Source organism: Meles meles, chromosome X (genome assembly GCF_922984935.1).
Source record: "Meles meles chromosome X, mMelMel3.1 paternal haplotype, whole genome shotgun sequence".
In the NCBI taxonomy this organism is placed as follows: domain Eukaryota; kingdom Metazoa; phylum Chordata; class Mammalia; order Carnivora; family Mustelidae; genus Meles; species Meles meles.
Window position 1 is genome coordinate 89,216,995 of NC_060087.1, and position 118,000 is coordinate 89,334,994.

Sequence of the window (118,000 nt, forward strand, 5' to 3'; positions counted from 1 at the left end):
CACACGCCTGCCTCCCTTGAGCTGGCCCTTAAACCTTGGGAGGTTTAAGCCAGAGACACTCCTCCAAGGCACAGTTCTTTGGCTCCATGTCTTGGCATCTTGGCTGTGCCCCACCCCATTTTTTTTTAACGAAATGGCCTTGAGGCTTTATTCTCAACATAGCATTCCAGGAACCCCCTTTTTAAATATACATTGCCCCCCAACTCCGTCTTCTTACAAAACCGTTTTTTAGTTCAGTGCACTCAATTCTGGTGGTCTGTTACTGAAATAACATCCCTCAAATATTTCTTCGCTGCGATGCCATACAAATCACTGACCTCATTCACCATAGTGCTTAAGCAGACGCCAAGGTACAAAAAGGTGAAGGCCACCTGAAAGGAATTTTTTCTTCCTTAAAGAGTTTAATAAAAGGGGGAAATGTTTATAAATTGTTTAGATCCTGAAAAGTAGAATCAGAGAAGCCGTATTCTGTGGCTGATTACAACAGTTAAATAAACAGATAGGGGGGCGCCGGGGTGGCTCAGTGGGTTATAGCCTCTGCCTTCCGCTCAGGTCATGATCCCAGGGTCCTAGGATCAAGCCCCGCATCGGGCTCTCTGCTCAGCAGGGAGCCTGCTTCCTCCTCTCCGCCTGCTTCTCTGCCTACTTGTGATCTCCTTCTGTCAAATAAATAAATAAAAATCTTAAAAAAAAATAAACAGATAGGGGTGGCAATGGGGAGAGGGAGGCGCCCATGGCGTTAAGAAAGTCCTGCGGCTTCTGGAGATTTTATGGTCGCCCTGTATGCGCAGAAAGAACTTAATCTAAGATTTTTAATTAGACAAGCAGTTGTATCAGACACTACTCACTGCGTGACCTTGGGTAAGTCACCTCACCCGTCTGTGCTCTTGTTTATTTATGTACGAAGTGGGAAATAATACCCACTTCGCAAGGCTTCTGTGAGAATTACGTGAGATACGGTATATGAAATCGCTTTAGTGCAAAGTAAGAACTCATTAAACGTCAGCGCTGCAACTGCTGCTTCCCGGAATGGGCCGTTAATTACTCCAAAATTCCAGAAACTTAGTTTTCTACAGTTTACCACCCTCGGCTGTAACGCATGAGAAGAAACACATTCATACCTGGGGCTCACTTATTTAAACAAAAACCTCTTTAAACTTTAAATAAGCAAAATACACTTAAGCGGTGGCGGGACGCTCTTCGAAAGCACCCCCAAGCCCGTGCTCATCGCTGTGGATTGTGGGAAATGTAGTCCCCAGCTCTCATTGTTTGAGCACAGAAAGGCGAGTAGAAAACTACAACTCCCAGGAGGCAAAGAAGCGGGACTATTTCTCCGTTGGGCGGTAGAGCAGTAGGAGGGAATTGGCAATCTCACTGCCTACGTGGGAAAGAAGGGAGGGTTGGGGGAAGTGGAAAACCTGAACCCAAGCCGCTGCTGCCTGAGGAAGATTTGGTGGAAGGAGAAGTAGAGGGAAATACACGGGTGGAGGGTAAGGTGAGGAGGGCATCTGGGTCGCTGCTGCCGGGCAGCACAAAGTTCGCGATGTGGTTGAAGCCTGAGGAAGTGCTCCTGAAAAATGCGCTGAAGCTGTGGCTGATGGAAAGATCCAACGACTACTTCGTGCTGCAGCGGCGTCGGGGCTACGGTGAGGAAGGCGGAGGGGGTCTCACAGGTAAGCTGCGGCCACCCCCCACCCACCTCGGGGCGGTGCTCGCTGGTACTTATAAGGCGGTGAGGGAAAACTGTTACTCGTCGCCACCCGCCGCCCGATTCTAAACCCCGGGCGGAGGGGCTGGGGTTCTTCTCCCGCCACCAGCTTTCCGCCGCCCCCCCCCCCCCCCCGCCCCCGAGTCCTGACAGTGTTTCACCGGGTGAGCCACTGCTCTTTGGGTGGGAGGAGGAGAGGTTGGAGGGGTCCTTTCTGAGGCGGAGGAACAATCAGAGGCGGAGAAGGGATTTTTAGGCAAAGTACCTGCCCGGTCTCTTCTCACGGGGGAGGGGGGCTGATGACGAGTGTTAGTCCTCGACAGGTAGCATTGAGGCTGGTGACAGGGGCCAGTTCACAGTTGTGGACTTAACTTTTTATACAGAATTCCCTATCAATAATCACCGTTCTGGGGAGTGCGGGTGTGTGTGGTGTGCGTGTGTGTGTGTGGGCGGGGAGGATGGTGAGGAGAAAGGGAGGAGCCCCAGTCACATCCTGAGGGATGGGCTTCAAATGAGAGATTAAGAAGGGGGGTGGTGAGTGGATCGGAGTGGCGGGGGGGACGAGGGATAAGTCTCAGAATTGCTGACCTCTCCAAATTTAGCATCTTTTACTTTGTCACCCCGTTTTCAGCCCTTGGGATCTTATTTCAGAGTAACACTCGTAATTCGTTTCCCTCTCGGGGGTTTGGCGCTGCTCTTTCTTTCAAAGCCAGGATTGTAAGCAAACCGGTGAAACAAATGGAAGTTTAACTCTGTCCGCCTAAAATCCATCCTGCCTTCAGTGATTTGATTTGCAAATCCAGAACTGTCCCTTGGTCAAGTGTTGAAAGCCTCCGGAGAATTTTATTTTGAGACCTTCTGTCTGGGGCGGGGGCATTCAAACTTTTGGACATGGGGGAACGCAGAGTTCTTTTCGGTGACAATTTGCAGTTTGGTATGGTGGTTTTGAAGTGGTGGGCCAGACTTCCTTTAGGCAGCGTGATGTAGCGGTAAGAGGGAAGAATACAAAAATCTGCATTTTAGTCCGTCCTCATGTCTTGTTGAATGGCATTCGACAAATTCTTTAATTTATTCAACCACAAACGCCTGCTGTGTGCCACATGGAATGCTAGTGTACAAAGACAATTAAGATTCACTTCCCCGCCTTTGAATTAATTGCTCATTATCTGGATAAGGGGGGAGAGGGTCGGGTTAGATTCAAGTAACCAGTAAACCAGGCAAATTATAATTAGAACCAAATAACTGAAAGGTTGTGTAAAGATTTATGGAGGAGATGGCATGGCTTTTCCTCTTCTGTGAAATGATGTCTACCTCACCAGAATTGAGAGGATGAAATGAAAGGTTATAGGTGCCAAATCAATGTATGTTGTTAAGATATTAATAAATGTGTGCTGTTCTTTCCTTTTCAAAGTGAGGTGGAGAGAATTCTGGGGTTCTACAGGATTTTTTTTTAATTTTGCAAGACCTCTTCAACTCATCCAGCTTCTAAAAAGACCCTCTTGAAAATATGGCAACAAAAATTGCCTTGTTAAACTTCAGATTTTGTCATTTTCTGATTTAAAAAAAAAAATTACAGAGGATCCTTTGCATTTAATAGTTGGATATATTTTCCAGATTGACATTTAAAAATCAATCTTGATAAATACCAAGTGACATAATTTACCCTCTTCAGTCCATGGAGAACAGGTCAGAGTATATTTAAAATAGATCTTATAGCCCTGTGTTACAGCATAATATTTTGGTTCCCCATTTTATTTGACCAGAATTTTTATGGTGCTCTTTTTCACATTACTGGAGAAGTATATTTCACTTTGTACAACTGTGTTCCTGAAAAATAATAGGTAAATCAGATTCTTGAGAATCAGATCAGTGTAATGTAGTATGAAATAGTTTTTCACTTGTTGCAAATTTCCTTTAAATAATCATTCCTTGTTTTCTGTTTTTAGTTTTTCATTTGACATGTTTTCTTAAAACATGGACCAGTTGCACCAGTTTCTCTATTCCACCCACTCCCATGTACTCTTCAAATGCATATCTGTAGAATAAGAGATTTGTCTGCAGAAATAAACCAAGATTTCTATCACACGTGTATGTTGAGAATAGCCATAAACCCTAATGTGGTCAGTGTGTCTGTCTGCTTGACTGTTTTACCTGTGGTATTTTCAAAATGCTTGAAATTTCTACATAAGTGCTGCCACTATATTCCGTGTAAATTAAGCAAAATGGGTCAGAAAGGAGCAGAGGTGTTTTTTAGGTTTGTTTGGTTCTTTTTGTTCCAGAGGAAAAGTGTGCGCTGATTTTCATAACTGCTCAATTACTGTATTCTTACTTAAAATGGTGAAGCCAAGAGCTTTGCTATGCTTTACTGCAAATCCACATTTGGATTAGCTCTCACAGGAGTTTGACTGGGTGCCAGCATAACCTTGCCTTTGTCTGTTTTGTTTGCTGAAATTCGAAGTTATGTCCTACCCCTATAAATGATTCCTTTATACATTCTGTTTAATGGAGATAATAACCATCTAGAAATGTTAATAGTTGTACTTTCTTTAAGATTTTATTTCATTGCTATGTGATAATTGGCAATAATCACCAGCAATGTAATGACTTGAGCTGTGACTTGATGAAGTTAGTTGACTCTTTTTTTTCTAATAATGGAATTGGAGCAACAGAGAACTCTAGGGTGGTTATAACAGGAGACTGATATGTAAGTTAGAACTCAAAGGTCCTTTTCTAAATTTCTGAAACATCTCTAATGGATATCTGGTAGATTACTTATTTGGCTAATTTATCTTACTTAATTGTCTTGGTTCACAACAGGGTAGGATATCTTGTGGAAATTTTTGTTATACATAAAGCTTATTTTATAAATAAAGTAATTTTCTTACATCTAGAGAAAATTCACGCATCTGGATTTTTGCAGGTATCTTATATTATCCTTTGATCTTCCTGGCTGATAAGAGTAATGACTTTGCTGTGGCATCTAAATTTAGCACCTGGCTTTATGTAATTGAAAATAATGTATGCATATTTGGCTTGTTAAGCAGAAATCAGCAATTTGCTCTGCTTGGTAGATTGGAGCTACTACATGAGTGGAATTATGGGGCTGCGTTCTAGTGTATGGGAATGAGGAAGACCTGATAATCAGGAAGCTTTAATTTAGATTATTTGTTGAGACTATTTTATTCTTGAATATTCCATATCTGAAAAGTGTAAGCAGGTTCTTGTGTGTTAGATTGATAATCTCCCTCAGTAGACCTTGTTTGGGGGGTTGTGGAACAAAACTAAAAAGTAAAATTTATTAAAATTGAGAAGTTTTAGACATTCTGTTTTCTTACCTCCTTTTTCATCTTGGCACCATTACTTTGGAATTATATCAGATGTAAAAACTAGAACATAGTAACGTTTTAAATGAGCTTTCCATTTCAAAATATTTTGTGATATCTATATAAGCTTAACAAATCACCATGTAAATGATTCATCATAATTATACGCACACATAATAATAAGGTAGCCTTTAAAAGAATTTCTTAATGACCATCTGTCAAAAATATAAGGCTTTCTCTCTTTTCCTCACTCCCAGCTCAAGGAGCCCATCTCTGAAAATGTTCTCACTTTTTCTTGGCAAACTATGCCTACATTCCATGTTCACAAAGGAGCTATCTGATAAAATTTTTGGCTTCCCAAGTGCTTTATTATTGGGATGAGAGTACGCAAATGGTGGCCATGATGTCACATTTTAGATAAGGAAATATCAAATCCCCACACACACACTGTAAATTAATAAATATTATTTTGACTTATTGAAGAGAAAATCCCATAGGGGAAACCTCAGGAGGACAAATCACACCGTGTGCTTCCCTCCTTTACTCCCTTCCTAGAACATTTTGATGCACATGAAATCAAGTAAAAAATTACAGTTGACCCTTGAACAATGTGGAGGTTAGACATGCCAGGCCTCCCCACCCCCACCCTGCCATGTGCAGTCACAAATCCACATATAAATTTTGACTTTTCCAAAATTTAACTACTCATACCCTACCATTGATGGGAAGCCTTACCAATAACATAAATAGTAAAGTAAGCTATATTTTGCATATTGTATATTGTATTCTTCCAATAAAGTAAACTAGAGAAAAAAGAGTGTTATTAAAGAAATCATAAGAAAGAATAAATACATTTGTATCATTGCACTGTATGTATGGGTAAAAATCCACATATAAGTGGGCCTGCACAGTTCAAACCCATGTTATTCAAGGGTCAAGTGTACTTTATGATTTTCTTTTCATGTGTACTTTAAAGATGGCTAAAATTAACAACATAGGAAGGAACAGATGTTGTCGAGGATGTGGAGAAAGGGGAACCCTTTTGTGCTATTGGTGGGAATGCAAACTGGTACAGCCACTCTGGAAAACAGTATGGAGGTTCCTCAAAAAGTTAAAAATAGAGCTGCCCTACAATCCAGCAATTGCACTACTAGGTATTTACCCCAAAAATACAAAAATACTGATTCAGAGGGGCACATGCACGCTGATGTTTATAGCAGCATTATCAACAATTGTCCAATTGTAGAAAGAGCCCAAATGTCCACCATCAACTGATGAGTAGATGAAGAACTTGTGGGGGTTGTGTGTGTGTGTATGTAAAATGGAATATGACTCAGCTATAAAAAGAACGAAATTTTGCCATTGCAGTGATGTGGATGGAGCTAGAGAGTATTATGCTAAGCAAAATAAAGTGAGTCCAAGAAAGACAAATACCGTATGATTTCACTCATATGTAGAACTTAAGAAAAAAAACAGATGAACATAGGGGGAAAAAAGAGAGAGGCAAAACAAGAAACAGACTCTTAACTATAGAGAACAAACTAAGGGTTGCTGGAGGGGAGGTGGGCAGGGGGGTGGGTTAAATGGGTGATGGCTATTAATGAGGGCATTTGTCCTGATAAGCACTGGATGCTGTATGTAAGTAATGAATCACTGAATTCTACACCTGAAACTAATATTGCACTGTATCTTAACTAGCTGAAATTTAAATAAAAACTTGAAACTACAAAAATAAAAAGTAATGAAGATCTCTTTTTAAAAAATTATTTAGGGACGCCTGGGTGGCTCAGTGGGTTAAAGCCTCTGCCTTCTGCTCAGGTCATGATCTCAGGGTCCTGGGATTGAGCCCCGCATCAGGCTCTCTGCTCAGCAGGGAGCCTGCTTCCTCCTCTCTCTCTGCCTGCCTCTCTGCCTACTTGTGATCTCTGCCTGTCAAATAAATGAATAAAATCTTTTTAAAAAATTTAAAAATTTTAAAAAATAAAAAATTATTTAATCCCAGTATAATTAACATACAATGTGATATTAGTTTTAGGTGTACAATAGAGTGATTCAGCAATTTTATACATTATTCAGTGCTCATCACAGTAAGTGTACTCTTAATTCCCCGTATCTGTTTCACACATCTCCCAACCACCTCCCCTCTGGCATTCACCAGTTCTGTATATTTGAGTCTTGTTTTTTGTTCATCTCTATTAATTTATTCATTTGTTCTGTTTCTTAAATTCCACATTTGAGTGAAATTTATATAGTATTTGTCTTAATCTGACTTCACTTAATATCATACCCTCTAGATCCATCTGTTGTTTTGAGTGAGAAAGGACAGCTTCATTTGTGGTCTTAAGAAGTGAAAGATGATCATTGTCACCATTTTGTCTTGGTAGTAGTGGTAGGATTATTGACTGCATACCTATAAGCCTCGGGAGTTTTTTAGTTACCTGTTGATAACACTGCTCTCTCTTCCTTTCCCCTCCCTTGCCTCGTTGCTGAGGTCTTTCTTTAAGCATACAAGAAAACACTACTTACCTTCACGTAGGATCTTCAATCTTTAATCCTCAAAAGTTAAGTTAAAATAATAAAGATGATGTGGATTATATAAAGAGGGGCTTCTTTGGCTAAAATATTGGAAATTTATAATGTTAGTAGGAAACTGGTATTTGCTAGCAAGTGGCTTTCATTCTAATGAAAAAAAAGACTAAAAATTATGACAGTGACCAACTTTCATTTTTCCAAACCTCCTACAAAGCTGACCTTTTTCATTTAAAGAGATCTTTAAAAGTAATTTTTTACTCAATTTCACATGGATCAAAATGTTCCAGGGATGGAACAGAGCATAGTGTACTTTGCCCTCCCAGGGGTTACCCTATGGGATTTTTTTTAATAAGTCAGCTACAAGCCAACATCCATAAATACATCAGTACACCACTGAGTTCATTGATTGCATTTGCCTCATTAACCCTAATACCTTTGTTTTCCCTTATTCTTTAAATATTTTTATGTCTCTATTGAGCTGTAATTATTTTATAAAGACTGTTTCCTCATCTGTAAAATGGGAACAAAACTTGTCTTCCCTACCTCATAGCATTGTTCTGAGAGTCAAATGAGTTTTAAAACTTGTGAGCAACTATATAAACATCTGGTATTCATTTATCCACTAATGGAGTTCCATTTTCTGTGGGACCAAAGGAGCATCTATATTTATACTATTTTCCCTGTATTTACTTTTCCCATGTTGTATACAGAAATTGATTTGGAGTCGTAACATTGAATATGTTCAATCTGCAATGATTCCACTATGAAAGTAAAACACTGATAGTAATTCAATAATTTTGGTATAATAGTGATTATGCATTTATTATTTATAACCAGAATGATATACGTGTAGTAGAATAAAATATCACAGCAACATTTCATTTTGATCTATGATTGCCCAAAACGTGGAAGTTCTCCAACAGTACTTCTACAGATAAAAACACCACTTGTCTTACTGAGTGATATTGAAGAATATGTATAACTTGAGTCACATTAGTTATAGTTTTCAAAACATGATACTTGAATAGAAATTATTCAGCTGGTGAAAACCCATGCTTCTCAGGGACAGTTGCAGTTGTGGAAGGACTATGGATATAAAGTAAGCTGCCCAAAACTGATAATAAATAAATAATAAATAAATAAAATAAAAACTAAAAATAAATGGCAGTATAATGTTTACCCTGTTGGAGTACAACTATGACATGTATTTTATATTACATTTACCTTAGAAAATCCGCCCAGTTTTCCACCTTTGCTGCTGCCATATAAGCACAAAGGTAAGAATAAATTCCATAGGTAGTTGTAGAGGATCCATTCATTTAACAGATACTTAGCAAGTGCTTTCTAAAAACCAAGCACTCTTTTAGGTGCTCGAGATAATAGCAAGTGAGCAAAACAAAATCCTTATTCTCATGGGGCTAACATTCTAGTTGAGGGAGGCAAATAAACAGTACATGGCTGGTGGTAATAAGCCATATGAAGAAATATAAAATAAGCTATAGTGATAGGGGAGGAGGTTGGTATTTTAAATAAATTTGGTCTAGGAAAGCCTCTTTAAGATGACCTATGAGCAGAGACCAGAGGGACTAGAGCATATGAAGCCAAGTGGATATTTGGAGGCAGAGTGAATATATATAATTCTTTCTAGGAATTTTGCTGTGAAGAGAAACAGAAAAATGGAATAGTAGCTAGTTACTGTCCTGGGTGTTGGGTATACAAATATAGTGAATAAAACAGAAATAGTTCTACCTTCACAGAATTCATAATTTAGTGGGACAGACAGATAATAACCAAGTAAGCCAGCAAATATATAATTACTGGAGTAGTCAATAATGATATCTGCCTGATTTTGGTGACTTAAAGTCATAAATGAGGGTTATTTGAAACCCCCAACACGATTTTCCAAGGCCAGTTCTGGTGTGAAGTATGCTTATCAGATGTCCTGTTAAATAATATAAGGATTCCTAAAAGCAGTGATTAATAATAATAGGTGGTATTCTGGTGGCAGAATTCCAATCTGACATCTGAAAAGCATTTTGTCAAAAAGCAGTTTCTGTTTGTTTTTTAATTAAATCAGCCAAATATGGAAACTAATAATATCTGGGATGTGGTTTGATAGAGAGAAATGAGGAGAACACTCTAAGCACGACAAATAATATGATAGTGTAAAAGTAAAAAAAAAAAAATGGCAGTCATTGGGAACACAGCAAGTATTCCAGATTGATTTATTTGTGATTGGAAATGTGAGACTCAAGAAATAATGCCCTGAGCAACTAGAAAACGTTGTTAGAAAGGAATGCCCTCATCTATAAAATAGGAAAACCTGAGATAGAGAATTAAAGGTACTTGAGAATTAAACCTTTGTTGTTTTTTTTTGTCTCCACTGTTCTTTCAACTCCAGTCTAGATGGTCTTGTTTTTTTCCCCCTTGCTCCAGTATAAAGAAGTGAAGTTTTGAAACAATCACATTTGTTTATTTTTTTTAATCATTGTATTAGTTGTCCTCTCGTTTTATACTAACCAAGATTAGGGTCAGCTTTAGGTCCTCTAAATAATGTTTTTAAAGTGCTGTATCATTTGTATGTCTAGTTTCCAAGTAAATGTCTTTAAAAGAATGCAGGGAGAGGGAAAACAAAACAAAGAAGAGTTATTTTTATTAACTGTTTTCCAAAGCTCTTAGTGTAAAGTTGGCAGCTTTGAAAATGCCAACTGTGGCTATTGGATTATTCTAAAATAAGCATTCACAGTCCTGTTTTAAGGGCTTAGTTCTGGTAGCAAAAGCAATAGAATAAACTATACCTACAACCTCCACTGAGAACACTACTTTCTCTTCTTGGAATGTATTTTCTACTAAGTGTGTTGGCAGTTTACTAATTAGTTTGTTCATTAACATTTAATGAAGTTGAGATTATAAAAAAATTCAGTAAAGGTGTAGTTGTTTGACTTTGAAAACATGGCAATTTATGACAAGATACAGAATCCACTATAAAGTTCTAGCAGTCATTTCTATGGCCAAAATTTATAATCACACGTTTTACGTAGAATTGAAATAAAATCTTGGTTGTAATTTAGAAGTTCATTTAAATGACTCTTCTGCAACTAGAGCAGTGTTGCCTTACACAGTGCCCTCAATCTAGTTTGCAAGCAGAAAGAGACACTTGTCAAACTGAAGTGTGTGAAATTAGTACATAGATAATGAGTACCATCTTCAAGCTGTGGCTGTTTTAACAGCCTCTCCAACACTCATCCCTTGGGATCCTACCTGTTTGTCATTATCATTGACTTAATACAAAAAAGAAATGTTTGGGGCGCCTGCGTGGCTCATTTGGTCCAGTGGCTGGCTCTTAATTTGAGCTCAGGTCATGATCTTGAGGTCCTGGGATTTAGCCTCCATGTCCCCCAAAGCACTCAGTGGAGAGTCTGCTTCAGGATTCTCTCTCTGTCCTCCCCTCCCCTCGCTTGCTATCTCTTTCTCTCTCTCTCCCCCAAAATAAGTAAATAAATCTTTTTAAAAATTTTATACACAACTTAATGAATTGTTGAACACTACCCCAAAAACTAATGATAGACTATATGTTGGCTAACTGAACATAATAAAAAAAATAAAGAATTTAAACAATTTAAAAAATTTTATCAAGTTTGCAAATGTCTAAAAATTAAAAGGAACAAGACGCCCGAGTGGCTCAGTCCTTAAGCACCTGCCTTCGGCTCAGGTCATGATCCCCTGGTCCTCAGATCAAGTCCTGCTTCCTGCTCCCTGCTTCGCAGGAAACCTGCTTCTCCCTCTCCCACTCCTCCTGCCTGTGTTTTCTCTTTCGCCGTGTCTCTTTCTGTCAAATAAATAAATAAGATCTTTTAAAAAAAATTGAAAAGGACGATTAACACCATATATCAGTTATCTCAACACTGGCTGCATCTTATATTCAACTGAGAGCCTTTTAAAACAAACTAAATGACTCCAGGAGGGATAAATGACAGAAGATAGATAAAATGTTCATAATTTTTGAAGTTAGGTGATGGGCACAAAGAAATGTCAACATATTATTTCCCCTATATATTTTTTTACCTTTGAAAAATTTAATAATTCAGAGTTAAGGGGAAAAAATAGAACACCCAGACCATATCCCAGATAAATTAAATTAGAATGTCTGGGCTTTAGTAGTTTCAAAACTTGAGCTTGAATAGTTTCAAAAACTCCAAATGATTCAGATTTGAAGTTTCAGTTGAGAATCACTGTCATAGAAAATAAAATCAAGATTCAGAAATATCTGGACAAGTTAGAATGCTCAGTTGACATCAGTGGGATAAAATTTAACATGGATAAGTGTAAACTGTATTTAGGTGTCTTTTTTTTAATCATCTGTACAGGACAGAGAATACCTAGGTTGGAACTTGCATTTGTGAAATAGATTGAAGTAGATTAGTCGATCACAGGTTTAATATAATGTGATATAGTGGCTTAAAAAGGTAGTATGATCTTAGACTACGTTAATAGAAACTTGGAGCCCACAACATAAAAAAACTGCCTTTATTCAGACCATATCCGGCATTCAGATTTGAATGCCACATTTTATAAGAGACTTTGACAAATAGGTATGTTAAGAGAATGATAGAAGAAAAATCTCACATACCAGACAATCTCATACAACAAACAATTGAAAAAAACTAGGAATATTTTAAGTTAGGAGAAGAGAATAAGCAAGAGAGACAGGATAATTATAAAATAATCATAATATTGGAAGACCCATCGTGTTCAATAGAGAATATGTTTTGCATGGTCCCAAATGCTACCTAGGAAATAGCATTTTATTTATTCTAAGAAAAACCTTATTTTTTCTTATTTAAAAAGTGTGTAAGAAGTAGCTTTCTTTTTTTTATCTTAAAGATAAAAAATGTTCATTGTAAAAGTTTGCAAAAATATGTGTGGGTATTAAAAAATAATGATCACCATCATCCCTCTGCCTAGAGATAACCACTATAACTGGGATCACCTACCTTATTTGTGGGGCCCAGTACAAAATGAAAATTCAGAACTCTTTGTTCAAAAATTAAGAATTTCAGGACAGTGACAGCAGAGAATTAAACTAAGCAGGGCCCCTTCTGAGCATGGAGCCCTTTGGACAGGTCACAAGTCCATGAAGCTAGCCTTGATTATAACATTTGGATATATAAATCCTTTCATATTTTAGAAAGGACTTTCCAATTTTTTATTGTGTTTAGTTAGCCAGCATATAGTACACCATAAGTTTTTGATGTAGTGTTCAGGGACTTTCCAGTTAATAGAAAATCCCACCAAAGCAAAAGTCTACCTAGGGAAAAGTAAACTTTCTGGAGTTATAAAGGAATAAGCCAGGCTTTTTATCAGAGATACTATAGAATATGCTAGAGGTTGGACTACATGACCTGTTAGGATGTTTTTCAGCTCAGTTGTGCTTTATCTAGCTAAAAAGAATTGGTTCATGAGCAATAATCATTTCCTGCAAATAGCCTATTTTTAAAATTGGTGAAACCTTGCTTTTTTCTGATCTTCCTATGCCATTCAACAAACAGTATTGTGATGGTGTATATCCTTAAGAGGTTTGGTGTTATTTGAATGGCTGGATGCTACCAAAAACCCCATAGACATTACCAGGCTCTGGAGCATGGTACCTTACTCGATGTAGACATTCAAAAGATGATTTGAACTTCTTTATAATTTTTAATCTCTTGTTCTGTCATGTAGATGACAGTGTCTATTCTCTTCTCAATTTACTATAGCTACAGAAATTCCCATGTATAAGCTGATTGATGACCTTGGATGCCCAGGCTGTCAGATAATAAACCTCTATGTACATAGAAAAGCAACCCAAAGTTATCTGCTTGTTTTCTTGTACTTTTACAACCCAGACATTGGCACATGTTAATTCCTGATGGACTTGCAAGGACTTGATGATGATTATAACTTAATGAGCTAGAAGAGTTCCCCAAATGACTGGAAATATATTCTAGCACTAGGTTCCAAATTATTTGTCGTATAGCCTTATACCAACTGGCTGATTTAATGTACTTACAAAAACTGAACAATTTGCTTTCTACATAGTGTAAGGCACTTATAATCTTGTGAACACATTTCTGCTGCTGGTGGTGCAAAAAAAAACGACCTTTCTTGTCAGTGATTTTGACTGCTTTGTCCCCAGTCTCACAACTTTCTAGCATAGAACTAATTGTTATTATTACTTACTCAGGAATGATTATCCATGGCCTCTCCTTTCTTTTCTGCCTCCTCACACATCCACTCTACTACCATTATTTTTCAGCTGAGCCATACTTTTTTTTTAACCATTTTGCTCTTTCTCCTGTTCTAATACTACTTTTTCTAGTGTATGTAAGTAAGGCAATAGAATTTAATCTAGTTTTACTTAAAATGTGGTAAAGGCAGTGGTGACTGGGTGGCTCAGTTAAGTGTCTGCTTTTAGCTCAGGTCATGATCTCAGATCTCAGGGTCATGACATCAAGCCTCACCTGGGGCTCCCTGCTCAGCGGGGAGTCTGCTTCTCCCTCTCTCTCTGACTCTCCCCCTGCTTGTGCTCTCTCTGTCTCTCCCAAAAATAAATAAATAAAATCTTAAAATAAAATGTGGTAAAGGCAAAATAAATGATTTTCCTTATACATTTGATAATATTTTTTGAAATATTTAGAATTTAAATTCTTAGAAGGCAAATCCAGAAGCTAAAACAATGCTGTTTAATAAGTGCTTTTAAAAAAATTTTTTTTTAAGATTTTATTTATTTGACAGAGATCACAAGTAGGCAGAGAGGCAGGCAGAGAGAGAGAGGAAGGGAAGCAGGCTCCCCACTGAGCAGAGAGCCCAACACGGGGCTCGATCCCAGGACCCCGAGATCATGACCTGAGCCGAAGGCAGAGGCTTTAACCCACTGAGCCACCCAGGCGCCCCTTAAAAAAATTTTTTATTAACATAATGTATTATTAGCCCCAGGGGTACAGGTCTGTGAACCGCCAGGTTTACACACTTCACAGCACTCACCATAGCACATACCTTCCCCAATGTCCATAAACTCACCACCCTCTCCCTACCCCCCCATCCCCAGCAACCCTCAGTTTGTTTTGTGAGATTAAGAGTCTCTTATGGTTTGTCTTCCTCACGATCCCACCTTGTTTCACTTATTCTTTTCCTATCCCCCAAGCCCCCCACGTTGCATCTCAACTTCCTCATATCAGGGAGATCATATGATAGTTGTCTTTCTCTGATTGACTTATTTCGCTAAACATAATACCCTCTAGTTCCATCCATGTCGTCACAAATGGCAAGATTTCATTTCTTTTGATGGCTGTATAGTATTCCATTGTGTATATATACCACATCTTTATCCATTCATCTGTAGATGGACATCTAGGTTCTTTCCATAGTTTGGCTATTGTGAACATTGCTGCTATAGACATTTGGGTGCACGTGCCCCTTCGATCACTACATTTGTATCTTTAGGGTAAATACCCAGTAGTGCGATTGCTGGGTCGTAGGGTAGCTCTATTTTCAACTTTTTGAGGAACCTCCATGCTGTTTTCCAGAGTGGCTGCACCAGCTTGCATTCCCACCAACAGTGTAGGAGGTTTCCCCTTTCTCCGCATCCTCGCCAGCATCTGTCATTTCCTGACTTGTTAATTTTAGCCATTCTGACTGGTGTGAGATGGTATCTCATTGTGGTTTTGATTTGTATTTCCCTGATGTGGAGCACTTTTTCATGTGTCTGTTGGCCATCTGGATGTCTTCTTTGCAGAAATGTCTGTTCATGTCCCCTGCCCATTTCTTGATTGTATTATTTGTTCTTTGGGTGTTGAGTTTGATAATTAATAAGTGCTTTTATTTAAAGTTATAATTCCTTTATTTTGACAATGTTGACAAGTTGTTATATGTATATTTATATACACAGACATTCATACACTTGATTTTGAAGAGAGTTACCTCTTTTGGTTCTTCTTTCTATTCTATTATCTTTCTTCTGAATATTTTCCCTTTCTGGTCTTCAAACTGAGAACAGTCTCCTTTTTTTGCATTTCCTGAATGATTTCAATCACACTGCTCTGAATAGGCTATCTGCAGTGTTTAGCTCCTACTTTTCTTTATCTTTCATCTTTTAGCCAAATCCAATTTCTCACAGTCCCTTTTTCATGAAAGTGATAGAATTATTTTTTTTCTTTTATCTCTAAACCCTCCAGGAATTCCATCATTATTAGTTGAAATATAATCACCTCCTCTGTCTCTCCTCCTCATTCCCATTCTCTCTTCCTTAGCACCTCCTCTTTAATAATGTTGTCTGGATTTTCTTATTTCTATTTCTTAAATTCTTCCATTCATACCAGAACATTTTTCATATGAGATCACTTTTTTCCTCTGTAATCATGTTGTCATTGCCAAAATCTTGATACTTTACCTCCACTATCAAAACCCTCTGTCAGGGATGCCTGGGTGGCTCAGTGGGTTAAAGCCTCTGCCTTCAGCTCAGATCATGATCCCAGGGTCTTGTGATCAAGGGAGCCTGCTTCCCTTCCTCGCTCTCTGCCTGCCTCTCTGACTACCCGTGATCTCTGTCTGTCAAATAAATAAATAAAATCTTTTAAAAAAAGGAAAAAAAACCCAAAAAATCCACGAAATCCTCTGTCAGATTGCTAATTGATATTAGGCTGCATTTGTGACCCCTGTTTTTATTTTTTACTGATTTCTTACATTCACTCTTTTAACCTTTCCTTTCAGCTGAGCCAGATTTCTCTTTGTATCTCTATTCTACCACCTAATCTTCTAATTTACCTCCTCCCTCAATGCTCATTATAACTTCCTACCACACATCTGCCAACTTACCTATATTCTCATTCAAAGCTTGCTTGTAATCTTAATTCCTTTTAAGTGAGTAAAGATAGGAAAATAGCCAAAAGCCTATTTTGTAATTGGTTTAAATTTTTTCTCAAATCTCTATGCTAAATTAAAGAGAAATGCCTTATAAAACAACACCAACACTCAATCAGTCAAAGAAAGGTAGTTTTATATATTTCAGTCATCCCATTGAAATTTTGCTCCTGTTGTGCCTAGCACCATGTTGAAAGGTAGATGGGATACAAACCCAGAAGTAGGAGACATGATTATTGTTCTCTGAGAACTAATAATCTAGATTAGGAGACTAGATTCATATACGTGAAACATTTAGAAAATAGCTTTAATAACTAGCCTAATGATCAAAATGCTAGATTGTATGGTATAGACTTTAAGTATTCAAAGTAATCAGGAAAAAGAGAAGGCATTATTGCTTGGGGTTGCCACTAAAGATTTTATCTGGGAAGTAGGTCTTGAGGAAAATGTAGAATTTGGGTTATGGACTGAACTAGAAGACTTACATTAGCATGCATAGGTAAAAAGAGAATTGCTTAGCAAAGACTCTTAAAGAAATTAAATTAGTTGATTATTAAAACAAAGTTTGTTCTAGGGAAGAGTAGGAAATATAATCCGATTAATTGCATTGGTACTAATTGATCAAAAGCCTTGAATTCCAAATTGAGGAATTGAGAATTGTTTAAAAGAAAATCCCCTTCCTATACATTTTAGTTAGTCAAGGTTTTACCTTGTTTAAATACCCACAATTTTCTTATATAATAATAGTATTTGTTAACATTGAGTGCTTTACTATATGGTAAACATTGCTCTAATTTTTATATGTAATAATAGCTCATTTCATCTTTACAACAACCCTTTGTGGTAAGGTCTATTTTAACCCCCTTGTTTTACAAATGAAGATGAAGAAAAGGTACGTACAGCTGGTTCAATTTGGCACAAGTGACAGAGCCAGTATTCAAATCCAGGAAATCTCTGGTACAAGAATCTACATTCTTTTCTGCTATATATACAACCTTATAAAGGATATATATAAGTGCTGTAAATATACAGAGATTCATACAATTGAACCTGACTTTTTTTTTAATTGAAAGATAATTTTCTCAAACATTACTCATATTGGAGCACACTAATCTCTTCATCCTGAATATATTTTTTCTTTAAGAAAATCTTTATAAGGAAAACTCTGGGCTAGAAATTTTTAAAAAGATTAATCCATTAGTTATTTTCAGATGAAGTGATATTGGATTTATGTTTTGTAAAATCTTTATTTTAATGGTCTCTATTACAACAGGACTCCTAGTTGGGACTCTTGATTCAGTTTTAGACTCTACTGCTAAAGTTGCTCCATTTCGCATCCTACACCAGACACCAGATTCTCAAGTTTACCTGTCAATTGCATGTGGTGAGTACAATTTTTAAAATGTATAATCCAAACAAATATTTACTAAGAAAATTAATATTTACATGTATTTATACTCCCCAGTTTTGATTTAGAAAGGAGTTAAATATGTGACTCTACATTGAGAGAGTAGCCAGATATCTAATTGTTTAGGAAAGAAGGATTACAGATTATTACAATTTTTTAAAAACTCATTAGTGTGAAGGACCTGAAGCATGTGTTCCAGCAAATTTTGGTCAGCACTACTGCTACAGGATTCCTTTCTTCAGCTTACATCTGCTTCACCCAACTGCTGAGAAGATGAGAAATCCTCACATTTCATCTGTAATAACTCAGATTAGGAGAATCAAGCCCAAAACTAAAGATTGTCCCCTAAGAAAGTATAAGTCTAAAAAATTGAAACATTGTTAGTTACACTGCTTTCTCACACAAGGCATTATATACTTGAAATAAAAGAGATGTTTTACTGGTAATGCTACATACTCATTTATACTTCAGATCTACATTTATATACATAGTAGAAAGAAAATGAATTAGGATGTTCTTCCTAATAAAACAACTCAAAATTTTTTTAAAAACCCACAATGACAGTTTGCTTCTCTTATGATGCCATTATAATGTTGGTTTAAATTAAAATCCCAGATTTCTGGCCTTTTTCATGTTGAAAGACTGCCTTTTTCTCTTTCTTTCATCTCCCTCTCTCTTCTCAAGTAGATAGATACACTTTAAAAAAAAAGCATGTAAATTCCTGGATAGTTCATATGTGTGAACATACAGCATACCATGAATTTTTAAAGACGGGGCTTATCTTTTGCATCTCCCTATATATTTACTTAAGCATTGCCAGTGAGTGTTTTCTTTTGGCTCTCTTAAATTGAATGCCATTTAAACTAAATGAAGATGACATTATGCCTGCTGACATTATGAGACATTTGTAACCTCATCTAAATCTGGTTGGTAGAAATTATTCAGGGAAAAATATCCATTCTACTTTAAAGAGGGGGGATTATTACATAACTTATTCCCCCAATATAACATGATGCAGAAATACAATAATTACCAACTTGAAGAAATATAATAATTACCAACTTCCTTATACCTAAAGAACCAAAATAAAGACTTAAAATTTTCCCATGACTTTTTTTTTTTTTAAAGATTTTATTTATTTGACAGACAGAGATCACAAGTAGGCAGAGAGGCAGGCAGAGAGAGAGGAGGAAGCAGGCTCCCTGCTGAGCAGAGAGCCTGATGTGGGGCTCGATCCCAGGACCCCGGGATCATGACCTGAGCCGAGGCAGAGGCTTTAACCCACTGAGCCACCCAGGCGCCCCTTCCCATGACTTTTATTTGTGATTCATTAAAGAAAGTTATTGGACTTGGTATTGTGACATTAGTAACATGAATACAGTTTCTAACTGGATTATAAGAAATAGGCAGTTCTGCAGTTTCAGTTAATTTATCACTTCCATGTTTCATAAAACATACCAAGGAGCCAAGGTGTTCCTTTTGAATGAGATTTTTATAATCCACAGTGCTGGGGAGATCTTAAAAGTATCTTAAAGGATATCTTAAAGGTAAAAAGATCTTAAAGATCTTTTATAATCCACAATGCTGGGGAGATCTTAAATGCTTTAAGATCTTAAACATGTTACATTCTTTAAACCAAAGCAACCCAGAGCTAACTGTAATATTTGACCCTCGACAAGCTACCTAACACTGATCCAGCAGTCACATGGATTTACTTGTTACAGAGTTTCTAACCTCTTTGATGAAACTTCTTTAGGTTAACTAGGGCTTTTAATGAAAAGGGTGACTGAACAAAGGCTTCATCTTCTAAAATAAGTAGAGTTGCCACGGTTGAAATCCATATTTTTTATACAGTGTACATAGTATTGTGATGTGGATGCTGTTTGCAGTCACACAGATTATAGGGACAGTACTGACTGTACTTTCTGAAGGCCATGGATTAAATTATATATTTATATTCTGGCACTCTGTATATTCTCTTAAAAAGTATTGGTTGCTGTAGGCATCAGTTACTGGCATCTTGTTTTCAGAATTTTATATCTTTTCTCGTGAGTTTTATTTACTTTTTTCCCCTTTCATTAAATATTTAAGTCTTTTGTTTATAATAAATAGTATTTATCCCTACATATACAGAAGAAGTGGATAATAAATGTAATTAATATATTTATTCTTTTATGATCATCATTTCTGAAAATAAGCAAATATAATTTTATTTCTTTTTAAACTGAACTTGTAAATATCAAGAGCAGTTTTGTTGTGGAGTTTCCCTTGAGTCTTTTATTCTCTTTCATTATTAATCAGGAGCCAACAGAGAGGAAATAACCAAACATTGGGATTGGTTGGAACAAAATATCATGAAGACCTTATCTGTGTTTGATTCAAATGAAGATATTACTAATTTTGTACAAGGAAAGATAAGAGTAAGTGATGGATGTATTTTGTAGATGGAATACAAAAATCTTTGAACCTCTTATTTTAGGATCAAAGGCCATGTGGGAAGGTCATTGTTTTACTGACACCCTTCAGGATCGGCCGGAATACACACAGGAATGTCAGAATCAGTGCTAAAGGAAATTATAAAGTCAATGATTAGTTTTTGGTGCCCTTGTGAGTGCTCTTAGGGATATTTTCATTTCAGTATTTCTTGAGTTTGGAGTTTGGATGAATCTTTCACTCAAAAAATATTTAGCAGCTTCGATCCTGGGTTTCGGCACCAAAAAAAAATTAGCACCCATATTTGTAGTAGCTTCTTGTGAGGCATTAGAAAAAGCCTAATTACCAAATTAAAGAAAATTTGCTCACCTCTGTCCTAAGAGAAGCATTTACATACACAGTTGCATTCAGAGAACTTTTTAAATACATAAAATGTGTTTTTATTAGTAGGTAATAATTAATTTTTTAAAAAATATTTTGCCTCCTTTAGGGATTGATTGCTGAAGAGGGAAAACATTCTTTTGCAAAAGAAGATGATCCTGAGAAATTTCGAGAAGCTCTTTTGAAATTTGAAAAATGTTTTGGTTTACCAGAGCAGGAGAAGTTAGTGACCTATTACTCATGCAGTTATTGGAAAGGACGGGTTCCTTGTCAGGGTTGGCTCTATCTTAGCACCAACTTCCTGAGCTTCTATTCTTTTCTGTTGGGATCAGAAAGTAAGTGGTTTCTGTTGTTTATCATGACTTTGAACTTGCTGACTGACCTGTCAACTCTATGGTGTTGTTAGATTGTATATAAAGCAATAGGATTGATATTAAGAGTAATTAAACTGTACATTAAAAAGCTCACTTCATCTAGAGAAAGAATCCTTAACATAGGAGCTACTGAAAGTATATATAGAATGCCTTGCATATTGTCAGAAGTGAATGAATATTAAATAATGATGGTGACCTGGCATATAGTTCCTTTCTTTGCCTTGTTCTAAACTCTTGACTTTCTGCAATTCATGTTTTAATCCTTGTTTTAGAAATACAGTATAAGCATAGTAGCCATAGTATCTAATGGCCCACCATTGTAAAGAAGAGTCAGACAATAATGTTCAGAGCACACATATAGCTTTTACAACAGTGATTATGCATCTATGTAAAGTAACAGATTCAAATATAAAATCAGAATAACTTTTTTAAAATTCTTTAAAATTGTATCTGTTCCTAGAATCACTAATTATTGTATGTTCATGCTTAATGCTTCAGAATTTTAACTAACCTTGAAGTCTAAAGTATTTTAGTTGTTCGTAGCATTTTTCAAGTGGTTAACTATTTTAAAAGACCTGATTGATAAACATTAATCAATATTGAAAAATTTAATCATATCTGCTTATAATTCTTTTTTGCAGTAAAACTCATTATCTCCTGGGATGCAGTCTCAAAACTTGAAAAGACTTCAAATGTTATACTAACAGAGAGTATTCATGTGTGTTCCCAAGGGGAGAATCACTACTTTTCAATGTTTTTGCATATTAATGAAACATACCTTCTTATGGAACAGCTGGCAAACTATGCTATAAAGAGGCTTTTTGATAAGGAAACATTTGCTAATGACCCAATCCTTGATGATCCTCTACAAATCACCAAGAGGTATTCAAAGCTTAATTAATACTTTTTTTTTTAATTAATACTTTTAAAGTATTGTTTTACCAAAGAATCATAACATTGATAATCATTAAAAGTTAACTGTTCTATGTTATATGATAATCTTTCTTTGGACTTAATCATTGATGTGTGGGGTATTTTTTTGGTTTAATCATATGCATTTCACAAATAGTATTCCTTCCATAAAGTTTAATCTTATGAAGTGGTAGAAGTTAGGTTTGAAAATTATTTATCAAAATCCCAGTAGGATTTGCCCTGGAGTACTTTTAGAAATACAGAGATTTTTATATGCATGGTTAGTATACATTTCTCTATGAGTAGTCTAAATAGTTTCAGATCTGATATTGTAAAATGTATTGTTTACTTTTAAACATAATTCATAGACAGCATCATTTTTTTAAAAGATTTTATTTATGTATGGGGGGAAGGGGCAGGGAGAGGGATAAGCAGGCTCTGTACTGAGTGTAGAGCCTGACTTGGGGCTTACTCTCCCAACCCTGAGATCATGATCTGAGCTGAAATCGAGAGTTGGCCACTTAACCAAATGAGCCACCCAGGTGCCCCTAGACAGCATAATTTTTTATGAAGAGGCAAGTTAGTGGAGTCAGTGGAGCATGGGCTTTATAATAAGAGTATAACAACACTTGAACAAGTCATTATCTCTCAGGACCTTAGTATCCTCATGTATCATTTCTACCTCACAGAGCACTTGTGAGGAGTGAACAATGTAACATGTGAGAACACTTTGTAAAATATAAAACACTGGATAAATGTTAATCATTATTAATGCCTGCATGAGAAGTATCTCTGATAGCTTTTTGCCACTATATTTGGTTTGCTGAAACTGACCAGAGCCCTTTCATACTGCTCAAGGCTCAGAACAGTTGACTGAAATAAGCATGCCAAAGGAGAGGGAGAGAAGAGAGAATCTAGAAATAGCTAGTGAGTGCCGATTCTTCTGGCAAGGAGCATGAGGCTATAGACTGTATGAGAAACTGAGAGGAACCTAAGCTGCAGTCCTATGGATAGACCAGAACAAGTGACCTAGAGGGTTTTATGATTACTACATAGCCCTAACTGGATATAGTTGTTCTATTTGCCTGTGTCTAACCATTTCTAAAATATGTATACGTAAGGACTTCTTTGTGAGTGTGTCCGCTTTTCTGGAAAGTAGATCAGCAAGGTAAATTTTTTAAAGGTCCCAGTGTGCATGATTTATAAATATAAGTCTGTAAGGATTAGGAATTCAGTTTGTTATATTATAGTTGAGCCTTTGTTTTTGTAGTTTGTTCCTTGATTGGCCACCATAAACATAAACTTTTTAGCCATTTTATTTCCCTTAGAATATCCTCTAAAAAGCCATCTATCAATGAGTCATTCATTACCAAGTCTGTATTTAAATGACATAGGAAATCCACTTTTGTTTATGTGTACTTTTAAGAGAGCCTATTGAAAATCATATATATTTAAATCCTTTTTTCTAGTAAGTTAAAAAGAGCAATAGCTTATTTAGACTTAGCTTCCAAATGACTTTTTTCTAAAATTGAATATCTTTATTACCTCAGCTTATTATTTTTACAAATACATATTTCTTCTATAACTTAAATAGTATAGAAACACATTAGCAATAGTTAAGTTTGATGTAGATCTTTCCAGGCTTTTTATTGCATTAATTAAAAAGTATTTGCAGGGGCACCTGGGTGGCTCAGTGGGTTAAGCCGCTGCCTTCGGCTCAGGTCATGATCTCAGGGTCCTGGGATCAAGCCCCACATCGGGCTCTCTGCTCAGCGGGAAGCCTGTTTCCTCCTCTCTCTCTCTCTCTGCCTGCTTGTGATCTCTATCTGTCAAATAAATAAATAAAATCTTTAAAAAAAAAAAAAAAGTATTTGCAAAAAACATGATTGGGACTAAACATCACATATTATTCCACAGTCTGCTTTTCTCCCCACCTTAAAACAATATATCATGGATATCTTTTCATTTATATAAGCAGTCCTCAGCTTTTAAAATAATACTAACCCACCAAATTATAACTTAAGTGAGGTAAAATTAATGTGGTTTTTTGCTAATCAGAATTCTTTTGAAAGACATGATGAAATACCACATATTCAGATAATATATGCTGGAAGGATGAATTTGGTTTTAACTTTGTTTGCTTTGAGTTAGAATTTGCATAATTTACTTAATACCCCAGATGGCATTGCTGCTTAACACAAGTGTTTACCGCCTCTAGAAAAATTATACTATTTTAAGTGATTGTTTTTTATTCATATATTTATATATCAGTTAACAAGTCATCTTTATTTCTTTACACCTATCTGATGCTCAGTACTGTGCAAGCAATGTTTTTTATTTTGCTGCTAGTATGGATTTTTTTAAACTTTCATTTAAATGTTTGTTTCCCGTAATTTTAATACTATTTTTATATATTTTTCTTCTTGTCTAAATTTTGATCCCATAAATTTTCATTTTTAATTTTTCTCTTCATTTTTTATTTTTCATTTTTATTTTGTTTGAACTGAGTGACTCTTGATTATCTGATAACCACATATAAAAGTTGTTTGCCGATACTGGTTTTAGCTATATTCACATATTATGAATGTACAATAATATAGCAATAATCTTCCAGAAAATCACTCCTTAACAGATGGTTTAAAGTCCTACATCATCTCTAACTTTTGTGCATTGTATTTAGTAATAAAGCAAAACTTGAAAAGGGAACAAATAAAATGTATTTTTTATGAATCCATGTGTTTCTTCCATTACATAATTTGTTGAAAAACATAGCATGTAGTATTTAATCTTTCTGCTTTAAAGTACATTTCAATTAATCAATATGGGCCTGTGTGCTCTTTAGAAGTCATTATTTGAACCCTCTTTTTTCTTTTCTGCAGAGGTTTGGAAAATCGAGCCCACAGTGAGCAGTTCAGTGCTTTTTTTAGGCTCCCCAAAGAAGAGACTTTGAAAGAAGTACATGAATGTTTCTTATGGGTACCATTCAGCCACTTTAATACTCATGGAAAAATGTGTATCTCAGAAAACTATATCTGCTTTGCTAGCCAGGATGGCAGTCAACATAGTGTAATCATTCCATTACGAGAGGTAATACAGATTTGGTTACATAGCAATTTTAGTTTGAAAATGCTACCTTTCAAAGAATAAAATATCACTTAACTCTGTAAATTGTTGAAAACTCTATATGCACCACCCTTTCAGTAATTTTTAAAGAATAATTTTTTTTTCTGAGATAGAGAACACAAACAAGCAGGTTGGGAGGGAGGAAGGAGGGGCAGAGGGAGAGAGAGAATCTCAAGCACACTGAATGTGGAGCCCAATGCAGGGCTTGATCTCACAACCCTGAGATCATGACCTGAGCCAAAATCAAGAGTCAAATGCTTAACCAACTGAGCCATCCAGGTGCCCCAATATTCATTTTTTAAGATCAGTATTATTCTTCAGGATAAGAGTACTAGGATAAGAGTATTATAGCTTTCATTAAAAGTGAGAATAGAAAAAAATTAAAAATTTACAAATCAGATAAGGGTTCAGGATGACTCAAGATGGAACATGATCGCCCAGACATTTATGACATAAATACCAAAACTTAGACTATTGTATTTGATAACACATAGTCAAAAAGAATATAATTGATAGCTTTTATGTAGGTTAGAAATGGATTGTCAGCATTGTAGTGCTGAATTATTACATTTATCTTGTCATTTTTTAAGGCTACATGTTAATTAAGCAGTTTTCTTGAGAAGTGAAATAACTTTCACTGAGTTTACTTGTGTCATTGTTGCAGCTAGTACCCAAAGTCTATTTCTTAATAAGTCATACCATGGATCAAAACTTTAGCCACAAAAGATTAGGCTAAAACGTATTTTGCCTGAAAGCGTTAGCAACAAGGGAGAATGTGATTCATTTATGTTTTCACTCCCCAGGTCTTAGCTATAGATAAGCCAAATGATTCCAGCAAATCTGTCATCATTAGCATCAAAGGAAAAACAGCTTTTCGCTTCAGTGAAGTTAAAGATTTTGAGCAGCTGGTGACAAAATTCAGACTCAAGTGTGGGGCAGCTTCAAGTCAGTATCACGATATTAGCACAGAGGTAATTATATAGCAATCAAATCATTTTTTCAAAAAAATTTCTTTCATGTGCTCCATTCTTTCCAAAGGAACTCAGAGTACTTTTTCTATTCATGGTTAGGTTTATCTTTTTTAAAGACTAAAACCAAAGAAATTACATTCTCTAAGTCACCTTATAAAGCAGAAGTGAGAATTAAGAACTTTACCCTTCTTTAGGAACTATATTTTAAAAATCATTATCATCTGATCTTTCTTGACTATATATCTGCAGTATTTCAGTTATACACATCTTATACTTTCATGTAATATGGCTTTTAATAACTCAGACTATTTGAGAATTCAATAAGGCCTTAAAAAAGACTCTCCTCTGACTGCTGTAGAGAGACAGCAATTTTAAACCAGTCTAAATATCTTTTATTTAATACCGAGTAGCTTAGCCTTACTTACATAATATAGCCCACAGCAAAATAGTGGCGAAGCTATTTACTAGTAAAATATTGGAGAAAGCAACTCTTGGCAAAGGGTGGTTAAGAGACTGATTTTGATATTTAGTGAGTCATCTATTGAAATGTAGATACTTTGAATTCAAATTAATTTTCATTTTCACTGCCTAGGAAACTCGAGTTTTAATAGATTAATAAAACTTACCACATTATAACTATTGTGTTTTAATTAGGAGTTCAAAGGAAAAAATCAACATTGGCTTTACTGGCTATGTTATTATTTAGATAGGATTATAGTGGCTTTTACCTCTCCAGAGTAGAAACTAAAAATATTAAGCTAAGTCAGTTATAGGGCAGTATTGATAAGACTAGCTTTTTCTTTCATAATGGAAAAACAATGAAAACATGTAATTAAAAATACATATGTCTCAGTTCCAGATCCAGAATCAAGTTAACCACCAAGAATTTTCATGCCCCAACTTTATAATCTTTCACTCTCCTCAGGTGTGTGCCCAGGATATTCCTTAGTTTGATGCTGAGGACACAGGTAAAACCTGTAGTCCTGGTAGTTTCTCTCACAGTGCTTCCATATTCTTGGTTATATCACTTTTTTCCTGTCCTATTCCATTCCAGATTCATTCCCTGTGTTAGATTTAATGCTCTGCTTCTCTTTCTTTCTCCTTCAATCTATCTGTGTCTCTTATACCCAAAGAACTGGAATTTCCCCCCACCCAAAACTCTCAGGTGTCTCTAGTAGTTGGGTATGATCAATGGTAAAGAAAGGATTTTGTTTCAAAATGAGCTTATCATCTTTTCAGATGTATGTCAGAGTTCTAAGGTTTTGTGGTTTCTCTTACCCATTTTTAGAGGTTTTAGTTAAGAGTATTTACAAAACACCAGTCGGTATACTGGTTTGCTAGGAAATGGTTTTTTAAGTGTACTCTTTAATCCCCATTCCCTATTTGCCCCATCTACCATCTACCTCCTCTCTGGTGACCATCAGTTTGTTCTCTGTTGCCAAGAGTCTGTTTTTTGGATTGTCTCTCTCTCTCCTTTTTTCCTTATTTGTTTTTTCCTTAAATTCCATGTTTTGAGTGAGATCATGTGGTATTTGTCTTTCTCTGGCTGACTTACTTTGCTTCTCATTATACTTTCTAGCTCTATCCATTTTGTTGCAAATGGCAAGGTTTCATTCATTTTTATGGCTGAATAATATTTCATTATATATATATTTCACATACTTCATTATATAATATTTTATATATTATATATAATATATATTAATATTTCATTATATGAAATATTTCATATTCACATATACATATATCATACACAATACATAATACATATATTCATATATAGTATATATAACATAATATAATTCATATAAAATTATTTCATATAATGAAATATTACATATATAATATTTATATACCTTCTTTATCCATGTACCTATTCATGGACACTTGGGCTGCTTCTATAGTTTGGCTATTATAAATAATGCTGCAATAAATATAGAGGTGCATGTATCCATTTGAATTAGCGGTTTTGTATTTTTTGTGTAAATACCCAGTAGTGTGATTACTGGATGGTAGGATAGTTGGAATTTTAACTTTTTGAGGAACCTCTATACTGTTTTCCAGAATGGCTGCTCTAGTTTGTATTCCCACCAAGAGTGCAAGACAGTGCCTTTTTCCTTGCCAACACCGTTTCTTGTGTTGTTGATTTTAACCATTCTAACACGTGTGAGGTATCTGATATCTCATTATAGTTTTGATTTGCGTTTTCCTGATGATGACTGAAGTTGAGCATCTTTTAATGTGTCTGTTGGCCATCTGGATATCTTTGGAAAAATGTCTGTTCATGTCTTCTGCCCATTTTTAAGTTGCATTATTTGTTTTATGGGTATTGAGTTGTTTTAGTTCTATATATTTTGGATACTAACCCTTTGTCAGATATGTCATTTGCCAGGATCTTCTGCCATTCAGTAGGTTGCCATTTAGTTTTGCTTATTATTTCCTTCACTGTGCAGAAAATTTTTATTTTGATGCAGTCCCAATAGTTTATTTTTGCTTTTGTTTCCCTCTCCTCAGGAGACACATCTATAAAAATGTTGCTACAGCTAATGTGAGAGATATTACTGCTATACTCTCTTCAATTATTTTTTTATGGTTTCAGGTCTCACATTTAGATCTTTAATCCATTTTAAGTTTATTTTTGTGTATGGTGTAAGAAAGTGGTCCAGTTTCATTGTTTTGCGTGGCCGCCCAGTTTTCCCACCATTTGTTGAAGAGACTTTTTCTCATTGGATATTCATTCTTCTATTGTTGAAGATTAATTGACTGTATAATTGTGGGTTTATGTCTGGGTTTTCCGTTGTATTCCATTGATCTGTGTGTCTATACCAGTACCATGCTGTCTTAATTACTACCACTTAATATAACTTGGAATCTAGAATTATACTTTCAGTTTTGTTTTTCCTTTTCAAGATTGCTTTGGCTTTTTGAAGTCTTTTGTGGTTCCATACATATTTTAGGATTGTTTGTTCTAGTTCTGTAAAAAGTGCTGTTGGAATTTTTATAGGGATTGCATTAAATGTGAGATTGCTTTGAGTAAAAAAGACATTTTAATAATATTTTTTCTTCCAACTCATAAGCCTGGAATATCTTTACATTTTTTTGTGCTGTCTTGAATTTCTTTCATTAGTGTTTTATAGTTTTCAGAGTACAGGTGTTTCACCTATTTGGTTAAGTTTATTCCTACTTTATTGTTTTTGTTGCAGTTGTAAATAAGATTGTTTTGTTAATTTCACTTTCTGCTGCTTCATTGTTAGTGTATAGGGATGAAGCAGATTTGTGTACATTGATTTTGTGTTCTGCAACTTTACTGAATTCATTTATCAGTTGTAGTAGTTTTTTGGTAGAGTCTTCAGGGTTTTCTGTAGACAAAATCATTTTAATCAGCAGAGACAATTTTACTTCTTCCTTTTCTATTTGGACGTATTTTATTTCTTTATTTTGTCTGATGGCTTTAGCTAGAATTTGTAGTACTCTGTTGAATGGGAGTGGTGAGAGTAGGCAGCCTTATCTTGTTCCTGATCTCACAGGAAAAGATTTCAACATTTTACCTTGGAGTATGTTAGCTGTGGGCTTGTCATATATATCCTTTATTATATTGAGTTATGTTTCTTTTATACCCACTTTGTTGAGAGTTTTTAATCATGAAAGGATATTGAGTTTTGTCAGATGTTTTTTCTACATCTATGGGTATGATCAGATGATTTTTATCCTTTATCCTATTCATGTGGTATATCACATTTATTGATTTGTGTATGTTGAACCATCTTTGCTTCCCAAGAATAAGTTCTCCTTGATTATGGTATATGATCCTTGTAATGTGCTGTTGAATTTGATCTGCTAGTATGTTGTTGAGAATTTTTGCCTCTGTACTCACTGAGATTTTGGCTTGTAATTTCTTCTGGTGTTCTTATTTGGTTTTAATATCAGGGGCATGCTGGCCTTGTAAAATTAGTTTGGGAGTCTTCCCATCCCCTTCACTTTCTTGGAAGAATTTGAGAAGGATTGGCATTCATTCTTCTTTAAATGTTTGATAGAATTCACTCATGAAGCCATCTGGTCCAGGGTTTTTCTCTGGTGGGAGGTTTTGGATTACAGATTCAGTGCCCCTACATGTTATTAGTAAGTTCAAATTTTCTTTTTCTTTAGGTTTTGTTGATAGTCTATTTTTTATTGCTGAAAAATATTTCATTATCTGGATATACCACCGTGTTTATCCATTCACCTCTTGATAACCTGTCTGCCTTCAATTTTTGGCAACTGTGAATAAAGCTGCTGTAAACATTCACATGCAGATTTTTTTTAAAGATTTTATTTTTTTATTTGACAGAGTTCACAAGTAGTCAGAGAGGCAGGCAGAGAGAGAAGGGAAGCAGGCTCTCCGCTGAGCAGAGAGCCCGAAGCAGGGCTCGATCCCAGGACCCTGAGATCATGACCTGAGCCGAAGGCAGAGGCTTAACCCACTGAGCCACCCAGGTGCCCCTCACATGCAGATTTTTATGTAGACATACGTTTTCAACTACTTGGGTATATACCTAGGAGCACAATTCCTGACTCATATGGTAGGGCTGTTTTGCTTCCTAAGAAACTGCCAAACCATCTTCCAAAGTGGCTATACCATTTTACATTTCCACCAGCAGTTAATGAGGGTTCTTTTTCCATATCCTCAGCCGCAAGTAATTGTTATTGTCAGTGTTTTGGATTTTAACCATTATAATAGCCAATAGTATCTCATTGTTTTTTTTTTAATTTGCAATTCCTCAATGATATAGTATTGAGCATTTTTGTATGATTATTTGTCATCTTTATATCTTCTTTGGTGAGGTCTCTATTCAGATTTTTTGCCCAGTTTTTAACTTGGTCTTTTATTTTTTTTAAACATAATTTCCTTTCATTCTTTTAATATATTTACAATAGCTACTTTACATTCTTAGTTTACAAAATCCAGGAGCTGGGCCCTCTCAAAGCCATTTTCTATTGGTTGCTTTTTTTTTTTAAATAGTTCTTGTTTTTATTTTTAAACCTGGCTTTTTTGGATTACCCCCACGAGTCAGTATAAATTGGTGGTCAGCCAGTGATGAATCAGAAGAGCTCCTTATTGATGCCTTGAACCACTAAGTTTCTACTTTTTACCAGGGGAATTTTTACATGAAGGTATATCTCAAACTTCATGCAGTTTATAAATCCAGCCTAGGTTTCATTGCTTACCTTCAAAATCAGCCAGAATTGAGTGACTGGGGCCTTCCAATGTCCCGTTTCTTTCCTGGGCAGTTTCATACACCTGTACATGCATACATACATTTAGATCCTCAAGAATACGTTACAATCTTTCAAAGTTCCCTGTGTTTACCTAGTTATCCAGATCTTCCTTTTAGATTTGTAGCCAGACTCTTCTTTGCCCCAAACTGAAATCATAGCCTTAGGCGGCTGTGATGTTATCAGCTGATTACCATGGCTTTCTCGAAGGCCCTGGGGAGTGAGGATTTTTTCCTAGACCTGAGCTCTGAATCAAATCAAATGATAACGCCACTCTGGGAATGGATATTTTCTAGGGAACTGTTAGTTTGGGTCAAAATACTATTTGTTCTTGGGGATGGGGAATTTAATGAAGCCCCGAAAGATCCATTGGCTGTGTTAATGCAGGCTTTCATGGCTACCATACCTCTGAGCTTGGGAGGGAAGGATGATGACACTAGCCTCAAGACAAAACTTCGCGGAATCTGGTGTTCCTACTGCGCTTCATTAGTTTCAGTTGTAATCGATGCTTTTCAGTTCATTCTGTGCCTTTGGTAAATTTCCAGTGTTCTGAACTGGTACTTTTAAAATCTTCTGCCAGTATTTTGTTGTTTTTGTAAGGGAGTGGGTTCACTGAAGTCCTGAGTATGCTGTGCCAGACGTTGATTTGTTGACATCTCTGATTTTGATAGAAAAACAATGTCTCTCTGAGACATTGCTTTAATCTTTATTATGTAGATTGATTGTGGTTTATGAATGACACATAAAGCATTAGTACTTTTTCTTCTTGCAGAAACTTTTAAGCATACATTTGGGACAATTTACATTTTTTCTTTTTCAGGTTCCTATTAGCTCTGATTCTACAGATCCATCTGATAATACTGAGGTACAATCTTTGGCATGTCAGAGAGAATGCAGTAAAACTGTGAACACCGAAGCCTTAATGACAGTATTTCACCCTCAGAATTTGGAGACTCTTAATTCCAAAATGGTAGGAAAACAAAATATTTGAATCTATGGACTGAAACAGTTGATCAAAAATAAAAATCTTAGAGCAGATTAGAAGGTATCACAACTGAAAACTCTTCTTTTAGTGCTTGAAAAGGTTTTCTAGCAGGTACTATTGTGTGACTTGTTTCATTCCATTACACAAAAGGACTATTATAGAAAAAAAAAAAACAAACAAAGGAGCTGTTATCAAGAATTAATGAAAATTGAACCATTGGGTTTTATTTGCATAGGTTGTCAATAATCCTAAAATCAAGGTGATTGGGGGATAATGATGATTCAGAGCTTTATTGCTGAAGTATAATGCTTTTCCCATTTTTATGTGAGTTTAGGTAAGAATTAAAATAGCAAATTAAAGCTGTTATGCTCACATGGATTCAGAAGAGTTGTGATGAGTGGTCTAGTGTTTGACCCATCTGTGAATACTGATTTTGACTTTCTGTGTTCTTGATTTCCATAGGTATTGTTTCACAATGAAAAAAGTTTTAAGATTGTTTGAAAGAAGTTAATTTCTCACCATGTTTACTTGGTTGATTTTTTGTTACAGTTGAAAGAAAAGATGAAGGAACAGTCATGGAACATTCTATTTACAGAATGTGGGCGTGGTGTTAGCATGTTTCGGACCAAAAAGACTCGAGATCTGGTTGTAAGAGGGATTCCAGAGACCTTAAGAGGAGAGCTCTGGATGCTTTTTTCAGGTATTACATATATTCACTTTATTAATAGACATTACCTATGCCCCTTCTAGAAGTTATGCACTAAGTAAAAATAATTATAAAGATGGCTAGAATATAGTCTCATTCATCATGAATTCAGATTAGTCAACAAAATAAGGTAGTTCTTTGTATTTACCTGTATATCCACACATCTATTGTTTGAGCAAATTAGTTTATTAGGCAAGATACAGCTAATTGGGGGTATCTCTATCTCTACCTTCAAAGGAAACTTAAACAGGAAAAAACAATTCATGAAAATTCTATTGGATAAAATTGGTATCCTGATGTTATAGATTCTAGTGAAGCCCTTTCTTTTATTTGTACTAGGACTTCACTTGAGTACAAAGCTAAATTTAAAGTAATCCGATTCTTTATGTATATATGCAAAGAGTAGGTTTATTACATTCTTCTTTTGTATATTAATGCAATCATCTATACAGGTGCTGTTAATGACATGGCTGCTAATCCTGGCTATTATGCTGAAGTGGTTGAGCAGTCCTTAGGGACCTGCAACTTGGCTACTGAAGAAATTGAACGTGATTTGCGTCGCTCCCTGCCTGAACACCCAGCCTTTCAGAGTGACACTGGCATATCTGCTCTGAGGCGGGTACTCACTGCTTATGCATACAGGAATCCCAAAATTGGATACTGCCAGGTATGACTTCATTATGAGCCCATCTGTGTGCATGTTGCAATGGTAAAATCACATTAAATAGAGCTCCATTAATTTGAAAATTGTGATAAGAAGGACAGAGAAGCCTGAGATCGATGGGAGGTATTATTAATCTAAGTAGGATGGTAGTGGGAATACTTAAGAGAATTGATATTACTTCATTTTTCTTTTATATTTAACAAATATTTATTGAATTCCTGCTCTGTAAAAGATACTATGCTCGGGCGCCTGGGTGGCTCAGTGGGTTAAAGCCTCTGCCTTTGGCTCAGGTCATGGGGATTGAGCCCCGCATCGGGCTCTCTGCTCAGTGGGGAGCTTGCTTCCCCTCTCTCTCTCTCTGCCTGCCTCTCTGCCTACTTGTGATCTGTCAAATAAATAAGTAAATAATCTTTAAAAAAAAAGATACTGTGCTAAGTGCTTAAAACTATATAAAGATGAATCATATAAGGAGCCTGCCCTTGAAAGCATACAGACGAGTAAGTATTAAAACATACTCATTGGCAAATAAAAAACAAGTGGGAAAAATTAAAGAAATGTGAAGTTCTATTAAGAGTTATAATAGGGATAAATTATTTTCATCTGGAGGAATCAGAAGAGGCCCCAGGGAAGAGGTAGCTTTTTTAGGTCTTGCTAATTGGTGAACTTTGGATGTATGGAGCTGGGATGAAAGAATGTTCTAGGTAAAGGGATCAGTGTAACAAAACACAGGGAAGTAAACATGGGTTATATATAGAACCATGTTTTGTTTAGTAGAAATGTAGGGTGAATGAAGCAAAGTAGAGAAAAAAATCAATAAGGTAGATTGGGATAGGTCAAGAGTTTGAATTTTTTTTGTAGGTAGTGGGGGAAATCATTGAAAAAAATCCTTTAGGAGCACACTGTATTAATTAGGGATGCTAGATTGCTAACAAAAATAATTTCAAAGAGGTAATAGCTTAAATACAATAGAAGTTTCCTCAAAGGAATAAATAGAGAAGAGCAAGTATTTAAGTCAATAGGTAGCTCTCCTTTATGAAATTATTCAGGGACTTAGGCTGACAGCAGTCCTTGTCATCTTCAAAACATGGCTTCCAAGGTGCTCTTTCATTGCCATTACCCTCACAGGAGTCAGGAGAGAGCATGGAGAAACAACTGTGGTAGATTTTATTGGCTTGTAAGGCCTAGAATGTGCATACATCACTTCATCCACATTGTGTTGGAGGATCTTGGTCTTATGGCCACACCTATTTATAAAAAAGTCTGCAAAATAGAGTATGACAGCGTATATGTGTCCAGATACTATGGAAAAATGGGAGATTGGATTGTGATGGATAGCTAGTACTCTCAGCCACACATTCCTTTATAATCAGCTGAGCACTCATAATGATTATGTATCAATCCTATCTATTCATTAATCTTATCAATAGAGAATTTTTTGAAAAGCAATTTAAGTGAATAAATCACCTAAATCACAAGTATTTAGGGGCGCCTGGGTGGCTCAGTGGGTTAAAGCCTCTGCCTTTGGCTCAGGTCATGATCCCAGGGCCCTGGGATCGAGCCCCACATCAGGCTCTCTGCTCCGCAGGGAGCCTGCTTCCTCCTCTCTCTCTGCCTGCCTCTCTGCCTAGTTGTGATTTCTCTCTGTCAAATAAATAAAATATTTTTAAAAATCACAAGTATTTAGGGTATTTTAGGATCTCTGAGAGGTAAGAAGTGTAGTGCTTCTTTCCTCAAAGAATGAACACTCACAGAGTCTATGACACTATGTATATGCAGTAGTGTAGAGGCACCTTCAGAGTAGGTGGCACTTGCTTTTGACTTCTTAAAGATTAGAGGGCGCCTGGGTGGCTCAGTCAGTTAAGCATCTGACTCTTGGTTTCTGCTCCGGTCATGAACTCAGGGTCGTGGGATCAGGCCCATGTCAGGCTCCATGCTCAGCGCAGAGTCTGCTTGAAGTGCTCTCTCTCCCTCTCCCTCTGCCTCGCTCACACACATGCACTCTCTCTCTCTCACTCACTCCCTCAATAAATAAAACTCTCTAAAAGATGAGAATAAGGTTAGAAACATGGAGAGCAAGAGGAAAGTTATTCTGAGTTAAGGTAACAATATAAGCAATACCATTCAGGTGAGAATAAACCTTTCATGGAGATCAGACTGGCTAGGTTCATGTTGGAATCAAAGAAGTAAGTAAGTTTGTGTGGGACAAGATCATGGAGAATCATTCAAGCCTGGGAAAAGTCTGAATTTGATAAGCAGGTTTTGTTTCTTTTGATCAAGAAGCCATGTGAGCCATACTGACTCTTTAGGACTAACCGACTAGCTTACTTTATTTATCTTTCACTCTGTCCTTCCTCCCTCCTTTCCTTCCATCTATTTAATCTATTTTCTTCCTTTTCTTTCTTCCCTTCCTCTCTTTTCTCTTTCCTTTAATCCATATATATATATATATATAGATTTATATATAGATAATCTATATATAGGGAGATATCTATATCTATCTATAGATATATCTATATCTAGATGTATCTAGAGAGATATATAGATATATATATCTATATATCTAGATATATAGATATATATAGAGAGATATATCTAGATATAGATATATATAGAGAGATATCTCTCTAGGTAGATATATAGAGAGAGATATCTCTCTAGGTAGATATATCTAGATATATCTCTAGATATATCTAGATATCTCTCTCTCTATATATATATATCTCTATATAGAGAGAGATATATATCTATATATCTATATAGAGATAGATATAACTCACATACCCAAACTTCACCCTCTCTCTCTATATATATATCTAGATATATATCTATATATAGATATCTCCCTATATATAGATTATATATAAATCTATATATATGTATTATATATATATCTATATATATCTAGATATCTCTCTATATATAGATTATATAGATATATTATATATAATAACAATAATAAATATATAAATAGAAATAAATGAATATTCATATATTTATATATAAAAGATATTTATATAATTATATAAGTAAATATATAAAAATATAAATAAAATAAAATAATATATAATAAATAAATATATATCTAGATATATATCTAGATATATATAGATATACTTATATCTATATATAGATATCTCTCTATATGTAGATTATATAGATATATATCTATATAGATATCTCTCTATGTATAATCTATATATAAATCTATATATATATAGATAGATATAACTCACATACCACAAACTTTACCCTTTAGTGTTTTTACTATATTCACAATGTCATGCATCCACTATTACTACCTAATTCCAAAACACTTTCATCACCCCCAGAAGAAGCCCCATATCCATTAAGTTGCTCCCCATTCACCCCACCCCCGACTCTAGGCAATCACTAATCTACTTTTCCACCTCTGTGACTTTGCCTGTTAAGGACATTTTATGTAAATGGAATGATAAAATATATGGTCTTTTGTGTCTACTTTCTTTCCCTTAGGGTCACCCATTTTGTAGCATGCATTAATACTTCATTCCTTGTATGGCTGAATGACATTCCATTGTATGGATATACCATATTTGTTTATTCTATGGTTGATGGGCATTTGGGGTTATTTCAATATTTTGGCTATTATGAATAATGCTGGCATGGATATTCATGTACAGCTTCTTGTGTGGACATTTTTTTTATTATTTTGGGTATATACCTAGAAATGGAATTGCTGAATTATATGGTACTCTATGTTTAACATGTCGGGGCACTGCCAAACTATTTCCCAGAGACGGCACCATTTTATCTTCCCACCAGCAATTTACTGAGGGTTCCAATTTCTCCACATCCTTAATAACACTTTTTATTGTCTCTCTTTTTGATTATAGTGAATGTGAAGTGGTAGTTCATTGTGGTCTTGATTTGCATTTCCCTAATACGCTTATTGACTATTTGTATATCTTCTTAGAAGAAAAGGCTATTCAAATCCGTGCCCATTTGTGAAGTTGTGTTCTTTATCTTGGTACTCATGAGTTTTAATGGTTCTTTATATATTCTGGATACCAATCCCTTATCAGATATAATATTTGCAAATTTTTCTCCTACCTTGTATGTTGTCTTTTCACTTTCTTGATGGTGCCCTTTAAAGCACAAAAGTTTTAATTTGATTTAATTTAATCTATTAAAGTTTTTTTGAAAGCTTTAATAATGTCCAATCTGTGTTTCTTTGTTGTATGTGCCTTTGATGTCTTATCTAAGAAGCCACTGCCTAATCCAAGCTTAAAAAGACTTACTATGTTTTCTTCTATGAGTTTTATAGTTCTGATTATTAAATTTAGGTCTCTGAACTATGTGTTAATTTTTATATATAGTGTATGGAGGGAGTTCAGCTTCATTACTTTACTTGTGGATAACCAGTTGTTCCAGTGGTATTTGTTGAAAAAACTATTCTTTCAGGGCGCCTGGGTGGCTCAGCGGGTTTAAGCCTCTGCCTTCGGCTCAGGACATGATCTCAGGGTCCTGAGATTGAGCCCTGCACCGGGCTCTCTGCTCAGCAGGGACCCTGCTTCCCCCTTCTCTCTCTCTGCCTGCCTCTCTGCCTGCTTGTGATCTCTCTCTCTCTCTGCCAAATAAATAAAATCTTAAAAAACAAAACAAAACTATTCTTTCACTCATTGAATCACCCTGGCACCCTTGTTGGAAAGCAGTTGACCATAGATATTAGGGATTATTTCTGGACTTGGAATTCTATCTCATCGATTTGTATTTCTGTTCTTATGCTAGTATCACACTTTTTTTTTTTTTTTACTACAGCTGGATAGTAACTTTTGAAATTAGGAAATGTGAGTCCTGTATCTTTATTCTTTTCCAAGATTGTTTTGGCTCTTTTGGGTTCCTTGCATTTCCACATGCATTTTAGGATTAGTTTGTTAATTTCTGGGAAGGAAAGAAAAAGCCAGCTGTGATTTTTTTTTTAATTTCTTTATTTACAGCATAACAGTGTTCATTGTTTTGGCATCACACCCAGTGCTCCATGCAGTACGTGCCCTCCCTATTACCCACCACCTGGTTCCTCAACCTCCCACCCCACCCCACCCCCCGCCACCCCTTCATAACCCTCTGGTTGTTTTTCAGAGTCCATAGTATCTCATGGTTCATCTCCCCTTCCAGTTTCCCTCAACTCCCTCTCCTCTCCATCTCCCCATGTCCTCCATGTTATTTGTTATGCTCCACAAATAAGTGAGACCATATGATACTTGACTCTCTCTGCTTGACTTATTTCGCTCAGCATAATTTCTTCCAGTCCCGTCCACGTTGCTACAAAAGTTGGGTATTCGTCCTTTCTGATGGAGGCATAATACTCCATTGTGTATACGGACCACATCTTCCTTATCCATTCATCCGTTGAAGGGCATCTTGGTTCTTTCCACAGTTTGGTGACCGTAGCCATTGCTGCAATAAACATTGGGGTACAAATGGCCCTTCTTTTCCCTACATCTGTATCTTTGGGGTAAATACCCAGCAGTGCAATTGCAGGGTCATAGGGAAGCTCTATTCTTAATTTCTTCAGGAATCTCCACACTGTTCTCCAAAGTGGCTGCACTAACTTGCATTCCCACCAACAGTGTAAGAGGGTTCCCCTTTCTCCACATCCTCTCCAACACACGTTGTTTCCTGTCTTGCTAATTTTGGCCATTCTAACGGGTGTTAGGTGGTATCTCAATGTTGTTTTAATTTGAATCTCCCTGATGGCTAGTGATGATGAACATTTTTTCATGTGTCTGATAGCCATTTGTATGTCTTCATTGGAGAAGTGCCAGCTGTGATTTTGATAGTCATTTATATTGACTCTGTAGATGAACTTGGGGAATACTACATAATAACAATTAAGTCTTCTAATCCGCAAGCACAGGATATCTTTCTCTCCCACTTATTTAGTTCTTTTTAAATTTCATACAAAGTTGTTTTATAGTTTCTACTGCCTAAGCCTTGTACTTCCTTTGTTAATTCTATTTCTAAATATTTTATTCTTTTTGATATAGTAAATAGAATTGTTTTCTTGATTTAATTTTTGAATTGTTCACTACCAGTATATAGAAATAAGATTGATATTTATATATATATATATATATCTTTTATCTATATATAAGATATATATATATCTTTTATCTACAAATATCTACAATCTTGCTGAGCTTATTAAGTTTTAGTAGATTTTTTGAGGATTCCTTAGAATGTTCTACATATAAAATCATAGACTCTGGATGGTGATATTTTTACTTCTTCCATTCCAATCAGGGTATCTTTTTTTTTTCTTTTTCTTGACTAATTGACATGGCTATAAACTTTATTTAGTACAGTGTTGAAGAGAGGTATTGAGAATGCATATTCCTGTCTTAATATTTATCTAAGGGGAAAGCAATTAGTGTTTCATCATTAAGTTTGATGTTAGCTGTGGTTTTTTGTAGGATCTCTATCAGGTTGAGGAAATTTCCGCATACTCCTACTCTGTTGAATGTTTTTATCATGAAAGGGTGTTGTATTTTGTCAAACAGTTTTTGTCCATTGAGATAATCATGTGATTTTTTCCCTTTATTCTATTAATATCCTGTATTACATTGATTGATTTTCACATGTTGAACCACCTTGTATTTCTAAGATAAATCTCACTGGGTCTTGGTGTATAATTCTTTTTATGTGTTATTAGGTTCAGTTTGCTAGTATTTTGTTTAGAATTTTTTGTTCATAAATTCGAACATAGAATTTGGGGAAGGGGAGGCGAACCATAAGAGACTATGGACTCTGAAAAACAACCTGAGGGTTTTGAAGGGTCAGGGGTGGGAGGTTGGGGGAACAGGTGGTGGGTAATGGGGAGGGCACGTTTTGCATGGAGCACTGGGTGTTGTGCAAAAAGAATGAATACTGTTACGCTGAAAAAATAAATAAAATGGAAAAAAAATAGAATTTATGTTCATAAAATATATTAATACATAGTTTTCTTGAGATAACTTTGGTTTTGATATCAGGGCCTCATAGAATGAGCTGGGTAGTATTTCTTCCTCTCCTGTTATTTTTTAAGAGTTTATAATGAATTAGTGCTAATTCTTCTTTAAATGTTAGGTAGAATTTGCTATGAAGCTATCTGTTCCTAGAGGGTTCTTTGCAGGAAATTATTTCATTACTAATTCAGTCTCTGCTTGTTACAAGTCTATTCAGATTTTTTTATTTCTTCTTAATTTGGTCTTTGTAGTTTGTGTTTTTCTAGGAATTTATCCATTTTATCTACGTTATCTAATTTGTTAGCACATTCCCTTATAGTCCTTTTTATTTCTGTTAAGATTGGTAATAATGTTCACTACTTTCTGATTTTAGTAATTTAAGTCCTTTCTCTCTCTGCTTTTTATCTTTTTGGTTAGGCCCCCTATGGATATCTCATTCCCCAGCTTTTCATTTTGACCCTTTCTTAGTCTGTCGTTTGACCCAACTCTTAACCACTACCTCAGCAAGCCACAGATGTGTTCAACAACTGTCTGCAGTTGTTTTCAACAAACACCCTGGGGGAAAGGCTCTTTGCTTACCATGAACCCTGTGTTAGGTCAAGTAAATGCAGCCTTGTGAGTGGGGTCTTTTGGTAGAAAGAAACCATCAGAGAGGTCAAATAATGACAATTATGTGGAAATGGAGCTCCCAAAGAGCTCTAGCCCCTGTCTGTTCCGTAAGGTGGCTGGCTGCTAGGTGTTTTTAACCACGATTGCTGAAATGTTGGTTTTTAAGACCACTATGAAGCTGAGGAGGGAGGCTGGGTATAGGGCAATTTAAAATGCCAAAGAGCTCACTTTTTAATGAGATTCAGCCATTTTATTAAATAAATGCTTTCTGAATTGTTCTAAGATTTTGGTTAATTTCCAGAGTTCTGAAAAATTGATTCTGACAATATTAGCCAGTGTTCTTGTTGCCTGTATAGAGGAGAACATTTTCAGAGGGACTTACTTTGCCATTTTCACTGACACCCTTCCCATTATGACTTCTTGAATAGGAAACTTGATGGAGTAAAAAGTAAACTTGAGGGGCGCCTAGGTGGCTCAGTCAGTTGAGCATATGACTCTTGGTTTTGGCTCAGGTTGTGATCTCAGGGTCCTGAGATCAGCCCCGGATCAGGCTCCATGCTCAGCAAAGAGTCTGCTTGAGATTGTCTCTGTCACTCCCTCCACCCAGCCACCCCCTCCACTCCCCACCACACACCCCACCCCCACCTGTTGTGCTTGGGCACACTCTCTTCCTCTCTCTCTCTCAAATAAATAAATAAATTTTTTAAAACAACTAAACCTGAGGTCAAATCCTGTGCCAGATCTAGCAAATAATTGACATCCTTAGTACACAAATCTATAAGAAAAGTATTAAAATATAAAAATGAGCAATGAACATGAAAAGATTAGTTATAGAACCAAAAGTACAGATGGATTAATAAAGCCTAAAAAAGAAAGGTCAGCCTCAAAGTAATTAAAGTTAAAACCATGAACTACTATTTTCACTATCAAATCAACAAGGACAATTATAATTTTTACAATTCTCAGTATTTAGTATTGGCAAAGAAGCAGTGAAATAAACATTCAAACACTATTGGTCAGAAATATAAATTGGTAGTCTTTCTGGAATACAATTTGGCAATAATATCATGTCTTTAAAAGTAGTATATTCTTGAGGCTCCTGGGTGGCTTAGTCAGTTAGGCATCTGCCTTCAGCTCAGATCATGATCCTCAGGGTCCTGGGATTGAGCCCCTGCTTGGGCTCTCTGCTCAGTGGGAAGCCTACTTCTCCCTCTCCCTTTTCCCCTCTCCCCCACTTGTGCATTCTCTCTCTATCTCTGTCTCTCAAATAATAAATAAAATTTTAAAGATAAAAAATAAAAATAGCATTCTTTGATTGAATACTTTCATTGCTGTATATCTTTCCTGAGAGAAGAGTAAAACAGTTGGATGAAGATTTATATACAAAGATGTTCATTGCTGTGTTATACATAATGGTGAAAAATTGGATCCAAACCAAATGTCCAACAGTAGTAGAATGGTTAAATAACTTACAGTATATTCAGTTTACTGGATTATTTCATAGTCATTAAATACACTGCTTGAAAAGAACTATTTAATGTCATCAAAAATGTATAATGTGATGCTTAGTGAAAAAAATCAACAGTTTGGTCCACATTTTAGAAGGCAGGAAAAGGAAGGAAAACACACACACACACACACACACACACACACACACACATCAACTTGTTAACAGTGGTGATCTCTGGGTAGGTAGGATACAGAAGATTTTAATTTCCTTCACACATCTCCATTTTTTCCAGATTCTATATATTAAAATTTTATTCCTTTATAATAAAAGGATTTGCTGTGGCCAAACGTTATATAAAAGTAATGATCTGATATTTGTATGTATCTGATTAGAAGGAGAAAGTTAGGGTGGAATAGAGAGGATAAAGCAGATCTACAAGACATTTTATAAGAAGAAACTCTAGGCTATAAAGACAAATTGGATGTGACAGATAAAGGATTTCTAGCATGATGAAAATTAGGATAGCAAAGAAGAGAATCCTATTTAATAGAAAAAAGATGTTTAGTTTGAACACAGTTGAGGATAATTGACATCAATTTGAACATCAATTGAGGATGATAGAAGGATGTTCTATAGGTAGTTGAAAATACTGATGAATAAGGAGGGCATGTATTGCGTGGAGCACTGGGTATTGTGCATAAACAATGAATCATGGAACACTGCATCAAAAACTAATGATGTATTTTATGGTGACTAACATAGCACAATAAAAAATACAGATGAAGTTTCTCCAATTTTAATGTGTTTTTGAGCATTGTTTTTTCCCAGATTTGTGATAATTAAGATATTTTACTCATTGAAATTAGTCTAAAATTATAGAGGTTTTACTTATTTTGTTCTGCATTCATATTTCTGCTTCATTTTCTTTGAATTTGCTGTTAAGTAACTGATCAGCCAGTGTTAGCCTGACTTCACCTTGTTTTGCTTTGGACTGGCTCAGAGTTCTTATATGTTTCCATTATGATTATTTTTTCATAGTTTTTATTGCTGAAAACTAGGGTTTGAAGAAGAAATGTAATTATCACCTGAACAATATTTATTTATTTTTTTGTTTATCATTTTTTTCTGTGAATTTTAGGCAATGAACATCTTAACTTCAGTGCTGCTTCTGTATGCAAAAGAGGAAGAAGCTTTTTGGCTTCTGGTTGCTGTGTGTGAACGAATGTTGCCTGATTATTTTAACCGTCGAATCATTGGTAAAACACACACATACATCCCATAGATAAGCACATATTTCTTTTCTAAACAATTTATGTCTCTTGTGTATCCAATTACATATCAAATGGGAGAACTGATCAATTAGGCTTTGAAATAGACAAAATGCAATCAGTATCAAAATGTCACTTCACTGACATGCTGAAGAGAAGTGCTTTTTGTACTGAATATATGTTTGGAAAGATTGTTTAATACATTGCTTTTCTTTTTTGTTATTTCTTTTCTAAGGCAAAATACTTGGTCCATTTCTTAATAAAATAGAAATTTTAGGTTTACCTTCTCTTTTTTGCTGAAACAGTGGCGATCTAAAGTATCCAGAGCTACTGGAACATTGTTGTTTCTTGATGAGAGGTAGATTTTTAACCAGCTTAAAGTCTCCATGTTTATATGAACTGTATTCATATTTGCCAGATTTGAAAGAAGGATCAAGTTCTTGGTTAGTTAATTATATAATATTTTCTTTAGTCATCAGATATTTTTATAGATTTTGACACTACCACAATACCATATGTAGTCTCTGCTTTGTGCCCTTGTAAGCCTTCAGTGTCATGGCTGGGTTATTGATTATATTGTCTTTCATTACAGTTTGTGTATTTATCTTAAGTTCTACTAGATATTAAGCCATTTGAAGATGAGGCTATTTCATTAATTGGTGTATCTCTTATGGTACCTATTACAGGTTTCTGCATATAATAAAGATTCAATACATTACTCTTCAAATGAATTTGAACTGGGGTTCTCAAGTGCTTCTTGATGCATGACACTTTGCTAGCAGATAAAGAGATGTGTGAAATACAGAAAAGGCATTGAAGAAGTTCATAATTTAAGGAATAGAAATGAGATATATTGACATACTAACAAGTGGGAAGGTCTCAGAAACAAATCCTTTTGAAAGGTGTTCATTTTTAAACTTCCTTTTATGTTTGCCAGGTGCCTTGGTGGATCAGGCAGTCTTTGAAGAACTTATCAGGGATCACCTTCCCCAGCTGACAGAACACATGACCGATATGACATTCTTTTCCTCAGTTTCTCTCTCGTGGTTCCTCACACTTTTTATTAGTGTGTTGCCTATTGAAAGTGCTGTGAATGTGGTGGACTGCTTCTTCTATGATGGAATAAAGGCCATTTTACAGCTGGGATTGGCAATACTTGACTATAATTTGGACAAACTGCTTACATGTAAAGATGATGCTGAAGCTGTGACAGCTTTAAACAGGTACTATCAGAACCATAGTGTTTCAGTCTGGAGAGCCGCTTGGAGATGATGTTGTTCAGCTCCCTTATTTTACAGATGCGGAAACTGAGCCCTAGAAACTTCAAACAAATTGCCCAATGTCACAGAGCTAGTTGCATGAAAAATCTAGGACTAATGTCCCCTTCTCTGTTTCCAAATGGATAATAAGAGTAAATCCCTTTTGAAGCAGACCACTTTGTAACATACACATTTATACTACTATTGTTAATTCAGTATGCTGGGACTTTTCATAGTCCCAGTTTGAGCCATGAAGTGTTATTGTGTAAAAGTGATTTGAAGGGGGAAGAATAGTTGATAATGTTAAATATCCAGTGGGAGAAATTGTTCTGGTTTTCAAGTAATTTCAATCAGGTATGCTGAGTTTTATTTATCCAGTCCTTTTTCTGTGAATGTTATTTTATATTGGAGCACTTGTGTGGTGTGTGTGTATGTGTTTGTATACCATATATGTGTATGTTAAATGAATGAATGTTTGATTAGGGTAACTACTGGAATGATGCATCAAATACCATTTTGTACAGAATAAAATCTAAACACTGCGAGCATTCAGATACTCTGTGTTAAGGCCTCAGTGTACCTCTCTTATTTCTCCTCTCCTGCCTCTACATAGCTTATATTCCACCCTTACTGGACTATGTGATGTTTGCTGAGTACTATTTGCCTTCCTTGTACTCTCCTCCCTGCCTCTGAAATAATTTCACCATCCCATTCCCTGCTCCCTTATCCTCCTAATTCCTAACCATCTTCAAATTCCACTTCTTCATAAGACCATCCTTTGTCCTCTCAGGTGACATTAACCTGTAACTAACTAGGGAGAAATTAGCTGTTATTTCCTCTTGCATTTTACTTCCACTAATTCTTGTATTACTGTTAACTTTTGGATAGGTTCTTTGACAATGTCTCTAATAAGGATAGCCCATTGCCTTCAAGTGTTCAGCAGGGTTCAAATGTGAGTGATGAAAAAAGCAGTCATATGAAAGTGGATATTACAGATTTGATTAGAGAGTCAAATGAGGTAAGCTTTTTTTAATACCACAAATATAATTCCATAGTATAATCTAAATGATTGGTACTATAGTTCTTTCTCTAGTGGCATGTTAAAAGTAAGATGATAATACAAGTAAAGACATAATTTAAAATCCAGTTTCACTGTATTTGTGTATTTTTATTGAGGTATAATTGGCATGCAATATTATATCAATTTCATGTGTACAACATAGGGATTCAGCATTTGTGAACTGATCACCACAATAAGTAGTTACCATCTGTCACCATACAAAGTTAATACAGTATTATTGACTGTATTCCCCATGCTGTATTTTATATCTCCATGGACTTATTTCTTTTACAACTGGAACTTTGTACCTCTTGATCCTCTTCACCCATTTTGCAACCCCCCCAACTCCCTTCCCCTCTGGCAACTACTGCTCTGTTCTATTTTTTGTTTATTTTTTGTTTATTTTTTAGATTCTACTTTTAATTGAAATCATGTCATATTTGTCTTTCTCTGTCTGACTTATTTCACTTAGCATAATACCCTCAGGTCCACCATGTTGTTGCAAATGGCAAGATTTCCTTCTTTTTATGACTGACTAATAGTCCATTGTATAAAAGCAATTTCTGTGAACTGTTCCTAGGTTATATAGCCTCCTGTGCTTCAGTTCGCTATTCTTAAATGAAACGAAATTCACTTGCTTTCACCGGTAATGACCACTTTTAAATATTATCACCATATAAAAACGTGAAAATTATTCTCTTCTTAGAGACTAAGAATTTTTCCAATGTTCTTGTACTTAGTCTAGACAGATAGTAGGTGGAATTCTCTCCAGTAAATATATAGAAAAACTGAAATGTGGGAGGTGAAAATTGGCATAGCCACTGAACAAGTTAACAAAATAGCTAGAAATAGAACCAAGGCCTCTGAGAATTGAGTCTGGTGAAATTCAATTGTAGGAGAAGTGGATATTTATTATGAATGAGTATCTACTGAAATCATATTTTTTGCAGAAATATGGTAATATTCGCTATGAAGATATATACAGCATGCGCTGTCGAAATAGGTTATATGTCATACAGACTCTAGAGGAAACGACAAAGCAAAATGTGGTGAGTATCTACCCAATGAGGGGGAAGCAATTAGAGTAACAGTTTTTTTTCCAACTTCCTTTAAAAAATTGACATTCCATGTAAACAAAATGAATATAACTAAACTTTTGAGCTAGATTCTTGCCACAGCTTAGCTTACTCTAAATTTTTTTGAGAGGAAGTAAATTATTTTCTTCTAGTTGAATTATGTTGATTTCTCCAAAATGTTTTGTTATTTGACCTTTACTGTTAAATGTTATGATACAGGCATTTAAGCATAACATATTTGTGATGTGCTGCATCAGGAAGAACAGCGGACCTACATAGCAGTCATTGCTGCTAATATATATTATTATCCTCAGAAACTTAAGATACAGTGAAAAAGATATAAAACTGTGTTTTAAATACTCTCCTTTTAATATTAGGGTGACTACATAAGAAGCTGTTAGCATTGGTTGCCTCTGGTGAATGGGATTAATAGATTGCTGGTTGGAAGGGAGAGAGTTTTACTTGGCTGTGTATGCATCCTTCTGTTTGAGCTTTTCTCATAAGCATGTATTGTTTTTGTAAAACTACTTGCTTAAGGGCCACATCCTCAGAGATGCCAATCTGGGAAAGTAAACATTTCTGAAGATTCTAGGTTTAGCTTTCAATTAAATAATTCAATGATGTTACTGTGATGTAGTTGGCATAAGCCCCCTTGTTTTGGTTTTCATGTGGTGGGGGGGGTGATACAGTTTTTTAAATGAGATCATATCAGTTACTTTGTTCTGCAGCTTACTTTTTTCACTCAGAAATATATGATGGTCATTGCATATCAGTACATATAGACCTCCCTTACTTCTCTTAACATACCGAAAATATACCATAGTATGGACATACTATACAGTTGACCCTTGAACAACATAGAGGTTAGGGGCCCCAGTTCCCTGTGCACTCAAAAATCCACCTGTTACTTTTGACTTCCCAAAAAATTAAGTACAGTTGACCCTTGAGCAACATAGGTTTGAACTATGTGGGTTTGCTTATACATGGATTTTTTTGATAAATGTAGTACTGTGGATGTATTTTCTCTTATGATTTTCTTAATATTTTCTCTAGCTTATTGTGAGAACACAGTATATAATATACATCCAAATACATACAAATAACATACAAAATATGTGTTGATCCACTGTTTAGGTTATCGGTAAGGCTTCTGGTCAATAATTGGCTATTAGTAGTTAAGTTTTGGGGGAGTCAAAAGTTATATGTTGATTTTTGACTGTGGGGGGGGTTGTTCAGGGCTCCTAAACCCCAAGGGTCAACCATACTAGTAGCCTATTGTTGACCAGGAGCCTTACTGATTCACTCCGTTTCAAACATTTTTTTAAAAATGAATATTGAATGTTAACTTTGATCAAAAGACCTTTCCATATCTTGCGATTATGTATTTTTCCAGCTTTGTTAATGTAGTGGATTATATTAAGGAATTCCTAATGTTAGGCTTCTGTTGGATTCTTGAAATGAATCCTATTTGGCCATGTCGTATTGTTATTTTAATACTCCGTTTTGATAATTTTGCTACATAGCTATGTTCTTTACATCTGTGTTAAAGTAACATTGGCTTACAGTTTTCTTTCTGTGTGTGTGCTAACTTTAGTTTTCGTATCAGAGTTGCACTCATGTCATAGAATGAATTTTGAAATAAATTATATTTTACTATGCTTGAGAATAGTTCAGATCACATATGAATTATACATTACCTGAAAGTTTGAGTAATTGAGCCTATAAAACCATCTGGATCTGCTGCCTTTTGGTAGAAGGCAGATTTTTTATTACCTTTTCAGTTGTATCCAGAATTTGTTCTTCCTGGGTTACTTCGGTGTTTTATTTTTTTCCTAGAAAATTATCCATTTCATCTAGACTTTCAGATATTTTTTTTCCTAGAAAATTATCCATTTCATCTAGACTTTCAGATATCTTGGTGTAAAGTTTCTAGAATTCATTCAATAGATATTTAATGCTACCTCCTCTCTGCTGGACAAAAGTGACCTCTATACCTATGTTTGTATTATCATTTTACTTCTCAATGATGTTTATTTTTGCTTTATTTTATCACACTTGCCAGATATTAGCCAATTTTACTTTTTTTAAATTAACCAACTCTTTGTTTTATTTATTGTTTTATTATTTCATTTATTTTTAATTTCCAGTTTTACTAATTCTTTTATCTTTACTCTTTTAAACTTCCTAAATACCAAACTCATTGTACCATTGATGCTTATTCATCATGTAGTAAGACAAAGCTGCATATTGTCTAAGTTTATTACTTCTTGAATTATGTTACTTGGCACAGAGAGGGGAATGCACATCTCTCCCAATGTCTTTGAAGTGTTTAATGACAGCCCCACTTGATGACTTCTCAGAGGCAAGAGAGGAATATGTGGAAGGAGACTTAGAATACTGTTGCTTATATTTATAGACATTAAATGGATGTCCTTTGGCAATGATCTCTGGGTATGAAGTGATGAAGGTGAAAGTACATGTCAGAGTAGAATTGAATTGTAGTCTATGTACAACCTCTTTAAAGGGCAAAATTGGTCCATTTATCTTTGTTATTCTTTTAAAACGTTAGAAGAAAATGATTTTATTCTAGCAGAGGGAGATTTCTCAGTGGATTCAAGAAGAATTTCAATACTGAAGTATTAAAATCTAAATTGCTTTTAATCTTTTTAAAGCTGCGTGTTGTATCACAAGATGTGAAATTGAGCCTTTATGAATTGGATGAACTTTATGTCATCTTTAAGGTACTGTTGTTCTTCTTCAAGTGAAAAATAATACTTTTAAGCAAAATTTTACCACAACCACTCTTAAATATTTTATCTTTAATTCTTTTAGTACACATGCTTAAAAGAAAATAATTTTATAAAATTACTTCTTATGACTTACTGACTTTACTCTTTATTTTTCATAGAAAGAGCTGTTTTTTTCTTATTACTGGTGCTTGAGTTGTCCAGTACTGAAGTACCATGACCCCAGTCTGCCATATTTGGAACAGTATCAGATTGACTGCCAGCAGTTCAGAGTGTTATATCACTTGTTGAGTCCCTGGGCTCATTCTGCAAACAAAGATTCACTAGCCTTATGGACATTCAGATTATTGGATGAAAACTCTGACTGCCTTATAAACTTCAAAGAATTCTCCTCTGCAATTGGTAGGATGATGTCCAGTAATTTTTTTTAAAGCCAAAAATAAAGCTACTCCTAGAAGTACTTAGTAGTGCCTGTTATTGATAATTTAGTCAGATTTTATCAGCCTGAGTTACATTATCTCCAGCTTGAGCAATAAGTGGACCTTTTTCTGGGTTTATAACTAAAACTAAGTATATTGGTCTCATTTTGACTCAGCCCTCTCAGAAGAACTAGCTGTTACATATGGATGTTTCAAAGGTTAACATGAAGGAAGAGAATATCTGTATCTTCCCCCACTCAGGCACATGGATACTTCAAAAAGAGCTTCTTCCCCCATCAGTAAAAATCAACCACATAACCTAGAAAAGTGGTAGAGAAATTATCCAACAAACATGTTGTACCTGTAGATAGTTCACCAGTTACATTGTTCCTTTGCTTTTCCAGAGACCCCAGCATACTTTCTTATCAGGAATTGCCCCTTAAAGAGTTGTTCTCTCATCAGATGAGGCATAAGGCCTCATTTAAAAGAAAAAAGAAAATTTAGGTTCAGGGGGGAAGGGAAATCAGGCGAGCATTTTTCCCTCTGATAAAGGATATTTTGCTTATACATTTGAAGGAGAGATTCTGGCTTTCTAGGTGGTGGTTTAACTGTTACCTTAAGTAACAGAAGGTTTTGAATCCTAATTAGTGGCTAATATCTGTACCTTAATTTGTATCTCTGGAATTGATTGAATGATCTTTGAAAATAATGATAATTTGTCATTGAATTTTATTGAACAGATATAATGTACAATGGAAGTTTTACTGAGAAGCTTAAGCTGCTTTTTAAGCTGCATATTCCTCCAGGTAAGAGTTTAACAGTCTTTAGTGATGTACAGGAGTTGATTCCATTTTAACAAGTATAATTGCAGATATTAAATTTTAATAAATAACATAATTTTCAATATGATATCAGGTCATTACTTCATTGTGGCCCATGGATCATATGTCCAGTACTTTTGCTGATATATAGTTACAGTGAAATCTGTGGAAGAGATTCTCTGTAATAGATGGGTTCACAAGTTTCCTTCCAGGAAACAAAGATAGTAGTTTAATAGTAGGTCGTGTATAAGAACAACCTACCATCTGAATATTGGTATAATATTGAAATGTGATATTGTTGTTATTGTTGTCAGTTGGGGAGTAGAATTTAACTGTAGACAAACTGCCAAACTTGTGGAATACTGCAGATTATCCAGAAAAAAATGAGACTAGGCAGCAGAAATATTAAACATTTGGAAGAGGAAGCAAAATAAAAGCTACCATTTATTGAGCACTTGCTCTGTTCAGGCATTTACTTTACAGGTATTCTTTTACTTAATTCTCATAATATCCCTGAGAAGTGGTAATGTCTTTCCAATTTTGATGATAAGGAAACTAAGGCTCAGAAAGATTAAATTATCGGGCCAAGATCACATAGTTAATAAATTGCATAGCTGGGATTAAAACTGAGGTCTGACTTCAAAGCTCAGGTTTCTTTCTATTCTACTATACTGCCCTAATGTTACCATATAATGCCAGTTTTCTTCAGTGTTTTCCACCGACCTTAAGAGGCTTTCTCAGGCTTGATCCATATTTTGGGAAAACAGTCTTAGGTTTTAAGCTAAAGGAACATCGCAAAAGTACCTTTTAGTTTAGATAGGGTTAATTCACACAAGCAAACAGCACCTCATAATTTGTCTAAAGCCACACCTGGGATTTCTTTCAGAGTCTTCCCAGGATAGCCAGGAACCATTCTTTACCAGACCAAAAATCTAAAAGCCGTCTTTAACTCTTCACACACTCAGATCACAAAGAGAGCATTAAAAACCAAACCTGAACCACCTGATAATTTAATTATGAAGGACTTTACATTTTCAAGTCAAATTAATGTTAGAATGTTTAATGTTGCTATGGAATGAATATGCTTTCAGTAGAAGATCAGAAATGGAAAGAAAAAGACACTGTGTATCTGTTACAGCACTCAACTTCATTTTGCCTTATTATTGAAGATGTTCTTAAATGACTGAGGTTACATTTTCAGAGATTTTGAAATGCCAGGTTTTCTTAGTTTTCTCAGAAAACTCTTAAAAAGCAAGTAAGAGAACTAATGGAGCTCTGAGTGATCAAGTACTTCTTGTTATTTGCTATAGAGTAGTACTACTTCTACATTTCTTCACAAATGTCTTTCTTTTAGTGACCTTTTGTTTAACTTTCTGCCCCCAGATTTCCTTGACCAGTTTTAGGACCCATTTCCATCTCTTATTGTTAGTAAATTGATTTGGGTTATCTGTTTTCAGCTTATACTGAAGTGAAATCTAAGGACCCTTCACAAGGAGATGAACTTTCCAAGGAAGAATTACTTTATTTCAGTCAGCTCCATGGTAAATATCTGTTAAAAATGTCTTTTTTGATGAGTAGTCACTCACAGAGATCTTCCTGGCTTAAAATTTTTTTTTACCCAGCTACCATTAATAAAATTTGAGATAATTTATATTTATTTTTATTTATTTATAAATAAATTATATTTATTTTATGCTACCATAACACTTAGCACAGAACTAAACGCATGGTAAGTACCCCATAAATATTTGATTAATTAACTGAAATGTGTTTTGGGTTTTGATTTATGGAATTTTTTTGTATACTGGAGGATTAAAAAGAAAATGAATTTTGTTTCTTCTTTATGTTGCAGAAATTTCTAAAATGTATCTGACCATTTTCATGCCTTGTTCAAATACAGTGGAAACAATAGAATCTTTGATGATTGAAGGTCATAGCTATTATTCAAACAGTGAATACTTATTATAAATCACTGTAGGTGTGTGTAGGAGACAGGGATGAATCTGTCTCCAAGACATAATTTGGAAGTGTTATGAGGTCATTTTTATGTCCTTAGCCTTTTTTTTTTTTAATAAACATGAATTTCTTATAGAGGGATAAGTGCTGATTAATGTATGTTTATAATTACTATATGTTGGGGTTTGAATATTAAGTTTGAAGAGTTCTTATAAATCAACTCATCAAATCCCTTAATTTATATGGGTAAGGGCATGGAGGCTCAGAATGAAGTGACTTGTGCCAGAGTTCACAATGTGTTATTGCCACAATCAGGATTAGTAGCTCAATCTTCTGACCTCCTGCATGCTTTTTTCCCCTAATAATAAAAGTAACACAATTTAGTTTGAAGAAGGTCATAAGGAAAAAAATACCACCCAGAAATAAATAATATTTTGTATACTTCTAGGATTTTTTTCATAAAGATTTTTCTATAAAGGGGCACCTGGGTGGCTCAGTGGGTTAAAGTTTCTGCCTCCGGCTCAGGTCATGATCCCAGGGTCCTGGGATCGAGTCCCGCATCGGGCTCTCTGCTTGGTGGGGAGCCTGCTTCCCTTCCTCTCTCTCTGCCTGCCTCTCTGCCTACTTGTGATCTCTGTCTGTCAAATGAATAAATAAAATCTTTAAAAAAAAATTTTTTTTTCTATAAAAATCTCTACTATAGGGGTGCCTGGGTGGCTTAGTGGGTTAAAGCCTCTGCCTTCGGCTCAGGTCATGATCTCAGGGTCCTGGGATCGAGCCCCGCTTCGGGCTCTCTGCTCAGCGGAGAGCCTGCTTCCTCCTCTCTCTCTGCCTGCCTGCCTCTCTGCCTACTTATGATCTCTACCTGTCAAATAAATAAATAAAATCTTTAAAAAAAAATCTCTACTATAAAAGTTCTCTCTACTATAAAAGTTCTTGAAATTTTGTCTTCTGATGAGAGGAGGTCGTGTCAGCTAAAATTGGCTTCCTGAATTGAAAAAAATAACATGTCCCTAAGTCTTTATATAAAATATTATTTTACTTTTGAAAGATATTTACTTGTTAAATGTTTTACAGAATGCATTTTTTTTTCCTGTAGTTTCCAAGTCTACAAATGTGAAGGAAGCAGAATCACTAAAAAACAGCCCAGAAAAAGGTACTATGATTAGGAATATCATTTAGTTTAAGTCACTCTTTTTGTGAATAGGGTTAGCTACAAAGGCAAATAGTGGATTCTGTTTAAAGGTTATTGATTTGTCCTGAGAGCCTTTTCACGTTTTTGTGTGTGTTTAACAATTTAGTCTTTCTTGTCTTGATAATTAAGTCTCAGAACTTACAGTCAATGACCCATATTCATTTAATTTCACTATTTTGAAAATATTTATTTTCAATTATGAGAGTAGATAATAAAATAAATTTAAACAAAAGTCTTCATACCCCCACTGAACTCCACCCTGAAGTAAATGTGAAAACATTTTGTTCTATATCCTTTCCAGACCCATTTCTGTGTATACATACATACATACAGACATCTCTCTTTTATAAAAAAAAAAAAGAAAGAAAGAAAGGAACATTCCATAAATACTGTTCTACAATTGACTTTTTCAGTTTTGTGATATATCATGGGAGTTTTCCTGTCAGTACATTTGGATCTGTCTTATTCTTTTTAATGGGTATAGAGTATTCCATTCTTTGGTTCGTAACTCAATAACTAGCCCAGTACTGATGGACATTTAGGTCACTTCCAGTTATTTGTGTTACAAACCCTGTTGGAACAAACATTTTATACTTACATTGTAGAATACTTTTATACACATTTCTTTAGAATAGGATAAATTCATAGAGGTATGAGAATGATGTGTCAATACGTACATTTAATATTTTGATCAAGACTGTCAAATTGCTCACCAAAAGTCCATCATCCTTTTTATGTTTTTGAGTAATATTTAGTCAAAAAATAACGAAGTGCTAAAGAGCTATTTAAATACAACAACATCTTCTCTAGGTTGTTCAGTGTATCTACCTAGTTTTCCAATGAGTTTTAAGTAATTATTAATAGTCACATTAATTATCTTCATTAAACTCTTCAAAGGAATGAATGGATAGTAGTATTTTGAATTTTTTTTAAGAAGAGCCACCATAGACCACTTCAGAATCTGCATATAAGAACATCTTATAGAAGCTATTTTAAACTTAATAGTATGCATGAGAACATCTAGGTGAAATTTACATTGTCAAGTCAGGGTGTACTGTTTAAAAATGCATCCTTCTCCCTCTCTCTTCACATCTTCCCCAGTCCCCAGACTTACCAAAGTAAAAGTTTTAGTTTAATGGAAATGGAGAACAGATTCTGAAAGCCAGTGGGTGAGATAAAAGGTAAATTCAGATAATTTTCTGGGTTATTAATAGAATCTCACATCTTAATGAAATAATTTCCAATAGTAGTTATTCCTTCTGAGATTTGGAGAAATAGAGTGGGCTGTTCATTATGAAATGGTTTTGTTCCACTCATACAGGCAAAGGAAAAGTTGATATTCAAGCATATCTAAGTCAATGGCAAGATGAGCTTTCCAAAAAAGAAGAAAACATTAAGGATTTACCAAGAATGAATCAGGTATAGTATTTTCAAATAAAAAATTCTAAGTTCTTGTTTGTTTTTATAAATATGGGTGTATTCAGCTCTAAAACAGCTAACATGCTAATACAAAAATAGTTAAATAATCTATGTATCATCTCTGTAAGTTTCAGATGCACACAGAAGAATAGCAAATTTTTAAATGATTTTCTGCTTTAATGCATTTAATGCAATGTTTCCTATTTCCAGCTTTATTAGAAGTGTTCATTTATTCAGTAAACATTTTTTTAGTGCCTACTAGATGACACACCCAATGTTAGGTACTAGGAATAAGAAGTTACTAAAATAGGTCACATGCTGGTTTCTGATCATCTTGTATTTGAACCTGCTGGAACAATACTAATGACTACTACTTGACACAATTCCAAATCCGTCTCTTAAACTGTTCAGTCAGTTTATGTTCTTATGTGTTTTAAATTAAAATCTGTTGGTGTAGATACTGAGGATTTCCAGAACTTTACCAAAATGAGAACTATCAAACTGTGGTATTCCTCGTGGACTGGGCAATATGGTAGCTGAATAAGTACTTTTTAAAATGAATCGATATGATGTTCTAAAATTTTTTATAAATAAGCAGTGCTACAGACTAAGGTAGAAAGAGAAATAAAACTCAAGAGTTTGGTACTATTTATTTTAATTAAGGATGTACTTAATTTTAATTAAGCGTGTACTTAATCAAAGTAAATAGTACCAAACTCTTAATCCTTGTGTTTGCTTTTTATTTACAGATAAACTTTTCTGTTAGGATGATTGCCCTATTGTGTTAGAATCAGCTTTTTTTTAATTGACAAATATCTTTTAGGAATATCTATGGATTATCTAGGGGCAGTTAGCAAACACACCAATTTATTTCTCCACTTGGGTCCCACCTCAGCCTTCAAAGAGAAACATGTCTAAATGGGCCCTGTGGAGCTACCTTGTACTACTAGATAGTTTCCAAAACATTCTTGCAAAAATTTAAGTCCTCCTAGCTGAGCTGCCTACTGTAGCCCTTTGGAGAGATTGAGGGGAACTCCTTATTAAGCCTTTCATTAAGATTGGTTAATGAATGTATAATTCACATGTAAGGAAATAGGTGAATTTGCCTAATTAAAAGGACCACTGGGGTACTTGGGTGGCTTAGCCAGTGGTTTAGTGTTTGACTCCTGGTTTCAGCTCAGGTCATGATCTTAGGGTCCTGAGATCAAGATCTGGCTCAGGAGGGAATCTTCCTCTCCTTCTGCCCCCCACAAAATAAATAAGTCTTTTCTAAAGAAGTACCATCTAACATTGAAGGAATGCTGACAGGTAAGCTGCCCAAGAATTATTGTATATATATGTATATAATGTACTCCTATTAGGCAACATCTGAGAATATTTAAAAGGCATTTTCCTCCATGGTTTATACCCATCTCTCTAAAGCCAAGATTTATTTGGGGAATTAGTCATTAGTTTTTTTGTAGCTTCTATGGTGAGGGTTAAATGGTATAAATTCTAAATAGGAGACTGTTTACTTCTAAGTTCTCTTCTTTTTGCTAAATCTAATATCAAACGTGGTATTTCTAACTTATATCTTTCAGTCACAATTTATTCAGTTTTCAAAGACTCTATATAACTTATTTCATGGGGACCCTGAAGAAGAGTCGCTATATCAAGCCATTGCTGTTGTAACCAGCCTTTTGCTCAGGATGGAAGAAGTTGGAAGGAAACTACATAGCCCTACAGCATCAGCCAAAGAATTCTCTGGTACAGTCTGTGCTTCTGGAGGACCCAGTGAGGGGAAAACAGAGAGCCACTTGAAGAAAGATCCCTCCTCTTTGAGGGAAGAACCTCAGTGGTCATTTGCATTTGAACAGATTCTTGCGTCTTTGTTGAATGAACCAGCATTAGTGAGGTTTTTTGAGAAACCCATAGATGTAAAAGTGAAACTAGAAAATGCAAAAACCTCTCAGTTAAGCTGTAGAACCAAGATGTAAATCTCTTAACAGGAATTGCCTATTATAGACAAGTTTACTAAGATTCCTGTAGCTGTCAGTTTGATTCTTGGGAATAGGGATCAGGGATTTATCTTGTTACCAATGTGTTTGAAGGTTAAAAAAAAAAAAGATGTGGAAGCACAGTGATTCATTGCTTTATGGTAATCTCTAATTTTGATATTCTTCATTACAAATGAACTTTTTATAGTTCATATGATATGCAATATCAGAGGAATATGCTAAATGTTACCACCAGAGGGCACTACCATATCACTTTTAGTGAGAAAGTTCCTAATTTGTGCTGCTATTTACATATGAATTGCTGACGATTTTGAAAATGTAAGGCTGACATGTCATTGATAAACCCTACTTTCCAAATTGCCTCAGTCCTATTAGAATGCTTTAGAAATCCAGGCCCTTAGATCTGTAGCCTTAATTATCTAAGTGGTTACCATACGGAAACCTCATTTTCAAGTTATCTAACTGAAATAATACTAACTTTTTAAAGTTAATATCATTCAGTTTTATAATAAGGAATGGTTTTTTAGTAACTTCTACATTCTTCCTACCTGAGAGTGGTTCAGAAGCTGCTGACACACTTCTAACTCTGTAACAAAAACAAGTCAAGAACTCAAAATTCTGGACTAATATAAGGAGAAAAAATGTTGGATTTAATTTTAAGCTGGATAAAGCCAGTCTCTTCAGAAGGGTTAAGAAACAATTCGGTTAACTATATAGGTCTCTCATTAGACTGAGCAATTACTTGAAATTCTTCTGAGCACTGCTCTTTGTGGCATTTGTTTCAGAGTAGCCTGTGACTGCTTTGGTTCTAGCTTTAGATTTTGAATTTTCACCAGTCATGTTTTAAGCTGCATTATGTAGACTGAATTACTGTGTTAGTCTGGCAAGTTCATAAAGTATACTTTTGTGTAATGATAGTTAAGGTAGTTGCTGGTGTCTATCTTAAAAGTTTTGACCATCTATCTGATTTAGATGTGTGATTTCTATATTTCATGCTGCTTATATTTCAGTCATTACAATGAAAGCCCATTTAGAGATAATGGGCTTTTGTTAGCACTTTAAAGAAAAGAAACAAAAGCAAACCACACCTATTCAATCTTCTTTGCTATTTTTGACAAGAGCAATTTATTCATCAATTGATTTAGGAGATTATGGGGAGAGATCATCCTTTGGAGCTTCTTTTTTCACAAAAGGCTTTGGTTTTAAACCCTTTGACTTTTCAGATATGAAACAATGAAAGGGCAAAAATTCTTTAGAGTATCCCAAGATGTCTCCCTTTTTGGAAAAGAATTGGTATAGTCAGCCTCTGACAAGAGTCCACTGTGAACAAGGCCTAACACAAAGGGGATTCCTCATCGCAGAATATGTTACTTTCAAAGACATTCAAGGATTTTAAGTTGATCCTTTAAATTTCATAAATTGGACTTGGCCAAATACTTACTAGTGTTGTCTTTAAAATGATTTGGTCAATTTTTTCTTTTCAAGGAAATTATCACTTAAAGATACAGTTGGTAAATAAGCATTTATGCATTTTCTTGGAAATAATTTGTGAAATGTGTCCAAATTTTAGAGTTTAGTTAATAGTTTATATGTAAACTATCATACATCTGCTATTTTGCAATGATTGTTTAATTATAGTAGCTCTAGAAAAACACAAGGTTTTATGCTTATATACAAAGGCACTATTACACATACTTTGTTGAATATTTTGTCAACTATATTTACAAAAAAGATACTTTCTTAAAAGCATATGTTATTAATATTTGATATGATTTTAACGTCTGAATATTAAAGTTCAGCCTATATTAATTAAAATTGAATACTTAGATTTTTGAATTGCAAAGTGGTTATAAATGCCAGTTAAAAAGGCAAACATTTATTTTCTGAGTCTGCAGGAGAAATAAGATGAACACATAGTTTTATAGTTGCTACCTTGTTAAGCAAATGAGTTGTTCTTAATATTAAAAATCTTATGTTGTTGTGTTAAACTGAACCAGTGTATTATACCTTATATATTAAATTAAATGTGTTATAAGGTGGCTTTACTTGTCTTTATAAAAATAAATATTACAGGGGTGCCTAGGTGGCTCAGTGGGTTAAACCTCTGCCGTTGGCTCAGGTCATGATCTCAGGGTTCCAGGATGGAGCCCCACATCAGGCTCTCTGCTCAGTAGGGAGCCTGCTTCCCCCTCTGCCTCTGCCTGTCTCTCTGCCTACTTGTGCGCGCTCTCTCTCTCTCTGTCAAATAAATAAATAAATAATCTTTTAAAAAATAAAGATAAATAAATAAATATTACAAATCTACTACAGTAAACACGAAAAATTGTTTACTAAAAGATATTACTGTTACTTATTACTACATATTTTTATTCACACAACTCAGTTATCACTTGAGGACTTCTCTATTAGTTAAAGTTAGGCTGCAGAACACAGAATTCACTCTAGTTAAGGCAGAAAAGATTTATTACCAGACATTAAGTGGCTTACAGAATTATCAAGAGGACTGACTCTAAATTGAACTTTCAAGAACAGCTTCCAAAACCACACCACAGAACCAGGCCACCAAGAGAGTTGCTAATTCTTCTGCCATTAGGAAACTGCTACTTCCTGCTACCATGATTTGAAGCCAACACTGCAGCTGCTCCTCACTGATCCATGCTCCACCTGCTGTGATTTATAGCAGCAAAAGAGATGCCCAGCATCCCACCTCTTACCACCCACAAGCTAGTGACTAAATTGCAATAGAACAAGCAAACATCTTCACAACCATGTTTACCAGCAGAAATGGCAGAAGCATAGCTTTCACCTCCCTTCTGCCATTCCAGTCTCATGAGTGTGCATCTGATTGACCTATAATATATCCAGAATCCTAGTTGCAAGGGAATCTGAAAAATATCCTTGCAGATTTTTTAGCTTCTGCAGTGCAGGAAGGGACAGCAAGAGGCCAGAATGGACACTGAGCACTGCATTTGTTTTCTATTACTGTGTAACAAGTTACCAAGACACATTTAGCTCACCATTTCAGTAGGTTAGAACTCTGGGCTCAACTTAGCTGGGTGCTGTGTTTAGGCTCTCACGGGGCTGCAACCAAGGAATCAGCCAGGCTGGTTCTCACGTAGAGGTTCAACTGGGGAAGAATCAACTTCCATGCTTACTTAGGCTTTTGGGAAAATTTTATTTCCTTATGGTTCCTTAAGGCTGTCTTTGGCTCCTAGAGGCTTCGCTCCGTTCCTAACAGCTGCCCTCAACTGCTTCAGGCTGCCCACAGTTCCTTGCCATGTGGGCTTCCCCCAAATGGCCACTTACTTCATCAATCTAGCAAGGAGTGTCTCTAGAACAAGACAGTATCTTATATAATGTAACATGCTCCCAGTGGCAACATCTCATCCCTTTTGTCATACTCTGTTGGTTAAAGGCAAGTGGTTAAAGACCCACTCATGGGGAGATTACACAGTGGCATGTACATCAGGAAGCAGGGTCCATAGAGGGTGTACCCTGGAGTCTGTCCACTGTAACTGTAACTGTCCACCGTAAGCACCTCTCTATGTTATCCACCTCTTTTACAATGCAACATACCCTTCTTCCCATATTTATATATATCAGCTAATAGCATCAGTGGCAAGCTGCTGCCTGTTGTAACATAAATCCTCATACAGACAAAAATACATTAATCCTCTCTCCTGATGGAAGATCCACGTTTTTGTTGATCACTTGGATCCATGGATGAGTGATACTTATTTATCCTAATTCAATCTCAGTCCCATCCTGATATCCTGTAACATGTGAACTAAAAAAAAAAAAAAGTTACCATAAAACTCACCTTATATAAAACCTAGAGGATAAGTAGGGGAATAAACTGATTGCTATATAGAATTATGTATCTTAAAGAGAAAGGAAGAATAGCTATGGGTAGCTACTATAGTCCTCACTTCTGCAACTAGTCATGAGGCTGTAGTTGTGTTTTATTTTTTTACTTATCACACAATAAATTAACTTCCCTTTGCTATACACTTCTATAATTTTTAACACAGGTATATATTCCTGTAACTATCATCACAATTACAATACAGAACAGTTCCATCACCCCCCCCAAAACTCCCTCATGCTATCCATTTGTAGCCACACTCTCCTCCCACCCAACAGCCACTCATGTTTTCTGCCCACCATATAAAAAACCAGATGTCTTCTTTTCCAGAATCCTCACCTCCTATGGCCATGTGATCAAGGATTGGCTAATCAGATGCCTCTGCTTGGAATTTCTTAATATATAGCAGAGCAGGACGGAAAGTGGGGAATACATTCTGTAGCAGTGGTGGCATCTTCGTATTAACACTTCGTATTAACATCTTTGTGAATCCCTGAGCTCAACAGTTCAACAAAGTCTTTTTCCGCTTTTTACCAGCCAGAATCCTTTCTTTGGCTATTTATTTATTTATTTATTTATTTATTTATTTATTTATTAAGATTTTATTTATTTCTTTGACAGAGAGAGAGATCACAAGCAGGCAGAGAGGCAGACAGAGAGAGGAGGAAGCAGGCTCCCCGCCGAGCAAAGAGCCCGATGCGGGGCTCGATCCCAGGACCCCAAGATCATGACCTGAGCCAAAGGCAGAGGCCCAACCCGCTGAGCCACCCAGGCGCCCCTTTGACTATTTAAAGAAAGACTGATACCTGTGACACTAGGAGCCCTATACCACTAGATTCCCCCAAAGCAATGCAAGCAAATTATCCTGGTAGCTACATTCCTTGGCTTAAAATCACCAGTGGAACGGTGTTTTATCCTTTATCTCACATTCTACTGCACCTTCCATTTCTGTTATCAGGACCACATCTTTCTCCTATCCCAGAAGCATCAAGCAATAGATTTCCTAGCTTCTAATTCTTGTCTTCCTCAGCAGGTAATGTCTCCTTTGTGGCTGCTTTTAAGATCTTGGTCTTTCCGATGTTCTGCAGTTTCTTGTGATTTTTTTAAAGATTTTATTTATTTGAGAGACAGAGATCACAAGTAGGCAGAGAGGCAGGCAGAGAGAGAGGAAGGGAAGCAGTCTCCCTGCTGAGCAGAGAGCCCGATGCAGGGCTCCATCCCAGGACCCTGGGGTCATGACCTGAGCTGAAGGCAGAGGGCTTAACCCACTGAGCCACCCAGGCGTACCCCCCCCCCCAGTTTCTTATGATTTATGTAGCTTTTTAAAAATTGCTATTTAGGATTAATGATTAAATTTTGATAACCAACTGTCATTCTCCAAGACCCATATACCTTCTGCATTAAGCCAATCAGGCAAGTTAAATGAGGATGAAATGGAAACCCCTCTCCTGCCTCCGTATAACCACACACATCCTTCATAGCTTTAGTGGGCACTCATCTCTGTGATTTCCCCAGGGATACAGTACTGACAGATACAGCAAACCCTATATGGCCCCTCCCATAAATAGTCCTTATACTACACTGGTCGGGGAGCAAATGTGGTAGATCTGTCAGTTGCTTAGGATGGCTATTTTTTAAAACTATTTATTTGTCAGAAAGCGAGAATGAGCAGGAGGCAGAGACAAAGGGAGAAGCAGGCTCCCTGCTGAGCAGGGAGCCCAATGTAGGACTTGATCCCAGAACCCTGGGATCATGACCCAAGCCGAAGGCAAACACCGAACTGATTGAGCCATCCAGGCGTCCCTGAATATGGCTATTTTAAATATACATCCATAAACTAAGAAATAACCATATGAGTATTTGCAGATCCACTGGACCTGCTGTAGATGGATTCAGGATAAAATTCTGTCTCCTGACTCCATAGGCCTTGACTCTCATCGGTGGATGACAATTGCATTCTAAGTGGCCCTGTATAAGTGTGAATTCAGCATCAGTGTCTAGTGTCTAAAAAGTATGAGTATTTCTAGTTGCTCAGTCATGGGTACCCTGGTAAATGGTCACAGGCTCCTCTGGCCAGAAAGAAAAAGGAAAGCCAGAAAGACAATGTACTACCTGCTTATGATATCATAGACTGTGGACTCCTTCTTCATGTGTATCTGGCTTTCCTTTCAAGGGCCTCTGGGTATGTGAATTGACTTAAGCCTGCAGACTGGGGGAGAAGCCATGAATCTCCATCACAATGACTTAAATTAGATCTTTGTTCACCAGACACATATTTTGGCTATATGGATCAAGTAAAAAATTAGTAGGCTGCTCATTTATTTCCCTCTAAACAAAGTGAAGAACAATTAGCCACTATCAAACTTCTCTGCAAATCAAAACATTCAGATTAAGTCTCTGGCCATGCTTCTATCATGTTAACCATGCTCACCCCGACTCTTGTCATTAAGTGCTGTCACTTTGTCCGTCTAGGATCCCTTCATTCTCATTGAAATTAGCAAGTTCCTTTCAGTGGCGACATCTCTCATCTTTATCCCCAGCCTACTGAAGACTACCATGGTAGCATTCTACTGCATTATTCCCATTTCAGGAATAATAAGGCTCCTCTTATCAATATATATTTCAATGCCTTGGGGAAGAGAACATCTCCCGGGTCCTCTTGGGGGAAAATGGTTAGGATGTAGGTTAGTGGGTCATATACCATAAATGTACTCCATTGTTTCTATTTCCTTGTCTTTGGAATATCTCGTATACATTATACCAAGGAATATCTGGCATGTCAACTTCATTTAATATGGGCCTATTTTCAGTCTTGGCTTCAGTCAGCTGAGCAAAAAAGCCGTTTCCAACTGGGCAAACCAGTAACTGAATCCAGAATCCCTGGTAAGTATTCAGATGTTGATATATTCAGCCCAAACTAAAATTACATTCCTTCCTCCACAGTGTAGTGTTCTCAAAATACATTCTTACACATAATTCTGCAGATTTCTGCCATTATAAATTAATAAAATTCTGTAATTATCTCCTCCCAGTTCAGACTTGTATTTGTACCCTTGGAGCATTCTGTGACTAAGTTATAGGTCTGGAAGCAACCAGAAGAGGTAGAGGTGGTACCTGAGGAAAACTGACATTCCCTTACAAGTAGCTTCAAGCAAGCGAACATTCCCTTCAAGCAACATCCCCTTGCTGGTTCAAGCAAAGCAGAACCAGCCTCATCAAATAGCATGCTTCACTGGCAAGTAAAGCTCATTGGTGAAACACTTAGAGTCATCTGAATTAACTCAAATGTCCCTGTTTCTATTCTAGGGATGTCTCTCTAATCAAATAAATGCCCTTACTTTTGTAAAAGTGACCTGATAAGGCTGTGAGTTTGGCATATATTGTAATTTAACAACCTGTAGGATCAGATTCTAATTTTCAGCTATGCCAGCTCCATGTCAACAGTAGATAAGAGTATAGAAACTCCTAGTCCTCTCTTTAAATCTTGTGATTGTCGTTTTCTTTCTTAAACCTCTAGAGCACAGTTAGAAGTTACTCCACTGCACAGTCTTTGGGTATCATTAGCACCAAAATAATCTGTAGTAGCAGTTACCTGGTCCATCAAGTCTTGCCTTCAGTAGACACTTCATTGTAGATGCCCACATGTGATAATTTGATTGGCTTGCCATTATGTGCCCGGGACTATCAACATCCCATCTTCTAATCTTAACAGTATCATCACTGCTTTCAAACCAATCATGCTATCTAATCGATCTGCCCTTCCTGCTTTCTTGAAATGCTGTTGCCTTTAAGCCCTCCTGCTACTACATTCTTTACTGGTCAGGGTTCAATTTCAGAGAACAGAAGCTGCTCTAGTTGGTCTAAAGAGGAAGCAATTTATTACAGGGTGTAAAATGGCTTAGAGAATCATTCAAGAGAGCTGTAGAAACAGATGCCGAGCCTTCCAAATGACTCTCAAAGCCACATCACAAAGCCAGGCCATCAAAGAGTGATGCTGTCTCTCTGTACAGTCAGGAAATCTCCAGCTCCAGGATTGTGTTACTGTTGCCACCATCAGGAGGCCATTACTATTACTGTCAGTTCCAGAAACATGCCACGTACAGTACAACCTTCACCAGCAAAAGGGGTGCCCTATGCTGCCTCTGGACTCCCATGTAGTTAATATCGAGACATGGGACCTTTGCTAACTCTCCTGAAGAATAACTGAACAGGGGCGCCTGGGTGGCTCAGTGGGTTAAGCCTCTGCCTTTGACTCAGGTCATGATCTCAGGGTCCTGGGATCGAGCCCCACATCAGGCTCTCTGCTCAGTGGGGAGCCTGCTTCCCTCTCTCTCTCTGTCTGCCTCTCTGCCTACTTGTGATATCTCTCTCGGTGTCAAATAAATAAAATCTTTTTAAAAAAACTGAACAACTCAACCACTGTGCTTCTCAGCACAGGCAGCAGAAATGAAGCAAAAGCCACATTACACCTTCTAAATCGCATACCCATGCATCTGACTAGCTGAACCTAAATATTCAGAGCTTCAGCTGCAAGAAGTCTGGGAAGTGTGTTTGTACATGTACTTTCTATCCTCTAGGATGAGGGCAAAATGGAGCTGAACACCAAGTCACCATACCTACTCTAACCTTCATCAAAGACTTAGTATTATCTGGCTTGAACCCCAATTCCAGGATCATAGGAAGCTCAGAGTTCTTTTGGTGATTTTGTTTCTATTTTCTTACGTCCCTCTGAATCAGTCTCTGCTTCTAAATGCACACAGCCTTCCTGAGGCCTCTAATCAGAACCTGGCCGCAAACTCCACCCCTCCACCATCTTCTGAAAGAAATCAAATCACACTTAAGCATATGACGATTTAGGCATTCCCCCCACCAAGATTTGTGAGGTTATAGGGGGGAAAGGCCATATCAAGCAACACATAGCCATCTGCCATCTCATTGGGCCGCTTTTTCCTCACTTCGCTTCAAGCCGATCCCTCAAGTTCATAAACTTCCACAAGTCCACACTCTCCACACATGACCCTCCTTGCCTTTTGAAGCACTTCAAGAAGCATAGGAAGCCCACCAGTCCTGTGTACATTTTCTTCAGGCTCCTCTGAAATTCCAATAAATAAAGTAGTTTTTTCATTTCATTGTTTGGTATGTAGTTCATTAACTGTTATTGTTCTGATTTGTTAGTCTTGTATCTTATGAAGAATAGCTTATGTCCTCATGTTTTGAAAAGGAGTAAGAAAAGGAGAAAGAGTCAAGGACCCGGCACTTTGTATAAGACATGAGAAATATTTCATTCACCCACACCTCAGGGACTTAGCTTTTTTGTGTCATTATTTCAGTAATTTATTAAGAGTTGCTCCCTATTCCCTGATGACTCATTAATGGTATCCTAAGCATCTCCCTCTAACGAGTGAGACTTGCCCACTTCCTTGCTTACCACTCCTGGAGCAATCTCCTCACAGGATTAAAATTGAAAATTGGGATTAGCTGTGGCTCTCTTCTTCCCAGTTAGCAATTTTCCGATGCCCAGGCTAATTGTTCCTCTCCTAAGCCAAGACCTGAATCAACAATATGAAAGTGGATGAATTCCAAATACTGGCTTTTGTCTGACTACCAATTTGTAAAGAAACAAAGACATAATATGGGTCAATGTTTTTATTTTTCTTCAAATTTATTAGATTTTTAAACAATAGGAACAAAAGAAATATTCTTGAAAAGACAAAGCTATATTGATGAGGAGTAGATCAGTGACTGCCAGGGGTTAGTGGCAGGGGAAGGTGCAGTTATAAAAGAAATTCAGGGGGACTGATGGAACTATTCTGTATTCTAATAGTGGGTACATGAATCCACACATGTGTTAAAACTCAGACCTGTATACCAAATGAAAAAGTCAATTTCACGTACGGTAATTTAAAATAAAAAAATTTCAGAAGAAAAAAACCCAGTTTTTTGTATTGCACAGGATGTATCTAAAAACGCACATAAGGGACGCCTGGATGGCTCAGTTGGTTAAGCAACTGCCTTCAAATCAGGTCAAGATCCTGGAATCTTGGGATTGAGCCCCACATCGGGCTCCCTGCTCAGTGGGGAGTCTCCTTCTCCCTCTGCCCCTCCCCCTCTCATACTCTCTCTAACGTGGCCTTTCTCTCATTCTCTCTGTATCAAATAAATAAATAAAACCTTTAAAAAAATTAAAAGGTACATAAGATGCACATCTCAGTGATTTCCTCTGAGGAAGGCAACTGGATAGATGGAAAACAGGTTGGAGAAATATCCTTATTTCTCGTTTACCTTGTGTTTTGAATTTTTAAAATAAATTATTTTATTAAAGTATAACATCAGTATACATTCAGATGAATTATCACCAAGTGAACACTCCCAGGCAACCACCACTCAGGGCACAATATGGAATATTGCCTCCCATACATTATCTTTCTCTCTTCCCCAGAGAAAACCACAATCTTGACGCGTCTAAGACCACAGGTTAGTTTCACCTCTAGAAATTTATATAATGTAATCATACAGTATGTATTTCTTTTGTTTGGCTTCTTCCACTCAACATTATGGGACTCATTCCTATAGTATTTTGGCAGTTCATTTCCTTTTATTATGGTATAATATTTCACTGTATTGATATATTATAAATTTTTATCCATTTTACCATTAATGGACATATGTGTTGTTTCCAGCTTTGGAATATTATGAATAATGTGGTTTCAAACATTTTTGTATTTGTCTTTTGGTGCCTCTATTTATATATCTCTTTACATAGCTAAGAGTGGAATTACTGGATCAATAGGGTACATACATGCTCAGCTTTTTGGTTTTTTAAAAAAGATTTTATGTATTCATTTGAGAGAGAGAGAGAATGAGTCGGGGGGAGGCAGAGGGAGAAGCAGACTCCTCCCTGAGCAAGGAGCTAGACCTGGGACTCTATTCCAGGACCCTGGGATCATGACCGGAACCAAAGGCAGATGCTTAACTAACTGAGCCATGCAGGCATCCCACATGTTCAGCTTTGACAGATTCCAAATGGTGTTTTCAGTGGTTGTACCAATTAACACTCCAACTGATCACAAATAAGAGTTCTGGTAGATGAGTATCCTCTATCAACTTGGAATGGTCTTTCTTTTTTCATCTTAGCCATTCTGCTGAGTGTATAATGTCATGCTGTGGTTTAATAAGTTCCATTGAAGTATAATGTACATACAAATTAATGCACTCACTTAAAGTGCATATTTTAATGAGTTTGAGAAATTTATATGCCCACACCACACTCAAGGTATAGAACATTTTCACCACCCTAAAAAGTCCCGTTGTTCCTCAACCAGGACAACCTGCCCTATCCTCAACGCCCAAGCCACCCTTGATCTGCTTTCTGTCATATAGTACATTTATCTTTACTAGAGTTTCATAGAAATTGAGTCACACAGTAAGTTCTCTTTTACGTCTGCCATTTCTTCTCAGGGTAATGTTTGTAAGATTCATCTATGTTGTTGCCTATATCAGAAGTTAATTCTTGGGATGGCTGGGTGGTTCAGTGGGTTAAAGCCTCTGCCTTTCAGCTCAGGTCATGATATCAGGGTCCTGGGATTGAGGCCTGCATCGGGCTCTCTGCTCAGCAGGGGGCCTGCTTCCCCCTGCCCCTCTCTGCCTGCCTCTCTGCCTCCTTGTGATCTCTGTCTGTCAAATAAATAAAATCTTTAAAAAAGAGAAGTTAATTCTTTTCAGTATTCCATTAGTATGAATATTCCACAATTTGTATATTTATTCACTCATTCATTGTCATTTGAGTTGTACCCAGCTTTTGGCTATTATGAATAATGTTGCTGGGAACATTTGGGTACAAGTCTTTATCAAAACATGTTTTGCTTTCTCTAGGTTGAATACCCAGAAATGGGAATGATAGGAGATATATATGTATATACATATATATATACATATATATGTATATGTATTTTAATCTCAAAGGGAACTTCCAAACTGTTTTCCGGATTAGCTGTATCATTTTGCATTCCCACCATCAATATATGAGAGTCCAATTGCTTCACATTCTTGCCAGCACTTGGCATTCTTAAATTTTGTCTTTTTAATTTTGGCCATTCTCAAGTGTGTGTAGTAGTATTTCATATTGTAGTTTCAATTTGCATTTCACCGATGACTGATGAAGTTCAACCTCACTGAATGTATTTATGGGCCATTCTTGTATCCTTTTGTGAAGAGTCTGTTAGACTCTTTCACTGATTTAAAACATTTGTAAAATCAGATTTACTGAGGAGCAAATCACATACAATAAAATTTACTGATTTTTAAAGTCTGCAGAGTTTTGAAGAAACTTTACACTCATTATAATCATGACTCCAATCAAGATATAGAACATTTCCATCAGCCCAAAAAGTTCTCCCAGGCCCCTTTGAATAATCCCCTCCCTCCACCCCTGGCCCTTGGCAACAGTGATCTTTTCTTTCTTTCTTTCTTTTCCTTCCTTCCTTTCTCTTTCTTTCTTTCTTCTTTCTTTCTTTTTCTATCTTTCACACTGATCTGCTTTTTATCATTATAGTTTTAGTTTTGCTTTTTCTAGAATTTCATATAAATGGAATCATACAGGATGTAGCCTTATAACATTTTATTCTTTGTATTCATATACTTTTAAATTAGCATTATTGAGATAAAATTTACATACTCTGAAATTCTCCCATTTCAAATGCACAGTCTGATGAGTTTTAGTAATCTTACAGAGCTGTACATGAATCATCACAATCTAGTTTTAGAACATTTTCATCACCCAGGAAAGAGAGTTCTTAATCTTCATTCCCACTGCCAGCCCAGGTAACAAATAATCTACTGTCTATCTGGCTACTTTCACTTATAATGCTTTTCAGATTCATTCTTGTGTTAGCCAACTATCAGCAGTCAATTCCTTTTCATTGTCAAGTAATATTCCACCGTGTGGCTATATGACAAAATGTATATCTATTCAACAGTTAATGTACATTTGAATCATTTCCACCTCTTGGCTATTATGAGCAATGTTGCTATGAACATTCATGGTTCAAGTTTTGTGTGATCATATGCTTTCATTTGTCTTAAGTAGGTACCTAGAAGTGGAATTGTTGGGTCATATATACTAACACTACGTGGGACATTTTGAGAAACTGCCAAATTATTTCTCCAATGGCTGATCCATTTGACATTTCCACCATCAATGTGTGAGGTGTCCAATTTCTCCACATGCTTGCCAACACTTGTTGTCTATCTTTTTTATTGTGGCCACTCTAGTGGATGTGAAGTGGTATCCCATTGCAGTTTTAATCTGTGTTTTCCTAATGTCTAATGATGTTCAGCATCTTTCTATGTTCTTACTAGCTGTTATGGGCTGAATCATGTCTCCCCAAAACTCATGAAGTGGAGCCTTGTCCAGCTGAGACACAGCAGTCATCAAGGTGTTGGGCTGCAGAGCACTGTGACCTGAAGAGGTAGATGAGCTTGAATCCATCCAGAACCCTACTACACCAGACAGCATCCTTGGAAGCTTGCTGAGGACTTCTCTGAGGCTTAGCAGAGTTGGGCCTGGAGACCCCAAGGCTGGCTAGTCCAGCTCAGAATGGCTACCACTGCTGCCATCAAATTATGGGTTGGGCGGGGGCATCCTGTGGTTCACTGCTGCTTCTGGGTCTGAGCCCAGCCAAGGGGAGCCATGGAGAGGGCTCTGGGTCTCTGCAGGAAAGGGGTTGCAGCCTGCACCTCACCCCCCCCCTTCTCACTGCCCATTCTTTTTTTCAAACTGTATCTCTGAAATCCCGTGTGTAGTTCACACTTGAAGAACATGTGAACTTGAACTAGCCACATTTCAGGTACTCAATCATCAAGTGTGGCCAGTGACTACTGCATGGGACAGCACAGTTCTATAGCTTTACTAATATATTTTGTCACTTATTCTGTCATTTACAGAAAGAAGTATGATAGAATTGTCCTACGACTATGGATGTATCAACTTTAATTTCCATCCAGTTTTTCTTTAAAAATGTTGAGTCTAGGGTATTGTATACATCAAAATTTAAAAATTTTACCTTTTTCTGGTGAATTGAGTCTATTGTCTTTGTGAAACGATCCTTGTTCTCTCTAGTTCACGCTTCCTGCATGAACCCCTTACTCTCATTCATTCTCTTCATGACTTATTTGCTATAGTTGCTGCATAATTTAGTGCTCCATATATTGTTGACCTTACATGACATTATTATTATTGTTGTTGATTTATACAATGTTTACTTAAGATTTACCAACAGATTTACTATTTTTATTATTATCACTTCTTGAATCTCTCAGCTGCCATCTTGATCACTTGTATTTGCTATTTCTTTCAGTATGAATGTGCTGGTGACAGATTTTCTCAGTTTTTGGCTGAAAATATCTTTAGTTCACCTTCTTTTCCTAAATCTTTTATTGTAAGATCATTTGGGTTCACATGCAGTTTTAAGAAATAATATAGAAAAATCCCATACCTTTACCCAGTTCCCCTAAAGGTAACGCCCTGCATGTATATAGTTCATACACCCTATACAGATATGGTACAATATCACAATCAGGAAATTGACATAGATTCAATACACTGACCTTATTGAGATTTCTCCTTTAATCATTTTCATGTGTGTGTGTGTTTCATTCTGTGCAATTCTATCACTTGTAAAGATTCTTGTGACCACTACCACATCCAAATACAGAGCAGTTCTATATCACAAGGCACTCTGGTCTTATCCTGTTACAGCCACATCTACCTCCCTGATGCCCACCCCAGCTTCTAGAAATCACTAATCCAGTTTCCTGTTCTAAAATTTTATCCTTTCAAACATTGTATAAGTGGAACCATCAGTAAGTGAACTCTGGGGATTGGCTTTTTTTAGTCACCACAATTCCCTGGGGATTCATCCAGATTGTTATGTATATCAACAGTTAATTCCCTTTTATTCAAGAATAGTAGTCCATGGGGCACCTGGGTGGCTCAGTGGGTTAAAGCCTCTGCCTTCGCCTTGGATAATGATCCCAGGGTCCTGGGATCGAGCCCCACATTGGGCTCTCTGCTCGGTGGGGAGTCTGCTTCCTCCTCTCTCTATGCCTGCCTCTCTGTTTGCTTGTGATCTCTGTCTGTCAAATAAATAAATAAAATCTTTATATAAAAAAAAGAATAGTAGTCCATGGTATGGATACGCCCCGGTTTGTTTAACCATTCGCGCACTGGGGTACATGTGGACTGTTTCCAGTTTGTGGATATTATAAATGAAGCTGCTATGAACATTCATGTACAAGTTTGTATGTGAGCATAAATTTTCCTTTATCTGGGATAAATTACCAGGAGTGAAACTGCTAGGTTGTATGGCATATACATGCTTAGTTTTGTGAAAAACTGCCATTGTCATTTCTTGGAGCGGCTGTAGCATTTTACATTCCCACCAGCGATGTATAAGTGATCTATGTCCTTGGCATCCTCTCTAGCATTTGGTGTTGTCACTATTTTTTATTTTACCCTGTCTGCTAGACATGCAGTGATATCTCATTGTGGTTTTATTATTTATTTACTTACTTACTTACTTACTTACTTGACAGATAATGTGGGCTCACAAGCCTGGGGAAGGAGCAGAGGGAGAGGCAAACTCCCTGCTGAGCAGGGAGCCCCACGAGGGGCTCCATCCCAGGACACTGGGATCATGACCTAAGCCAAAGGCAGCCGCTTAACTGACTGAGCCACCCAGGTGCCCCCTCACTGTGGTTTTAATTTATATTTCCATGAGGTTAATGTTATGGCCTGAATTGTCCCCCAACCCCACCAGATTTGTATGTTGAAATACTAACTCCCAGTACCTCACAATGTAACTATTTGGAAAGAAGGCCTTTAAAGAGGCAATTCAATTAAAATAAGGCTGTTAGGGTGAGAACCTAACCCAATATGGCTGGTGTCCTTATAAGAAGAAAAGGTGACACCAGGGGCATGTGTGCTTAGAGGGACATTTATGCAAAGAGGCTGCAAGAAAGCGTCCAGCAGTCAGCCAGGGAAAGAGCTCTCAAAAAAAAAAACACAAAAAAAACAGCAACCATGCCAACATTATTTTGATCTTGGACTTCTATCCTTCAGAACTGTAAGATAATAAACTTCCATTGTTAAAGCCAATTTGTAGTATTTTTTAAAAGATTTTTATTTTATTTTTTATATATATTTTTATTTCTTTTATTATGTTATGTAAGCCATCATACAGTACATCATTAGTTTTTGATGTAGTGCTCCATGGTTCACTATTTGCATATAACAACCAGTACTCCATGCAATCCGTGCCCTCCTTAATACCCATCACCGGTCCAACCCATCCTCCTACCTCCCCTTCCCTCTAAAACCCTCCGTTTGTTTCTGGGAGTCCATAGTCTCTCTTGATTCATCTCCCCCTCCGATTTCTCCCCCTTCATTTTTCCCTTCTTTCTCCTAATGTCCTCCATGCTATTCCTTATGTTCCACAAGTAAGTGAAACCATATGATAATTGACTTTCTCTGCTTGACTTATTTCACTCAGCATAATCTCCTCCAGTCCCATCCATGTCGATGCAAAAGTTGGGTATTCATCCTTTTTGATGGCTGCATCATATTCCGTTGTGTATGTGGACCACATCTTCTTTATCCGTTTGTCTGTTGAAGGGCATTTCTGCTTTTTCCACAGTTTAACTACTGTGGACGTTGTTGCTATGAACATTGGGGTGCATGTAGAGGTTCCTCAAAAAATTAAAAATATAGTTACCCTATGACCCAGCAATTGCACTGCTGGGTATTTACCTCAAAGATACAGATGTAGTGATAAGTTTGAAGTATTTTGTTATGGCAGCTCTAGCCAGCTAATATAGGTACTGACATTGACCATCTTTTCATGTGTTTATTTGCCAGGTGTTTATCCTTTTCACTGAAGTGTCTCTTCATGTCTTTTGCCCATTTTCTAATTGGATTTTTTTTTATTCTTCTTGTTATTTTTTTTTTTTACTGTTGAATTTTGAGAATTCTTTTTCAGCTCTAGACATGAGGTTTCTGTTGTCCAGGCGGTTTGGAAATGTTTTCTCCCAGTAGACAGCTTGTCTTTTATGTAATTCATAGGATTTTGATGAGGTCCAATTTGTCGATTTTTCCTTTACACTATGGTGATTCTGCTGTCAAGTTTAAGAATTATTTGACTACTTGTCGATCCCCCAAATTTACTTCTATGGTTTTCTCTAGATGTTTCAGAATTTTGTGTTTTAAATTTGTCTGTTACCCATTTTGAGTTAATTCCTATGTAAGGTGGGGTTTAGGCTGAGGTTTATTTTTGGCCTCTGTATGTACAATTGCTCCAGCACCATTTTTTTGAAAAGGCTCTTTCTTCATTGAATTGCTTTTGCACTTTTATAAAGAATCAGTTGGACGTATTTGTGTGGGTGTGTTCGCTTTCTCTTTTGAAAGGTATTTTTGCTGGACATCAAATTGTATATTGCTTTTTCCTTTTTAAAAACTTTCCAGCTGTTTGACAATGTCATCACATTGTCTGATGGCTTCCATAGTTTCCATTCCAGTGTCAGTTTAAGTTGCTCTTTTGAATTTAATCTTTCTTTTTAATGAGTTCCTTAACCCTTAACACTCTCAAAACAGTGTAAGCTTTTAAAGGAACATTTGGAAAAAAGAGAACATGAAGTAAAATGACATCTAATGTTATCAGCCTACCACCACCTTAGATTTGCACTTTTGAAAACTAGTTTCCGTAAGCATTTTTAATAGGGCTAATTCTTTAATCCTCTGCCTATTTCTTTTAAATCATACCCTTTTCTATATGTTTTCAATTGCGGTGTCCCCACCGCATTTCTTGCATTTACAAAACTAGATAATAAGGAAGACTTGCCAATGTCTACATTTATAATTCTTATCTTCTATTCAGTAGTAAGATTTTTTTTTCAACTAAGTCTGCACGGAGTGGTTTATGGTTTTATATGTCTAAGAGGGGAAAGGTACACAGAAGTATATAATACATTACATAAAGACTACTATCTCTACCCTTCCCCTTTTTTAAAGGTAAGAGGAAACTTTCTTACTTTCAGCAATTTCTCATTTGTATTCCCATGACTCAGCCTTCATTTTATGTTTTGTTTCAGCAAATGTTTGGTCAGCTGGTATTTCTCCTGCCATTTTTGATGTTGTTCTTGTGCCTATGGTAATTCTTTTATGGATTATTTTTGTACATCCTGTGACTGTTAATAAGCTTGCTTTACACAGCCCCTTTCTGTGGTTCAGAGCAGCTTTACATCCATGATTTCATTTGAATCTTATAGACCTCCCCATGATATACTCTCATTTTTCTTCTTTTTACTTTAAATTCAATGAAATAACATAGAATGTATCATTAGTTTCCGAGGTAGAGTTCAGTGATTCATCAGTTGCGTATCACACCCAGTGCTCATTCCATCACGTGCCCCTCCTTCATGCCCATCACTCAGGTACCCCATCCCCTTCCCTCCTCCCTTCCAGTGACCCTCAGTTTGTTTCCTAGAATTAAAAGTCTCCCTCTTACCCTGCTGGTGGGAATGCAAGCTGGCACAACCACTCTGGGAAGGAGCATGGAAGTTCCTCAAAAAGTTAAAAATAGAGCTATCCTACAACCCAGCAATCGCACTACTGGGTATTTACCCAAAGAATACAAATGTGGTGATCCAAAGGGGCACATGCACCCCAATGTTTATAGCAGCAATGTCCACAATAGCCAAGCTATGGAGAGAGCCCAGATGTCCATCAACAGATGAATGGATAAAGAAGACATGGTATATATATACAATGAATATTACTCAGCCATCAAAAAATCGAAATCTTACCATTTGTGACAACATGAGTGGAACTAGAGGGTATTATGCTAAGCGAAATAAATCAGTCAGAGAAAGATAATTATCACACTATTTCACTCATTTGTGGAATTTAAGATACAAAACAGAGGATCATAGGGGAATTCTTTTATGGATTATTTGTAGGTTCTTTCACCATTTTAGAGAAACTTTTTTTTTAATTTGCAGTATTTTTTTTTATTTAAGTAGTATGAATCCATAAAGTGGCTTCTAGAAAAAAAAATCAATTTTCCTAACATGGTGAGTACATTCGGAGTGGCGTATGTTCGTTTTACTCAAGTGTGCAGCAGCCTACCTTGGCAGATATAGTATAAACTGAAGACTCTGTAAGCCATTACCAACCATAACAATCGAAAGTCACCATTCCCAGTAATTCAAGCAAAGCTACTGCTTCCATATTCAGTGTTGTGCAATACGGAGCTTCTTCAACAGCTTACCCAAGTTGAGTAAGAGACAGAACCCAGGAAAGGTTGAGAAGATAGAAAAATGGAGCTATTTCGGCAACCTCTAAGAGAGAAGCCCTGTGTTTTAACCTCCCTAGTAATTTTCCTCAATGATTTTTATGCCAGATCTCCAGGGGTTTTTCTCCCAGTAATTTCTGGGGCTTGTGTCTCTGTTTTGAAAGCCAGACTATTACACGAAAGTCCCTTTTACAGTGCTTATTAAAATCCAACTGCATATAATACTTTACAGTTTTTGGAGTGGCTTCATCATATAACCATCTACTCAAACCTTATTTCCAACAAGGCTGTGATATTGATAGGCTCAAGACTGTCCCCGCTTTAGAGATGAGGAAACTAAGTCAATTGTCCAAGATATTACAGATAGTAAATGACAGGACCTGAGCAAGTACCTGAGTCAAGTCGGCTGATTCTGGTGCTCTTTCCTTCCCACGAAACTGCCCCCACCTCAGAATATACAAAGAGCCACGAATAAAATCTAAATTTACAAAGAATGGGTTTTTATTTTAAACTTTTCTTACTTGTGGAAATTGCCCTTCAGTTTTCCAGAAGTGTTTTGACAATTAAGTGAGTTCGCATGGATCTGTTTGAACAGGGAATATTTTCACTCTTAGCCCAAGACAAAGCCCCTGCTCTCAGCCTAAAAATTTTGCTGTGTAGTCAGGTCACTTCCGAGTCCCCATGAAAGAGCCACACACAACTACAAGCTCAGTATGAAACTTGAATTTATATTGAATTTGCTCTCCACGTAATCAGACATCAGTAGAAGGTGAGGAGATTTAACAAGTGCACCCTCTCTGCGCGGTGTAGACATAGGCTGGGACAGGACCAACCCTGAGCTAATCTTCCTAGGTGTTGCAGGTTCAAGGAGGAGTTTTCATTCCTAAATCCCACCACTTGTTGTTCTCCTCAAAGCCTTCCTCTCAGAACACTATGGCACAAGGAACAATTAGCAGAACAGCAGGAAAATGTCCTTTATTAATAAAAGCTTGATTTGAGAATGCAGTATATGCCTGGTAACCCCTCCTCCCCTCTTTCTATGTTTCTGTTGCAGGGTTCTCTGTTTTTTGTTTGTTTGTTTTGGTTTGGTTTTTGTTTTTTAATAGATTGGGAAATGCAGCTTACCCTACTCCCTCCTCTCAGAATCCAAGAAGCTAAGGTCTTCTCTTCAGAACAAATTGGCCTGACCTAAAAATCCAGAGCAGGGGGAACTGACTATATAGTCAGAGATATATATCACTTTTCACCATGATGACCTTGCTCCCTGGTGAGATGAGGCCCTAATGAATCATCTCAGACCAATCAGATGAGTAGCTCTGGCGCAGGGTGATCTAAGAAAGAGGTATATCAGACACCTGTCAATGTAGGTAAGAGTATTTGCTCTTCACGGTGGACCAAGGCTGAAGTGTGGAGAGAGGGTTAAAAATGATGTGTGTGTGGAGGGGGAGAACACTTGCTGTTCCATGTAAGTCTATTGGGGAATGGATTTCAATGCTGGCTCCCTCTCTTGGGTTGCCATGGTGATGAGAGCGTGAAGAGCAAGTGACAGCGGACAGAGGAATGCAGTGCCATCCAGAGATCCAGTGCTCCAGGGGGAAGTAACGAGAGTCTCCTCTCAGCAGAACCAAGCTTCCCAAGGCTTCAGGGTCAAACAGAGAATGAGAAGGGGGTCTCGTGCTCGATGATTTGTTATTTCAGCAGTGCTTGGGCTGTTGCCAATGTGTCAGAATGAGAGCCCTCCAGCCTCTGGTGCTGACGGTTAAGCCTGAGTCCTCTACCCCCAGAATGATGACACAATACTGCTTCCCTCCGTGCTTTCAAGTAGGTATTGCCCTCAGCAGCCATGCTCGATGCGCATGTCAACACTTCCTGGTCCCCGTACTGACTAAGGACAGAGTTGCTCTTTTGAGCATGATGGTTAGACATATGTCTGACAGGAGATGAGTGGCTGAAGCAAGCTGGCTGTGAGGACAAGGCGGAAGTTATTTTCTCAGCAGGACACACAGCTTGGCTGGGGAGAGAATGTTCACCTCTCCTCAAACCTGTCGTTGAACCTTTAATTGTATTCTTGGCATGTGTTTGAGGTGTGTGAGTCTCCGGCCACCAGTCCTGGGAATTTGCTGCCCTTTCTTCTAGGAGAAGAGTCCTCATTTGAGAGTTTGCTGAGGATACAACTTAGCCTCAGGAGAAGCAAGAAATTTGTTGTCAGAGTGCAGCAATGTGGTCTCCAAACAATAAGCCACGTCCTGGGTTATTGATGCTCCATGTTTAGCCGGAGCTCGGGGACATGGGTGGCTGCAAGGGTTGGTGGAAAAGATTCAGGGGTCCAATCTTAACTTCTGTGCTGAATAAGTCACTTCTTGTCCCATCATCTTCAATCTCCTTATTGAAAAATGGGACTATAGCTCCCTCTCTGATTTCATAGATGTACAAAGATGTGCAGCCCAAGATTCTTGGAAGTATACATGGAAGGAAACACCTGTCTTAGCCCAAGTCTTGGCCGCGAGCCTTTGGTGAGTGTATCTACATTCCCTGTCTTGGGGCAAGATAGTGGGCATGGGGGCATCCATGACCTAAGAGAGCATGTTGGGGAAGTCAAGAAGAGTCAAAGATGAAACTTCTAAAATGATAAGATGTGCCAAAAAACAAAACAAAACAAAACAAAACCAAAACCCCAGTATTGGGGCACCTGGGTGGCTCAGTCGGTTAAGCACCTGACTTGGTTTTGGCTCAGGTCATGATCTCAGGGTTGTGAGATCAAGCCCTGTGTCAAGCCTCCTGTTGAGCCCCACATTGGGCTCCACACTCAGCGTGGAGTCTGCTTGAAATTCCCTTCTTCTCCCTCTGCCCCTCCCCCCCAAATAAATACATAAATCTTAAAAAAAGAGAAGTGCTATATATATCATTGTATCTCACATCTATAATGTGCCAAACATTCTAAGTCCTTTACATGTATTATCTCATTTAATTCTTACACTAACCCTGTGAAATTAGTTATTATCTTTATCTTACAGATGAAGAAACCAAGACTTAAAGATCAATGTGCTATTTTGACCATGGTCATTTAGCTAGCAAGGAGGAGAACCAAGCTTTGAACCCTGGTCTAGCGTGACTCCAGAGTCTGTCCCCACAACCACCTGGTGCTAGCTAAATGGCTGGTCATAGAACCCCTGCCTAGTGCTAAAGGTCCAGGCTCGGTCTTGAGCTGGGCCACTAGGGGGCAATGCATCTCCTGCTGTTACTAGACCCCACTTAATTTGCTGGGGCCTTGTGGGAGTTGGCTGTTCTCTCCCAGAGGTGGAAGGCTTTGGGAAGAACCCAGAGCCTGACTCCACCTTGTTCTTGAGCTTTCCCTCAACCCCCTTTTAATCTGCTCTTGGCTCTAGGCCCCAGGCATTCCCAATGTTGGGGATAGAAATGCCTTTGCATGGCGATTTACCTGCTTCTACTCCATGTAGGGCACAGGAGAGCAGCCGAGCTGCACACCCTGAAGAGCCCTTCCCTAGGGAAATCCGTAGAAGGTAGGAGAAGCCTAGTAGGTAGGAGCCAGGACTCTCTATCTACACCGCCCCGGCTTTCCCCTCAGCTTCCCCATGTCATGGCTGCCACTTAACCTCTCCAAGCCGCTTTCTTTCTTTTTTTTTAAAAGATTTTTTTTTTAAGATTTTATTCATTTATTTGGCAGAGAGAGATCACAAGTAGGCAGAGAGGCAGGCAGAGAGAGAGAGAGAGAGAGAGAGGAAGAAGCAGGCTCCCTGCTGAGCAGAGAGCCCGATGCGGGACTCGATCCCAGGACCCTGAGATCATGACCTGAGCCGAAGGCAGCAGCTTAACACACTGAGCCACCCAGGCGCCCCTTTTTAAAAGATTTTATTGATTTGACAGAGACACAGTGAGAGTGGGAACACAAGCAGGGGGAGTGGGAGAGAGAGAGAAGCAGGCCTCCCACCAAGGGGGGGTGGGGGGTGGTGGGACTCAGTCACAGGACCCCGGGATCATGACCTGAACCAAAGGCAAATGCTTAATTAAAGACTGAGCCACCCAGGCACTTCTCCTAGGCACTTTCTTATCTGTGTGTATGAGCATGACGCCACCCATCCTGCTGGAGTTTGGTGAGCCTTGCTCAGGATAAAGTGTGTGCCATAAGGGGTGTAGTGCCTGGAGCACCACCTAGGCAATGGGTAGCTCCTTCCTCTGGGCCCAGAATCTTCGACCAGAAGGAAGCACGCCCAGCCAGGGCCCAAGCCGTTCAGAGGCCATACAGTGCTGGGGGGCAGGAACAGGAGAAGTCCCTCATTGGCCCCTGGCCCCTGGCCCCTGGTAGCCCCCATGCCTGAAGAAGCCCAGGCAGGTTCTATGGTAACGTGCCACTGTCCAGAAGGAGTCTTCCAAACATCCCTATGTTGGTGACACCTTTCAGCATCCCTCAGTTTTTCCTGGCCCAGAATTATTTCTAACCTCTGACTCACTTCCCTCCCACCAGAAGTGAACCTTTGTTTCTCCCAGGAAACCCCCCCACAGCCTTCCCCCACCCCCCGCCAGATTTAATCTTTCCCCAAGCCTATAAATTTCATTTCTTGAAAGCATGGGATTCTGGAAAGAGACAGACCTGAATCCTGTTCCTGCTGCTTATCATTGTGGGGGAAACTGAGGCACATGCTGTAATAGCTCAGAAACTGGCTCAGCCGTTTATTGTGTGATCTTGAGCAGATTCCTTTATCTTTCTGAACCCCAGTTTTCTTATCTGTACTAGTGCTTACGATCCAGGACTGTAGTGAGGATTAAGTGAGATAATACGTGTAAAGTGCCTGGCACTTAGAAGGTGCCACGGATTACCAGCTGTGTGATTTGGAGCGATTAAAAAAAAATCACTCTAAGCCTCAGTTTTCCTAACAGTACCTTTCCCTCAGGGTTGTTATATTAAAAGAGTTTATCCCTGTCACTTTCCTAACCATGTGATTATCTGCAGGGCCCCTAGGTGGCTGTTAATTGTCTGCCTTCAGCTCAGGTCATGATCCCAGGGGTCAAGGACTGAGTCCCTCATGGGGCTCCTTTCTCAGAGGGGAGCCTTCTTCTCCCCTCCCTCTGCCTGCCACTCCACCTGCTTGTGTTCTCTCTCTCTCTCTCCCCCACTCTGTGTCAAATAAATAAATAAATAAATAAAATCTTGTAAAAAATAAAATAAATCAATGATTATCTGCTTTGTAACTATTATCCTCCTAGCCACCCTGTTGCCTGTTCCCTCTGGATAGGGAAAGCTCCTTCTTCCACCTCAGTGTTACTAGCTCCAACCCACCGACCCCCCCAACCATGCACACGTGGCTATCTAATGATTAGTATGTCTCCTTTCCTCCCTAGCACCCTGGTGTAAAAGGGTGGCCTGAGTTCCCTATTCTGACCTGTCAGGGACCTCGTGTCATCTCCTGTGTTTCGGGTTTACCCCCAGATGGCAAGGCTCAACCTCCGTGTAAGCACACAAACCGAGATACAAAGACCTAGTGGGCATAGTAATTGTGCCTGTCTCGTAGGCGCTCATGGGTGTCACGTGACTAGCAAGTATGCGGCAAAGTGTTGTGGCTACCGCTTACTGAGTACTCACTCTTCGTCAGGTTTTTATACCTGGGTTTCTGTGCTTTGCCTGGGGGTTGCAAAAAGCCTTCCCACCTGAGAGTATGCCAAAAACACAGTACCCGACACCAGACTCCTGACAGATCCAAACAGGGAACTCGGGCCACCAGACCGCCTTGTTAGGGAGTAGGATTGACAACCATTTTACAACTGGGGCCTGAAGCAGAAAGGAGACAAAGTGCCCACTAGACGGACACACAGGCTCAGTTAGGGGGATTGGGGAGAGATGGCTGATGGTGATAACCACTGGGGCAGGGAAGGGGGCTCAACTTGCCTAGAGACAGAGGAGAATAAGCAGAGAGCTGAGAGCTTGTTGACATGTGAGTGGAGTGGGCCTATGGGTAGAGTCAGCCTCCGTACCTGAACACGGGTACATCTGCATCCAAAGCCCATGCTCTTGATCATTACAGTATTAATGCCTGGCACAGAGTAGGTGCTCAATGAGTATTTGTATAATGGAGGAATTTATAGTGCTGGCTCTTTCTGGAAAGGGTTCTCCCTCCATCTTCCCGTAAGCCCATCCTTCAAAGCCCGGCTCAGATGCAGCCTCCCACTCAGCTGATGTGCCCTCTCTCCATTGCTCTTGGGTGGGGGAAGCCAGAAGCATTAGTGCTGGGGTGAGGAAGTGTGGGGCACAAGGATGGGCCAGCTGTCGTGGAGCTGGAGGAAAGACTCTTGAGTTTTGCACTGGATCTAAAGTTGCTGCAAGGACCGGATACACTGATAACAAAGTAACTCACACTGGGCTCTGGTTACTCATAACAGTGAATTCCAATCACTTAGCAACCACATTTGGGGAGTAGGATTGGAAGCCATTTCAGGGCAGAGGACTGGGAGGAAAGGGGGACAAAATGTCTGCCACTGACCAACAGAGCATGCACACTGTGGAGGAGGAGCAGAGGGAAAGTGAGAGGAGCTCATTCTGAGTTAAGAATTACTGCTCCGAGGGTTTTAGGGTCTTTAAGCCCGTGGGGATTTAGGGATTTGTAATTCTATGCTATATAATACTCTAAAACCAAGGATATTGGGATTCCAAAGATTTTAAATGCCTACAACCTATGGTACAAGGACTCGAGCAGTTTTTGAGCTGTGAAATGCTGGGAGCTTAGGACCCAAAACAAGGATTTTTTTAAAAGATTTTATTTATTTATTTGACAGACAGAGATCACAAGTAGGCAGAGAGGCAGACAGAGAGAGAGGGGGAAGCAGGCTCCCCGCCGCGCAGAGAGCCCGATGCAGGGCTCAATCCCAGGACACTGGGATCATGACCCGAGCCAAAGGCAGAGGCTTAACCCACTGAGCCACCCAGGCGCCCCAAAACAAGGATTTTAAATGGAACACTGGACATGTTAAAATACCAATCCCCCTTCGACTTCAAATCAATCATGTTTTAACCCTTGTGACAGTGATTTCCAAACTGTCTTCCCAACAATCTAGGGATCCCCGTGCGTGTCTCACAAAAGAATGGAGAGATTTTTTACAGGAGAGAGGAGAGCAGGATGGGAATTCTGCATCAGCCATTGTGCCTTCGACCAGGGCAACTCCATCTTCATTTGGTTTGTATATTGGTTTGCTGTACTCAGTCCAAAAGAAGGATGTTTTTGGGGCACCTGGGTGGCTCAGTCAGTAAGTGTCTTCCTTCAGCTCAGGTCATGATCCCAGCGTCCCTAGATCAAGCCCTGCATCAGGCTCCCTGCTCAGCGGAGAGTCTGCTTCTTCCTCTGCCCTTCACCCCATTCCTGCTCTCTCTCTCTCAAGTAAGTAAATAAATAAAATCTTCAGAAGAAGAAGAAGAAGAAGAAGAAGAAGAAGAAGAAGAAGGAGAAGAAGGAGACGAAGACGATGACGAAGATGAAGAAGAAGAAGAAAAAGTGTGTTCCAGCTAAAGCACAAAAAAGAAGTTTTTAAGCCTCTGGCCTAGGAAAAAGGGACTAGAAACCTGCAGAGAGTGGCCCAGAAAGCCACATTTGATCTCTGTTTTTGTTTTTGTTTTTGATTTTTTTAAACCAAATACCGCAAAGATTCTTCGACTACTATACCAAATGGTGGCAGAGAGATCACGTGGATCAGGATAAAGCAGTCATTAGCTGAGTAAACTAGTCATTAGCTGACTCTACAGATAAGCTCATGTCTCCTATAAAATTAATAATAACCGCCACTGAAACTACAATTGCGATGACTACTACCATTTACTGAGCACTTTTACTATGTGCCAGGGGTTATGCTAAGTACTTTACACATATTATCTCATGGAATCCTCACAACAATCCTGAGAAGAAGTATTAGTTTCCCCTTATGACAGATGAGGAGACTGCGGCTGAGTGGACAAATAACTTGCCCAAGGTCATACAGCAAGCAGACGGTAGAGTCTGCTTTACTTACAAGCCGAAGCAGAATGGACTACAGGAATCCAGGTGGTCAAAAGTCAACTGTCTGGCAGCCTCAATTAAGGAATGAGGTTAAACTTTGACCAATAGATGGCACCAGTGTGTGTGTGTGTGTGTGTGTGTGTGTGTGTGTGTGTGTGTGTGTGAGAGAGAGAGAGAGAGACAGACAGACAGACAGACAGACAGAGACAGAGAGAGAGTTCCGTGGTCTGCTCAGGTCGTCCAAATTCAGGCACATCCCAGTGAGGGCTCAGAACTAAAGCAGTCCACTCTCAAGTTGAAGGAGGAGAGAAATGGCCAGCATTTTGGGCCTGAATCAGATGATGTCACCCGGTCCTGTTTGTAGCTAAACAAAGATCCGGGAGACCAGCAAGTGGAAGGACAGATGCAGTTCCTTAAGAAGACCTGAGAGTTTTTTCCTTCAGCATTTCTTGGGCATGTCCCTTATACCAGGCAGTGTGCTGTGTGATAAAGTCACATGGGGATATCAGACACAGCCACAGGAGGACAGAGGCAGATGCTATGGTAGAAAAAGTCCTGAATATATGGGGGGACCCCACCTGGACTTGAAGTTCTGGGGAAGCTTCTCACAGGAACAGTGTCGGTGTCTGAAATAGTCCTGTTGGCTGAAGGGGAGCTCACCAGACCTACAAAAGTAGTGAGGCATTCCAGGAAGAGGGTTAAAGCCACGAAGGTGTTCAAAGGCATGACACATTCAAGGATGGGCGCCACAGGCTTCAACTGTCAAGAGACGAGTCTGAAGAGACTTGCAAGAACTAGGCAGTCAAACAGCCTAGAATATCAAATTAAAGGCTTCATTTGTGAGTATATGAATAAAGAAGCCATAGATTCTCAAGGGGATCTGTGATCAAAAGAAAAAAAAAGAACGGTAAGTCCCAACTGTTGGCGAGGCAATGAAGAGCATGGTAGGGCTTTCGGCGGGGCACACTATGGTCTGATCTTGGGACCAGTGAGTGGGGAGGGCAAAAACATGAGTTGGGGTAATCGGGGCAGGCTGAGCATGAGGACCTGAGCTGTGGAAGATACAAAGGGAATCGAGGAGATAAAGTTGACAAGATTTAGTAACCGATCCCCTTGAACTCCCTCCCTGCATGCATACCCTCATCTCCAAAGCTCAGCAGAGGCTACACGTCTCACTCCCCACCCCCCGACCCATACTCCCTGCGTTTTGGGGGCCTTTTTGCTCCTTTCCTAAGCTGCTGTTGAAGTTTAATCGAGCCTGACTGATTTCACAAGTTGACAGAGAAAGCCTGGCCCCATGCTGGGTCAGTCCCAGCCCTATATCCCCATGGAGTAGAATCTGTCAACTGACCTCGGGTAGGGCAAGGAATCGGCCTTGAGCTGTTCTCTGACCCTCTGCCTGTGGCTTCACAACATGGGCAGAGTTCAGTTAAGAAATCTGCACAGTTCCAGGAAAAGGGCACACATCATCTAGTTTATTTTTCTCCTGATTTATTTCATACCGATGCACAGACCTCAGTGGATAGCAGGCAAAATGTATGGAGGTTCTCCAAAGCAAGCTGAGTTCCTAGATGCCCCCTTCCTGTCCTGCAAGGCTCCTCAGAGAGGTGCCCCCACTTTGCTTGGATCTGATATTGGTATCTCTGCAGAGGAATCCAGAAGTCAGGCTTTCTGAAGGGAGGCAGGATTCTGGGACCAGCTGGAATGCTAGAGAGAAAAAGACCCCCCCAAAGAGTAACTGGTTCTCTCTGCATGGGCAGATACTGTCACGATCTGCTTCCGAGGTGCTTCAGAAAGCAGGTCTTCCCCTAGAGCTCAACACCACAGCAACACAGACAATGAGATGCCAGAGGCCTGGGCTCACAGGCCAATTGAATACAGCCACGGTGAGCTGGGCACTCCAGGGCCCAACTTATAATCCAGAAAACTATATCTGGAGATTCCTGGCTCATTGATGTTCTAGAGCCTTGCCAGTCATACTGAACCCCAATCAGACTCTGACCAGTTCAGTTTGGGCATGTCAGGAGAGGGGAAGGAAGATGAACTGTGGCCGTATGTGGTGCTGACCTTGGTACCCTCACACACTCTTCTGGCCCCCTTTCTTCTGTCTCCTCTTCCTTGTCCTTTTCTTCTTCCTCCTCCTCCTCTTCGATGTCTGAGTCCTCATATAGGTTGATGGTTGCCTGGACAGGGAAGTTCTGCAGTAAAATCTCCCCATCACTGTACAGGTAGTCAAAAGAGCGGGATTTAGGCCAGAAGAGCCTGTGGACAGAGAAGAAATATGGCCCCTGACTTAGTTAGGTCTCATACATGCAGAGAGGCAAGGAAGGCCAAGATGGAAGTCAACCCCTAAACTCCTTCTCCTGCCCACAGTAGTGAGGCAAAAGGGAAAAGAATGATTGTAACAGAAATTTCAAAATGGCCCCAGGCAGGAAGGTCATATCTGGTGGGCCTAGAGCTTTGGGGAGCCCCTGCCCCAGCATCTGTCAACAACGACATTGATCCCACCCTCCCCCAACCCACGACTTCAGAAGTCTTCTAGCCAAGAACTCTCTAGCCCTGCATCCTCCACATCTCACTAAGGCTTCTTTCGCTGACCCCACCCATAGGGGCTCATTCTTAGGGGTCACTGACAGATCCTCCAAGGAAGCCAACCTTGGTCAACTCTCTGAACCACCCAGGGCTTCAGTTTCCTGGTCTAGGAAAGAGGGATCCTGGCACTGCCTGCCTCCTCCTGCTCCACAGGGCTGCTGTGAGGATTATAAGAGATCTACGTCAGGTTCTAAGCTGAGTGCCATAGGCTTACCTGACGGGATGATGGAACTCGGAGTCAGCCTTCGTGACTCTGGCACCTGTTGGACCACCAGTAGCCTGTCCAAAGCAAGAGCTAGCATGTGACTCAAAGCCCATGGCCACACAGCTGCCTCCTCTGTACCATGGCTCACAACCCTCCTTAAGATGATCTAGAAACCTTAGACATCCCTGGGGACAGCCCCTGTGCCCCCCCCCCAAAGGGTCTCTGTCCTTCTGGTTGTAAAACAAATCCATAGAATCTTGGGGGTTGTTTGCTTCCCTGTCCCTGTTCTAACACCTGTTTGGAAATTGGCCAGGAAACAGAGTTCTACTGAGCCACAAAGATTCAGGGGAGGGGGGTTGTGGGGTGGGGGCAGGGAAAGCACTGGGGCTGCATGCGAGGAGACCAGGATTCTAGCACCAGCTCTCCCACAAGCTAGCTGTGGGGCCTGCCCAAATCCCTCCCCACTCCTGGGCACTCATCTCTTCATCCTTCCCTTTGAAACCCTCCTCCCTCAGCCAACGTGAAATCAAATGTGAGGGAGGCCGTGGAGAGGCATTCCCACATCTGTAGCCCTGGCCGAAAGGCAGGAGCGCTCTGGAAAGGGACCTGCCTGACCACTGTGAACGCATGTGGCTGCCTGTGCATGTGACTGTGGGCCACAGGGGCTCAGACTCACCGAATCTACCAGTCTCCAAACCTGGCTCGACGGGTCACTTGTAGAGGACAGCCAGGGCCTCCAGAGACAAACTCCTCTAGGACAAACAGGCGAGATCAGTCCGTGGAGGAAGGAGATGGGAACCTCCAAAGCACTTGGCTCCCATGCCAGGGCTCCAGGAAGCCTGTCGTGAGGCCCCTGAGCCCAGGTCAGGGCCCCTCCCGCCTGCTTCAACAATGTGATCATTGCTCTTGTCAGGCTCCTTTGTAATTATCTGTTTACTCACCGTTGAGCTTTCTTAGGGGCAGACATAGGTGTGATTGCGTCTGAATCCCCAACGCCCAGAGCAATGCCTGGTACACAGTAGGCATTTCACTCAGTGTTTGTTGACTGTTACATGTTTGGAGGAATAAATTAGGGTTGCATGGAAAATATCTGGCCCCCGATCTCCTACTCCAACAAGCAGAACTGAGTGTCCTGCCATCTTTCTGCACTGGGGAAAGTGGCCTGAACAATTCCTGGGCCCACTGCTTCCCCCACTAGACTTCCAGAGGTCCGGAAAAGAAGCAAATAGACATCTTAAGACCTGGTCAGGAAAAAGACAACACCCCCAACCCCCACCACCAGTCAAAGGCTTCTTGGGACTTTGGCCCTCTTCTACCCACTCTTCAGCCTAGGTCATATGGAAGACACGCACGCAATGTGGACGTCTCCCCTGTGCTCCTCAATGGATTGAGCCCCTTGGCCCATGAGGCCCTGGCTGCTCAGCTTTTAGCTTTGGCAATGCCCCTGTCCCCAAGTTCCCTCCTGTCACCCAGAGGGATGAGTGAGGTGAGAAACAAGTTGAGGCACTCTAGCCTGAGATGTGGAAGGGGCAGTCTCTGGGGGCTGTGAGGTCTTGCCCTACCCTCCACAGGGAGCAGGGGCACCCTGGCCATTCATCCATTTCATTGTCCTTCCACTACCAGGACCCCACTAATCCAGAGATCGGGTTGCCAGAGGCCAAGTTCCACTTACCTTTCTCTGCCACCTGCTTGCTGTCCAGAGGAAACAAGGGCCGATGGACTTAATAGGCCAGGGAGTGCCTGGGGGTGCTGCACAGGGGCTGGAGCTAGGACTGGGGCTGGGACAGGGGCAGCAGCAGCAGGAGCAGAAGGGTCCATCCTTAGGGGGTTGAGGCCAGGCAGGCCGTAGGGGCTCTCATTTCTCAGAACCTCCTGCATTCTTTTGGCCTTTCCTGGGAGACCCTTTTATAAGGCCTGTCTGGATTCATAAATTATTCAGGGCAGAGCAGGGCTGGGGGACCTGGGAGGAGGGATGAAGATTTAGAACAGGGAGCTCAGGGAGGGGGCGCTGGGTCTCTGGGTGTGAAAGCCCTCCCAGTTGAATAAACAGAGTGTCGGTGGGGGGTGAGGGGTTTTCTTTACCTCCAAGTCAGAAAAGAAAACACAGAAGGGGCAAATCACACACCATTTGTGCAAATTCCCCAGGCAGTAACAAGGCTGGAGGGGGGAAAGGAGGGAAGCTCATTAGGAACCCAAACCACAGAAAGCTGTCAGGCACAGAGGGCTGGAGAGACGGGCCTTTGGCAAAGCCAGTTCCCAGCAAAAAGGGACAGCTGACCTGGCTAAGGCAAGCGAGGGACTCACACGCTATTTTGGCTCAAAACCCACAAGAGATGTGCCCAGTAGACCCGACAGAGGGAGACTGCCGTTAAGCATGCCACCTGGGTCAGGAAAATAGGAGGTTGTGGGTGGAGCAGGTCCAGCTGCTGGTGGGGTCACCCTGGAACCTTCCTTCCAAGCCCTTTGTTTTCTGTTTCGGTTCCTTTGCAAAAGTGCCTAAATCTCCTCTCGCGGCCTCAGCAGTGAGTGGTCTAGTAAAGGAGTGCAGGCAGCATTTCAGGGCTTGGAGGTCAGATTCCAAGTCTCAGAGCTCGACTCCCAGTCCAGAAGCCAGGATGCTGGGGGGAGTGTTGTGGGGGGGATGGCGGGAGGCAGGGTTCTTTCTGGCCACTAAACTGCCTCAGAACCATCCCCAGCCCAGGGGCTTTCATTCCCCTCATGCGTGAGACGAGGGTGCAGGGTGCAGGTCCAGTGGCCTCAAGGGGCCCTGCCAGCCTGAACACTCTGTGACAGGGTTGCAGGGTAAAGGGGTACTGACCCCGGGGGCGGGGCGAGCAAGCCAAGCGGCTGCAGCACCATCTTTGGCCTTAGTCAGTCTTCTGGGCCTTTGCCAAAAAGCTTCCAGTTACAACTGCTGGTGGCCTGCTTGTGCTTTAAAGTCCCGGAATATTTCTCCGGAGCTCAGCATCCAGGACCAGCATGAATTTAGCTTCTTGGGTATTCATCCAGGTCGGGTTTGTGATTGTCCAAAATTTGAAACAACCTCAATATCCAATAATAGGAAACCAGCTACAGTCTTTGCCAGTGAATACTAAGCAGGCCCTCACAATCAGGCTCTAGAAGGATAATCATCAACACAGAAAGTGGGAAAGAACATCAGATCCTAAAATCGTCTGAGCAATTCGATTCAAGGGCTCCTCTTTTCTCTCTTCACCCACCCCCTCCCCCCACCCCACTTGGAATTCCAGCCCCACCGGGTGCTCTGTAGCAAAGGAAAATGGGAAACAATATCAACAAATGCCTCACTTGAGCAAGCTGGCTCAACAGCTCCTTGAACAGTGAGACAATTTCACATTCAAATTGGCTTGGGAAAAGATTGGGGAAAGAAAACAAGCAGGGTCTATCCAGGATACCGTGTTGGGGGGGCGGAGGGGGAGACTGCTTGGAAGAAGGAAGGTGACTGCTGTCAGTTCTGGGAATAAGACTGTGGGAGATTTTTACTTCCTGCTTCATGCTTTTCTGAACGTCCTCCGAAGTTCCACAGGATCCTGCTGTCCTTTGGGCAAGAGAAAATAAAGACACGGGAAAAATAAGAGAGAAGGAAATGCTTATCAGGGAGCAGAGAACTCTCTCCGGGGGAAATGACACTTACTCTGTGGGAGCGAGGCCGAGGCCCAGGGCGGAATCTACAAGGAGACGCATTTTGGCTCCATCCAAGGAAAATTTTCCAACAGCCCAGCCACCACCTAACCCAAGGGCCTGGCACGGCCCCAGCCCTCGATAAACAGAGGTTTATTATATGTGTTGAAATGAGGGCAGTGGCATGCGCTGCCTCAGACGGAGGTAAGCTCTCTGGCCCTGCTTTGTGGAAGCCCAGCCTGGAGCCTGTGTCCCAGAGAGGGGAAAAGGAGGGCTGCTGGGGAAGTCCGAGTTTCTATCAGTCTCTGAGAGTTCTTGCTCAGTTGACCTCCAGAGGATGAGAATTTGCTTGTATGGCTTGGCTTCGCAGGCTCCAATGAGGTGTGAGGCTGAGGGGGAGGAGCCAGGTGGAAGAAAATTCTGGAAGGACTGGGGCCTGCGAAGAAGAAGCGGACCTACTGGCACTCCCTGGGAGCTTTTTGACCTCTAGGTGACCGTGGGCTCCGCAAACAGACAGGACAGAAGAAGGCCAGAGAGAAGAGGGAGACATGACTCCTCAGCCCAAGCCAACTTTGCTATGCCACCCATCCCACCACCTTGAACCTGTGTTCATTCAGTCATAGTCCTTCACCGCTGGGGCTGTCCAGGCCCCTCACTCCTCTGAGCAGCCCACAGGTTTCCCCTCCCAGCATGTTCTTCTGGAGCCCAAGTGGCCTTTAGGCCTTCTGCAGTGGCTCTTTGGTCTCCCCACACGACTGCTCCTCCTGAGAATTGTCACCACCTTATTCAGTGTATGGGAGATGAAGCCCCTGGCCCATCTTGGTGGGCTCTCTCCAGCCTGAAGGACTTAAGGCCTGCAAGCATCACTGGACAAAAGTGGGAGCCTGGCTATTTTCCCTTGCAGTGTGCACAGAACAGGAAGGAGCAGGATGGCCAACAGGATGGTAAGGAAATGTGTGGAACAACCAAAATGTGTCACATCTTGGCAGGGTGATTATGAGCCTACTTCTGTTTCCTCTGACAGCCCTGTGGTATCTCTGGGCTTTGTCAGTGATTCCTTTGCCAGGCCCTTCTGAGAGGACTGGGCGCCTCCTCTGGGCTACACGGCACTGGGCATTGCCTGGCAAAGGAAGGGACTAGAAAGAGGAAAGTGCTGAGGACACTGCCTCCAGCTGCTTATAGCCTAGGGAGGGAGACAAAACCTGCACAAAGCCAGACAGACTCAGACAACCTCAGCTGGGGCCCTGTCCCCCTCAGCCACCCTCGAGTGCGTTCTGAGTCAAGCCCCAACTCCAGCCTCCACATTTCCCTGGGCCCCACTCCAAACTTCCTTCAGCTCCCGACCATGTTCCTGCTCCACCCCTCTCCTCCTACTTCCCTGAGAAAACAGAGGCCTTCAAGCATGAATTACCTCAGTGCCCTGCCCCACCCCCCAAAAATTGGCTGGCCTCTCCAACTTCCTTCCCCTCCAGCCCTCCCTTCTCAGGGGACAAGGTGCCCCTCTCGTTAAAGGCTAATCCCTTTATCTGGGCCTTGGCCTCATCCACCCTCCTTTGAGCCCTTCCTCCAGACATTATTCCCCCTTCTCTTCAGGAAAGTCCAGTGTCTTTGTACTAGTTCTTTCTTTTCTGATTATAAAATGGTGGTCTCTTTTATGCCAGAAAATAAGGCCCCTTCTGGCCCCAGATGTGTTCTCTTGTCCCCTTAACATGTTCTCCCTATCTCTGTCTCTCTTTCTCTCCCTCTCCACTTACCTCTCTCTTTTCTTCCCATCACCCTCAAATGTACGTCAACTTACTACAGTTTGGACCCTGCCCCATCTTCCTAGTGAATGGGCACCACCAAAGGTCACCAACAGCCCCCTCTAATTGCCAGATTCAGTGATGTCTTTGAATCCTGGATGGCAAAAGACACTAGTGGCCAAGCCCTCTTTTCTTACACCCTCCTCCCGCTCTTGGTCTCCACCATTACTCTCTTGTTTTCTCCTACTTCTGGAACCATTGCTCTTGGTCTCCGTTGCTGGCATCTCTTCCTCTGCCCATTGACCAGACCTGTGGTTCTCAGTAGCAGTCCCCGAATTAGGCTGATACACAGTGATGTTTTCAGTTAGTCACAGCAAAATGGGAAAAAAACATGCAAAGGAGAGCTTTTCAATAATCCAAACTTAGTCACTTATAAAAAGGACTCTCCTTTATCCTGAGACTATGCCCTTCCTATTTGTGAGGTGGGGAAAGCAAAATGGTCTTTCTTTTGTGAAATGATTACAGTGGCTATTCATTTTTTTTTTCTTTAATGCTCCAACTTGGGAAACTAAACTAAAACGTTGGTTTCTCTATGTCAGTCCCGTTAATGTTTGTTGAATGAATCAAAACTTGAGAATGATATTTCCTCCCTGGCAAACCTGCTCCATACCCACCTCAGGAACCAGCATCATATGGGCTGAGTCACGCAAGCAAAAACCTCAGCCATTTCTCCCATCTGTCTTCTCTGGGCTCCCCTGCTCACCTCACTGTTTCTTTGACTGTGGCCTCATCTGTCCTCTCTCACCCTGCCACCTGGAACAGATTCCAAGGCTGTTTTCCCTTGTCCTTGACTTGGCCCTTCCACTCCATCCTCCTCCAGAGCCACCCCAGTGACCTTTCTAAAACACACACCCGAGTACAGTCTTCCTGCACTGGAAAACTTCTGGTGATTCCCAGTTGCCCAGAAGAAATATCCAGACCCCTACGAAGGGAGTGACAGCTGAAGCCTTCACTTCCTGAGCCCGACCTGCTTCTCCTGGCTTCTGACGCCCATGGCTTCCACGCACCCTCCACGACAGCTTCCCTTGACTTGACCTCCTCTTTGTAAACAGGCCATGGCCTTTCACCCCTAATCCTTTCAGGGTTTGGGGCCTCTGGAGGTCTCAATCCCACCCTGTGTCAGGCTTATCATGGACAACGTTGTGGGTCACAACTGAAGGTAGGTCTTAAAAACCAATGGAGTGGGTCATAGCCAGCATTTAACCAAATGAGCGAATGGCAAAGAGAAGCACGGATCACATATGGTGAGGGTGTAGGTCATTCTGTGCAACTTTTGCTTTTGTTATATGGAGGTGGAGATAGAGGTCAAAGCATACACAAACACATGTAATATGTACACCATGCCGCACAATACATTTCTCGCTGGTTGTCACAGTCAGGGTCACCAGATTTGCCCTCGGGCCTACACGTTGTTCGGTGATTCACTTAGCGCTGCTCACGTCACAGTCCTTGCTCTCCAAATGGGTCTAGTCTCACTGGGGAGCATAACAGAGGTCAGGAGAAGGGGTAATCCCGGGGAGACCTCTTGGAGGAGGGGGTGGTTGGGCTGGGCTGGGCCTAAGTCGGCAGAGAGAAGGGGACGTGTCATCCTAGCAGGCAGAGCTGGCACAGAAACAGAGTAAGAGGAGAGAACATTTGTTAAACATTTATGTACCAGGCACTGTCCTAAGCATTTTGCATGGATTAATTTGTCTCACAAACAACCCTATGAGGAAGATACAAGCCTCATTTTATAGATGAGATTAAAATACTTGTGCAAGGTCAGAGAGCTAAACGTGACAAGACCGGGATTTGAACTCAGGTCGACTCTGTGCTTTTAACCAAAGCAGTGCACCACCTCTGGGGGCTGGTGAGGAGAGGGGGGCCATCCCGGGAACAGTGAGAGCCCTAGCCCTCAGGGATAGGACCGACAATGGCAGGCGAAAAGGCCCAGAACTGGTTCTGCACTCACCTCAGCAATGGAGATCTTACTCCTTCCCTCCAGCCTTTGCATCTTGAGCCGGGGCCCCTGGGGTTGGGAGGCAGGAATCCCTAAAAGGCCAGTATAGAGGCCCGAAGCAAGGCAGGGTCTGCTCTGAGAGAGGAAAAAAGAGGAAGGCTGTCTCCCCCACCCAGTCTGTCCCCAAAGCAAAAATAGCAAATGGTGCCTGGGACCTTTGCCCTCAAGTCCAAATGTCCCAAATGTGCCAAGTCCTGGACCCAGCCCCTTGGGTTCCTGGGACAGAGGGTCCCCTCTGGAGAACAGTTTGTTACCAGGTCAGCCCTCCTCCCGCACCCTCTGCCTCGTGGCCTGCCACTGGAGCCAGGCTGTGGCCCATGTGGTGCAGGGAGAGCCCCCTCGCAGCTCCCCATTTGCTCCTCATTTGGATGGCAGGGGCCTAGAAAAACAGCTTGGAGGAAGCAGGAGGGGCCAGAGGAGGGTGCGCAGGGACGGAAACTCCCAGCCAGGCTCCTTCCCTCTGCTATTCAGTCCATCCTGCCCCCTCCCTGGCTCCTCTGGCCAGCCTTGCCAGCCCTTCTTCTCTGAGGCAGCCTCTTTCCCAGCCTGGCCTCGGAAGCCTCTGAAAGACACGGAACTCTGGGGAGTGCATTCTCTTCTTTCCCTTTTGGTCTTGGAGTCCTGCTGATCATGCCTAAGTAAGGCCAGATCTTGCTGACTAGTGGCAGGTGTCTTCCCGGGAGGTGGGTACTGATGGGGTCCTGAGAATAGCCACCAGCACCACAAAAATAAGGGAGCATTTATTGAGTGCTTACGATGTGTCGGGCACTGTGCTAAGCACTTTCTTTTTTTATTACTTGATTTACTCCTTTTGGAGGTCCTATGAGGTAGGTACTGTTATCGCTCCCATTTCAAGAGGAGCAGGAAACTGAGGCACAAAGAGATGAAGTGACTTCCCAAATAGCTAGCGAGTGACATATCTGAGACGGAAACCCTGGCTGGTTTGGTCTCAAACCTCCCCGCCAAGAGACTGTAGAATACAGCTGCGTGGAGGGTGTGATCCCTTCGGTGATCTCCCCCGTGGGCTGCTGTGGTGGGAGGCAGATGGCAGAAGGGGCCAGTGGAAGAGGGTGACCGGCATCACAACCTGAGCAAGGCTCTCCTTTCCCTTCACCGGTGCTCTGGGGCTGGGCGGATCCGTCAATGGCTCCACCTCCCAACTACAAAACAGGGCGCAGCTCTTCACTCAGCCCTCACCAGCCACTGCTCTAGATGGCTCGGGCTGCCTCTCTAGCTCAGGTCCCCATCATCCAGCGTCGTGTATCTGCGCTGGACCTTCAAGGGGAAAAGCTTGGCCTCAAGACTCAGATACACGCGGGGGCGTCCCAGCTCCAGCACCTAGCCACTTGGCCCGTGGCAAATGACTTACCCTCCCCTTTCCCAGTGTCTGCATAGGTGAAATGACATAAGCATCCCTACCCCGCAGGGTTGTAGTGAAGGTTTCATGAGACAGTGTAGAGGTTGTTCAGTCAGACATGTCCTTAGCCCTCAGCCTCTGTTGCCTGTTATCATTATTATAATTATTCCTCCCCCCGGCCCCCATCACTGTGGTTAGGTTCCCAGAGCTTGGGAAGCAGGCGTGAGTTGGATTCCCTCCTCGCAATCTACCATCCAGGTGGCCTTGGGTCAATTAACCAATCTGTCTGAACCTCAGTTTCCTGGGGTGGGGGGTGGAAAGAGTCATGCCGTATCACAAGGCTGGATTTGAGGACGAAATGAGATTCTGTAGGTAAATTGGTGTTGATTCTTTTTGTCCCACATATTGTCAGGTGTTTTCTGCACACGTGGCCAGATTTGCCTTCTTACAGCTCAGCTTCCACCCCGTTCACACACCTGCACCCACCAGCAACCTGGTGGCAGGCGACAAATGGCAGGCACGATTTTCCCCGTGTTTTCAGCCTCACCTCCAACTCCACCCAGAATTCCCTCTCACTTCCCTCAGGACTTGCTGTTACACGGGCCCTGCACGTGATCATCGGCACCTCTCTGCCTAGGTCTAGAAGGCCTTTCCTCTTCCCCATGACTAAAATTCTACCTCTCCTTTTGCAGGTCCTCTTTGAACCAGCACTCTATCCAGGAAGCCCCCAAAACATGCCAATATCCACCACCTTTTCATTTGAGTTCCCTTTTCAGATGTGATGGGAGCCTCCCTATTGAGGTGATCAGGGAAGGGACTTTGTCATCTCTTCTCACTCCTGTTGGCACCTGGCAGAGGACTGGGTCCACAGCAGGTGCTCATTCCATGTGAATGGACTGTCATTCAGTGGCAGAGAAGACAGTCTGAAGCTAATAGATTCAGTCTAGCAGAGCTTTGGGGCTCTAGTGTTGGGTGGCAAACGGTCATGACAGATACATGGGCCACGATGAGATTCTCTATTAGTATTTTGGCCTTGCAAGACAGAACATCCAAAATCCCAGGAGAGGGGAGTTTTAGAGGGTGACTTCTGACTTGGCTGGGACAGCTCTGGAGCAAGGCAGGTCAAGAGAAAAAGGAGCACAGCAGAAGTCCTTGGGGGAAGAAATCTAGAAATTCTTTCCTCCTTTTTATTCCCAGCTGCCTCCTCTATGGACAGGACAGGAGTTTCATCTTCAGGGGCAACTGATGGCTCAGTTGTTGGGTGTCTGTCTTCAGCTCAGGTCATGAACCCAGGGTCCTGGGATTGAGCCTGGCATAGTGCTCCCTGCCTGGGTGGGAGCCTGCTTCTCCCTCTGCCTCTGGCCCACCCCCGTCCCATCAGGCTCGCTCTCTCCCTCAAATAAATAAATAAAATCTTTTTAAAATGTTTCATCTCCACCCTCCCTCTTACCTCCCCTTCCAGTTTTGGCCTAAATCACCAGCCCTAAAAGTGTGACCCAAAGACCACTGGGTGGCACTAAGATTCATTCAAGGGACTCAGACAAAACTACTCGCATGATAATACTAAGATGTTATTTGCCATTTCACTGTGTTGACATTGCCCTGTTGGATCAAAAGCAGTATTTTTTGGCATAAATGCTGGCGCCTTAGCTTGGATCAAGGCAGTGGTGCCAAAATAACATTCATGCTGTTTTTCATCACTGATGTATTCCCTGTAGAAGAAATGTCAGTTCCACTTTAAAATGTCTTGATGAAACAGTAAAGATTATTTTTTATTAAAATTAACCCCTTGAGTACATGTCTTTTTAAATAGTCTGTGTGACAAAATAGGAAGGGTGTGTAGAGCACTTCAACTGTGTACTCAAGTGCGATGAGTGTCATGAGGAAAAGCACTTGTGTGATTGATTGCAAGCTAAACTAGCCAGTTTCTCATAGAACCCTCCTGCTTTTTAAAAAATATTTATTTATATTTGAGAGAGAGACAGAGAGAGACAAAGAGACAGAGAGAGCACAAGCGGGGAGAGAGGTAGAGGGAAAGGAAGACACAGACTCCTGGCCGAGCCAGGAGCCCCACGTGGGACTCCATCCCAGGACCTGGAGATCATGACCTGAGCCAAAGGCAGATGCTTAACCATCTGAGCCACCCAAAAGACCCTATCCTTTTTTTTTTTTAACTTGAAAGAACGACTGATAGACAAACTATGGTTATTCATACGTGGGCCAGCGTTCTGTTGAAAATGAGTGATTTTCACCTTAAGAAAATCAACTTATTGTATTTGTTGTCCATGATAACATTTAAGCTTTCAAGTGAAAACCAGACTTTTGGAAAACTTGATCTGTCACTGTGAACTCGAGAGTTTCTCAATACCCTAAAGACATTTCTGATAAGATATTCACGAATGCAGCCTTTCATATTGTATAATCATACAATGAGTCAACAATTGGAAGATCTGTATAACTGGGTAGGCCAGTATTTTCCAAATGACTAATGCATGTTACCAAATCATCCATAGATAATAGATCCATTCAAAGTGCAAGATAGACCAATGGATTTTAATGTAACAGAGTACAAAAAGTTCACTGATATGGTTTCAGAGTGAACATCACAAATAAGCATCAGGGAAACTACCATTTGTGAAGTTTAGGTATAGTATGAAAGAAGAATATCCACAAGGTATTAGTTTTCTACTGCTGCAATAACAAATTACCAGAAACTTATCAACTTAATACAGCACCTACCTCTTACCTCACAGTTCTGTAGCTCTGAAGTCCAGGTGGGTTCACCTGACATCTCTGCTTGGGGTCTCACAAGACTGAGGTCAAGTTATTTTGTCAGCTGAGCTGGGCCCTTATCTGGAGGGCCTGGGGGAAAAGTCTGCTTCTAGGCTCACAAAGAATGTTAGAAAAATCCATTTCTAAGTCTGAGGTCCCCATTTCTTGCTGGCACTCTCCTTGGAAAGGGCGCACGTTATATTAGGCCCACCTGGATAATTTATGTTTGCCAGATAACTAACATGATCATGGAAGTAATAATATCCATAAACAACTACTCTCAAAGGGGACAGAATTTATACACATGTGAGTGTCATTTGGGAGTCATTCTTAGAATCCTGCCTAAAAAGCTATTTAAACAACACTCATCTCTATGACATATCATCTTGAAGTTGGGTTTTCTTCATCTATTTTGACCAAAAAACATATTGCTACAGACTGAAAGCAAGAACAGATATGAGAATCCAGCTGCCTTTTTGTTGAGTCAGATATGCAGCAGATTTTGCAGAAATGTAATACGATCCTACTTTTCTTGTTAATTTTTGGGGAGGGTTGGAAAATAGTTATTTTTTCATAAATATATGTTACCTATTTTAACATGCAATGAGTTTATTGTTTTAAATATAAAAAGAAATGGTTTGGGGGTGCCTGGCTTGCTCAGTCGGTAGACCACACGACTCTTGATCTCTGGGTTGTAAGTTCAAGCCTCACATTGGGTGTGAAGACTACTTAAAAATAGAATCTTCTTAAAAACACAACAAACAAAAAAAGCAGAAACAGATCTATAAATGCAGAGAACAAACTGATAGTTTCCAGAGAGAAGGGGGTGGGGGTAATGGACAAAACGGGCAAAGGGGAGTGGGAGATACATACTTCCAGTTATGGAATAAATAAGTCACAAGAATAAAAGGTACAGCATAGAGAAGATAGTCAAGGATAGTGAAATAGTGTTGTGTGGTGACAGATGGGAGCTCTGATTGTGGTGAGTACAGCGTAGTATATAAAGAAGTTGAACCCCTATGCTGTACACCTGAAACTAATGTAACATTATGGGTCAACTATATTGCAGTAAATTAATAAATAGCTTTAAAATTAATCAGTTTTAATTTATAGCATGTTAAATATCAATAGATATAACCCATAAAAAGGAAAGCCCTAGTAGAGTTGTAATTAATACCTCTTATTTATTTACTTTTAAATATACATGCGTGTCCTTTTAATACTCTGTGTGACAGAATGTGGAAGGATGCATAAAATTCATGCTTTTGGGTGTGAAGTTCCATGAATTTTGACACAACCGTGAAGTTACACAACCATTCTGTAATGCTTCCAACACCCAAAGAATTCCCTGTGCCTCACTCAGCATTTTGGTCAACCCCTTTCTCCACTGCAAACCTCCAGCAAGCACTAATCTAGTCTTGTCATTTTAAGAATGGCATGTAAACGGAATAGTGCTAGAAACAGCCTTTTGAATCTGGCTCTTTTCACTCAGCACAATACATTTGGACTTCATCCTTGTAGCTGCCTATACCCATAGTACATTCCTTTTCAGTGCCGAGTAGTATTCTGTTGTACAGATATGCCACAGTTTATCCATTTACAGTTGAAGGGCATTGGGTTGTTTCCTAAATAATTTTTTAAAAGATTTTATTTATTTATTTGACAGACAGAGATCGCAAGTAGGCAGAGAGAGAGAGGAGGAAGCAGGCTCCCTGCTGAGCAGAGAGTCCGATGTGGGGCTAGATCCAAGGACCCTGGGATCATGACCTAAGCCATGAGGTTTTAACCCACTGAGCCACCCAGGTGCCCCTCCTAAATAATTTTTTCAGGGTGTAAAATCATCCTGAGGCCAAAAAATTTTTTTTGAGATTTTATTTATTTATTTGACAGACAGAGACCACAAGTAGGCAGAGAGGCAGGCAGAGAGAGGGGGGAAGCAGGCTCCCCACTGAGCAGGACGCCCGACTTGGGGCTCGATCCCAGTACCCTGGGATCATGACCCGAGCCAAAGACAGAGGCTTTAACCCACTGAACCACCCAGGACCCCCTTGAGACCGCAAATCTTGAGAGGTGATGGTAAGAAAAGGTAACAGAGGTTATCTTTTTTTTTAAAGATTTTATTTATTTATTTGACAAAGATCACAAGTAGGCAGAGAGGCAGGCAGAGAGAGAGAGAGGAGGAAGCAGGCTCCCCACCAAGCAGAAAGCCCGATGTGGGACTCAATTCCAGGATCCTGGGATCATGACCCGAGCCGAAGGCAGAGGCTTCAACCCACTGAGCCACCCAGGTGCCCCGGAGGTATCAGTTTTACATGGGAAACCAGTAGATGGATGAAAGAACCATATATTGGATGTAGAACTGAAAGGATTTGCAGATGAGATGGGGGTATGGAGGGTCAGAGAAAGAAGAACAAAATTAAGTCTAATTCTGAGGTTGCTGATTTAAACTGGCTTTCTCAAATGGAGAAGACTGAGGCTTTAGTTCAAAGGGAATCAAGGATACAGTTTCAGAGATGTTGAGTTTGAGATGATTTTCAATTATCCAACTGGAGGTGTCAGTATATAGGGGTCTGGATTTCAGAGGAAAAATTGGAATTTGGAAGTCAACTGAGTACAAGAGAGATAAATGGGACCTCCAGGAGTGGAAATGCACAGCAAGAAGAGAGGGAGAACTAGGTCAGGCTCCTGAGGAATGCCGCTTTCTTGGAATCTAGCAAAGGAGGAGGAGTCAATGAAGAAGTAAGCCAGAGATAGGAGAACACTGGGGGAGAGTTGTATCACAGAGGCCAAGAGAAGCAAGGACAAAGTGATCCTGGACACAGAGTTCCATTTAGAAGTAAAAGAAGTTAGGGACTGAATAGTGCCCATCAGGGGCGCCTGGGTGGCTCAGCCGGTGAAGCATCTGCCTTCAGCTTGGCCCCTGATCTCAGGGTCCTGGGATGGAACCCTGCATTGGGTTCTGTGCTCAGCAGGGATTCTGAATCTCCCTCTTCCCTTTGGGTTCTATCTCTCGCAAATAAATAAATTCTTTAAAGATTTTTTTTAATTAAAAAAATGAAAATGCCCATTGGATTTGGTGACATGGGGTGGGCGGTGGAGTCATTTGTGACCTTTATGAAAATTTCTTGGTTTGGTAAAATGACAGGGATGTAATGTCTCAAATCTTCTTTCTGCCCAAGGTCCTAACTCCTCCCATAGTCTTCTCATCCCTGTCCCTCTTGCCCGGAGAATCTCTTATTTCTCCTTCTAGACTTCTTCTCTTCGCAGCATCTTCTTCTCCCTTTCCCTAAAGACCTTGCTTTATACAGACCTCTCTTAGATTTGGTTCTGCAAAGACCTGTCTCCTACCTCTCCTTCCACTCTCTTTCCTAACCCATCTCTACCCTCATTTTCCTCCCTTTATGATGTCCTGGCTCATTCCTCTCCTTAAGCAGAGGCTGCCTTACCTGAACTGCTCTTTTTTTGCTCTTTTTTCAGGCCCCTGTCTATCCCCCCACCCATCTAGGTTCACCAACTCTTAGCAGGGGTCTTAGTTTGGTGACCAAAGAGCCTCATAGACTCAACACCGAGGAGTCATATTCTCTGGCAGGATTCCACCAGGATCTGACAGTGCTGACCTGTAGGAAACACGGTGTTAAAACCAAGTCCTTGAATGATTGCCAATCTGCTAACCACATCCTGCCAACACAATGCCCTCATCCGCCCTGGCACCTGCCACTGAGATTCTGCCTTTTCCTACTCCCAATTGAACAGAGTCACTGAGAGCTGATAAGGTGCCCCTCTCCTCCAAATTCTTTCTTGCACCCCACCGAGGTTTTTCACTTCGAGAATGCTTTCATATTCATTAGTCTGGCCTTGGGAATTCAGCAGGGTGAAGTCTGGAGAAAGAAGATGTGAAGACTTGCCCTGGGTCACCCAGCTGGCTAAAGGATTAACCTGCTACCCCTCCCACCACCTTGGGTTTTACTTGTTTTCATGTTCCCCAAACATCCCCTCCTCTGGGCCGGAGCTCAGGCATGGCTGCCCTTTTGGCCTGTTATAGTCTGCCAAGGGGTACCCCTTGGAGAGACCCCTGCTTGGGAGCACTGCCAGGGAGCGGGACCCAAGTCACACTTTGCACTATAGTTCTAGGCCACCTTGGGAAAGAGGATAATTGCTGGTTTGCTTCACTGAATTCACAGTAGGCAATAAATTTGACTATTTGCTTTGAAATGACTTCAAAAATGGAGTACAGAGTAATGATTAAGCGTCAAGGGCCAGGGGTGGCTACATTTGGTGTCCAGGCCTGGCTCAGCTCTGCAGTAGCCCAGTGAGACAATGTGTATGAAAACCCTCCACAGAGTTCCTGACACAAAGCAAGTGTTCAATGAAGAGTGGCCACTAGCCTTACCATTTTTCCATAGGAATCCTTGGGAGGCAGTCAGTGTAGTGCCCTGGAAAATTTACTGAACCAGACACCTAGCGACCCAGATTCCAGGTCTAATCATTACTGCTCAGCTTGCGATGCTGGGTGATTCATTCATTTCATCTCATCGGGCCTAGACTTTCTCATCTGCACAATACATTGTATTAGCCTTTAAAGCTCATTCTGTATGGACAAAGAGGTTAGGTTGTGGTGGAAACATGGAAATAACAAAAATGCCTACTAGTGAATGGTTAAATAAATTACATTTCCAGACGACAGAAGACAATGCAGCCATAATGAATGAGGACACAATCCGTTGTTTGATGGGCATGGAAATAAGACCATGTCATATCATTGCATTACTTAGAAATGATAGAAGGTTACAGAACTGTAGGGTATAATGCGATTCAATTGTGGAAAAATATTTCTATTTGTGTCTTCTACAGTACATCAAAATGTAAACATTGTTAGCAGTATATCCCTGGCCGGTGGTATTATGGAACCTCTATTTTCCTCTTTATATTTTATTTTCTGAGTTCTTTGCAGTAATATCTAGTATGTTTCTAATAAAAAAACAACAGCAAACAGAGAAGTTTTCTCTTGCTCCAGTCGGAGAGGCAACCCAATCATGGCTCTCAGCTCCACAGAAATTCCGAGGTCCCTAAATGGCGTGGGTCGGGTATGGTACTGCTGTGTATGGGACAAAGGGGAGGGAAGCCCATGGTAATCATGGCTGCTTCAGTCCCAGCTTGTAGGGAACTGCTTTTTTGAACCCACCAGAATCTGAACCCAGAGTCCGCATGTTCGCCTTTGCACTTTGGGGCTCAGCCGCAGGGGTGGAGTAGGGCTGGGAGCTTGCTGGAGAACTGAGCTGGGTGGACGAGTCCATGGGGCCATTCGAAGCGCGGGGCTGCTTGGGTACTGGCTCACCAGGGCTGTGTTTATGAGACTTACATCCTGCTGGGCCTCAGGGCCCATAGCCAGGGACACCTAATGGGCCTCACAGAGCCCCCTCCTCTTCCCACCCCCAAAGCTGGAATGTTCCGAATTCCTCCTTCGGCCAAAACCCTCTCCCCCTAAGGCCTCTCCTGGGCTCACCGAGGTCACCACACAAAAGCCCAGCTGGAGTTTTTGACAGGAAAAACACAAAACTCACCAAACTTTTTTTTTAAGTACCTCAATCTTCCAGACTCCAAGGGTTTAATTCTGATCTGTAATAAGTCTCTGACCCAAGGCTGAGATTTGCAGATGGATTTTGCAAAGCTGTGGCTAACAATTAGAAATCCTTTATCACCTCAGCCTGGGGCCCCTTGCACCTTGCTCCCCTCCCTCGGGATCCTTTCCTCATTCTCCAGGGCCATACATCTCCTCCAAGACTCTGCAAAAGAACTGCCTCGTAAGTGTCTCAATTCTGATTTATTGACTCCCTCTTAAATTCACCTGTGGGCTTTTGTTTCCTAGTTGCTATCAGTTTGGCCCGTGGCGTTGCCAGCCTCGGCCATCTTGGGTTTCTGAGGGAAGGGCACGGGAGGGAAAGTTCAGGTGGCATCTGGGTGGGTAGCATTTGTTTCCTCAAGGTTACCACAAACTTTCCAGGGTTTGAAACTATGGGGCCAGGGGAAGCACTCTCCAAATCAGATAATACATTCTGAATGGAGCTTTTGAGGACAGAAGGACTGAGCTACCAGGATGGGAGGAAAGGAGCTACAGTTTACCCCTGTGCCCAACTGGAGGAAGGCTGAGGAGGACTGGAAGGGGCGCTTCCCCCCGCCCTCCTCCCTAGCCAGCTTCAGTGCCTGAAGCCTCAGGGGGTCCTCAGAAGGTGGATTTCTGAGTGAAGTCCTTGTCTCCTCCTTAACCTCTTAAATAACCCTTCCCCCACCAGTCTGTAAGTCTGTCAGAAATTCCTTCTTTGAAGGAAATCCTGCCATTTGTGACAAAATGGATGGGCCTTGAGGGCACTGTCCTAAACAAGGTAAGTCTGGCAGGGAAACCAAATACTATATGAGCTCCCTCTTGCCTCTAAGGGGCAATCTGAAAAAACAACACAAAACAAAACAAACCCCGATACTCTGTATCTGTATCTTAGATACAGTGAACTGACTGGTGGTTGTCAGAGGTGGGGGTGGCAGTGGTGGGTGGTGTGAAATGGGTGAGGGAGCCAAAAAGTACCAACTTCCAGCTGGAAGACAAAGAAATCCTGGGACAGTAACACACAGTGTGAAGACTGACACTAACAGTGCCATGTTGTGTATTTGAAGGTGGCCGAGAGAGTGGTAGAAAGTTCTCGTCAAAAAAGAAAACACCGTAGCTATGTGCGGTGAGGGATGTGACCTAAACTTACTGTCGGGATCACTTTGCCATGCAGACGTATAATATGTCATTCTATTGGTACCCCTGAAATTAATATAAGGTTATATGCTAATTACATCTCAATACAAAAAGAAATTTCTTTTGACTGAGACGTTATTCTCCTCAAGCATCCTCTTGGAAAATGGATCTGGAAACAAAACATTAACAGCCTTTATAGCTGTGTTTTCAAAATTTGGCCCGTGTTTTCTAGTATGGTAAAGTGGGAGCGCTTTACTTTGATGGTCAGGACAAAAAAAAAAAAATGAACTTCTTTTTAAAGCAATTAGAAAATCCCTCAATCCCGTTGTAGTTCCCTGAGCTGTCATCCATCAACCATCAACCGCTGCAGAAGGAAAGGCAAACTGCTCGGAGGACACACCTTCCAGAAAGTAGGGCTTCAGGGGGATGGCTTTGCCACTTACTAGAGCCCTCAACAGCTGGAGGTGAGGTGCAGAGAGGAGAGCAAGTGTCTCAGAGTCCTGGGCTGGGGGGGGGGGCTGTCAGATCAGGTGATGGAGAAATGAGGTTGACTAGCAGAAGAGGGCTGTGGGGACCTCCATCTCCCCTCTGCCAGGACCCCATGTCAGCTCCTTCCTTGAGCCAGAGAACCCCACCTGTCTTATCCTGCTTGGTCTTACAAGGTCCCAAAGAAAGGGCACGAGGCACAAGACCCTTGGGGCAAGAACTCAGGAAAGGCAGAGCAAGTACCCAGGCAAGAAGGGGTTAATTCAGGAGTCCTGTCAGTCCTGACCCTCCTAATCCTCTCTGGCAGTCCAATCCCTCTGCTAAGGAAGATTAGGTAAGGATCCTAAATGAAGCCTTCTTGCCCAGCCCTTGGGCCATGGAGTGTGTTGGCCTCATGCCCAGAAGAGAAATTTAACTGTCAAGGATTAGAGTTTTCTGTTCCTCCAAAGCTGCCAGGGCTGGACTTTTAGGAGGATCTCTGAAAGAGAGGAGTTTCCTTTAAAGCTGCCTGCTTCTAGTAACAGCTGTTCAGTCCTCCTGTATTTGTCAACGTGGTTTCCTGTCCCCATTACCTTAATTGAGACCCAAAGCCTTAGAGATGAGCAGACAAGCACCAGGAGAAGTTACCCCTAACCTTCTCACCAGGTTCCAGGGAGGTCTGAGACTTGAAGTCAGTCTTCTGATTCTCACTCAGGTCAGGACTCTTTCTCTAAACCATCTACTGCCTCATCACACAAACAAAAGCAGAATCCAGTCTGACACACTCTCCAGTCACCTGCTGTTTTGTCCACCCGTGCTTTCCTGACCCTGCTGAAAGCTGACCTCCTTCAGGCCATCTCTCTCAATTGAATAAACTCGATCAACGGGTTCTCCCTCCTGCCCAGTCTCCCCAGTACAGACTCCACAGACTCCCAGCCTCACTGATGGCCTTTTTTAAATTCTGCCTTCCCCAAACTACTCTTCCTACTTAGGCCTACTGAGTCAGGACTGACCCTGGGGAGAGGCCCTCCTCTTGGGGACACTGCTGACTCTCATGGGAAACTCAAGCTGGGCTCTTCTGCCAGCTTCCCAACAAGGCCGAAGCGGCAGCTGCTCTTCTTGGAGGCAGCAGGTCCATTCCCTAAAAACCTCAAGGTAGCTCACCAACACTCACGGGGGACCCATAAATAGATCATAAATACAAAGGAAAAGTATGTGACCCAGCCTGAGCTGAGAGAGGGAGTCCAAAGAAGTTTTCAAGGGGAGGATGAGTCCTGAAGGATGACCAGCAATTAGCCAAGCAAATGTTGGGTAGTAGAAAGCATACTCAAGGCCTTAGAGGCACAGAGAAAGGCAAATCCAGAGAAATACACCTGTGCAGCCATGGCTGGATTGTGTGTGTGTGTGTGTGTGTGCGCGCGCGCGCACGCGCGTGCGCTCGCACACGCGTATGAGTATAAAGCATGAGATTGGAGATTATTGGTGGGAAACGAGGCTGAAAAGAAAATCAGGAGCCAGACAATGGGGGGCATTCCTGATTTCCTGTGCTAGAGAGTTTGAACTTCATCTTGAAAGCAATTAAGAGGCCCTGAAGTTTTTAAAGCATGGCAAGAGGGTGGGATGGCACTTAAGATTAGATTTCCAATTTAGAAAGATCGTTGGCTACACATGGGTAATTGATTGCCGATGTGGAACTAGAGAGACCAATTTGAGATGCCCATGAGAGAAGTGGATGCATTCAGAACATATTTTGAAGGTATATTTGATAAGACTTTATAATTGATCACATGTCAAGAAGAGGGGAGGAATCAAGGATGCCTGTCTTGAGTTGCTGGATGAGGGATGGTCCTAGTGAGATGGGGAACACTATGTGAGAAATCACTTGAAGGTAGAGAAAGAGAGCAGATGATTTCAGCTTTTCAAATGTTGAGTTTGAGGTGCCATGAAAAAATTCAGATGGGGTCATTCCAAATGCATTTGATTATACAAATCTTGAGTTCATGAGAGAGATCTGTGCCGGAAGTATGGATTCAGGGGGCACTGGCATAGAGATAGATTGATGAGACCACCCTTAGAGAATGTGAAGAATGAGAAGTCCGAAAGTCCAGATGAAACCCTGCAGGGAACAGTCAGTATTATACAGAGGGCACGAGAAGAAAAACTTAAAAAGAAGACTTAGAAGGGGACTCCAAGGGCACTCAGGTAAGTGTCTGCCTGCAGCTCAGGTTAGGATCCCAGGGTCCTGGGGTCAAGTTCCCGTACTGGACGCCCTGCTCAGTGGGGAGACTGCTTCTCCCTCTCCCTTTGCTGCTCCCCCTGCTTGCACTCTTTCATTCTCTCCCTCTCCATGTGTCATGTAAATAAAATCTTTAAAAAAAGACTTAGAATCACAGAAAACAAGGGAGAAGACAGTTTTAGGAAAGAGAGAGACAAAGTGAGATGACAGTGATATGACTATTGGATTTGGGGACAAAAAAACTGTGGACAGCCTTAGTTTCAGAGGAGGTCTAATGGCTGGAGCCATTGAAGAGGCTTGAGTAATGGGTGGGATGGGAAAGAGGTAGAGACATCGACATGAAACAGTTTGTATAGGAATCTTAATTGTAAGGATATGATGAGGAGAGAGTAGTACACAGTAGTTGCACAGGGAGAAGGTCGGGAAAGGGGCTCAAAAAAAAAGTGGTGTTTGAAGCAGTCACCAGGAGATGCTCGCCAGGGTGAAGCAGAAGGTGCCATTGAGATGCAAGGTCATGATCAGGATAGGGTAGAATCCTGCCAGCTTAATGGTAAGAAAACCAATGCGTGGAAAGGAGTGGTGCAGTGTCACACCTGGTGAACTCCAGAGCCGGGATTCACCCTACATTTCCCTCCCCCTCCCATCAGGTGTGTATTGGCCCCTGTTCCACGCTGCTTGGCATCCACATTGGCTTTGTCAACCTCATCACTGAGGAATAGTGTTGACTGGCAACTCTGCCTGATGCTGCCGAGATCCAATGGACGTGTAATCGAGGTTTACAATATTGAATAATTAACAAGCTTAATGTATTTCTTCCCTCAAGTGGTTTAGAATTGGAAGAGACAAGCTATTCAGCAAAGGCATATACACAGAAAATAGGAAATCCCGTTTCTTTCACTCTCTCTCTCTCTCTCTCTCTGGCTCTCTTTCTCTGTGTTTGTCTCTCTGACTGTCTCTCTGTCTCTGTTTTCTTTCTGTATCTCTCTCCCTTTCTGTCTCTCTTCCGTCTGTCTGTCTCTCTCCATATCCCTCCATCCTCTGATTCCCTCTCCCAACTTTCTTTCCCAACAGCAGGCAGCTCTCATCTAGAAAGCTCACAACTTATAGTCCCTTGAACCCCTTTAACACTTTTATTCACTCATTAAGAAGATATTTTCTTAAAGATTTATTTATTTATTTGAGAGAGGGAAAGAGAGAGAGAGCGTCAGCAAACAGAGAGAGAGAGAGAGGGAGAAGCAGGGTCCCTGCTGAGCAGAGAGCCCAATGAGGGACTCCATCCCTGGAGCTGGGGGTCATGACCTGAGCTGAAGGCAGACACTCAACAAACTGAGCCAACCAGGTGCCCCAAGAAGATATTTTTGAACACCTACTCTGGGTGTCATACTCTGCAACGCACTTGAGATCCAGAGATGAATACAATACAGTCCTTGCCCTTATGTAGCTCACAGACAAGCGAGAGAGGAATAAGTGTTTAAACAGGAAATTGCAGTACAGGGCAGTAACTCCTCTTTGTAGTTCAGTTTCCTTATCTGTACCATAGGGATGATTAGCACCTACCACAAAACATTGCTGTGACAATTAAGTGAGTTAACACATATAGAAGGCTTATAATTTATACATCGGTCACATCAGAAACACTATATAAGTGTTGCTATTATTATTATTATTATTATTATTATTATTACTATTACTGTTGTTATTATTACTATACTACCTTGATGGGGGTAAGGAAACACAGAAAATGCTGCAAGAACACAGAGGAGGTGAACTTGATCCAAGCTAGAGGAAGAGACATAAGAGTGGAACCCTAAGTGGTGAGCAAGCACTAAACAGCAAGAAAAGAATGCCAGGCATCTTGCATAGAAGGAAAAGATTGCCCTTGGGTTTGGAAGCAAAAGACAGTATGGCATGATTGAGGAAACGAGAGTAATTTAGCTCAGCAAGAATATGAGGAGGACAATGGCAAGAGATGAAGCTTGAGAGGTCATAGAGCACAAACAAGTTTGGACTTTATCCTTTAGCCAATGGGGAGCCACTGGAATGTTTTATGTAGATACTTGATCAGATTAATGTGTTGAAAGATCACCTTGGCAACGATATGGAGAATGAACCGTGGGAGACAAGACTGGAAATAAGACCAGTGAGGAAGTCATTGCTACAGTCTGGGGGAAAGAGGACTGACTGACCCTGGCAAGTAGCAGAGTGCCGTGAATTTGAGGTATATGCAAGAGATAGAGTTGGTGAGACATTGACTGTGGAAGGTGAGGAGTCAGCATGAAAATAATGTGAAGAATCACTCTCAGGATTTTGGTTTGGCACAAGGGGATGGATAGAGGTACAGTTGAGTGATCTCAGGGGACCCAGGGAAGAACTGTTTGGGGAAAGGTGTGATAGGAGAGGTGACGAGTTTTCTTTTGAACATGTCAAATTTGAGGTGCCTGTGGCATTTCCAGGTGGACATTTTATTCATTCATTCATTTATTTATTTATTTTGTTTTAAAGATTTATTTATTTATTTATTTATTTGAGAGAGAGTAGAGGGAGGGGCAGAAGGAGAGGGAGAGAGAGAATCTCAAACAGACTCCCCGTTGAGTGCAGAGCCTGACGCCTGGCTCAGTCTTACGACCCTGAGATCATGACTTGAGCCAAAACCCAGAGTCGGATGCTTAATGGACTGAGCCAACCAGGCACTCCCAGGCAGACATTTTAAATGGGTGATTGCTCTGGTAGTCTTGAAGCTCAGGAGGAAAGTCTATGATGGAAATTCAGATCTAGAAGTGTCAATGGATGGGTTGAGACTAAGTCATGGGTGGCTTAAGTCCAGTTAAGATTAAGTCATGGTACCTAGGTGCTCAGGTACTGAGTGTTGACTGAGAAAAGAGTAGACTTCTGAGCAATACTCATATTTAAGAGATGACGAACCTGGGCAAGCGCATGTTGGGGGTGCTCCTTGAACACTGCAACATCCTAGACAGCTCCAAGTTTCTCAAGGATAGGCTCAGATACCTTCCTCTTACAAAGCCTTCTACAGTAGAAGAGCTTCCCTTTCCTCTGTCCATCCTAGGTCATCTACTGGGAGATAGCCGAGGGAATTTCAGGGCTCCCCCTGCCCCCAGGCCTTGGCACAACTTTTGCTCCAAAAATCCTTCCCCATTATCTCCGAGGCTGGGGCTGGTAGGGAATCTATTAAGAAAACAGACAGGAAATGTCCTTAGACGTGCCTGTGGAGGGAATTGGGGCAGGGCTGGGCAGATCTGAACTCTCAGCGTGTGAACAGATGTCTTCTTCGCTGACCCCAGCCGGCCCTGATGTACATTCCCACGTGTGGGGATGATGACCTAGGGCCAGACCCCTGCTCTCTAGGCCCCTGGAGATTCATGAGGCCTCTAGCAAGCCAGAGTCCAAAGCTGTATCCTAGGACCTATTCCTCCTGTTCCAGGCTCCTGGAGTTTGGCCTTGGTGTGCAGCTGAGGGCCCCGTGGCAGTGTTGCCGGGCAGTGCATTCAACATCAGGCTCTGGAGACAGAAGCGTGCCAGGTGAGAGCCTGACCCGGAGCTACTGCGGCTGGCACAACCGCCACTGTCACCACTACCTTCTCGGAAAGGAGCCACCCGTCTGGCCCCTGGCTTTGTCTGGCTGCCAACCCAACCCAAGGCATGTGCCTACGCAGGAGGCGATGACATTTTGGCTCCACTTTCAAAGTTCTTTTTTTCTTTCTCATGTGTTATTTCTAAAGATAACAAAGGTCAAAAGGCATCCAGCATTTTCTGGTTTCTCATAAGCTTCTGGTCAATATTTAATCTGGTTTATGGATTTTTTTTAGGTCTTCTAGATGCCTTCTTGAGCCTGCTTGTGGCCACCCACAGACACTTGTAAGGAGGAGAGAAATCAGCTTGGGAGAGGCACTCTGAAATGAGGGATTAGAGGCCAAGATCCAAGGAGCAAGCACTGCAGCCTGAAGGCAAGGGAGCAGGCCCCGACGACGCCCGCACTGCCCAGAGGTCCGCAATGGCCTCCCTCGGCCTCCAACTCGTAGGCTACGTCCTGGGCCTCCTGGGGCTGTTGGGCACCCTGGTGGCCATGCTACTTCCCAGCTGGCGAACAAGCTCCTACGTCGGTACAAGCATCGTGACAGCCGTCGGCTTCTCCAAGGGCCTCTGGATGGAGTGTGCCACGCACAGCACAGGCATCACACAGTGTGACATCTACAGCACCCTCCTAGGCCTGCCCGCTGACATCCAGGCTGCCCAGGCCATGATGGTGACATCCAGTGCGCTCTCTTCTTTGGCCTGCATAGTCTCTGTGGTGGGCATGAGATGCACAGTCTTCTGCCAGGACTCCCGAGCCAAGGACAGGTTGGCTGTGGTGGGCGGAGTCTTCTTCATCCTCGGAGGCCTCCTGGGCTTCATTCCTGTTGCCTGGAATCTTCATGGGATCCTGCGGGACTTCTACTCCCCACTGGTACCTGACAGCATGAAATTTGAGATCGGAGAGGCTCTTTACCTGGGCATTATTTCCTCCCTGTTCTCCCTGGTAGCTGGAATCATCCTCTGCTTTTCCTGCCCATTCCAGGGAAATCGCTCCAACTACTATGATTCCTACCAGGCCCAGCCCCTCGCAACTAGGAGCTCCCCAAGGGCCAGCCAACCGCCCAAAGTCAAGAGTGAGTTTAACTCCTACAGCCTGACAGGGTATGTGTGAAGAACCAGGGGCCAGAGCTGGGGGCGGGTAGCTGGGTCTGTGAAAACCAGCGGACAGTGCCCCCCCCACCCAGGGCCACAGGTGAGGAACACTGGTACTGGGTCATGTCAGAAGGTGCTGAGGATAGACTGACTTTGGCCGCTGGATCAAGCGAAGGCAGAAACGGGAACTGGTGTGACAGCTTGCAGGCTGGATTGTCAAGATGCTTGCCAAGCCAGCCTTTCTGTTCCCTTTACCTTGCCCACGGCCCTGCCACCTCCCCCCACCCCCACCCCGGCCCAAGTCCCCAATCCTCAACTCCAAACTCCACCCCCTAGCCTAGGCCATACCATAGAGTCTCCCCTCTGCCTTTCAGGTGACTGCGAATCCACCCCAAACCCACTCATTAATTACATCCCACTGACTAACTCTTTCTGTGATCAAAGACCCCCCCTCTGGCTCAGGTTGGCTCTGAGCTCACTGCTGGGGGGGTGGCGGGGAGGAGGACTGGTGGTTTTTATGGGCACGGCTCTCACCAACTTCCCAAACTTCTCTTCGAAGAAACTGTTTGGCCAGTAATGGAGCCCAGCGCCTCCATTCCATTGTTGTTATGACTCCACAGTGTTCAGACTGGTGTGTGCGTGGACTGAAATAAAAGCACCCTGTGGTACCGAGGGAGCAGAGAGCAACTGGGTACGGGATGAGAGGGAGGCAAGGCAGTCGAGGACCCAAAAATGACCTGACTCACTGCCTAGGGCATTTCCCGGAATTCCCTCCCACAGTGGGCTGGGGATCTAGCCCCCCTCCCACTAGGGGAAATCACAAAGAAAGAAGATATGGTGGAAAGCTCAAGGCAGCAGCAGACGCTGATTCCGCTGAGGAACTGCCTCCAAGCTGCAGCCCCAACTTTCACTGAAGCTCCTGCCTCCCTCTGACCTGGCCTCCTGCTAAGAAACAAGGCTACAGGTCTCCTGAGTCCTGCACGGAGGTTTCCTTAGGCGGGGGAACGTGCCCTTTCTCGAGACGGCTCTTGGCTGGGGGAATGACAGCATGGGAGACTTGGGGTCCCAAAGAAGAGACCGCTCCTTGATGCTGCCCCAGAAAGAATAAGAACTTTGGCCTCTAAGAAGCTGGGGGGAGGGCATGAGAGGTGGCTCTAATGAGAGTTTCTATCAAGCCAGAGACAGGAGGCTTCCCTAGGGAGTCTGCAAGCCTAATAGAAAATCAGCCCGAAGTCTGCGATCCATTCCCAGGGGTCTCCCCACAGAGCACCAGAGAGCCTCTGAAAGACAACAGCCCCCCAGCTTCCCCCACCTCCATCACTCTTCAGAAGCGTCCGCCATCCTTCGCCAGACATCTCAGAGTTGCCAGAAGGCATCTGAGGGCTTTGGCATGGAACGACAATGCCCAAGGAGCTGTGGCCCCGATCTGAGCGAAAGCTGAGCCTCTGCCGGGGATTTCAGTTGGGGAGGGACTGAGGAGAATGTCTCCCAGGCAGACACTTCCACCTCCAAGGTGTGGAAATGCTCCATTTCCCCTGGGGTGGGGGTGGGAGTCACAGATAGACCGAAGGCATTTTCCCTCACACACCGCCCCACAAGTACACCCGGCTTCAGACAAACTCCAGTCCACCTTCCCAAACCTCAGTACCAGCAGAAGGGGCTCACTGGTCTCTAACATGCTTCTCGCCTCTGCACCTTCTTGCTTATGATTACGCTCTTCTCCCAAGCTGGAAGGCCCTGTCCACTTAGCCGAGTCCTCCTGTTGTCTGGAGAACTTGCTCAGCACCAACTCCTACACTAGTCTCCTCTGACCACTCCGTCCCTCTCCTGCCCTCCCTCCTCCACCCCCTCAGTGTATAATTACTGCTTCGTTAATGCTTGTAATTCACAATTTTTGATGGATAGCTATCTTTTCATGTGTACATATCTGATTTCACAAATACGTTATAAACTCTTGGAGGGTAGGGCCCATACCCGAGACCTTTCTGTATCCCCCCAGACTATCTGTAAGAGTGCTGGGCACACAGTAGGTGATCAATAAACACTTGTTGATTGAGTAATTTTGTTACTGTTTTATTCATTCAAAAGGGGCCTTGGCAGGCATGGCAGGTGTGAGAGAGAATTGGGCCAGGGGGAGGGTAGAATGGAAACTGGCTTTTCTTCCCATCGGGTAAATAAAAAAAATTCTAGACTTTATGGGAGACATTATGAAAACAAGACACCCCCCACCACATTCCCAGGGAAACTTTACCTTTTCGTTGTGCCCAGGGCTCCTCCCTCTTCACAATTCTTTCATCGAAGTTATTAACTGAATGGCTTTGTGTTTATTCCTTTCGCTCTCTGAACCAGCACTGTGAGGAAGGAGAAGTCAGTCTGACAATCTCCATTCAGCAGATGGGGAAACCAAGAACCATGTGAATAAAGAGATTGTTTTTCCCAGGGCTACATTGCTGGTGTTGGTGCCCTAGACTCTAGACTCCCCAAATAGGACTCTGCTGATCCACTCATTGGGAGAGCCTGCCAGGGGTCCCACCAAGTTGCCGGAGGAGAGCAATTTATGGCCAACAAAGACACGCTGGGGACACACACGGTTCTCCTGGAGATCTCCCGTGGAGATGATGTGGGGGAGCAGGACCAATTCACATTTGAAAGAGACGTAACACCTCTGTACTAATTTCCCAAACTCTGGAGGTGTGAGAGTTTGGGAGGCCAATGATTCAGCCAGCCGTTGTTCGAATCTCCTGGGGGAATGAACAAAGCCCAATTCATAAAGATGTTAGCTGTGGCAACACTGACGATAACAGCTCCCCCCTGCCTCCCTCGCCCCACCCCAACAAGATTCAACTTAAACAGCCCCTGGAGAGAGTGGATCACAGAGCACAGGAACCTGTTACAATAGGCCCTGCCTTGCACTCCTCACGTAGGCCTTCTCTGGTACAGAGGCGAGGACCCCGCCACCTGAACCCATTTAGAGGGAATGGAGGTGGGCAGGAGTAAGGTGTGGAGAGAAGAGGCTCTCTGAACAGAAGTTGTACAAGGGGTTGCGTCTTTGGCCTGGCACTAGGAACTCCAGAGAGCTTGACTCGGGTGGCGGGCAGTAGAGGCCAGAAGAAGGGGTTGCTTTGCTGACTGTGTTGTGCTGAGGGGGCAGCTGTCTGGTCTGGGCTCTGAGGACCCACCACAGGGCCACCAAAGCACTTTCAGATCCACAATTCCCTTGCGTTCTCCAAATACCCAAAACGAAGCAGATCTTTTTACAGGAGACAAAATGGAGGCCTCCCGAAAGTCACAGTGTCAGAGTCTGACTCTAAGCTTAGAAATTCTTCCCCCAGCAATGTGGGTCTGGGATTCTGCCTGGGAAGGTGTGAGAGTGTCTTCTGCTCTTCAGACTCCCACAGCCCTCCTCTCCCTGTCTGCAGCTGGGCTAGAAGGGCCTTCGAGGGAAATAGGGCCCAGGGCTTCTGTTCATCTTAGGATGAGGCTGCCCGGGAACCTCCTCCTTCTCTGTAATCTGGGAAGAGTCTACAGAGGAAGTTAGAATTTCATCCTTAACTAGAAAAACCGGGGCAGAGCCGATAAGGAGCAACTGTTCCCTTTGGCTGGGTGTGCAAAGAAAGCTTTGCTCTAAATAATTTCCTCGAAATATCCCGGTGTCTGAGTCCAAGTTGAATGGCTTTCAGCTCACCCCATTGCCTTCCATCATAAAGTAATTTAGATTAGCCACAACCGAGGGGATAGTGAAGGCCATTGTGTTTATGCCCCAAACTGATGGCTCTGACCCTTGCACAAGGAGAGATGTTTCTGCCCTCCCTCATTCCTCTGATAATAGTGTGACTCATGTTTTCTCCCCCTCAGGGCCCTAGCGACCTACTGTTATGTGATCATTAATAGGGGAAGGGGAGGTTGAAACTGGCATCTTGGGGGAAAGGCGAGCTCCAGCTTCTTCAGAGACCTTCATCCAGCCAGTCCAACAGTCATTGAATGGGCTCCGCCTCCAGTCAGCCCACGCGGCCTGCACCCTCACTCCACGTCAGACGATGAGCGGAAGGCTTCGAGGGCAACAAGTGCAATGAAGGTGAACAGCGAGGTAAAGTCTGTGCCTTGCAGGAGTTGACAGCTGATGCAGGGCCAGATAAGACATGCACACCGAAGCGTGGTGCAACACATGATACGGTGTGTCCTATGAGAGATAGGAGGGAAGTTCCAGAAGGTAGGGGTGTCAGGGGATACTTCAGAAAGGCTTGTACGTCCCCTCAAATCCCAATCCATATGAAGAGAGGGCCTGGCACCCCTTGAGCTTCGGTGGGGGGGGTGCGGGGAGGATGATCCAAAGAAACTGCCTCCTGTGGCTAAAGGACCATAGGAGACAGAGCAAAAG

The 118,000-nt window shown here is 40.6% G+C and overlaps 3 protein-coding genes across 5 annotated transcripts; 2 read left to right on the forward strand and 1 right to left on the reverse strand.

The window, feature by feature from the left end:
* Window positions 1–1,411: 1,411 nt before the first annotated feature.
* TBC1D8B (TBC1 domain family member 8B) lies at window positions 1,412–59,988 on the forward strand. Of its 2 annotated transcripts, XM_045996262.1 has the most exons (21): window positions 1,412–1,673; window positions 17,735–17,845; window positions 20,171–20,289; window positions 20,793–21,018; window positions 21,699–21,939; window positions 24,849–25,056; window positions 25,896–26,063; window positions 32,137–32,286; window positions 32,851–33,001; window positions 33,460–33,674; window positions 43,852–43,969; window positions 44,919–45,204; window positions 46,129–46,258; window positions 47,251–47,349; window positions 50,049–50,117; window positions 50,285–50,525; window positions 51,283–51,348; window positions 52,821–52,904; window positions 54,419–54,475; window positions 55,836–55,933; window positions 57,514–59,988. In XM_045996262.1, exons 1-21 carry the CDS (start codon window positions 1,544–1,546, stop codon window positions 57,907–57,909), a joined length of 3,363 nt encoding a protein of 1,120 aa, XP_045852218.1. In that variant the 5' UTR covers window positions 1,412–1,543; the 3' UTR covers window positions 57,910–59,988. The 2 variants fall into 2 exon arrangements, 1 of the variants encoding a protein (XP_045852218.1); XR_006816909.1 differs by lacking the exons at window positions 50,285–50,525; window positions 54,419–54,475; window positions 55,836–55,933; window positions 57,514–59,988 and having other exon boundaries at window positions 52,821–52,871.
* A 24,619-nt stretch (window positions 59,989–84,607) lies between these two features.
* On the reverse strand, window positions 84,608–89,805 carry RIPPLY1 (ripply transcriptional repressor 1). Of its 2 annotated transcripts, XM_045994620.1 has the most exons (5): window positions 89,606–89,805; window positions 88,610–88,685; window positions 87,943–88,007; window positions 87,204–87,398; window positions 84,608–86,843 (listed from the first exon to the last, which is right to left on the reverse strand). In XM_045994620.1, the coding sequence occupies exons 1-5, from the start codon at window positions 89,749–89,751 to the stop codon at window positions 86,633–86,635; spliced, it is 693 nt and encodes a 230-aa protein (XP_045850576.1). In that variant the 5' UTR covers window positions 89,752–89,805; the 3' UTR covers window positions 84,608–86,632. The 2 variants fall into 2 exon arrangements, with proteins under 2 accessions (XP_045850576.1, XP_045850577.1); XM_045994621.1 differs by lacking the exons at window positions 87,943–88,007; window positions 88,610–88,685.
* A 22,958-nt stretch (window positions 89,806–112,763) lies between these two features.
* On the forward strand, window positions 112,764–115,682 carry CLDN2 (claudin 2). Its single transcript, XM_045994430.1, has one exon. It carries the CDS (start codon window positions 112,949–112,951, stop codon window positions 113,639–113,641), a length of 693 nt encoding a protein of 230 aa, XP_045850386.1. The 5' UTR covers window positions 112,764–112,948; the 3' UTR covers window positions 113,642–115,682.
* The last annotated feature ends 2,318 nt before the right edge of the window (window positions 115,683–118,000 follow it).

Excerpts from the sequence above, each read along its gene's own strand:
- CLDN2 (XM_045994430.1), top strand. The coding sequence starts at position 112,949 with ATGGCCTCCCTCGGCCTCCAACTCGTAGGCTACGTCCTGGGCCTCCTG.
- TBC1D8B (XM_045996262.1), top strand. The coding sequence starts at position 1,544 with ATGTGGTTGAAGCCTGAGGAAGTGCTCCTGAAAAATGCGCTGAAGCTG. Across the intron at positions 1,674-17,734 it reads AGGCGGAGGGGGTCTCACAG|GACTCCTAGTTGGGACTCTT; the intron begins GTAAGCTGCGGC and ends CTATTACAACAG. Across the intron at positions 20,290-20,792 it reads TTGTACAAGGAAAGATAAGA|GGATTGATTGCTGAAGAGGG; the intron begins GTAAGTGATGGA and ends TGCCTCCTTTAG.
- RIPPLY1 (XM_045994620.1), bottom strand. The coding sequence starts at position 89,751 with ATGGACCCTTCTGCTCCTGCTGCTGCTGCCCCTGTCCCAGCCCCAGTC. Across the intron at positions 88,008-88,609 it reads TTTGGAGACTGGTAGATTCG|GCTACTGGTGGTCCAACAGG; the intron begins GTGAGTCTGAGC and ends TGCTTTGGACAG. Across the intron at positions 86,844-87,203 it reads GAGTGTGTGAGGGTACCAAG|CATTCCAGCTGGTCCCAGAA; the intron begins GTCAGCACCACA and ends TTTTCTCTCTAG.